At 40.7% G+C, this 126,912-nt stretch overlaps 1 protein-coding gene and 1 long non-coding RNA gene across 6 annotated transcripts; one reads left to right on the plus strand and one right to left on the minus strand.

Annotated features, from left to right (window-relative positions):
• Positions 1 to 9,490: 9,490 nt before the first annotated feature.
• DAPK1 (death associated protein kinase 1) lies at positions 9,491 to 99,951 on the plus strand. Of its 2 annotated transcripts, none has more exons than XM_064439586.1 (26): positions 9,491 to 9,596; positions 10,020 to 10,173; positions 49,399 to 49,620; positions 59,999 to 60,137; positions 62,058 to 62,187; positions 62,470 to 62,518; positions 62,635 to 62,661; positions 63,087 to 63,239; positions 63,388 to 63,433; positions 65,047 to 65,136; positions 66,438 to 66,530; positions 68,099 to 68,218; positions 69,397 to 69,495; positions 70,302 to 70,400; positions 71,565 to 71,663; positions 73,124 to 73,321; positions 74,361 to 74,558; positions 77,938 to 78,036; positions 83,206 to 83,283; positions 86,600 to 86,822; positions 89,228 to 89,416; positions 91,229 to 91,426; positions 93,605 to 93,743; positions 95,069 to 95,189; positions 96,718 to 96,906; positions 97,537 to 99,951. In XM_064439586.1, the coding sequence occupies exons 2-26, from the start codon at positions 10,112 to 10,114 to the stop codon at positions 98,767 to 98,769; spliced, it is 4,293 nt and encodes a 1,430-aa protein (XP_064295656.1). In that variant the 5' UTR covers positions 9,491 to 9,596; positions 10,020 to 10,111; the 3' UTR covers positions 98,770 to 99,951. The 2 variants fall into 2 exon arrangements, with proteins under 2 accessions (XP_064295656.1, XP_064295657.1); XM_064439587.1 differs by having other exon boundaries at positions 9,518 to 9,606.
• Positions 99,952 to 104,604: 4,653 nt separating this feature from the next.
• Positions 104,605 to 121,500, minus strand: LOC135310570 (uncharacterized). Of its 4 annotated transcripts, none has more exons than XR_010370659.1 (5): positions 121,264 to 121,500; positions 117,957 to 118,019; positions 115,576 to 115,849; positions 114,467 to 114,553; positions 104,605 to 105,696 (listed from the first exon to the last, which is right to left on the minus strand). It is a non-coding gene; the product is annotated as an uncharacterized LOC135310570 (long non-coding RNA). The 4 variants fall into 4 exon arrangements; XR_010370661.1 differs by lacking the exon at positions 104,605 to 105,696 and adding an exon at positions 112,746 to 113,254; XR_010370660.1 differs by lacking the exon at positions 104,605 to 105,696 and having other exon boundaries at positions 113,514 to 114,553; positions 117,971 to 118,019.
• Between the last annotated feature and the right edge of the window lie 5,412 nt (positions 121,501 to 126,912).

Here is a 126,912-nt window from a genome sequence, read left to right on the forward strand (position 1 = left end):
ACAGGGCGTGTTGTCTGACATATCTCAAGTCCGGTCCCCTCTGATGATGCCTGTGAGCACCCATCCACCTGCAGTCCTGTACCTCTTCCACACACAAACGCTACCTGCTGGTGTCAGCTCTACAATGCTGCACAGTGATCTGCTGGGAGAGGTGGGAGCAAGCACCTCTGCTAGCCTGGCATTGCCGAAGCAATGTCAAGTCTGAAGCAGAACCCTGATTTCCTGAGGTAAAATGCTATTGCATTAACTCATTGTGCCACCTCACCCTTGCACCACAACAACTTCAAAATTAACAGCTCTGTAGCAGATCGACAGGCTGACCAGAGCTTGCAGAACTCACACCGTGGTCTGAAGATTAGAACACAGTGTAATGTAATTTAACAGGCTTGTACCAGAAAAAAACAATATAATCCTGGCCTCCATGTAATTACTCTGAAGCAATGTACAGTTACCACTGTCTCATGAGTATCTAGCCCTGAGTTTAGCTATATGGGTATTTCTCCAAGGGTGGATTTACACATGCTTTTTTAACACTAAATCCCCCAAATCAAAGGAAGTGGTTAAGTCAAACAGTTAATTCGTGTTAAACACTGCCTTTGTTTAAGTTATCCTGGTTCCATTACTTTAGAGGGCCAAGCCAATTTATTGTATGGATTTACACCAGCTAAAGAACTAGCCCTGGATAAGTTTCTGACATTTAATATTACTGAACATTTTTCACTTTATTTGAAATAGAGGCTAGTGTTCTCTAATGCTTCTTCATGTTCTGACTACTTACAAAGGGCAATGCAGCTGCAGATTTACTAAAAGCATTGAAGGGACATGAGATCCCTCCTTCCTCCTCCTGTCCCAGTCCTTTTCCATTAGCACTGCTTTCACTCCAGCGTCAGAGGTCCTGGTCATGTGGCTGAGCCACCATCCACCCACCTCCGTCGCTTGGATTCAGGGCTGCCTCTCCCCTTGAGCAACATTCACCAGGTTTTCAACAGCAATATCTAGTTTTAAATCTGAATTTCTTGTTAAGTCTTTGTTGTTCTTTCACACATCCTGACTAGATTTTTCTCTCATTGGCCAGTTGTAAACTAATCTTGTTTTCTAAACACTGGTTTTCTTTTGCAGAGTAAAAAATTTTTCTCTTGGTTAAATAGAATGTACTGTAAAAAGAAAAAAAGTGCTTTGCACAGTATTTTGCATTAGGTCTTTGCAACAGCATGGCAGCTGAAAGTCAAAAGAAGAAAAGAGCTGCATGGCAGAACTCTTTCTCCTTGCCTTTCAGTTAAATTAACTGCTAAATATGGTTTCAGGTACAAGACAGGTCACTGTTAACGCATGCCTTTGTTAACTCAGGAACAAGATGTTTTGAATGTTTACTCCCCATTTTGTAAATCTTTATGGATACAATAGTATCTATTTAAGCAATATGGATGTAAATAATGTATCGATTTTGTAATGTGATTATGACTGAATCATGATGCTACTTTTATGCTGAGAATAATAAAATAACATTCTGTATTTTAACAGTGGGCAGTCCATGCTAATCCCTATGTCCTGAAGTCAGGAGAAGTCTCTATATTTGAAAAGCAGTCCCTTTATTTAAGTGCGTAAGTAAGAATTTCAGCCTTCATCCTGCATGGCGCTGCATGCTTGGATGCTCACCCAGCAGAGTGATTACAAACTCTGCAGCCTATACCTACATGAGCAGTGTTTTGCTCCACCAGATTCAGAGTTCACAATGCTACGTTTGCATCCAGACCTCCAGATCTACTTTGCGAGACCTGGGCTACAGATTTTTGCAAGAAGTTTCCATCCTAATGGGCGACTGTGAGAATCACTAGTAAAAATTATATTGTTTCTGGCAATAACAGCAGTAACATCTCTTGTCACGCCTGTTCTATTGTAGCTGATGAGCCTCTAGGGTATTTGGAGAAGGAAGGTCCTTGACTCAGGATGTAAAATCCTACTGGGACAGTTGAGCGTGTAGGTATACGGCAGCTGCTTTTCCTTTGAAAATTGCACAGAAAGAAAATAATCACCAGAGCATAGAACAAATCATCCATCCATCCTAGTAGCTGAACTCATTAAGTAACTTGTTCAGCTTTATTTGTCATACAATAGTGAATCAATTCAAGGGATACAATACTAAATTAATTAAAGGCATGCTGGGAGGGATTAATTCAGCTGGGGAAAATGGATTCTATCCCCACTTTTAGCACACTCTGCCTCATACGACGTGGGAAGTGCTTGCTGCTGGCCCTCCACACCACAGTTGCATCCTGCCTTCCTTTGGAAATTGGTATTTTGGCCTGGAGTCCTTCCTCCACGATGTTTACCCCCAGCAAAAAGGTGCTATCAGAGAAACTGTCATGACTCCCTGATCTTCAGCAGGCTATCGTAGCCACCCATAGCAAAGTGGAACACACTTAGGCTGTGTTACCTTGAGCTAACAATGCAACTAGGGGAAATAAAGGGGTTGGGGAGGGCCAGGGAACCAAAATCCAGCAGGTGATGGCTGGGCATCAGAACCATTACTCTTTACACCAGGTGAAGTTAGAGATCAACCTCAGAAACAGGCATTTCATCGGGACAGATTCTTTCTATACCACAGGAAACTTCAACAAGCTGGATTACGGTACTTGAACAATATACAGTATCTCTTAATCAGCCAGCCAGGATTAAGTGTCAGTCACACAACAAAAGACTCTTGTACTTTTTTCCATTCCCGTTTGCTTGATGAATCCACCAGTCTGCAAAAGCTTTGTTATGCTCCTACCTAGCTCTCTGCGTGGTACACAGGATCAAAGTGTGTCATGGGCAGTACCTGGGCAAAGGAATCACATGCAAAGGAAACTGAGCACAAACATCAAATTTCTGTCTTCAGAAATTACAGCACAAATGTTTCATTGCCCACTGTATGGGTAGGCAAGATAGGCAGATGGAATGTATGGGCATGAAACATGCCAAACCTGATTACTCTGTCTCCCAAACACCTAGATGACAACCCCATGCAGACATATTTATTGTACGTTCATGCTTAGGGATGTTTTGCTTTCGAAAATGCCCAGATACACTGAGCAAATGCTACGAAACAGTTGAACAGACATTTCTTTATGTGCTAATGATTTCACACATAGGCATTTCATCAACAGCTGGAGAATGCTACTCTCCTAACACCCTCCTGGTAGCTAGTCAGGGTGCCAGGCAGCTGATAAGTTCATCCCATCCCATGATTTTCAAACTGCTGCCTTTGGTTTCCCAGTATTTTGAGGAATCTGTATCAGGTACTAATCCAACAAAAGGAATCTCTCACACTTTTACCTTTAAATGTCACCTGCTGCATCTGTTCTGGTCTGGCACTAGTCAAGTCTTGCGTTATGAGCAATTCTCCTACAAAAATTGTGACAGGCACATATAAGCATCAGCATGAAGACAGGGTTTTGGATCAGCAGTGTACAGATTTTGAGATTCCCTTGGTTAATGTTCTTTCAGAACAGAAGACGCAGTAATGCTAGCTGTGGTAACAACATATTTAACGTGGACTCCACAGCAGTATATCTGTCATGCTAGACCTACTGAGAGAGGAGAAATCTGGGACAGCAGTGAGAAGCATTAATGACTTTAGATCCAGACTTTCACAGTGCATCCTCAAAGGAAACACCATCACATAGGTGTCTTGGCTCACGGGAGCTGACAGAGGCAGTCTTAAGGACTAACTGGAATAAGGAATGAAACATTAGGATAGCATCTTTTTTTCAGTCATCATCACTCACTTTAAATGTGATATTGTGCAAGTCACACTGATCCTACAGACATTCTGCATGTACAATTTAGTCACATTTAGCTAACAAGAAAAAAAGAAAAATTATGTCCAGCAATTAAATACACATCCATCTTTTTGGGGTTAAAGGGTTAAACCACACATCCAGCCTGCACTTCCAATGCCTTATCTGTAAATACTTAATACTTAATAATTAAATAAATAAATAATTAAATACTACTCAGCATTTATTTCTAAGGGTAAGGCTATGACCACCATGTTACTGTACTGTGCCAAAAGATTTTGAATGTACAAGTTGAGTGTACTGCCTTTGCCAGGCAGTGAGCCAAGGCCAAGTGACAGCAAGCATGTTTCCCTCCTAACAGCTGACATTGGCGGGAAAGTGGTGTGAGGTTTGGCTGACTACAGCACCAAAAGATACCGCCACAGGCCCTATCCCACTGACCTCCTCTGCCCTCCACGTGGCTGTCTCTAAAGCTGGTTCTCATCCCAGGCAAGTGCAGTGAGTGCCCGTTCAGCACCTACAAGCATGATTACTTAACAACCCTTGCTGCTATGGAGGTGTAGCAAAGGGTAATTAAAGCAACCAATGTTTGCAAAGCATTTGGGGACCATTGAATGAAAGTCATTATATAAATTTAATTACCCTTATTAACTTTTTTTCTTTTACAGTTATACTTTAATTTTTTTGGTTGTCTTGTGACTTGGATTCTAAAGCCTCCCTTCGAAAAAGAAAAAAGAAGAAATAGACATAAAGACAGGACAGCAAGTGTGACCTTGTCCTGTCATCCATTACCTCTAGAAACTTACTGATCCAAGTAAATGTGTTTTCATGGTATCATAGATTACCGATAGCTCTGCTGAACTTTTACATTTCAAAGCCAAGCGGCAGGAATTCTAGTGCATATTGTGCAAGAAGCTGATGCAAAGCCCATCGTTTTATGACAGTAAATGTTAAAAATTACTATTATTATACATGCATATCACAATACTGAGATGTCAGTCAAGGTCAAGGTTTATAGTACAATATACTGTACAAATAAGGCCTTCAACTTCCCTGTAAAATTCTTGAAGTAGTTTGAGAATTACCAAGGGCTTCCAGCAATTGCTTTCTTGATTTCCTCTTTCAAATGTAGGTTTGGAGTATTCTTTGATCTGACTAAAGAATATTTACCAAACATGCTGTTACATATTTGATTAGTTTTGGTTTTGTAGGAAATCAGACTCTCTGAGCTCAGAATTAAAAAGCCAAAAATCCAAAGGACTTTCTCATGCTACTTCAGAATATATATATTTTGTCTCATGGAATATGTAATCCTATATGCAACAGGAAGGTATCTTAAAAGTAATATTTTAACTAAAGGTTACAAATTACATATTTACTTTACTGAAATTACATGTTAACAAAATCTTTGTCAAAAATGTTTTGACTTGGAGTAAACCTTCTTTTCAGAAAGAAACAGTTCTGCTGAAAGTTTAATCATTTGCAGTTTGTTTTCTATTAAATAAATATACAATAACACAGAGACCAAGTCTGCATGGGATAATACTTATAAGAAATCTAAGTCAAAGAGATGTAATTGCTATTTGGTTCTGATTGGGGTTAGTGGTTATTCTTAGGTCATTTTTCAGAGGCTTTCAAAATGTTAGTTCGGATTCAGGGAAAGACCCATCCACAGTAGATATAAGTCTTCCTTTTTCCATCAACACCTTGACTTTTCCAGTGGAGAAGAGCTGCCCTGTGAGGACATTGTCACAGAAGGAATGGCATACAGCTTTGTAACCCAAACTCCAGAAGTGCTTTGCCCGTGAACTCTGGGTTTGGGCTTTGATTCATGAAGATGCTGAAACATGCATTTAAGCCCTCAGGTAGTTCAGATAATCTGCTATTTGCTGGTCCAAGTCAGGCATGGAATTAATTGCCTTGCCAAATAGAGGCTTTGTTGGGGGATGCACATGATATGGGCCCCTGACGAATAAACACATGAATTAGCAGATCCTAGATTAGCTGTAACTCTCTTGGGAGATGAAACACATGTTTTTTTTATGAGGAGCTGACATAAATACCTAGAGAATATAAAAGGCACCACCTCTTTCTGTGGTGCTTTCAGAAAAGCAATGCTGATCATTTTCTATGAACTTGACTTCTATGTGGCTTCCAAAACACAGCAATTAAATTACTTTTAGCATTTTTTAACAAAACATTGTTTTGTTCATTGATTAGAAATGCTAAGGAAGGATTTTTCCAGCTTGCAAAATTTATTCTGCACTGCTTAGTTGAGTCTAGTTACAGTGCTAGAAGTATTGCCTTGTGAAGCTACAGATCCTGCCTTGTCAGCAGCTTCAGGCTTTTGCAAAAGGAATCGATGGATTCAGGCTACTTTCTGAGAGATGTGAGCCCTAATCATAAAAGCCACTGGCACATCTGGAGCTCCTTTTGTAGGAAAAATGCTCCAGGTTTACTGAAACTGAGTGGTTCTGTGACGCTAATGGTCACCCTCCCATTCTGGTGTCACCCCTGGTGTCTCTGATGATACGGAAGAGCAACTTTCAGGGGCAGCAACCAGGTTGCCTTGTAAGAAATTAAAATAGGTATGAAAAAACTATGAATCATCACAGAGAACACCACACATAACCCAGGAAATTGCTTTTATAGTAATCTCAAAAATAAATGCTGATCGCCTAAAACAAAAACTGTACACAGAAGAAATAACAGCCGGCCTAAGTAATTTATGTTCTTTGCTATAATTAGTATCTGACATTACTAGGAGAGACATCTTACCTGGATGACAGAAACAAATCAGATGGTGATCTTCAAAAGATTTATCCTGAAACAATACACTTAATATGCTTCCTTGTCTGTTAACTTTATGTAGACTTAGTAGCAACATGGCTGAAGAGTGCTATAAATCACTTGACTTGCAGAAATAATATAGCTTTCCTTTCACTTAACACTGCTTGGGGATACAGATGCTTTCTGCAAATTTGAATTCTTTGTAATATTGATTGAGAAAAGGAACAGTTGTTTTTCCACATAGCAAAATATACATGAACTGCTTGATGTGGTAAGGTGGCAGGCACAAATCACTCCTTTGAAGACACAGTTGTTATTAATCTTGCTCCTGATCTTCTTTCACACTGAAATTATCTTAGCGACATCAGTATCACTCCTGATTTACAACAGTGTAAGTAAGGAGTTAATCCCATTTTACTATTTCTGTTATATTACAATAAAAAAAAATACACATTGGCTTGAAATCACAGAACCATGAAATCATGGAGATTTTGCTACTGAGTTTATTAGGGTTGGATTTTATCCAACGTGCTATTAAAACTGCAAGCGTACACCACAATTGCTGAATTACATTTAACAGCAATTTAAAATTATTTTTCCCATTTACCACGTGTGCAATCCAATATCCTTCTCATGGAAGTAGATGAGCCTTTTGAAAGCATAGCAGCAGGGCTGGGTTTTCACCTAGATTAAATGTTCCCAGACTGTGAGACAAGTGCCACCAGGAACAGGCATGCCCTTTCAAAGTGGACTGTGTCTAAGGAACAGGGACACTGCTTCAGCTAGCAAATATCATCTTTTGTACCTGTATATACCACGGCATGGACACGCCACCGTGGCTGTCTTCACCCAAGGGGAGCATGGCTCCTCCCCATCCACACGACATGGTGACGTTCCCTGTTGCTGCTGCCACAAACAGTATTCAAACACAACTCTCAGGCCAACTGAAGGGCCTGAACAACAAAATTCAGGCATCCCAGACCTAGATGGATAAGCAACAGGAGCAGGATTTCCCCCTTCAGATATGGTTATTAAATGAAAAGGAAAAGAGAAACATTTTATGTAATTCATTTTTTCTGTTGGTCCTATGCATCTCGGTAATTATCTCAGTTATGGAGTATTGATTCCAATGTGGCCTGTTCTTACTGGAATCAATAGTGAAATTTCAATTGCTTCAGTTAAAGCAGGGCTGGTTGATAAGGAGTAATACTGAGTTGCGTGTTCGAGTAGTGTTTGCATTGCAAAATACGCACAAGCTACAACAAATGTTACTCTTGTAGGAGCTCAGGACTGTCATAAAAAATCACGAAACAAAGAAGTGAAAAATATCCGAAGATCAAGCAAGATTAGAGTGCTTCAGATTTCACGGGCTTGTTCTAGTGCTTGTCCTCATTTTCAGCCAAGGAAGAATCTCTAAAACCAAAATGAACTTTTGAAAACGTATCCAGTGTTTGTGAAAAGCCTTGAGCTGTGTTGAAAATCCAACAGCCTAAAGTGTGTGAGTCATGTCTTGGAAAACCTGCCAGAGATAAATACATAGAAGATGGGCTGAAGACAAGGCGCAGCATGATAGTCCTGCATGTCTGGCTATGAACTGAGTAGTGAGGGGTGAGTGGCTCTGAATGCAACTCAGCCTGAGGAGATGTCACCATGCTCCCCTCTTTGAAGATGGCTTTCACTTCACATCCAGCAACCCACTCAAATGCCCTCCCTTCATTTTACAGATGACATCAGTGGAGGCACAAAAATTTTTGGTGCTTGCCCAAGGTCACGCCGTGACTCACTCGGAAAATTTCAGGGCTTCTGTACTTGTTGCCCTATACCTGCAGAAGGCCAGGCATGCGCAAGTGCGAAATTGCGTAAGTGTAAAATCGTATGACTGCACTGAACTTTTTCTTACCTTTGATGAGCAATTCTCTTTCTGAGACCTCAAGAGTTCAGATGGAAGTTAAGAGCTGTTCAGTTACCTGACATCATGTACTCACTTGAGGCTGAACACCAAGTACAGGAGGAAAATAATGCAACTAGGGAAAAACTTGTCTTCACAGTGTATGCAGTAGTCAAAGCTCCGACCTGGCATGGGACCAATAAGCTACAGGAAACATCACGCGCTGGGAAAGCTGAACCTGAGCAGCAGCAGCAGCACACGGGAAGATACGAAGTGTTAGCAAATGCCGAATGTAAGGTGCAACGCTCTGCAGAGACAATTTCACATGTTTTGTATTAAAAAAAACCGCTCGTCGTTGTTGCCTGGTGATAAAAGAATACACGCGAACTGTACTTGGGCGCTTACTTTGCGAAGCGCCTGGCGGTGCCCGGGGCTCTGTCCGACGGCCCTGCGGCGGGGTCCTCGCGCCCGTGGGCCCGGGGGCACACCGACGGCGGCGGGCCCGGGGGCACACCGACGGCGGCGGGCCCGGGGGCACACCGACGGCGGCGGGCCCGGGGTCAGCAGGCGCGCCAGGCGGCAGCAGCCCCCTGCAGCGAGCGGGGTCGGGGCAGCGGGCGGCGATGCCCACCACGGCGGCGCCGCCCCGCTCTGTCCGCCGGGCACCGCTTTTTTGGACCGCGGAGGGCGGGTGGGAGGAGGGCATGGTCCGCCGCCCCTCGGCTGCCCCCAGCCCCGCTCCACGTTGCCCAGGGGCGGGGGGGGGGGGGGGAGGGAGGCGCGGCCTGAAGGAGCGCGCACAATGGCCGCGCCCCGGGAGCCGCCCGCGCCGGCCGGGGGGGCCGAGAGGGGGCACTCCGCCGCCGCCGCCGCCGCCGGGGGGGCCCGGGGGTGCCGCGCGGGGCGGGGCGGGGCGGGGCACACCTGGCCGCGGCGCCCGGCGGCGGCGGCGGCGACGGAGGCGGGGAGGCCGCGGCGAAGGGCGGGCGGGGGAAGCGGTGGGCGGCTTGCCATTGGCCGGCCGGCGGAGCCCCGCGCGCGCCGGCGTCGCGCGGTGCCTGCGCGCCGGCCGGGAGCGGCCGCGGCGCTGTCGGCGCTTCACAGGTCGCGGAGCGGCCGGGGCGCCGCGGCGGCGGCGGGTGAGGAGAGGTGGGGGAACGGACGGGAGGGAACCGGCCCCTACAAGCCCCTGACGATCCCTGCGAGGGAGAGGATTCACCGCCTCGCCCTCCCGCCCTTGCCCGGGGTCAGGTGCGAGGATGCCCGGAGGCTCCCGCCGCAGGCCCAGCCGCACGACCGGGCAACGGAGCCGCGGCGGAATGCGGCCGGCGGGCGGGCGGTGCGGCGTGGCCGCCGGGGAAGGGGCTTGGGGGGGGGGGTGGTGGGGGGCACCGCTTTCCTCTCCCGCTGCCCGCGCAGAGGCAGGGCCAGGGGCGGGGGCGGGGAGGCGCCCCCCGGCTGGCGGACGCCGGTTCCTCCGTGCGCGGGGAGAAGGGCGGGGGGCGGCGGCGGCGGCGGGAGGGGCCGCGGGCGGGGCCCTTCACCTCCGCGCTCCTCCGCAGGGCGCGCAGCCGTGCGCGGGGCGGCTCCGGGGCGCCGGTGATGAGGGCGCCGAGCAGGGGCTGAAGCCGGCGGCGGCGGCGAGGTGGCGACCATGACGGTGTTCAGGCAGGAGAACCTGGAGGAGCACTACGAGACGGGGGAGGACCTCGGCAGGTGGGTGCGGGCCTGGGCGGGGGGAGCCGCCGCCGCTGAAACCGGCGGGGCGAGGGGCGGGGGTCAGGGGCTGCTTCTGCCGCTTACAGCGCTTCTGCCATCCGTTTCCACCCCCGCTGAGGTGCCCGAGGACGGGAAAGGGAGGGGGATTTTAAGGTATGCCGTGTTTGCTTTTCTTTCTTTCCTTTTTTTTTTTTCTTTTGTTTAATACGAGTCCGATGGGGTTTCGGACTTGGGCGGTTCCCGGCTGGTACCGGCTCGGCTCGGTGCCCCCGTGGGCGTCGGGCAGGGCGTACCTCTGGTGCCTTCGGGCCGGAGGGGCAGGTGTGAAATAGCAACGCTTGTCGCTTTTATCCTGATGCGTAACTGCATAACTGCAAACACGGTGGGTTTGTGGGATAGAAGTTTGCATTGTGTTGGTAGTGAAGGACCCAGTATGTGTTGCATGTCGGTTTTGCTTCAATAAGGCAGTTAAAGGAGTGAGAGAAGCTCAGTAACTGTATTTCATCAGTAGTACTGGGGTGAAGATCACTCTCTAGGCATCACTGTTGGAGCTGGAAGTCAGATGAGGGGATGCGTAGCAGAACGCTGCAGATGAAGCACTGCCTGCTTGAACCATGATTCTTGAATGCTGTATAGTGATCTCCTCCTGCTACGCTCTTTATGTAAAGAGCTCAAGCTGTTAGTCGTGCCTTGTTTTTTCAGTGCTTGCTGTGTTTTAAAACTGTTGATTTAACACTGAATTACATTATGTGCAAGTCCTTTCATCTTCCTTCCCCCTTCTTTAAGGGGGAACTTGATCACATTTTTAGCACACCCATATGGCAGAATCCTTTTTGATTGTTCATCTTGATAATTTCAAAGCATAGGATCAGTGTTTAATTACCACAGGGCAGTGTATGCAAGGCAGATGATCCCAGGTCTACTTGTGCGCACCTTTCCAGTGAAGGGTCCAGTAGCAGCAAAAGTTGCGAACAAGGTACTAGCGTAGGCAGAAACTTAGAAATACAACACTGTTTCTTAAAAAAAAAAAAAACAACCCCAAAACAAAAAAACCAAAACAAACCACCAACCAAACGAACAAAGAGCCCCCACATTATCAGAAAGTTCATTTGACTGTATTTAAAATAAACGTCATCCCATTTATGTACAAGCTTGTTGCCATGACTTGTACAGGTACATGAAGAATGTGTACTTTTGCTTTCACATAGTGGTTGGGTTGGCTTTTTCATACATCTAGAATGACGGGCTATGTTGGACAGCGAAGTCATATTGACTTACTGGATATCTTGTTAGATACATTATCATGGTAGACTCTAAGTTTAGGTTGTGTAGTCTAACTGTGTTGTTTGGACACATAAAATTGTTTGATTTGATGTCTGTTCTTTTTAGCAAGAACACATAAAGTGTTTTGAAATGGAGGTTTAGGTTTCTGGACTCCTAAAAATAAAGCTATGCTTTTGTTTGTAGGCCGTGACGCATGACTGACTTTACTGAAGAAAATACACAGATCTAGAAATTATCTATTGTATTTTCTTAAGGTTCTTCAGAGAGAAGACAATGCCAGTATGCTAGTTTAGAAAGTGTTACGGTGTATGTAACCTCTCTTGTATTTATTCTACAGGAAAAGTGTCAACACAATGTTTGGTCCCCAATACATATTTATGAAATAGAACAATTGCCCATAAGCCAATTACATAAGAAATATTTCAATATATGGGGATTTTTCTAAACAAACATGCTTTGGAAGTTGCATGTTAACTGCAGCATACAGCAGGGAAGACAAGAGTTTCATTTTTTACAGTATGGGCAAGTGCAAACACTGAATAATGTTATATAGTTTAAAAAAAAACGGGGTGTGTGTGTTCAGATTGGCAGAATATTAGGTAATGGAGTTCAGTAAAATCTGGGATATTAATGTGATCTGTTACAGACAAGGTATTACAGTACTGAGGGTGTTTTTATTCATCTTAATTCTGTATAAGCTTGGCATGCAGTCTAAACCTATAATATTTTAAGAATTTAAAAGAATGTTAAACTCTGCTCTTAGTTTTCTTTACCCGGAAAACAAGAACTTCATCAATTTCACCTCTTTTGTGGGAAGATACCAGTGGACAGTAAAACACTGTGAAATGTTTGACAGAACTTTTGGTTTAGAAATGGAATGCAGTTATTTAAAAGGGCCAGAGCTTTCATTCCAGCATCACTTTGAGAAACCGAGATTATTCCACTGCAAAGTGTTGCCATAAAACCATGAGAGTAAGCAAATCTCAGGATAGTTTTTTTATGGTTTAGTTCAGTGATTGTCTTAACTTCTTTTTAAACTTAAACTTCTGAGGTTGGTTGAAATACTTCTGTAAATCCCATCGGTTTCCATTCCTCCTTTACCCCTTAGGTAAGTTTCTCACCGTTATGTTTGCATATAAATGTAGTTGCAAATGTCAACCCTGAGGCTCAAAACTCAGGAAGCAGTGAATATTAAAAACACCTTTGACTTAAAAATTTCCTATGTTCATTTGGGAACCTGAATGCTGATTTAATACTTGAGTTTGGTGAAAGGTGCAATGGTGAAAGGTTCCATTTTGCATGATCAACCTATTTTTCCTGTTCTTAAGGAAGAATTCTTTTATTTTCTCTTACTTAGCTGTGGTCATGAAGCAAGCAAGGTGAATAAATGAACAGATGAGTTTTTATTGACAGAGGTGTGTTTGAATGAACAGATCCTGAAGTTCCTATGCCAACATGCCTTTTGAGAAAGCTCAGTGAAGATGCAAATACTCAGAAATTTTAATAATCTTCACAGTTTTCCCATGTAGATTGTTTAGCAGTATTTATTACCTTATAATACTTCCAACAGTAACTAGAAAAAAAAAATAATTTGAATAAGAAAGTGATCTAAGAAAGGGGTCTTGAAGAAAGTAAATGGGTTCTGTAAATGAAATTTTGGTTTGAAGCTAATAAAGGAGGTTTAAATATTGCTTAGCATAAAACCTATGGATGGTGGAAACAAAAAGAAGAGATAATGGTGTGCCTGGGCTGAAAAAAAAAATGCATTTTCTAGTTTTCTGGTATTTCACAGTGCATTTGCAGAAAAAAGTAATAAACAGACTTTGTCCTTTTACCAAAATATTTTAGTTTTATTCTGTCCCTTGGCATGTTTTGATTTATGCCTGGGGAGGTTAAGAAAAATGGAGTTTGGGATTTTGGATGACAGGATCACCCTTATTTGTCTTGCCTGTACATGATTTCTTCTGACATGTTTGTGGCTGTTCAAGTTGGTTTATCTTAAGCTTTTGTAGCAAAACAGGCTTGTAAGACTTGTGGATCAGATGTTGTCTTTAGCATAGAATGTGTGAGAAGTTTGTGCTCTTGGTCATTAAGTACTTTGCATTGCATACACTTTTTTCCCATCTTACAAATTTGAAGTGATGTGTATTACTTACATTGTTCAGATGCAGGCTACCTACAGATGGGTTGAGTAATCATCTAGCCATTAAATTTCAAGGGGTGGCAGAGATTATAATGAAAGAGCAAAAAATTACAAATTTGTTAATATTAATACTGCCTGCAGTTGCAAGTGGTGTGACTGTGCATTTTAAATACCCTGCTGCAGTGCTTTTCCTTCAGTCCACCCAAAAGAGAGGAATGTAAGTTCATTGCTATTAAAAACCTCATCACGGTGAGCATACAAGTAAAGATGTTGAAACCGAATCACACTAATCAATTTCTCTTTTTTACTCTCCTGTGACTGACCTTGCTGGGGAGTTGCTACAGTGCTGTGAGAAATGTAGCATTCCTTAAATATTTATAGGGGGAAGTACCCAAACAAAGCTATGGTAGAGAGATATACTGTGTCTGTTTATGTGAATTGAAGGGATTTAGTTCATGGTCTTAAAAACAGCTCCCTCTTCCTTTACCCGCTGAACCGTGCCCCGCCCCCAGTGGTGTGGTTTTTTTTTTTTTTCTTTCAACCTCCATGGGCTTCCTAAAAGAGATGCAGATTGTTGAAATAAAGTTTTGGAATTGAAGAATGTTATTTGCATTGCTCTGTGTTTCGCAATTTTTAAATTCTTGATTCAAAAAGTAGGAAGAGGTATCTAATAATTTTAAAGTTCAAGCTTGTTTGGACCTGTTGGACTCAGTAAGGAAACACAACTTGTTGAGTAAAAGTTACAGTGAATCTCAGCAGTTTGGTAACATGTCTGTTTCTGCTTAGTACCTCACTAAGCAGAGATGCCAACAGTAGAAAGCAGTAAGCTCACCCTGCTATCTAAGGTATCTAATTGATTTATCAGTTGTGAGAGAAAAATTTATAGGATAACATGTTGAAGATGCCAATAAGAGAGAACAGGGAGTGTGCAAATATGTGTTTACAATCTGAAAAACATTCTTTTGCCTTTGAGTGTTGAGTGAAAAGAGTTTTAGGTTGTTTTTTTCCCCCTGGTTGCTGGAAACTGATTTCTGTAGTAAGCAGCAAGTATGTAGGCAGAACATACATATGTACGCACACACACACAGAGGGGTGTGTATATATGTGAATAACCAAAAATACATACATATCAGTTTTCAGAAGCGCTGCTTTTTAGAGCTGCAAAGGCTGTCCATCATCTATCCACATGCTGTAAGTGTAACTACATTGGACTCCTCTGTTGGGAGAAAAATAAAAACACCAACCAAAAAATATTTGGCGAGCAACTAGAATTTGGTCTTCCTGGTGCTTTTCAGACTTAATAGTCTAAACTAATCTCACTAACTAGCCAATGTACTAAAATGTGTGAGTATTGACAAGCTCTGGTGTGAGATGTATATGATATGAAATTCCTTTGAGGTGATACTTCCTTTCAAAATGGTCACATTTAAAATTTACACCAGCTATCTTTAATAATGTTATAGTGTAACATTTTTTCCTATGAATTATCAGATTAGAAAGTTGTACGGGGCGGGGAGGGGGCAGGGAGAAGGAGCACTGTGAAAGATGGCCTGGTAAGGCTAAAAGTATTGAATGTAAGCTATAACATTTTTAACTGTGATAAATGAAATTTCCAATTTCTGTTTTCTTGGATTTTCTTGCCATTGCCTCATCTCATTGCTCCATTAAAAAGTATATGTTAACCTTTCTTTTCATACAGAGGTAGAACAGCTAAGTACTGAAGATACAGAAGGCGCAAGCCTCTGTGGTACCATTTCCTGTGTTATTCGTACAGGCACGATGATACATACTGCAAGTGTGGAATTCACTGCTTCTGTAACTACATGTATGCAAATTCCAGTAGAATATGATAATTAATTACAGTAAGTTGACTATATGAGTTTTTCAGGGACTGGGACATGGGAAAGAACTCTGAAAACGTTGGCCATAAAACCACTCTTTGAGCAGGAAACCTGGTTTGTCAGTTGATGTCCTTGTGTGCCTTCTTTTTTTTTTTGAGTTGAATGTTGTGAAATTTGGATTACAGCAAGGAACCCTTTCTGTGCTGTTTGTGAACTGTATAAATGTTATATCAGTCTTGTCAGCTCTCAGAGGAGAAGTTGGTTATTCCACGCTTGTCTGCAAGTCCTGGCCCTGGTGGTTGCGTGGGTACTGAAAAAGAAGGTCTCTTAACTGGAAAGCGTGGTGGGAGGAATTATTCTTCTGTGTCTCACTCAAGTCACTTTACCTCCCAGCCATGCCTCAAAATGCCTCCTTTTCACAAACACATAATAACCTGTGAGCTGCTGATTGCACAGGCTGCAAGAGGCTGTCACCATACAGTGCTACTGGTGACAATTACTGGCTTATAAAATGTGCTGAGAGGTCTGCTGCATGAAAAGCACAGGAGGTGCAGATGCTTTTTGGGTATAACTGCTTGGTCCTGCTTAGTTTCTTTCTTGCTCTGGGGGAGAATAATGCCTGCTTTGTAGGTCTTCTAAAGCAAAGTGTAATTAAAACTAGAGCTTGCTGATTATTCTGTGCCTTCATTTTAAATGCACAAATCTTTGTAAATCTAAACTCATCAGGAAGCAGACAAAAATGCTCGTCTTTGATTTCTCTTCTTGCCAGGCTCAGTAAGGCACAATCAGTGCCGTAGCTGGTATGTTAGCAGTGTGCTGAAACTTTCATTGTGTCTTTGCTTTTTTTGTCCTTCTGTGTTTGTGGGCGTTTTTTGGTGTTCCCTTTTTTTTTCCCCTCCCCATTTTGTCCCTTTACAGACATTCAAGTATGTCACTTCCTCTGCTGGAGCTGTGTGTACCGAACAGAAACTGGCCCCTTTAGCTTAGGGAAAGGGAGGCTAAGGCTGCATTTTCATGAGCTGTGTGCCAAGCTTAGTCCGTTCTGTTGGTGGCTGAAAGGAGCAGTATTGCTTTCCTCTGCTGTGTGTTTCTATGTGGGCTTTTTTTGTTTGGGTTTGTTTTTTTTAATGCAGCAGTGCTGTCAAAGGGGAGAAAAAAAACACCTTATATCTTAATTTATGGCAGCAGTGCACACTTAGATCAGCTGAAAGCACTGTGAACTCTCAGACTGCATGGAGTTGTGATTGCTTCCATAAATGTGCCTCAAGTTAAATATGTAGGAGGGACAAAAGTCCCTTTACTACAAAGGCAGAAGAACATTAACTGGAAGCAAGGAAGTTAAGCTGAGAATCAGGAGAACAACAGATGGTGCAGCGGTCCTAGGGTAACCTTGAAAAATGTTTGTTGCAGTTAGTCAGAGGTATTCAAACGTGTATCAGTTTTTGGAGGAAATTGCGTTTCCTGTGAGACCAACAGCTGGGCTTAATGGCCAGGTGTCCTTCTGTTTTTAACTGGCTTGGTTAGCAAACCTGTGCCACTTGTTGATACAATTTTACATTCCAAAGAAAAGGTGCCACTTAAAGCAGTGGCTCAGTAGTTTCAGTTTCCTGGATGGTAGTGACTTTGCATGGGAGCTCTGTTTCAAGACTGTTGTTTCTCAAACTGTATTTTGACCCCATTGCAGGGACATAGGTGATGCAAAGGAGGATTACCCAACAAACGTGAAAAGCGTTCATCAACTTACCATGCAGTATAGTAGACCCTACTTAACCATCACTAGTTCATGGCTGAGCTAGGTGGAAGCTGAAGGAAGTGTGGACAAAGTCTAAACTATTTTGTTGCATGTCCTCGTTATGCAGTGAATTTGGGAGTAAGATAAATGATGTGAAATTTAGTAGAACTGGGTACAAAGGCCTGTGCCAAGGAGTCTAGTGTAGGTAATGTTGTTAAACTCTGAGATCTCATCACCTAAAGGTGACACAGAAAGTGGAGCATGCATGTTTTGGTCAGTTGTTGGGTGACATTCCTGTTCGTTTTGGTGCAGTTACAGAACAGGCTAAATCCAGAGATTAATTGTAGGGCCAGGTATCTCCCCATATCCTTGTGCAATACTTTGCCATGTCCTCCTTTACATGGTACTCACAGCTCTCGTCCCACCATTTTGAAGATATTGCCTCTGTTCTAAAGTCAAGAAGAGACACTTAGGTAGTAAAGCTGTGGTAAGAAGCTTCTTAAGAGAGGAGACTTCAGACTTCGGAACATTTAGCGTTGAACCACAAAGCTTGGAGTGGTATGATTTTTAAACACCTGGAAGAAAAAAAATGCTTGGGAAACAAGGAAACTTTAGAAACTAGATTTACATTTACAGCATTCACAGATGAATCTGCAGACTGGAAATTGAAGGGCTACTTTCCTCCAGGACTGTGAACTCTGGGACTTGTCTTTGAAATGAAGGCAGTATGAACAGGGAATCTAAACTGTTATCAAGATTGAGCTTGTAAAATTAAAGGAAAGAATTGCATGATACTCTCCTGGGGAAGGAGGAAGCTGATAAGGATACAGTCATTTGAATATCTCAGATCAGTTTTAACTATCTCTTTCAAAGTTTCCAGCTGTATTGTTGCTCTTGAGGATGTTGTCCTTTTGTACTAAAGGCATTATATTTTTAGTGTGTTGGTGTATGGTAGGGTTTTTTTTTGTTGTTGTGGCACACATTGATGTTGGGGAGAATGTCTTGTAACAGGTACTTTTCACCCAAATCCGGAATAGTTCACATGGTCTAGGATTGCTGTAGAACACCACACTGAGTAATCCACATGATGGTCTGCAGTCTTATTCTCTTGGTTTTGATATTTTATTTCCTTCCTCTTATTCCCTTCTGATTACACAAGCAACTGTGCCAGACAATTTGTGCTTCAAGAGGCAATACTGTTGAGGAGGAAGCACCGTTGCATGGCTGCCCAGACCATGTGAGTACATTGACCACCGGCAGCAGCAGGGACCTTGCAGTTGGTGGTGTACCACTTTTGATTAGAGCAAGTCTTCCCTGGTCTTGTCTGCCTGGAGGTACAAGTCTGTCTGTTCGGAAGCTTAGACAGTCTTGCCTATACTTAACCTAAAAATAAATTTAAAAAAAAATCACTTACTTGGGTGGTCACAAATATAAGAGGACCAATATATAGCCATATATATAGCAATATATATATATATATAGCAATATATATAGCAATATATAGCTTTGACTATATATAGCCAAAGCTTGGAAGAGTTTACAGTCGGTGTAAATTGTAACTCTGCCTACAGCCCATTTGAAAGGTATAGTTTAATTGAGTTTTCTGCTGAATGATGCAGAAGAGAGAGCCTTTGTAAAGGAGGGAATTTGCTTTGGGCAGTAGTGTTCTGTCTGTGTGCTTCTTGCTTAAACAGGATGCTAAGTTAGCCTGTAACTGAACTAGTGTACTGGAAATATCTGATTTCCACTGTATCTTTATTTGTAAGCAATTAATACTGTGTTTTCACAAGTTACTTGAGGAGCCCTACTTTCTGTCTGGTATGAAAATTGGCTTCTGGGCTCTTGTCCCTCTCCTCAGTTTTCTCAAGTATCAGTAAGTAGTAGTTGTAAGATTGAGGTACTGCGTGGATGTGCCCATAGAAGTGTTCACTTGGAGTGCCTGCTCATGTGCCATGGGAACTCACAGCAGAGGGGACATTTTCCCCAGGTCGCGTAGTCTGTTGAAGCTGTGTTTTTTTGGAAGTTGTTACTCTTATAGGACAGAGAAAGGGTGTTGATTTTCTGGAGTCTTTCGTGACTTTTAACTGTCTTGTGGTTATAGAAAAGCAATATGGGGCCTTTCATCTTCTCTATTCTTTCTCTGTTTTCTGAAGTTTTTAGTCTTGTTGACTGTTTCAGGGTTGTCTGCAGCTTAAGAGGATTGCACTTCATTGCTGACATGGTCCTTTGTAATCCTGTATTTCTAAATGAGACTAAGAAAGCCAATGCTCAAAATTTAACAATCTGATGTACTCTGTGTGGTATGTGTTATTTGGTACTGTGCTTACTTTGCTTAGTTATGTAGGTATAATTAGGTGGAGCTAACTTTTGTGTTAATTGATAATATTGTATTCTGTCTTGGCATGATTTACAAGTAAGGTATTCTACCAAGTTTAACAGAGGTTGAGTTGTGGGGTTTTCCCCCTTTATTCACAGATGAAAATATTTGTGGGTATTTTACTTGGGTCTAGCAACTTTGTGGCCAAAACCTCAATACTTTCAATAGCTCATCAACAAAACTGGCAGTTCATTATTTCCTAAGAAAAAACAGTACATGGGAGTCTTGGGTGGATTTTAGCTTTCTTTTGAAAGCTTTCTTCTTGCTGACTCAGATTCCTTTATTGGGACACATGGGTCCTGTTACCTTTACTGAAGATGATTCAGATGTAATCCAGAGATGGATATTTCACCTTGTCTCTTTCTGCTTTCTTTATCTTTTTTGGGTTTTTGGGGTTTTTTTTGAGTTTGTTTGATTTTTTTTCTTGCAGACGTGGACTCGAAACACTTTGGTATGGGAGTTAGTACTTTTTATCTGTCTGGCAGTATTTTGTAATCCTCATGACCAGGGCTATCTGCACAGAACTGCTATTGGTTCCCTGGGAAAGGAAATCACATCAGGGAACAGCTTAGTTCCTTATGTCTCATCTTTTCTCATTGCTTTTTATTTGAAAGGGCCTTCTGATGCTGTTTTCTTCATGTTTCTGCTTAAAAGAAGGAACACTTTTCATGCTTGTGTTGCCAGTTATAACATTAACTGGAGAACGAACCACTCCAGATTGTATCGTATAAAGCTGCTCTGCTTCTGCTGCCTGTTTTGTTCCTTTAAAAAGAAACCTTTACATTACTGCCTTTCCTAAGGGTGTGTTAGTTCCTGCTCAGCACTGCTCCACCTGCCTGCTGACTTGCCTGAGTGTTTCTACAAGGTGGTGAAACCAGCCCAATGAGAGGGCCAGTGAATGGGATGGTCCTGTTCCTTACCCACTGAGCAGCATTCCCCTGCGGCTTCTCCTTTGCTGGCACTGGCACCATCCTGACTGCAGCCTGGAAGCAGGAGGGGATTACAGATTGAGCTCCCTGAACTGGGTCACCGTGGGCATGTCAGGCAAGTATCGGTGCCAGCTGCCGGCACAGCATAGCAATGTATGGTCAGAGGGATGAGGAAGCCTCTGGTTGTGAAGGATACTGGCTCTGTCTACTAACCATAAAGCCTGTCTGCACTGCACATAGTGTGCACTGTGGGCATACAGCTCAGTCTGCACTGCACAGCCTGTGCACTCTGTGCTCCGCATCAGTGCTGTGCAGGTGTGGCCAGCTAAGGCCATGTGGAAGAGCTGCTCTGAACTGGGAAGCAAGACTGCCAATTAACCCTGGACAGCAAGATCAGTGACTGCACAGTCTGAGTATGTTTTCCCGCAGCAGCAGCCGTAGGGTGGCCAGACAAGCCCTCCTTTGCATGGAGGTCAAAGGGGGCAACTTGGAGTATTTTTTAAAAAATGTTCTAAATTCCTAAGTGCCCAAGCTTGTCTGCAGAAGTGAGTGTGAATAAAGGCTGAAGAGCTGGGGAAGCGGACAATTATTTGGCTGTAAATAGCTGCTCGTAAAACCATAATGTATACAGACAGTTACTAAGGCACTTGGTATGAGATTTATGTATGGGACGCCAACTGTGCTTTGTTTGTAACGCCGTGTCTTCTTAAAAAGCTGTCTTCAGTCAAGGAAAAGCAGTATTTACATCACTGGCTTAATTTTTTTTGGCTTAAATTATGTGTTAATAGGTTGTTTTGCTTGGTGAATTTCTTATGTATTTAGCTAACATAAAATTAATAATTGGAGGAGAAAAAACAGAAAAATTCCTATGCAAAAAACGACTCTGCTGTCTTTTGTGGAGTATAAGCTTGATATTGTATGTTTTTCCTTGTGCTCTGGTACTGAAAAGTTAGTAAGATATCTGTGGATGTTACAATGATTCTTCGTACCTGGTTGGAAGCAATAAAATGTGGCGAAATCCATTCCACGTCTTTAACCCTATCATTTCTTGGGAAAGCTGAGTCATAACCTGTTTGGACCTTTGCAGTCCATCCTCACTTCTGTTTTCAGTGATAAAATTTTTACCCTTTTTCTAGTAAGTGTTTGGTGAATGATCCATACCTTATCGCCATATTAAATGACTTTTTCAAATGTACCAAAAAACCAACATTTTATTAAATTAGCGTTGTTTAATGTATCTATCAAGTACAGCTGTGCTGTGAATGTCTTGCATTTGGGTATTTTTATTTGTGGCCATTCAATGTAGGTATCTTCCAGAGTCAAAATCTGCATAAAATGCTGCCAGAGGCACATTGTTATTGCTCATTAAGATCATAGGTCTTATGCTATAAAACAGGGAGGTTCTGAAAAACGGAAGTAAGGGGAAGCTGCTCATTCTGATGAAAGAGTGGAAGGCATAACTAAGCTCTGATAAGCATTATCACTAGAGTCTTCCTCCCCACACTGAAGGACAAACACCCACTTTGGATGTGCTTTAGAACCTATTGCTACAGAAAAGAAGCAGGAAAAGGCAAGAAACTAAGAATATTTCATTTATGAAAGAGCAGCAACAACAGTCTTCATCATCACCAAAATCAAATATTTGTTCTGCTCGTATGTTTTAATATTCAGCCCAGACTTCTGCTTTAAGAATTTCTGAGCAAATGATGGCTGAGCTTTTGTGTTCAACTCTAAGTCAATGCATGTCACATACATCTCTTAACATTTAGCAAGATTAACTTATGATATAATGTTAATTGCTGGGCTGGTTTGCAGATTTCATGAAAAGCCCAAATGAAGGGGAAAATGAAATACTGAAGAACAATAGAAACATTAAGACTCAAACTCTGGTGTTTAGTACTGGCACAGTATATTATGTTCTTTATTTATATGGGTGTGTACTTCAGCATTGATTAAGTACCTGTATGTGCAAGCTCCTTTTTAATACTGTAAATGGCAGTAAGGGTAGCACTTTGCTTGAAAATCTGTGCATTTCTCTGCATTATTCTGCCTTCTTTCTGCCTTTTCCTTTCCATCATGGATGCAGTTATTACTTGAACTGTTTACAAGTGAGAGTACTCTGCTTTTCATACTACAAGATGATTTCTGAAAATGCTTTAGCAGATGTACATGTACTCAGGCCAAATGGGTTTCACCAAGCTCCAGCTCAAGCATCATTAATAGGAAATGGCTGGCATCCAGCTGCCTTGGAAGTATTACAGCCATACATATTTCCCCAGCTTATATATTAAATACCACTTTCTTTCAGCATAGACTTCACATTGGTATTTTAAACCACCATGTCTATGAGTAGATTTCTGTCTGAAGCATACTCTTGAGTCCTTGCTTGGACAAATAAGATAATACGTAGTTCTTTGCATTCTGTAGTTTGATAATCTCTTAACTATAAATTGTTGTCTTAAGGGACTTGAGGCACAGGACCGTGTCACATTCTCACTTTTTTTGTTTTTACCATCTCCAACAAGAATGAAACGTGTATATTTAGACATTTTCATACTAGTTATGTACATCTTATATCTGCTATGTGAGATAACTGATACCACATTTAGTGAATTATTTTTCCCCCTCTGCATATTGACAAAGGACCAGCTCCAAAGTCCTCTAGCACAGGTCAGTACTTTTTCTATTTTGTTACATTGCTATTAATGCATGTGTCAAAGATTACTGACTTGGATGTGTTCATTACGAGAGGCGACCACAGATTACCAAGATTCGGTCAACCTGACACTGTGCTTGTGTGTTGTGAACTGTAGAGTACAAGTGAGGCAGATGGTGAGAATATGAAAGTGTGGTTTAGCGCTGCTTGGTTGTCTTTTTTGGGTTTTTTGGGGCGTTCTTTGTGGTTTTTGTTTTTTGGGGTTTTTTTTGTTTGTTTTTGTTTGGGGTTTGGTTTTGGTGTGTGGTGGGTTTTTTTTGTTGTTGTTCCTGGTAACATTGTAATTGCTGTTCCTGCCTAGGCAATAACTGGATCAGTGAGCAGAAAACAAAAATAGTGTCTGGCCATTGCTCAGCCTGTTGTATAAAGTTTCAGTGATGTTGATAACTTGCATTTCTTGTCTCGTCTGCTGGCACGGTGACAAGCACGCATGTCTGGTGCTACCCAGACTGTACAAGTGAATGTTGGATAGATAATTTGAAACTAAACATAGAGCTGAATTGTTTATATACGTACAGGAAGCAGGGAAGGTTTTGGCTATGCCTGTCTGGTGTTTGTCTATCACCCACCTATTCTAACCATTTAAAGCACTATAAAAAGCAGGAAAGATAATTTCGTGTTTGTTTGGCTACTTTCAGACTTAAATAATTCGCTGAACTTCTTATAGCAATCTGTAAAGTTGTTAGTTTGTCTTTGTTTTGTAGCTGCAATAATTTATGGGTTTCCAGGAGGACAGAATCATCAAACCTTCAGTAATGCTTCCAGCTTTCTCAGTGCGCCTTCTCTTGTGAACATCTGCTGCCAATGTAGATGCAGAGTACTTTATTCATTCAAATTTGCATTGCAAAACCCAAATCTGAATTAAAAAAAATCTGACGTCAGAATTCCTGCTCATGCAAGAGAATCCGTTTTAAAAAAATGGAATTACAGAACTCCATAAAAGCATGTAATATCTCTTTATTCTGGTTAACAGCAACAAAAATCTGCTTATTTACCTGACTATTAAGCCACATCAATCCATTGACAAAAGTGTAATTTAGAATGAACAAGGCAATACTGGTGAGCACATTGATGTAAAGGAGTTCCTTTTTGTTTCTGTGTACAGCTTGTAACTTGGAACAACACTTTTTCTATTTGTACACAGATGCCAGTTTTTCAGTGCCAAGAATGATCCTTTCATACACTCTAAAGTTCTAGCAACTCCTTTTTCTGGCAAGAGCTTTGTACATGCTTGAGAGTTAAAATAAATCTTTCTGCTCCTTTTCTGCCTCATTTCCTCCCCTACATGCTTTCATTCCTTGACCTTCAGCTGTGCTAAACTAATTTTCAAGAGCACGGTTTGACCTAATTGCTTAGCAGAGTATGATCATGGAGAAATCCCATATATTGTCTGCTCAGCCTGTGGTCATAACTTCTTTAAAGTCATGTGCTCCTTTGAAATAAGGCAACCACATTGATGGGAGGGAGGGCTATGTCCTGGCGCTGTCTGTGGAGGATTTAGCAGCTGCAAGATCTCTCCTTTTTCTTTCATTGTCCGAAACACCATTGTCACTGCCACCTTTTCTTCTTGAAAACCCTTATCCTTCATGCTGCATGACACTTAAGAGACAGAAACTCCTGAATCTGTGCCTGATTGAATCATGAATCTGTACTTTGTTTTTCCATCTAAATGAAAAATACCTGGGCTTGTGCTCTGCATGTTGTTCCTTAGAAGGCTTACTTGCAGGCATAGTGTAAATTTGAAATGTTCTGATGATTTGGAAACAGTTCAGTAATAAGGGACTGGAAGACAAAGTAAAGCAGGAGATGTAACAATAGCCATTAGCCCCCGTGTTCTGAAATCCTTTGAAGCGCGGGGCGAGCAAATGTGGTAGGAAGAGTGGGAGCGTGACTGGCTCTTGTCTGTGTGCTCACACCCGGGGAGCCATAGTGCCTTCCTTACCCGCACCTCGCTGCAAACTGTCAGCTGCCTTTTCAGTACTGGTGGTACTTTCTATCTAGCTCATAAGGGCTGCCTCTCAAAAACCTGGAGTTGTAGGCTGCCGCAGAGCAAATCCTCCATCTGTTGAAACCTGCGTTTCCTGCCGTCGTTCGTTACAGCAATGAATGTGAGGCTATGCTGTGAAAACTCTCCTAACATGCTTCTGGTTGAAGCTGTGCATAATGGTAACATAAACGAGAGTCAAGTGAAGAAATGTTTTCTCTGGCTCCTTTGTGAGGCAGATGGAAATTATTTTTGAGTTCCTTATATATGTCTATCTGTACTAAAACAAGTCCTAAATTAAGCAGGGTGCAGGAGTTCTTCTAGCCTACAGAGCAGCCTAGTGACAGGAAAATCCACTTGCTAATAGGAAGAACCTTCAGTGTCAAATGGGAAGTTTTTAAGGATTATTGAAGTTAACGGTCTGCAAAGTATGGTGCAAGGAAAACCATCAGTGTTTCCTAGCAGCTGTTATATTCATTAGTTATAGCCACAAATTAATTGTCAGCTAATTAATTTTTATCTTTTCCTGGAGGACTGATTGTGCCTCTGTAGGAGATTTCTCTATCATTGTGCAACCCCTGCTGAATTCAAAGGTCGTCTGTTGTAGCGCTTCATGGTATCCTTCATGGTGTTGTTACGCCCCTGATTTTTGAGGGGAGAAAGAAACCTGAGGTGGGAGAGCTCTTCTGACTGTCACTTTCAGTTGAAAACTAGAATGCCAACTACTTTGTTTGTTTGGGTGTTCCAGTATTAGTTATCACATTTTTCTGTATTTTTTAATAACTTCTTTAAAAAAAAAAGTTTGAAAGGGCAGTCAGCTTTTTTTTATCTAATGTCATGTGTGTACTCTATGCCATGTATTGTCAGGATGTCTTTTCAGATTAATACTATTCTTATGCAATTCTACTGGTCTGTAATTTATACTGTAAAGCTTTTATGGCCTAAGGGCCTTGACCATACAACTTTTAGTCCTCCTGTAGTAGGACTTTTGGAGGTAATGACAGGTAAAGACAAATGAGAACATATTTGTAAGGGAGCTTACTCGCTTTTTTCTTAAAAACAAGGGTGGAGGGGAAGCGGAAGAACACTCGGTGTGCCTGTTTGTGGGCACATACAGGATGTATGATATTTGAGTTTCTGTGCTTGTTTTTTCTTCCATCTTTACGCCACACGTATTGTAATTGGCATGTTTTGAGAGGTCCTGTGTTTAGTCAGCTGCATAAAATGGCTTAATAAAGTTTTGTTCCCTCACCCAATTCTCTTGCTCATTTGGGGGGATTATGAATTTTTAAAAGCCTTTTAAGCTGTCTCCATTGAACGCAGCTTTCTTATATCTACTAAATAACGTTATCTTTAATAGTGTTTATGTGCTGGTGATTTTTCATACATTCTCAGGAATAATAAACTCCGCTGACATAGAGAAAAGGTGTATCTTACAGAAACAGTTTCTCAGCTACAGTTGAGCTGAAACACTGGAAAAAACAAGATAATGTAATGTGATGCTTCTTGAACTGAGAAGTTAATTTACCGTTTAGGGCAAGGGATGAGCTTTATGGATATGGTTTGTATCACCCTGTTGGTGATTATAAAATGTGCATGTGTGTGCTTGGGTGGCAGGCATCTGCATGGAGATAGTAGGTAATGCACATTTATCTGATGCACCATGTAGCCTTATGCTGGAGTGAGAGTAGTTTTACTCTAGTTTTACAGTAGGTGCATGTAATATCTGCGTCCTTGTGCAATGTGGAATGGGGTGCTTACTCTAACAAAAGTGAAGCAGAGCTGGAAGCGTCAGGTGTTTCCTGGAGTGCTGCTGCTCACTTTATCTTTTTAGTACCTTTCACATGTTTCAAGGTTCCACAGAGAGAAGCTGGTTAATCTACTTTTTAAAGCTCAGACCAGGTGAAGTACATTTGACAGCTACTTTATATGTGTAGCTTTGTTCAGACCAATTGTTTTCTACCCCTTCTTCTCCCTTCTCTTTCTTCCTTATTGTATCAAGGTTCAGTTGTTTCTATATGCCGTCAGAAACAGCACATTGCTGCATTCTGGTCTGTCTTGTGTGTTATCTTTTTTTACATTTGCATTTTGTCCTTTGCACTTTGCCAGCTGTTCAGTCTCAACATGATACTCACTTCCAGCTGCCTGTTGGATTTTTAACTTGACTTCATCTCTGAGTATCAAAATGCACCATGCTGCATCACTTAATGAACATCCAGAAGTTGGGAATTTTTCGGGATGTTCATAGCCATGAAAGGATGGCAAAGTCTTAGTTTTAGTCTGAAAATGTCTCCTTTGTTTATGATGTGCTCTTAGCCTATCTTTGTCCAGCATCCTGACTTGTGCGGTAACAAGCTTAAGTTGATACACAGTGAATTCTCATTGGTTGATTTTTGTGGTTTTTTTTTTTAATTCAGTCATAGCTGTTTCAAATGAAAGTTACTGGAATCCTGTAACTTCAGCTTAAAAAGCAGTCATAAAACAACAGTGAAACTGTCAGATGTCAGAAGACATCTGAAAGTGAATTCTTGCATCCATCTTAATTAACATTGCTAATTACTAATATTTATCTGCCTATGTATATGTAACTGTGATGGAAAGTTCAATTTCTCTGTAGCCATTTAGAATTTTTATTCTGAAAATTGTACAGTAACTGTGTTTTTACATAGGGTAGGGAGTGGTTGAGAGAAGGATTAGTGTAAATGTCTTAATGTTTTTCACTTTCCAGGTGCTTTTGAGAGGCCTCTAAAGGCCAGTTTACTGTCTCTTCCTTGCCATTTGCAGTAGCTGCATTGCTTTTAAGATCTTTTTCAGGCATTTAGGATGTGCAGTGTTTTACATTTTAGGTTAGAGGTGGTTACTCTGAACCTGCATGAAGGACTGCTTCAGAGAAGGGGCTATATCGTGGCCTTTTTGTCTGCTCATAATGAAGAAGCAATTGAATTAATCACTTTTTTCTTTGGAGACACCAAAATTAGTCCTGTGTACAACCTCACTGTTGTCCATACAATCCTTCCTGCTGAAATTCCCAAGTGTCCAAGCTGCACACCAATACTTTTCTGGGATAAGAACACTACATAGTAAAGGACTATATTTATTGTATTATGCATTTGTACTGGATTTACGGTTACAGGGACAATTGTGGGTTTTGACCATTATGTTCACTTGATGTGGCCTCCACAACCATTGCAATGTGACCCTTTGTTTTGTGTGGAATTTGAGTGTAGTTTGCCAGCAGAGAAAGCTGCTGAAAATGTTTGGTGCTGACTGTGCATTTTTTTAACATAGGTGGTTTGGTGCTACTGCTGGAAAGTTAGTGTAACAAAGTGTAATCTTTTCAATTCTGTCCTCTTGACTTCATAATTCAGGGAGGAAATAATCTACAGGGAAGATTTTCTGATCTGTTCTGCTTTTTTGTCTATTAATTCAAAACAGTGATCTTATGTTTCATTTTAGGTAATCCATCTCTGTAACAGCCCTATATGAAAATCAGATTTGGTGTTTCCAGAATAGTATCCCAAAAGTAGTGAGCTAGCTATAATTTATTTCAGTTTTATTTCTTAACCTGACAGTAATTTCTGTAGTTGGAAGAATCTAAGCACTGTGGAAAAGTACTGGAGCTTTTGAATGAACCCCGGATAAGTCTTAGTAAATCTCTCCTTGGTCACATCATATTGCATGACAAATAATCTCATCTTTGTCTTCAGTGGAGCATCTTAAAGGAATTGAAACTTCAGAAAATTATGCTGAGTAACTACTAGATGCTGAGAAGCAAAAAGAAAAAAAATGTAGCTGGCCAAGTGGAACACTTGTATGAGAGATTCTGCTATCACAAATGAAAACTTGAGGGAGTAAAAAACAAGAACTCCAGAAGTATTTGCAAACAGCCTTTTCTTGTTTAAAAAAAAAAAAGTGTAAAAGTTGAAAACTATCTCTGAAATATTCATGTTCTAGTCTGCCTACTTTTCTAAGGTCTCTTCTGCCTCTTAGAGTACTGTCTTTCCAAGTCTAATTGCAGGATATAAGGCAACGTTGGCTTGAAGAATTTTGGCTCATTGCCATTTCATCCTAGGACATGCAGTAGCACCTTCCTCCATGACTTGTGTGAATACTTTTTTATTATTTTTTTTTAAACTGGATCGCTGAGCATTAGTCGTTAGAAGTAAATTTTAATTTTGTGAGATCAGTTTGAAGAAGTGTGACAACAGGAACAAGTAGTTGGGTGTGCAGGAGGGTAGGTAAGGTGTACACAGACATCTTTGAACCAGCTTCACTTTGAGACAGAGGAGGAACATATCAGAGACCCTTTCCGCAGTGCCATATGCTGCAGAATTGCTACCATGCTAGCAATCCAGCCCAACAAATGTGTGCAGAGTATATGACGTTAATGTGAAAAAAGTTAAACTGAATTACGGAAAAACACTATTTTGGGAAGACCGAGTGGAGTAAATTATAAATTGATAATAAATTGCATAGACAAGTCTCCTGTTGTTGTTCTTCACAGTACTGCTTTTTAAACTAATTTCGTGCGCTCCCTTGATTTACTTAAAATGTTTGTTTAACATAGTCTTTCACTTCGGAGCAGAGAATTCAAAAAGAGGGTACTACGTTCCCTGCTTTCATTTTTAGGATTTCAGTGTTGACCCTTTTTGTGCTACCCTGGTGGTATCAACTGAAGGTTATTTCTTCTGCTAATCATGTGGCAGATGGGGAGAAGAGTTTCAGCAGTATAGCATGAAAAACCATGTGAGGCCAGAAAAAGAGTGACTATTTCTTGGTGGCAGTCTAGTTTCTGCATGGTTTTGGGTTTTGTGTAGTATCTTTCTGTCATGGTTTTAGCTGGGATAGAGTTAATTTTCTTCACTGCAGCTGGCATAGTGCTGTGCTTTGGACTTAGTATGAAAATAATGTTGAGATAACACACCAATGTTTTGGTTGTTGCTGGGTAGTACTTGTATTAGTCAAGGACTCTTCTAGCTTCCCATGCTCTGCCAGGTGCACAAGAAGCCGGGAGGGGAGGGGGCACAGCTAAGAGTGGATTCAAACTGACCAAAGGGATATTCCATATCATGTAACATCATGCCCAGTATGTTAACTGGGAGGCACTGGCTGGGGGGAGGAGGGAAGCAATCACCTCTCGGGGAGGGGCAGTGTTGGTCAGCGGGTGGTGAGCGGTTGTGTCATTTGTGTTTCTGCTTTTTTGCCTTTTCCATTTTATTATATTAACATTCTTTTCATTGTTATAATAATAATAATGATTATTATAATTATTATTTTTATTATAATTATTAAACAGTGCTTGTCAACCCACAAGCTCTTTTGCTCTTCCGATTCTCTTCCCCATCCCACAGGGGTGGGGGGAAGTGAGTGAGCGGCTGCGTGGTGTTTAGTTGCCGACTGAGGCTGAACCACGACACTTTCGAAGAGCACAGTGTGCCTTGTGCTCACTGTAATTCCAGTACCCTCTGTACTTGTGGTCATGAGAAAGCTGTGTTTGTGCTTAGGTGGTGCTACCAGTAACGTCTACAGCCTGCTCAGCAGACATCACATTATCTTTCATGTGGGTGCTGCTTCAAGCCATTCTGTCATCTAGTTTCATCTTACTGTCACATTCCCATCTCTGATAAAACACCCTTCAGCACCGTGGTGAAATGGTCGTGTGCAGGGTTGTTCACAGCTGCATGGTACTTTTTCTTTTTTCTTTGCAAGCGCTGCTGCATTGCATCTTGCAAAAGTATGTGGATTTTTGAGGAACCTGTGTTGGGACATGTTTGTTCTCACAGTGAAGACAGTTTTTGTATCTGCATCCCTGACAAAGGCTGTGTCTGGCTGCTTGCAGCAATGCCTGTACTTACCCTGTTCACTACCTAGTGGAAAACGAACCCACACACTGTCAGGATTTCAGCTTGTTTACTGAAATGTTCTTTGTGACAAAGCTTGAGATAAAATTTCTCTGATGCTGAAGGCTTTTTTTATTTCCATGCTTTGAGAAAGCTTTCAAAAAGGGTAATTAATATCTTAAGTTGTACCTAGTGAGTGCATTGAGAATGACAGTGAATTTAAGCCTGAGAGGTGTTAGAAAAGAGCTAAGGCTCATGGGTGTGTCTCTTGTTGTTGCCAAGATAATGAAAAGTAATTCAGAAGCTTTCCTGATTCTTTGGGTGTGATTGTACAGTTTCAGACAGGAAGGTTTTTGGGGATTCCCTATTCCATTTGACAGATTTCCATGCCAAGCCTACACGTTGATTTTTTGACTGCCAACACCGCAGTAGTTACTGTGCACTATGGCAGCTGAGCTCTGCTCTCTTTCTCTGTCGCCACCAACACACTAACACTTCAGTGATGTTTCTGCCAGCTAGACAGTCTTACGGTTACACTTGGAGTAACACCTGTGCAAACTCATTAGTTGCTAGAGAATTTCACTGGTGTCACTGTAGGAAATAGGAAGGAAGGTGTCTTTTTTTGGTGACCTAGTACTTTTCCACTTCTGGCAATCATTTTTGGGTTTTGTTTGTTTGTTTTTCTTCTGTAAAACTCATTTTCCTTCCAGCCTGTTGTTGGCATTCAGCCATGAGGAAGCTGTGAGGCTAAAGTGGCTTTCACTGTGAATATGAGAGAAACACCTGACCTGTGAGGGAAGGGGACTCTGACACAAGACTGTTGCTCTGCAAACTCAGGTGCCACCACATTTTCTGAACAGCCTACCAAGATCATGAGCGGCTTCCATTAATTTTTTTGTGGCTGCTGAGGAGTGTGGCATATGTGGTTGCTCTCCTGACATGTTGTGAGATGCTTCGCCTCCAAGCACGAGGGAGGCAAGGGCAGTGAAAGAAACCAAGGCATTCTGGGGACCCAGGCTTGCTCTCTTTGGGCAAATGGTTTGTGGTTTTTTTGCCCCATACCCTTGAACTACATAGTGATAGAGGCGTTCCCCCTGATCTCGGGGTGTACCTGCTGTACTGGTGCTGAGGGCCATGGTCTCAGCAGGGTGGCAGTACCTGCAGAGGGCTGCCTGTTGAACACTCGCCTCTTGCTGGCTAAACACTTGGTCATGTTCCTTGGTGCATGCCAGTCTTTCTGTGGTTGCCCCCTCGGCAGAAGGGAGTGTTTCAGAGGTGATACCAACCCCATCTGGGTACTTGATGAAATTAATTGAGAAGCCAAAGTAGTTTCGGAAATCCTGTGGGGTAGAGGGATAGCAGCACTTTGATTTGAAAGGAAGAGTTATGCACACGGAGCAACTGAGAAGCAAAAACAAAGTGGCCTTGAGGCAGGCTGCTGAGATGCCATGAATAGGGAGGGAGCCATCCTATGAAATGCCAGGCTGTCCCCTGGCTTCATGGATCTGCTTTGAGTGCCAGCCTCCTAAGGAGCAGCCATCGCTGCCTTATCTGGCTGGGTGTGAGACCGTAACAGGAGGTGAAACAAGAAAATGCTGCTTGCCAGACTCTGCCTCTGGCAGCACAGGTTTTCTTACCAACTACAGTAAGTCCTTCTTAAAAGACCTCTTCCCCCAGAATGGAAAAGGACAATTACAATTTGTTGTTTTGCATCAAACTATTCTGCAAGGTCAGTTGTGGCAAATGCACTACCATGCTGATCTCTTGCTCTCTTGTAGTTCCTCATTGACGTTTTTCCCTGTCCATAGAGCTGAGAGGAAACCCCCCATCAGAGCGATTTTTCTTTGTCTGACACTTTAACATGAAAAAGAACAAAATGAAGCATGACACTGGGGGAGAGCACGTTGTGCTGGCCTCTCTGAGACAATTGATATTGAGCTGAAAAGCTGGTGGCTGGCACTAGGAAAGGCAGGCTGCTTTACTGTTTCACTGGCAAAGGGTGTATGTGGAAAGCTGTGGAGAAGCACATGGCCATTTAGCATACAGTTTTTGTTAAAGATTCATGCTTCTGTGAAAGAAACAATAGCAGTTCCTGCTAAGAGAAACCTTACTTCAGGTAATGTTTCAGTAGGTGCAACTCATGCAGGTGAATGCATCTTTATGACAGAAAAAGAAAGGAAACGCGTAAATGGAATTTGTGTTCTTGAAGCCAAAATAAAATGCCTCTGTGAACTGGGTTTGTAACAAAAAGGCAGCAAAAATTAGTTACAGCTTTGCTTGCACTGCTGGCATTTGAGTCATTTTTGTCTGCTTCCTCATGGAATACACCTTTGTCAAGAAGGCAATAGATACAAGAAGATTTCAGGAATTAGTGCTGTTTAATATTTGAAGTCTTTGGTTGAAAAGTCTGTGTCTTAGAAAATCAAAGATCAAAGTAGTCTGCAGCCTGTGAAGTGAAATACTTCAGGGTTGCCTGTCATATATTTCCATGTGCAGACATATGTAGTAACTAGAACAAATCCATCTATAAGGCAGGCTGTCATTTGTGGGCGACATTTATGTTTTTTTAAATACCATGTAATACAGAAATATCTGACCAAAACTTTCCAGAGAGAGCTTCAATGCAGAGTTAAAAATACCTGAAAGCCTTTTCTACCTTTCCAGTATGTCAAGAGCACTCCCCACTAAGACTCTGATATCTGTTACATAAAGAGTTAATGTTTTTAGGAAGTGAATTTCTTATGTTATTTTTGAGGAAGTCATGACAGCAAAGGGGGTGTAGTAAAATAACTTTTTGAAGGGTGGAGGGAGAAGTAATGTGCAGAGAAAATTTATTGGAAATAGAAATGGCACTGGTTCTGCTTTTTTCCAGGGCCCTGCCCATCTTCAGCTGGGATGCAGGGAGATCCTGAGTAGGGGCAAGATGAGGAACTGAATGTAGGTGCGCACTGCTGGTGGAAGCAGTTGGGGAGAAGCACAAATCCCCTACTTCCTCCTTTGTAACTCTGGAGCAGAGCACAACTGAGGGATGGACTTGGATACTGCTCTCTGTGGGGGTACTATTCTCTCATTTGCCAGCTCTAACTGGCGAATACTTGCTTTTTGGGAAAATACTCTTGTTAAAGCTCCATTTACAGAGTCATTTGTGAATTCAAAAGTGATTGCTTTCTTTTGAAGCGGTGTTGAGACACACTTCATCCCTTAGCCAAGTGCCCCCACATTATCCCACTTGTTTTAGCTCCAGTGTAGTATAGCACATCCACAATATATAAAGCAAGAGGGTGTGGGGGGGCAAGGCCAGGTTATGTACAACAATTTCCAGTTCTGTGGTGCAAAAGTCTACAGAAGTGCCCCTTGATTAAGACCATAATTTCTAAAACGTTTCCTGTAGTTTGTGCACTCTTTTGCTCTCAGCCCTTGTAATGGGGAGAAAGGATTTCGTCTGCAGCCTGCAGTGACTGTTACGCTGATGTCCATGTGACTGCATTTTTATTCTGATGGCTAGCTTCATCTGAGTAGAAAGAGCTGCAGTGCTTAAAGCTGGAATTGATATATGTGAATCTTTTGTAGACTGGCTGAATTACTGTAGAAAGTGAAACTTTTCCGATGCAACATTAGTGATTATAAATATACATCTGTTTTGAATGACAAATCTGGCATCCTGTTAGTCAAAACCAAACTTAAGAAAAGGCTCTGTTTTGGCACAGAAGCTGAATTTTAGGAAATTACTCCTTTTAATAATGCTGATATGCACTCAATCTTTTTTTTTAAACTGTATTTATTCTCACTGTTGGTATTCGTTGAGCATACTGCCTGTATTAATGAGAGTATATGCACTGCTTACAACAGTCTCAGCCCTTTCCTTCAATGTAATAGTTTTCATAGTTTTCATAAAGGTCATTGAAGTAGGCATGTGGTCTTCGGGCTGCCTCAAAATACTGGCTATTGAAGTAAAAATTGAGGTGTCAAGCTCGATTTGGGTCAAAGCTTACATGAGAGAATTTCTGTGCACAGCATCCACTTGCAGAAGTGCAGCTGGAGTAGAGGAGGCATTCTGTGCCCACAGAAGATCACTGAGAGACAGCTGCTGCTTCAGGCGGATGGCTGCCTGTGCACATGCTTCCTTGCAGCATAACCCCCGTCCTGCTGTGCATAACCAAGTTGCTTTCCCTAGCAAGTTTAGTCTTACAAGCTATGCAGTAGATTGATCTTTCATCCCAAGTGCAATTTAGAGTGAAAATAAGGCACCACTTATCACTTAAGGAACTTAGTCCTTAAGTAGGTTGTATTAATATTGGATATATGAAAGTCTGAATCCCAGAGCATGGGATTCAGGTAGGTCCTGGATGGTGCAGAATGCTGCTGTCTCCAGAGATCCTTTTGTTCAAATGACCTTAAATCTGGATCACTGCATCTTCCCTAATCTTTCTTAAGTCACAGTAATTTTTCCACCTACATTGAGTAAAATACAGATTTAGGGCGTTTGGAAAAAGAACGTACCTTTTTAACAATGAACTGGCTTTATGAAATATAAAGCTAGGACATGGTGACACCTCTAGAAATTACTTAACCCATTTCTCTGCTTCAGAAGATCAACTCAACTGCCTGCAATTATAGAAACAATGTTTATAGTATTCTTTTCATAGCAGCACTAACACTGAAAAGTGAAGCTTTTAATGTTCTTAAGTAATGCATATTGCTGGCTTTTTATTATGGGTCAAAGTGAGTGCTTATAGGCAGAAAGCATGTAAAAACCATGTAAGGAAAATTATGTGTTTTCTGAGAGGAAGTGGATACAATTAAGCGACTGGAACACAAATGGATGGAATCCCAAAGGATGGTGGTGGTGTTACTATTTTATTTCAGACAATTCACCAGTAGGTGAATAAAATGATGATGCACCTATTTCTCTGATTAATTTGATACAAGCTTTTTAATTTTCAGTGATCTGCTGTTACTTCTCATTTTTATGTTCTGAAAAAATTAGCCAGTCAGCCCTCCAAAGACTTGACGTTCTTCTCTCTTCTCAAATTCCATCTGGAAGTCTAACTGGAAACCTCATTCTTGTTCCACAAGGAGCATTCTTGTGAATGAAATGCATGCTTAACCTGAGCCCATGTAATTATTCAGCAGTTGTGCTCCAAATTTGCCGTCTCTCTAGTGCTGCACAACAGCACTTTCAAATCCTACCAAAGGAAGAGAACTATGCGTTTTTAATGAAGGGAGCAAAGTGGCTAGTTTTGGCAGCAGTGGTTTTCGTCCATTGCTTTCGCGAGTATACTGTTATTGTTCTTGCAGCACAAAGTCCTGAAATGAAATACTTCCATGTTAAACAAAACCAATATCAATGTAACAAAGAGCAGAGATCTTCAGTTCAGTGTGTCTCAGCATAAAAATGCATAGACTGAGTTGCTAGGTCACAAGCTCTGTTTTCCTTGGAAGGAAGGGGGTTGGGGAGTTATGTGTTATGTTAGAGAGTTACGGGGGTTTGCATAGAAATGGTTTAAAAAAAAAAAAAGCTTGTCACTGACTTCTCCCTCCAGCTCTTGAATCTCTACTATGCACTCAGATTGGAGTGTATATGAATGCCCCAGCCCTTTCTGTCTTTGGAGTAACTTTTAAAAAATATTTAGATGCTGCAATTTAGAGCTATATGCAGTAAGCCAAACAAAAATTAATTTACAATGTTTTTGGATAGTTGTTACATTTAGTTCAGTTATGGTGAGACTGTTTTTATCACTACTTAGAATAATTGGAGGTGGGAGAGACAGGAGGTAAAAAACCTGAAGCAAACGAGTAGAAATTATGTCTTTGGAAGAATAGTGGACTGGAATTAGAGAAGAGATATGAAACTTCATACATAACAGAATTCCTGGAAGTGAAACATCTTGGCTAATATAGGAACTTCAGATGGTTTGTACTTTAAATGGAGCAGTACATAAAAATGGACTGGCGTGGGCCCAAAAGCAAACGGATAGGTAAATGTCCAAGAATTTCTAACTGAAATACCATTTCCTAAGAAACAGATTTTTTTTGTGTGTGCATGTGAGATGGGGAGGAGGAGCGAATATGGGGTGGGGAGAGCACAGATACTTTCTATATTTATGCTGGTTATGCAGCAGGATTTGTAGATTAATCCTTTTGCCAATGCTGCAGGTTGATGGGTAACCACATGATGTGCCATCTGCCACTTAGCTGTTAAGTTAAATTTAGACTTTGTGCATATAGGTTTTTACTTTTTATTTATTCCTTCAAATACTTGTTACAAGTGTTATCTAGCTATCTAAATAAAAGGGAGTAAATAACTTTGAAGGTAGTAGATTTGTGGTTTTTTTAATGAGTTGTGTAGAAGCTTTAAATTATTAGCTTACAGTTTGCTGTATATTCCTTTATTTAGAGTACAGTAAAGGATTTGTTTAAAACTGTAATTTAACTTGAACGTGCTATCAGTCCACCTGTTTCATACATCCGTAGTTGAGAACTTAATACGTTCTGACTAATTGTTTCTCTCCGTGTAATAAATAAGGTCTACTGAATGTTAAAGGTGCTGGGAAAGTGTGAATACCATGGTTGAGGTGCAGCACTCTGTTTAATCCAGAAAGGAAGCATAATTGTCAGGGTTGTTTCAGCCCCACCCCTCCTGCCAGCTATGTTTCTTTGGTGTGCTTTGCCATTTTATTGCAAAGGTAAACTAGGCAGGTTGGAAGGAAATCAAGTGTAGTGGTCAGGATATAGTATATCCAGCTAAAGAGAGATACCCTTCTCCAAATCACTCTCAGGAGAGACGTTGTGGGGAGTACTGTTTAATTTCTTTAGTTTGCCTCAGGGAGATACCTGAGTACTGGTCCATCCCACTGGAGTCAGGTGAATGTGTAAGTACAGGAAAAAGCAATAAAGATGAGAGCAGACTTGGAAGGAGTGAGGAGGAATTTGTAATTTTTCCAAGTTTTTGACCCCGTGACTTCAATGCCTAGATCTGGCAAGGTACAGGAGAGGTGGACTTCAGAGTCCTGAGGCTGGACCTCAGCAGTCAAGGTGGAGATCATAAAAATCTGGAATTAAGAGGGCTCACTGAGGAGAATAAATACAGTGGACTGACTGTTGTGAAAATAATGAGAAGGAAACCTTTCAGCTATATTAAAAGAGTATACCAAGTGGGGCAAAGAGGACTGAAGCTGGTAAACACCAGAGATAAACAGCCTATGAAGCCGTGCACCTTATTAAAAATCAGTGTTTCAAAAAAGGCAAAAGGCAAACAAGTGGTACTTCATTCGTATTGCAAAACTTTGACCAAAAAAGTCTACAGCAAAATGAGTGGTGCACATTGCACAGTGTCTCGTCATGTTGCCACAGTGGGCCATCTGGTGACAGCAAGCCTTGTTTATCAGATATAGTCTAACCAGGAAATCAGTTCCTGTGATTGGGGTGGAAGAAAAGGAAGGAGGGTGAGTAGTAGGAGGTGCCATGCTCCAAACTCTTTTAAATCTTGGACTTGTCAGTTTTGTTGCTCCTGCCATTGTTTCTAATCAGGAGATAGAGTAAACTCATGAGACAGCTGCAGCTGTATGTTTAAAGCAATAAAACATTTTATTCAAAGGTCTTCACTGGAAAGCAGTATTACATTTAACAGATGGGAGCTATTTCCAGGAATCTTCAAGTGCTTCCCAAAATTATTCAGTTGTATCAGCACTGAAAAGATAAATGCTACCCAGAGAAATAGTTTGAAGACTTCTGTCTGAATGCTTAGATCTTCTGAAGTATCCGTCAGTATTAGATCTTACACATTTACATAACATTTTGTATGAGCTTGTTCTGTGTCATGGCCTGATCAGAAAGTAATGATTTCATGTGTGGGTTTTTTTCACTCACTTTGCATCTGAATTACATAAATCCCTTTTTTATTGGCTATGAAAAAAAGAAAATTATAAGGGTTATTTTTAACACCATGAGAAATTTGAAGACAACCTCGGAAAATATAACTTAAATTCATTTTACAGTTATCTGAACTGAGGGAGATTGAGTCATAGGAAACTTCTTTCATTTAAACATGAAAAATCAATAAAAATCTTAAGCTGAATTTAAGACTAGTGTGTACAGAAACACACAACTTAAGCAGCTTCAGAGGTCAAGCTTAAGGACTGTGCAGAGGCTTTAAGATGCATCTTTCTTGCAAAGCATTTTCTTCTGAGCAGGTGGCTTTTGGACTTACTGAAATCTCTGTTACAGTGTTGAGTTGTCTGCCAATTTGAGTTTACAGATGTTAAAGTCTTAGGTAAACTTTGTTATTTAATATTTTTTAAACACTGATGAAATGCCTTGGTAAGCCTCACAAATACATGCTTTGTGTGGTAGTTCAGTTTAGATAATAAATATTTGTTGAGGTATTGTATAGACAGAAGGCTCTTATTTGGTTTGTACAGAGCTTTCCATTCTTCACTATAACTCCCATATTATTCTTCCTCATTATTTTGAACTAAGACCAATGGTACCTTTAAATATAGATAAATTTGTGTTCATGCAGATAAAGTCTTCAGAGGTGTTCTTAGTGTGATTTGTTCATATTAAATTTGCTATACGTGTTTCTGCTTTAATGCTTGGCTATAATTTAATCTTTGCCTTTATTTTGGGTTATTAAAATGTTCTTGAACATTTAATTTTTCCTGTACTATAATGTGTGATGCGTTGTGACTCAACCAGTTATCTAAACATTCCTTTAAAGTGGTGAAGTAAACCACAGTTCAGTCACAGCTAATTAAATATGAAGGAGGGGAAGTACATAAGGAAAATACAAGTGGCCTCTGTTTCAAACAGAACCTATGCTGCTATTTTTTTTCAAGTGTTTTCATAACTGTTTTCACATTGAATCACACAATAAAGCATCTCTGACTTTGCTTTTTATAATTCCTTTGACTCTTCTCCCTGCTCTGAGGTCATATGCCAATGGTTGGAAGATATATTTGCAACTTCATGGGGTGATCTGGTGTTACCCAGTCAGAACACATTTTGCATGCTGAAATTCTGTTTAGTTTAGAGCCCTGACTTGAAATAAAGCCTTCCTGAAAGGCAAAAAATGTGAAGGCCCCCTCCTTGGATGAAAGAGAGGACTGCACTCTCATTTGGTTACATAGCAGCCATGCTTGGCAAGGGCTACGCATTAGCCTTCAGGCAAAGTGCATCAGCAGGATGCAAATGTTGCAGGCATTTTGACTTTTCAATTTCTTTTTCAAGGTGCTGTGTTTCTAATTAAAACCCTTTTCAAGGACAGTAGCTCCGTTACTGCTTACAAAGGTAGAATGTATTAAATATCTACCTATTCACTCCAAAGTGTAGTGTGTGTGAAATAGACTATCAACAATATATCATGCAGTCATATTTCATTTTTGTATCCTGTTTTTACAATGCTCTTGTTGTGATGTGTAAAGAGATACTGACATATTTACATGTACATAGAGAGTGGGTTAAAGCATTTGCATGTAACAGGAGGGAAAGAGCTGGGTTTTTTTTTTAACTCATCATTTGTTCCACTTCACAAAATTAAGGCTAATCATCACGAGATTACGTTTTTTCTAAATTTCTTGTTTCTAAATCTGAACAATTCTTCAGTCATCTGCAGTTGAAGTTTACTGTCAAACTGCTGATACGTAGGATCCACTTGCCATCATCTCTGCGTGATGGACTGTGCTAGTTAGTAAGTGCTTTTGAGCTCAGCACGTGTATGCCCAGGTGTGTGTATGCATGCATGCTCTAACAATTTAACTTGTTTGGCATTAACTAAGTTGGAAAAGCTTTGTCATAGTTCTCTCATTAGAATGAGAACATCCCAGGCAAATCAGCCCCTTTCCTTTAGGTGAGGGTGTTGGGAAAGGGCTGTGGGAAGGTGTACTGGTATGCTCGGTCTTACTTTCAGCATTTGAGTATGATACACTAAAAATGGTCCAAATATAGCTCTATTTCTTCGTCGCTTTTTCTCTGAGCCAGCCAGAACCATCTGATTATTCTGCTTGTGCTTAACAGTAATTACTGTTCTGGGGAGCTGTGTGCAGTGAGATGTGATCTTGACTGAATCTGTGCATAGATAACCATCTGTGTAGTGAGCCTTGACAATGCCAGTCACTCCTTTAATCAGTTGCCTTTTTAAATGTGTGGCCCAGAAGGTGATGTAATACTATGATAAAATGGTATCATGAAGACACTTTGTAGCGTAGTCTTCGATACAGTGCTGGAAACACATGCATACATATACACAGACAAAGTAGTAGTCTTCTGTATTTCCATATCTCTCTCCCCAGCCCCCTCCAAATCATCCCATGTAATTATTCCTCTAAAATTTTTCATACACGACTCAGAGCATTATAAAGCACATAAATAATAATAAACAGTAAACAATGTGGTATCTTTCTTGTGGTCTGTTTTAGATAAAGTTCTTTATCATGCTGTTATGGCCTCCCTTAGGACTAGTGGTTCGTCTGGGTTTCTAAGAAAACAATGAAAAGTCTGAAAAATCACTTTTCTGTAAGGTTAGTAAACATCTAGAGTAAGTCTTTTAGCAACCTAACAAAACTGCAGAAAGCAGTAGAGCAACAGAGACCTCCAGTTTCATCAGCATAATGTGCTGAGGCTGACAGCACAAGAGTATTTCTGCAGGAGATAAATACATAGCTGAAATGCACAATGAGTTGCTTTTTTTAAAATAACCAAACCACAAAAATATGAGGCGTGAGCTTATAAAATGCTGGAGAAAAGAATAGATAGGGCAATTTCCCTGCTTATGTGATTTTTCACTTTCTGATCCATCCTGCAACATGACTTAAGTTATACAAAGTTATGGTTAGGTAGTTTAGTCTATGGATATGCTTACAAAATTTGACTTAGCCCACCTGCTTCTTACAGTGTTTGAAACCAACTTGTGACTGCTGCTTCTTGTGACACCATCTGTTATAGATACTATCAGAGTGTTTCTGTTTCTGTTAATTTCACTAAGTTTGCACTTACACTCTTTGAACTGTATTTGCATAGATAGTACAGCAGAGGTTTCAGCTGGTTTGTACAGACAAAAAATGGTACCTGATAATGCGATGTTTTTTCTAACTGGAGTAATAATACAGATTATTTTGAAAGTTGGGTGTGTTTTCCTTAAAATATTACATAAGGGAACAAGTCCTTTTTATACTTTGCATATTTTGGTAAAATAACTTTAAGTTAGGTATTTGATGTATTCATCCTGAAAGATAAACTACTTTATCATCACATATATTGAGTCACTACATTGGGATCAGGGTACTTCTGAAACTTGGTAATTTGACACTAAAAGATACTCCTAGTCAGAAATTATGACAGGGAATTTGAGAGACGCTTATCTATGCATAACAAGGAACTCAGAAGTTAGGAAATACCAGTTGTCATTACATTTGTTTGTCTTTGCTTTATAAATCTGTCTGATTTTCCCCTCTGCTTGCTCTTCCTTGCTGCCCTTGCTTTTTTTGGTTTTGCTGCTTTTCTGAAATATTTCTAATGAAAGTGTATCAGCATGCATTTTACTGATGGGTATTAATTACAACTTGATTTAAACTCTGTACGTGCTGTGAATGTACTGCACAATTGCATAATGTGTGTTACTCTTCTGCCTTCATGCTTGCTGCACTCAACTATTTATAATTTCATGGTCAAGTTTAATTCAGTCTTGTATTTGCATTTTTATACTAGTGGTAGTTGGTAAAGACTGGTCCTAACAACGATCTCTGCACCATCAGATCTCAGCTGGCTTATTCTCTTGCTTAGTCACTCACATAGCATTTGAGGAGTATTTTCTCTTTAGCTTAAAGTGCTGTATCACATTTAACTCCTTTTTGGCCTGTTTTCTTTAGTACTGCTTTTTCCATGTGTCTCCCCAGTCTCCCAAATTTACTACTTACATTGTGCTATGGCCAGTGTGCCCTTTCCTATAAAAAGTGTTTATCTGTGCTTGAAACATGTTTACATGTTACAGAAACATCTACATGTTAGAGTGGTCAAGTACTTTGAGTGCTGCCGCTTAGACTCACTGTGGACTATGAAAATATGCTCCTCTGCAACAGACACAAAGCAGACAGCTCCAGTGTCAAATGAGATGTGTGTCTGTGTCAGCACTGGAAGTGTAAACTTGTTACTGATGTTGAAAACTGTTTTGCCAGAGCTGCTAAAAAAATAAGTAAAAAAAAAAAAGAGAGATAAATAGCCTAATCACCTATCCAGTGCTATGTTCCATCTTCATGTTGTTTGCCTTTCCTTTTCAAAGCTCTCCAGTACTTGGAGAGTTTGCAGCTAAACAATACTTCTGGCATTCTGTCAGCATCTGTACTAGTGAATTAAACATTGTAGGGCAGGGGAAGGAGCACAAAAATTGTGAGCACTGTACAATTATTTCTAAATTTCAGGGCCTAAACAAATATGGTGTGAGCTTATCAGTCAGTCCTGCATTCATTCCCTATCTGCCTGTACTCTTTGGTTGGCTGCAAAATTAAAAGCATGATTTGGGGAAAGGGCCCTTATGTTCCCCAACATGCCCTCTGCGGGGAAAAGAAAAGATGTCCATGCACACTTAGAGAAACTCTACCTAGCAAGATACTTTGTTTTAGATTATCCCAGTTTCTTTATCTGTCAAGATCAATGAGTATTTTTCCTGGCAGGTGTAGTGCTGGTAGCTAGCACTAAAGCTGCTATTCCATGAAGCAGGTTGTCTTTTGAGTGTGGTACACAGGAAACACTACCACTTCTCGGTCATTTCTGCTTGGAGTGCTCTATTAACCATGGCTTACCCCTCCCTGCTAATGCTGATAATGGCTTACCTCCTCAATGGGGTAAATGTAACGCATTGTGCTAGCGTCTCTCGGCTGCGGTACTGTAAACATTATACACACAAGAGAGACGCTCAAGTGCCTCAGTTTACCGTCTTTTGCAAGACCATAAAGAGGGAGAGAGGAAGGAGGGGAAAGAGTTTGCCTCCAATTCAGCATTGCAGCTGAACTGAAAATGTTTTGCTTGATTTAGAAGGTGGAGAAGGACTTAACGTAACTATAACCCTTCACAGTTCATGGAGAAGTCTTCCTTTCTTTTGGAAAAGACTCTGATACTGCTGCCTCAGTTTTGTGAGGGTTAACCTTATTAGCAGAATCAGCTCAGATGCCCTTGGTGATAGGCAGTGATACGTGGGCAGTGGTGGTGACTGATGGAGCTTGACTGACGCTGAGACATTGCTGGGGGTGGAAATCACCTGCTCACTGGCCTCCCCTGCTGCAGATCTCTAAGGAAAGACAGAAGTGTCAGCAGCCTGGTAGTAGCTGTTTTACTGGGGAAAAAAAAAAATGGCTCAATGGTTGGGATGCAGTTTCTTTCATGGATTAAGCTAATAGTATTATGTAAGTCTCTTTCTGTGGATTAGTGTAATTTTAAAAAGGAAAGCAGTCAAACAAATAGTAAAAGCAGTTGGATCTTAATATATCGCATTTTCAGAGTTGTGTATTGAATACCAAATTTTTAAAATACAAAAAAAGTGCCTGAGTGTCAGAAACATACAAAAACATCTTATTACTCTCATGTCATCATAACACCTTTCACTTATTCCTATCCCCTGCTCCCATTAAAATTTGTCTTTTTAATGCAGTCCTCAGAAGATGGCATGGAGAATTCCCCCATGCTTGCCCTAATGTGGCAATAAATACTAGAAGTTTGGTCCCTGGGGGTTACTTGAGCATCTCTGTGTCCTGCTTGGACCTCTTTTGGAGGGTTCTTGGGGCAAGCATTTCACTCTTCCTGGAAGAAGCTAGCTGGGAAGAGCTGGTGCAGAAGGCTGGGAGTGAGGAGGAATACAGGGTGTCTGCCACCCCTAATCACTGTGATCATCATTCTCGAAAAAATGAAAGAACTTTTTGTTTTTTCTCTTTGATTCGAAAGTGTCAGTCTCAGTAGTTGCCCGTAATTCATGCTAATGAATAGTTGTTTTGTGATCCTGCTAAGCCAGAACCAATAAAGAGTGGAGTATAAGTGCTTTATTGGTGATTCTATCACCCCTCTGCATAACTTTTGCATATATATATACACATATATATATAGTAAAGGGCAGCGTGCATCGTCTTATGATGTAAAAAGATGGAGAAATGTAATGATTAGCTAATAGGGTAAGAACTTGTTCTGAAGTGAGTCTGAAAAAATCACTGGATGTGGAGATATCGTGCCAAGTGTCCCAAAAAGAATGGATTAAGGATAGTAATTAACTGCTGGTTGAGTAAGAATTACAAGATCACAAAACAAATTACTATTATTAGCAAAGTATTTATTCTGACATCCAGTTGTCATCTTTCTTCACTGTTTAACCTGATTCTGCCACGTTAAAAAAAAGTCAGATGCTTTAAGTGTGAGTTTGTGATTTACTTCTGGGGCTTTTTGTCAGTGTAATTGCCTCCAAAAATGGCAATAATTTTTTTGACCCCACCCACTTTAAATCAAGTCTACAAAAGCAAGGAAACTTAAAACTAAAGGCCTTTTCTGGCTTTGAAGACACTGTATGAATAAGTGCTGGATCTGAAGCTCCAGGATCCGTGGGAGTATATTCCTGGATACAAATGTGTTAGGCCATACAGAGCTGATCTAAAACAGCTTGTCACTGCAGTTCTACAGGTTAAAGCCCAGTAAATACCCTTTGATTTACACCTCTCCTCTGCTTTTAAAACAGGAGTTCAGGGAGAGTTGTAAAATGGTGTGGCTTAGGGATCCCAGGCATGAAATAATCCCTTTGATTGCAGCTTAAGTGTGATCTGCATGTACAACATTTAATAACAAAACAACTAATTGTGCGGTTATGTGCTGAATACCACAACAGCAACAATAAGAAGGTTATTTGGTGTATAGCTGGCACTTATTCTAGATACCTGTTAGTTGATAACTTTCTTGCAGTCTTGAGCAATGTTAAAGATTTCTGGAGCCTGACATCCTAATAAACCATTGATAGGACCAACTGATAAAGTCATGGGGTTTTAAACAATGTATTGGTCTTCTGGTAATACTTTTATCTTGAATTGTGGTACATCAGGACATCCTTCAAACCAGTGGTTGTAGTTGGAGAAAAAAGTACAAAACTGAAATATTTAAGTTACGTAGCTCAGAAGAGGAGGTGAGAGGAGATCTACTTGTCTTGCCTAGTCCCCTTTGTTTCAGTAGGTCAGGCTCATGCTGTAATGTCATAGTTGACCCATTGCCAGAATAAGATTAAACAGCCTTAGCCTTAAGGGCATTGGAAGCTTTTGAGGAAGTGGCTTTGGGGAATGGTATAATTAAAATATGAATAATATTATGAAAAAAAAATATCTTTCTTTATCTTACAGGTCCACAGCCAGTGCATGTTTAAAAACACTTGCAGTATGTTTTTTATTTAGAAAGAAGCCTAAAATGCATTACTCTTTTCAGTGTAAAAGCACTAAACGAAAAAATCTATAATGGGCTAAAGATCAGAAATTAAAATACAGAATTTTTCAGAAGTCAATGATATGTGCTTTGTCAGTGAAATATAGATAGCTCTTAATCCCAGTCAACTTCTAAAATTAAATCTTTTTAGATATTAGTATGTACTGTATGTCCATGTACTTCGGAGTTACTTTTTCGTCCCAGCGTCTACAGAGCTGTTGTTAGCAGTAATTTTATCTTTTTTAGTCTTTGGGGTTTTGTTGTTGCTGTTGTTGTTGGGTTTGTTTGGCTTGTGTTGTGGGGTTTTGTTTTGTTTTGTTTTTAAATGAAGCACTGGCTTTTGTCAAACTTAGGAGGTTAGTGTCGATAAGAAGGTGGTTAGCCATATAGCATTCAAGCCTATGGAAGAAACATAAGCAGAAATATTTTCCTTCCTCTATCAGGCAGTTTAGGCTTCTAGTCTGAAAGCTAACCAGTTGGCCAAAAAGCAAGCAATAGTTTTTTACTTCCTTCTGGTTCGTGAGTGTGAGTAGCCATTCAGGGTTGTGGTGATGCCTACATATATCTACTGCCTGACTTTGAGTTCCTCTGGAACTGTGAACTTTCTGAAAAGCTGATTGTGTTTTAAATAAAGCTGAATACTTCTGCAGAGAGTAAGACAATCACTGCTTTTCCCCACTGTAAGCAAGGGCCAGAAGACTTTGTTTGCACTTCTCATCAGCAGTGAGAATACCTAAGTGCGTGCTCCACTCTGGCTGGCTGTCCTGCGGTGCAAAATTGCCCAGACCTTGGAGATCAAACCCAGAGCTGCTGTTGCAGGACAAGTTGTTGTGGAGTTGAACTGAACCAAGCACAGAAGCTTGATGTACTCTAGGGTACCTTGTCTTGCCCTCTGCTGCCAGTTTAGGATGACGCTGAGCTTCCAGAGGTCCTGTGCTTTATCTGCCAGTCCATATGAATGTCTTAGGTGTCCAAGAGTATCTCAGATAGTACTAGATGACCAAGTCTAGGCAAGTGAAGCAGGTCTCCCAGCCTACATGCAACGGGGAAGAAGAGATGGTGCAGTCTAAAGCACTGTCTGACTGCTGTTTGTCATTACAATGTGTTGGGCCTTGTCAGGTGAACCTGGCCCTTGACAACTCTGTGCAGAATTGAGGGCAGGGAGTGGGAATTTAAGGCAAGGATTTTTTTCATGCAGCATAAAGTCATCTCACAAGTTCATGATCTGATTTCATGAAATAATGAAGAATGAAATTTGAATGGTAATCATAACATTGAAGTAAAACCAAACCTCAAAACTTAAGACTCTTGACTGCTTCTCTCAGAGTTTACTTCTCTCACTGCCCATAAGTATGTTCAAAGGCTTCCCAGCTAGTGGTGGCTACTCTAGAGTCTCTAGGTGTTGATAAGAGAGGATCTGTCTCTGTCCTGCCTTCTGAAGGTGACAGTCATTTAGCCTTGCCCAACTGTGTGTCCCAGTTCAGGACAAGTTTGTCACCTGGGGTTCTGTATGGGGTCAACATTGTAATGGTGGCAGTGGTGACCAGCAGCATAAAGTGTTCTCAGCTATTCAGCCCTCTAAATTCAAAAATCATGAGTGTTAATTTTCCCTCACAGCATTTTATTATTTTTGTTTATTGCACAACACTATTGCTGATCTTCTGTTTTCTATCTGTCATGCATTCCTTAATTGCTTGATTACTACGTTGGTGTATTTGGCACATGTTCATTCTCCAGTAATAAAGTAGTATTGTGCATTGAGTTCATGCACAAGATGTGTAGCTTTGAGTGATTCCCACTTGGCACTGTCATGTGATGCCCTTCTGGTGGGTGATGCATCTTCCTAGAGATCTCTGCTGTCAGTTGTAATTAATTAACCACTAATAAAGGTTAGCTTCTCTTTCAGGTACTGGGTGGAATAAACACGACTACATGTTACGTTGCTGTGTAGATAGTCAAGACTACTAGGCTTAGTTTGATTTAACAGCTGTTTTAAGTCTAGTTTAGGGGACACCACTTCTTCAGTTAACAGGGTAGGCTAACTTCAGAAAATTTTCTCATTGGCATATTCTGTAATTCTGGGAATTCTTTGTACAGTGAGATCAACCAAGAATAGAACTACTAGAGAATCCTCAGCAAGAGATTAAGAAAACTTAGAAGGAAACTCGGGAGTGTGAGGAATCCTGTTCTTGCTTTAATTCAGCATTAGATTCCTAGAGATTTCTGATCTGAATCATTGTGTCCATCTAGCAGCAACAGGCTTGTACATCAGTGATAATGTGCTGGAGTCAGCAGCTTCCTGGAGTTTTTTCTGGTTTGTAACACAATCGTGGGTTTTTCCTCAGTGCCTTAGTACTTTTCTCACCTTCAAACTCTTCCCACTTAAAAAGATTATAAAATAACTGTAATTCTTGATATTACTGTATTTAGTCAGTGCTTTTAAAACTAAGAATCAAAGCAGTGTCTTGAAACCCAGTATTGTTTTGAAAACTTTTTTTAAAAAAAAGAATAACGTGAATATTGAGAGGTCATTTAGACTGGAAGAAGCTGAGGACTGTCTTGCAGAACAAAAAATTATCCTCAATATGCATATGGAAGGAAAAATCCAGAAACCATTACTTTTCGCCAGTAATGCACATATTTTTCAAAAATCCAATGGTCTATGCAAGTGTTATTTTTTACTTACAGGTATGCTGCAACTTTTATGTATGTATGTTTGTGTGATGTAAAAGCAGTATCTTAACTTACCTTTTCTGCCTCCTCTGAGTTTTGTTTCAGGTATTATTCTAGATTGCATAAAAAGCAGTAATGTGCATCAGTCGAATTGGTAATTCAGAGATACAGCTGTTTTCCTCCACCATAGCGGAGGCTACTCTTAGCTCTAAACCTTCCTTGAACCAATCATCTTTGTTCTTTCCCTCTTTTTCTTTTTTTTTTTTAGTGGGCAGTTTGCTGTAGTGAAAAAATGCCGTGAGAAAAGTACTGGTCAGCAGTTTGCAGCAAAATTCATCAAGAAACGGAGAACGAAATCCAGCCGGCGTGGAGTAAGCCGGGAAGATATTGAGCGAGAAGTCAGCATACTAAAAGAGATTCAACATCCTAATGTGATCACGCTGCATGATGTTTATGAGAACAAAACAGATGTCATTCTTATTCTGGAACTGTAAGTAGCTCTAGAGACCTGGGGAGGAATACTGGAATATTTGTTTTTGTTTTAAAAAAATATACACTTTCTCTGAGAATCGCAGTGATTGAGTTGATGATCCCTACCACGCAGAAGAAGATAGATAATAGCCTGACAATTCTTTAAGCCAGAGTGTAGTGTCTTGAATTTTACACGTATTTTTCACTGTAAATGCACTACAAATAAAAAAAAAAAACCAGCATATTTAGGAATGTTTTCTGCATGTTACTTTAGTCATTGTTGATGTTATGGATCCAGAATAATAGCCTGGAGCTAAATAAACTGATTTGAAGCTAAGAACAGAAGGAAATAGAGGTTCTGAGTGGAGGTTAGTTTAGCAAGTTCTACTGGTCTATGTTGGTGTAAAGTAAAGTAGGATCACTGAATGCTTTTTCTCTTTTTTTAACCCACATAACAGAGCACAGAATTTTCCCCGTTCCGTCCTGTTGAAATGTAAACTGAACTTTCATATCCTTGTTTTAGTTCCCATTTGTCATCCGAGTTTATTGCTAATGGATTGAGGTAAATATGATGGCAGAGAATACTTCTGCATTATTGCAAGTCTGGCTTCAAGTTCCTCAAAGATTGCAAGTTTAGAAGTTAAGCATTACTCACCCATTACAGTTTGGCAGTGTTTGCTAGTTGGATGTGGAAGTCTTTACATAGTTTGCATGCCTGACACTCCATTATTGCCATACTTGCTCTGTATCAGTTAAATGTGTTTTAGAATAAGTATTCAATGCAAGCAAATTATGTGATACTAGAATGTTGGGCAGCACTTTTATCTTTCTTTGGCTTTTTGTGTGATTTTTCTTATGTAGATTATCTCTTCCTGTGTACTAGCTTTGGTAAATTATATTTCCACTTACCTTATAAGGATACTTTAGTGTTGCATGCTTTTTTCTCTCTGCACTTGATACTAGCTTTCATATTCTCCCTGTCTATAACCTTACTGTCAGCGTATCACTGCTTCTGCAGTGCTTTCTTTCTGCTCTGTAATCTGTCTGGATGAAATCAGGCCAGTGTCTGGACTTGAAAGCTCTGAGGAAGACCTGGAAATCATGGACAGTGGTAGGAGGAATGGGGTCATTCCGCCCCTTCTTTTCTACATGGGATAGGAGCTCTTCTGGCAGCAAGGCTGCTCTGTGTGTGTCTGTGCGTACCCACTAATGTTCATTGAATGGAAGCAGATACTGCTTTTGGCAGTGTGTTTTAATATTTGGTAAGCTTGATTGTGTGAAGCTCAGCAAACTATTTGCATTGCAGTTTAGCTAATTGTTTTGTCTAGTTAACAATCCCCATATAGTTTCAGTTAGAGACTTTTTTTTTCACTTTTCCAGACTGCTGTGTGAGTCTTTCAAGTTGAAGAAGTGCTATTTGGGGTACCACAAAGGCAATACATTTATTTAGTTAGAGGGTTGAGGAGGAAAAGATGACATCTTAGTGATCCCTTTGTAAACTGAATCCACTACCTTCTGTAAAGTTATGTAATCTCAAAATCACCATGACGTTATGTAAAACTATTAAAAGGCAAAAGATTGTGATTTTAATTGCATCCTTAGAAACTTAAATATGTGATCCCATCTTAAAATGTTCTAATATTCACATTTTGCCTCGGAACCTAGTCACTTGACATTCTTTGTTCTTACAGACAATTTCAAACAAACAGAAATAAAGCTGAAAGCTCATTAAATAACCTGTTTTGCTGTCCTGAGAATCGATCCTAAGTGACCATTTTCACATTTGATTAGAAGATGGCATTCTTCTTGGGACTTGGTGTCCCTTTATGACTACAGCATAAGACAGTGTACCCCATACCGAATTTTGTGTAACTTGCTTTTTAGTTTCTCTCTAAATTCTAGAAAAATTGACATTCCAGCTATGTATGAGAAATTCATAACAAAACAAATACCCAGAAGGAACACTGATTTTATATCAGTAAGCAAGTGTCATAACGCAAGCAGTGATGAGGAAAAGTATCTCTGGTTTCTGTTCTTGGAAGAAGCTGCAGCCCACAGATGTCAAGCCCCTGCAGCTGACCTTTTTGGTGGCTGTGCAGTCTCAGGGCAACAGCCTCTGTTGCCTGTTCACTATTGATTTTTATGTCCTGGTTCAACAAGAGGTTTGCAGTATTGCGTGTGGCCTCCTAAACATTTTTCTGTATTAACAACCAGCTGTTTCTCAGAGGTGAGCGACTGACTGTAGTTTTCACTTCATTACCTCACGGCAAATAGTGTGTTAGACAGGAAAGTATTCAAGGTTGTTTTCCGTATGCAGAAATATGTGGGTAGTTTGTTAATTATTGCAGTGGCAAGGTACTCACAACACTGAATGCAAAATAGAGCTGCATATCAAAACCTATATCCACATAGGTGTTTGGAGGTTTTTCTCTCACCTACCTTATGTCCTAAATGACCTACAAAAATAAAAATTACAAAACATTTGATTTCTGAAACTTTTAAAATCAAATGCTTCCTTAAAAGATTCAGCAGTCACCCACAAGCATTAGGTATCCTTGAAGAGCCTTATTTTATCACAGTCTTGTAGTATATTTAGTGAAATTGGGCATATTTTCATATTTCTAGGTCTTACTTAGTGGCAAGTTTCTCCTTGATTTGGAAATAACCTTCGAAGTGCCCACTCTGTGGACTCTTTCATTGTCTTGCAAGGAATGCTGTGCGTATTTTTCCCTATCACACAAATAATTGACTTAGTCATAATTTTATAGGTTTTTTTTTTGTCCAGCTGCAGTAACTAGTCTCTGTTATATGCTAGCAATTCTAAGTTGTTTCCAGTGAGCTCTGCTGAAGCCATCATTTTACCATTTTATCAGACTAGAAAACACAGATGCCTTTGTTGCACAGTGGTAATTATTTTCTTTCCTCAAGCATGTTTTGCACTTACCTGGATCCCCTTTTGCTGGCCTGCTGGTAACATTGGATGCATACTCTGTCTCTTCTATTTTGTTTTTCTTTCCACTTTATTACATCTTCATTTAGACTGCAGACCTACAAAATGTACTCAGTGTATGGTGCTTTGCAGAGCCTTGGTTATGGTGTCTGGGTGCAGCTGCAAAGAATATGTACCCTTATCCTAAACTATGAAGTAGTTCCTTAGAATGCTCAAAAGCAATGTGGATGGTCTCACCTTTTAAAGTAGCTTGATAGCAACAGTTGACTCTTTTCACTGGGAAGCTATGGGTGGAGTTAAGTATTGATACTTCTCTGCAAAAAAACATACTTTCACTTCTGAATTAGAAGTCTTATTTTAAGACCATTAACTCTAGTAGCATAGTTCTGAGTGATGAATATCTATTTTTAAAATTCAAAAAATGAAAAGAAGAAAGCTTTGAAAGCGTTAGCTCAGAAAGAGAGAAATTAACTTAAGTGATTGTGCATTAATTACTAAGTTTTATGCTTTTTTAAAAAAAGTTAGTTCCTGTATAGTCTTTAAAATTTAGTCCTGTGCATCCCAGTGTCTTAGAAGGAGTTGCCACCTTATTGCTACCTTCATAATATTAACCTAAACAGAACAAAGCAAGGAGGAGATGATGGATCCATATATAAAAGATCTGATGATGTCATGAGTTGCTCAGTGAAGAGTAAATACAAGCAAATAATGATGAGCTCTTTAAATTCCTGTTCTCTTATTGGAGAGCTAATTTAACTTGTAAAATTTGTAATAACTAATAACTTGGCTTCCAGAGAAGCTTGATGTCTGCACAGTTTCTTTTAGTTTTTAGTTGTCTTTTGATAGAAATAGCTCAGGGGTTTTTGTTAATTTTAGCTGTAAGTCATAAGAAAGTTGTTCTCAAGTGGCCTTGTACTGAATTTTGAGAGGAGGATTGAATCCTTGCTCCTTACTGGGATGTAACAGCGGGTATGCAAGCTCTGCACTGAGGTCATGTATGTGCCACCTTTTGACTTCAAAATCCTGAATAGATACACAGATACACAGAGAGATACACAGATGATGTGTAGACAGGTAAGGATGAAGGCTTGATAGGGATGAAAATAAAGGAGCTAGAGCCAGTGTGACTCTGCAATGCACTGAGCATAACTCGGAGAGAGACAGCTTGGCTTCTGGGCTCTGCAGTCCCTGAGCAAGATGCATGGCACTTCTATATGCTAAACCTGAACGTTCTTTATACGTTAAATCTGAATGTCTGAGGCAGGATCAAAATACTAAGGCACTCTGCTGAGCCAAAGTGTTGGCAAGCATGTGCTTTTTCCAGACTCTGGGCACTCAGGGAACTTCAGTGATGAAAACCTAAATACCAGCCATGTTTGGGTGCAGGGAAGATTCACAGGAGTGTACAGGTCTCCCTCTTAGTGGGACTTAACTGCATAAATCTTAGGCCAGGGCTTGGTGTCTATGTTTTTCTGGCTGGCCATTCTCAGTGCAATGCTTCCTGTTCAATATAATTGAAGAATTTAGGCACACTGAAGAGAGGATTTCATGACAGTTCATGTTTCTAATAGAAGCTGGACAAATGCAAATGATAAGGTGTACTGATGCAGTAACATGCCTTGATTTTTCTGGTAACTAAACTAAGTACCTTGTTGTTCAGCAGGCAGGCACTGTAACAAGCTACCAGCCCTGTTCTGCTCTTTCAAAATATTTGGTATGTTGTACCTCTGAGGACTGGGTTGGTAACTGCACAATTCATAAAGGCCGTGAAATGAAGCGGATGTAAAACCCCTTAACCTTAAATAAAACAGAAGTAGCAACATTTCAGTCTAGTCTTGGGCTGACAACTCATGTTTCGGAATAATGCAAGGAGTCATACAAGAGACATTTGACCACAGAATCCTTAGGGGAAACGTACCTTCTGCAAGCTGACAGAAGAAATTTTTGAATTAGAGAAGAATTAGATAATTTATCAAATTGAATCTGCTTTAAAAAGTGGAATAAACTGGTTCTAGAATTCTTCTTTAACTTTACCTGCTTATGTTGGTTTGAAATCTAAGCAGGTAAATTAAAACTTGTAAGCTTTAACTTAATAGGTTAAGTTTCTTCAAACAGGGGTTTGGGCTTAGGTTTTGGCTTTGTTTGTGATGTTTTAACTTTGCCAGAAATCTTTAGATAATCATTAATTATCACTTAGGTATTATTACAATATGAGCAATGTGATCAACATGGCATGTGACCGAGTTGTTACAAGGTGGCCACATTGACTTTGAAGGTTAATTGGTTCTAAGTTCCCTGTGTAGGTTCCCATAATGACTTTCTCTGAGACCTTGTGACCAGTTCCATTTCATAGTTTTGCAACTTGCAAAAGCACTATCCAGAAATCCTTTTTCCACAGGTGTGATGTGTTTTCTTTCCAGCAGGAGATACAGGGGTTGCAAACACATTTGTCAGCCTTCCTCTGGGAAGGCTTTATTTTACTTGTATCACTTCAGGAAAGCTAACACCTCTACCTAGAAATATTGGGGATGCAATGCATTACAACTTTGCTCCCCGTGAAAATGTTTATACAAAATATTTCTAAAATATGTGCTCCACTGCTCAGAAACAATATAAAATATAGTCATGTTATGACAGTGAAAATTGGTTTACCTAGCCATTATGGCTTTCTGTGTTATGACATGGTTGATAATATAATCTGTCCTTTAGAATTAAGATGTGACCTCCATCAACCACAAATTCTTATTGTATTGAGCAAAATATTTGAACAACCTATTACAATTGCAAAATTGTGACTTCATTAAAGGTAATCAAGAAGGTTTTATACAGGAATGTTAAAGAATTAATACTTTAAAGAAAAAAAGTATGTGAAGGTGAACATAGAGGCTTTGCAGCTGTAAAGAAATTTAGCTGTGACTTGACTGTAAACAAGCTCCTCTGTTGATCTGAAGTGGTATAGGTTGTTGCCCATCAGTTACTTGCTAGCACTTCGGAGATCAGAGTTGCATTAAGGCACAGATGAACCGCTCAGAAAGCTGTCTGGTAATTCCTACCAGCAAACAGAGAACTTGAATGGGGAGAAGCATTGCGCTTCCAGAGGATACTTTACAGGAAGAAACACTAGTGCTTGGTGAACCTCTTGCCACTACTCTCTTCAGGAAGCAATCTTTATCCAGTTGGTGGTTGGTAGCAGTCTGACGCTGGCTGCATGGGCTCCTCTGCAGAGCCCCAAAGGCAGGCTGGGAGTGAGTTTGCATAGGTCTGGAAACTTGCGCAATGTGTGGTTTCAGCCAGATTTCAGGAGGGTGTTTGTGCACCAGCAACCCCAAAGCTAACCTAGAAATAGGGCAGGGGCATTGTAGTGGAGGTGGAAGTAATGTACTTCCTGGGAGAAGCTGACATTCAAATATCAGTCATATGGGCAGATGTATGGAATTGTCTGCCCCTTCTCCTTTAGGTTAAGACTGCTTCTCTGCATGAGATGGGATATGCACAGGTAGAATGGGGCTTTCTGCTTCGCTTCTGGGTCCACCTCTGAAAGCGACCATGGGACAGTAAAATGTGTGGTGTTTTTTTACTGTGCAACTCTGTTATCCCAGCTGAGGCACAAGGCTAGACTTGAAAACCCAACAGCTTTTTAGGACATTTGTGAAGACTGCAATTACTTACATAGCTGGTGTCTGCTGGCTTGTTCTAACTGTGATGTCTGGAAGTCCAGTCAAGATCATCTAGTGATTCCAGGTAACTAATCTGGTTATGAAATCTGTGAAAGCAGACTCTGGTGGTAGACCTGAGGGCACTATAATCCAGTGAATTAATTGTGGAAGTGAAACTTCTAAAGGATGTTGAGTGTGGACCTGTATTAACCTTCTATGTCTTGCTTGAAGTAATTGCCTTGCATTGATACCATGGTCTTCTGTATACCTGTGATGGTATAGCTTAATAACAGACCTGCCAGAGTCAGCAGGAAGGTAGGGAGTAAGCAGTCTCCTGACAAGCGTGAAGAGGAAGCTAAGAACAGCCTTCTTTACTGAGGTTCCCTGGGGACATGGGTCACAGTCCTTCATGTATGGGAAGGGTCCTGGAGGCCACCTGAATCAGAGGGACCTTTCCAGGAAGCTGGGGTTTTGTGAGCTTCCAGGTCATCTTGTGTGTGCTAGTTTAACATTTTACTCATTGTTGCTATAAAGCCCCATTTCTCTCATGCCTTATGGCCCTGCCAGTAAATGTAAGCTGCAGAAGATGCTGTCTCTGGGTATTGTGCTTGCCAGCGACAGCAGGGACCTAAGGGAGGACACGGTGTGCTGAGCTTGCCCCTCGCAGCTGAGGAGTAACAACAGGAGAAGTCACAATGGCCCCCACACTCTGAGGTGAACCCATGTAAGATCTCACACTACGCATTAAGGGTGAGGTGCATAATGTGAAGGGGCACACTAAAATCCTGCAGACCAGAGGTACAGCTGCTTCTAGAACAAAGCTTTGAGTGAGTTGCATCTACTCTCACCTCTCTCATCTACTTGTTAAGCAAGGCCTGCTGAGTCATTTAGGGTCATGGTACTTAAGCATCTAAAGGACACAACACTATGGTAAAATCTACCACTTTGGCTAATTAACTTCCAATTTAAGGGGAAAAAAAGGCAAATTTTGTTAATCTGTTAGCTTTTCTGGACCTCAGTTTCAAGACTTGCCAAGCACTAGGTGTATTACCTTTGAAATACAGGTAACATTTTATTTTGTGCTATTATAAGGTGGTTACACAGCCAAAACCAGCACATTCTCCATGCCTTATTCCATACCATTTATGTCATGTGCACACTATCCAGTACCATCTTATTAACCACCACTCTTTTTCCCATCCTTTGACACAATACACAGCTATCATTCCCTTAGTCTATGGACCACCCCTGTAAAATCTCTTTAAAATGCCCATGAATATCCACAGAACGTCCACTGAGTTCACTTAGTCCATGACTTTGGGTTCCATCTGTTCTGGTGGTCACTCAGGACAGGAGAGGTGGTATGTTGTGTGGAGTTACTGGGCACCAAAGCCAGCTCAGGTCAGGTCACTGCTTCACTTGCACTGCTTCTTGTAAGGCTTGTCCTCCACTGGTTCGGGTGGTTCCTGCTGTAGTAATTCCTATAACATGCAACTCAAATCACAGGTCACAATTTAAAGGTATTTCCATTACATTCTCCACCCCTGGCCCCTTTGGGCTGGGTTATAGAGTTTAACATTGTAAAGAACTCCTCCCCTTGCCCCCATTCCACCTTGGACTTGTCTGCAGACTGCAGTCCCTTAGGGGTGTACCTGTTCCACGTGGAGCCACAGTCTCTCCAGGGGTATACCTGCTGTGGCATAGACTTGCCCACAGCCACAGTCACTTTGAGGTGTACTTTCTCTGTTGTGGACTCATCCTTGGGCTACAGTTTCTTCAGAGGTACACCTGCTGTGGCACAGACATAACTATGGCCACAGACACTTTGCGATATACCTGCTCTGGTGTGGACTTATCCACGGTCACAGACACTTTGGGGTGTCCTGCTACCACATGAACTCATCCGCAGGTCACAGTCCCTTCAACTCGAGTTCACACTGGAGTTCCAGCCTGTCCAGTACAGCAGCACAGAAATGGCAGCCATGCCCTGGTCACCTGCCAGCCCAGGTGCATGGCCATTGTTGTTATCAGAGCGTGCCCAGGCACAGCACAGTAAGAGGATAAGCAGTACAACAAGCACTGAGAGCAAAAAGCAGCTAACAAGCACTGGGCAGTAAAGCACTTGCTTTACTTCCACAGTAAAGCAAGCAAGTCCCATGGCAAGCACAAGGCCCTGCCAATTAATAGTTAAACAGCAATAACAGCTATAAATTCAATCTAGCACACGCTAACCAAACCTGTCATTATCTTGAGCCCTTCAAGCCCCATGTTGGGCACCAAAAAGTACCGTTGTGGTTTAACCCTAGACAGTAACTAAGTACCACCCAGCTGCTTGTTCACTGTGCCCCCCCACCAGTGGGACGGGGGAGGCAATCGGAAGGGTAAAAGTGAGGAAACTTGTGGGTTTAGATAAAGACAGTTTAGTAAGTAAGGCAAAAGCCACACGCACAAGCAAAGCAAAACAGGGAATTCATTCACAGCTCCCCATCAGCAGGCAGGTATTCAGCCATCTTGAGGTATCTGTACTCTTCTTGAGTTGCCTGCCTCTTCTTCCAAAAGTGGTAAACTCTCCTTTTCCTCCCGAGTGCCAGCAAAATCTCCCTGTTCAGCCAGGCCGGTCATCTTCCCTGCTGGTTTGGTTTGTCTTACAGCACTTAGGGACAGCCTGCCTCTGCACCTGCAAGACTTCCTTCTTGAAGAAAGCCCAGCCTTCCTGGACTTCTTTGCCCTTCAGGACTGTCTCCCAAGGGACTCTCCCAGCCGTTGTCCTGAACAGGCCAAAGTCTGCTCTCTGGAAGTCCATGGTAGTTGTTTTGCTGACCCCCTCCTTACTTCGCCAAGAAATGGTAATAATGCTGCTTTTACAAACAGGAGAAGCAGTTTGCCAGAGCGGACAGTCATTTCAGTATATGTCCTTAAACTGAAAGGAGATCTTTTTTTTTTTAAGAATAGTAGTAGTTCATGTTCCCTGTTCACGTCAGTATCTATTTTTCTGTTGGCAGTTACCACCTCTCCTGCCAGACTGCTGACAGATCTGAGAAAAGGGTTATCTTAAATTTATTCCTCTCTCACATGCAAAAATCTAGCTGTGCTTATATAGCCTCCTCACTTCTCACCTCTCTCCTTTCTGCCTGTGCAGCTAAGACACTTTCTGGAAATAGTCTTAGGGGCAGTACTGGCCTTGCTTGTGGGAAAGGGGTGGTAATGTTAGAGTACAAATACAACATACGTACTGAATGTAATACGCTATTCCAAAGAATATAATATATTTTCAAAGAGTCGAATGCTTTGAGGAGTTCAGAAGCTGAATAGTAGGACAGCTACCAGTAACTATTTCAAAGTAAGCTTTAAATTTTTTATTTTTCGGGGTGGGGTGGTGGTGGTGGATATCTGATGTTTTACTGGTAGTATGAGCCAATTCATGTTTTATTTTCTACCTCTCCAGTTACATTAGTATGTTTTGAGTATACTTACTTCACATTTAATTTTATTCACTTTAATGTGCATATAGAGACCAGGTGTGTTTTACTTCATTTAAATTTAGATACAGCCAACCATGTTTGGTTTTTTAAACCTTATTTCATTTGAAAATAAGACTCTATTGTATTCTTTTCAGGGGGAGGAGGGGTAGTTACTCTTTTGAGTATTGAATTAGTTAATTTTTATCTTTTTATACTGACAACATTTAAAGCATCTGGTTCCTTTTCAAGGCTGGTCTGAGAATAGCTACGGTAAAAAGGAACACATTGGTTAAAGCAAGCTCGGCAATAACTCTGCTTCTGCTCTTCAAGTGTTGCAGGTGGAGAGCTCTTCGACTTCTTAGCTGAGAAAGAATCTCTGACAGAAGAGGAAGCCACGGAGTTTCTCAAACAGATACTTAATGGCGTTCAGTACCTCCATTCTCTGCAAATTGCCCACTTTGATCTTAAGGTGTGTTGAGCAGATAAAAACCTTGACAACTGTAAGGAACGTCCTTTAAAAGTCCTTTGTAACACCAGCCACAGATCTGCCATCATGCAGATCTTGGCTGTAGTTTTGTTTTATTAGTTTATATAGACAGAGGAAGGCTCAGCTATTGAAAAGAAATTACTGAACTGTAAATACTTCCCATCTGTTTTTAATATAAGGTTCTTCACAGAAAATGGCAACTTCTGACAAAATGAAACTATTTTGAGGAAGCAATCATGAAATAATAATGATGATTTTGATTTTATGGAATGCAAAAGGGATCTGGATTAAATATTTTAAACAGGATGCCTTTTTTCTAACTTTTTTTGCTGTTGTATATATTTTATGTTCACATGAATGTTATTTATAGGTACTAAATTGAAACAGTACAGAGTTAAGTACAAATATTGTAGCGCAGACAGAGCAGATACTATTCTTGCTTTTGCGGCTCTTTGATTTTAGAAAAACTGTTAACTTGCATCCTTTTGGTAATGAAAAGAGAGCGTTTGTATCTAAACTCAGTTATTGCTTTTTTAATGTTTTGATTTTAGAACCTTTTCTCAGGAAGATTTTTTTCAGAGGTAGGCAGCTGAACATTCCTTGAAATCTGCTGAAGTTGGCAACTATGTCTATAATAGAAAAAGGAGGCATCATTATTTTATTGCAATGCAGTTCTCAAACAAGTGCTGCATTCTAGGGATGAGGTGGGGAAGGGGATGGTTTTCAGCATAAGCCTACCTTTTCTAGTCTCATCCTCATTACCTACAGTAATATATTTGGTCTTTGTATGACAGTCAGCAAGAGAAAAGAATTGTGAATCTAGTAAGAAATACATTTCTCACAGTTGAAATTTAAATTTTTGCCAATGTGCTTGTAACACAAAAAGCAACCTTGCACTGGATACCAAGTTTATGTGAATTAAAGTATGCAGGAAGAACTAAAGTATGCACAACAATAAAAGTATGCAATAAAAAAGTAGGGAAGGAAGGAAGAAAACTACATTTGCACATATCAGCCCCTGTAATTGGGAAAGAGAGGTAAAAGATGGGCAATGATGAAGAGCTGCCCTAATGACTCCAGAAGTCCTTAAAAATGTGAGCAGGATGGGTGTAGCTTCAGGAACTCTTCAGAGCATGCCAGCTTATGGACGTGACAGGATATGAAGACTGAGTAGCTAGTTCTGTGTGCTAGTTAAAGTGATGGAGTGCAGAAGCAGGCTCCTTTGATGATCATCTTGACTTTTGATCTTGTAACTTTGTTCTATTTTTGCAAATCTTTGTTCTAAAACAATCCAAAGTCCATATTTTAAAATATAGCTAGAAAAGACATGAGAGCCTGCTCTTTATCCTTTCTTTCCAAGTTTGTTAAGCCTTAAAATCCAGGAGCTGGACTACTCCTAAAGTTTCTCTTGGAGACCCAAAGGCAACAAGATATAACTCGGTGATTGCTTGTGCAGTATGAAAGAAGCCTTTTTCTGGGACTAATGTTAACCAAATGTTAACCAAAAGCCCAAATACTGGTTTATAGGACGTTGTGCCTTGCATGCTCCCAGCACTGCTGGAATGGCCATAGCACAGGGGGTGTGGTCTTTACTGAAGACAGCATGTTTCATTTGGGGTCAGTCCTCGTGAAAACTGCAACTGTTGTATCTACAAGAGGTAAAATGTTGGCCCTATGGAAGTCATAGCACTCTGCCTCAACATGAGATCCTAACTTAGTGTAGTTAAATTTTAGTACATGTTAGATCATAATAGGAAAATACAGGATTTTTATGCTGAAGACACAATTCAAGAGGCTGAAGGACTCTCAGCATTTGTTTAGTGCTGAAGAATGCTGCTATGTGTCAGACGTTTCATACCTATGTATAATCTCTCTTTCTCTCCCTCTGCCTCCCTCTCAAAGCCTGAAAACATCATGTTGTTGGACAGGAATGTACCAAAGCCTCGAATCAAGATTATTGACTTTGGTCTAGCGCACAAAATTGACTTTGGAAATGAATTCAAAAATATCTTCGGAACACCAGAGTTCGTTGGTAAGAAAACTGTTGTTTCTTCAGACTGTTCCTTCTCAGTCTGTGAAGCAGTATATGTGGCTGAGCTTGGTTTGACTGAGTTACAGATTATGTCATTTGTGTGTAATTCATGACATTTTGAATTTTAAGTAAGCATTTTGTAGCATTCAGTCCCAACTTAGACTTGCATTAAGGTGTTTCTATCTATCAGCATCTTAGCTTACTATCTCTGACAGATATAGGCTCAGAGTGACATAGATCTGTTCTTTGACTAGGTACTGATCTTCCTGCTTTCTCCTTTAGCTCCTGAAATAGTAAATTATGAGCCTCTTGGTCTTGAAGCAGATATGTGGTAAGTTATTGGATCTTACTTGAAATAAATCTCTCATGATTATTCTTATGTTCTAACCTTTTTTTTTTCTTTCTTCTCTCTCCCTCATCCTATTTTTTTTCCTTTCATCACTCCAGGAGCATTGGTGTGATCACTTATATTCTGTAAGTACCAAAATCTATGGGTTGTTCTTGCAAATATTGTTTTTTAAATTCTGATTCTGTCATCTGGGTTTTTGGTGGTGTCTCTATAAGTCAAACTGTTTTTGATTGCACATCATGATTCAAGTTGAGTGATCATAAAAGCAGTAGTATAATTACTAAAGGAATGCCATTAGTCAGCATTGAGATGGCATGGGAAGCTGTCTTCAAATCTGTTGGTGATTTTCCACAGCAGTTTTATCTTAATGAATATTGTCTGAAATTACAGCAAAGCTTTTTGCCCTGCTAGATCACATCTTCCTGAAAGTACATTTACAGTCTTAATGCAGAAAAGAAAAAGGTTCACTTTCTGCAGTTATTAGATCTTGGAGGGTTGGAACAGCTATGTAACAGCTTGTAATGAGAGGAATGTTCTGTCCTTCTTGCAGTCTAAGTGGTGCATCACCATTTCTTGGGGAAACCAAACAGGAAACATTAGCAAATGTGTCAGCTGTGAATTATGAATTTGAAGAAGAGTTCTTCAGTAGTACCAGTGCCCTAGCTAAAGATTTTATAAGAAGGCTTCTAGTCAAGGATCCAAAGTGAGTTTTTTCTCTTATGTATGCACTGTTGCCGCCTGTATCTCCAGTATTTCAAATTACATGATATTCTGAGATATTATTTTAATAAACATATACCAGTATTTATTTTTTACTATCTGAAACAGTTCTGTCTTTTATTCTATTAAAGGAAGAGAATGACTATTCAAGATAGTTTGCTGCATCCTTGGATCAAGGTTAGCATGTAATTCATTCTCTGTTGACCTCTTTTTAATCATTCTTCGTTTCATCCTTCGCTTTAACTTTTTAAGTTCCTTAACAAGTAAAATTAACATAATCCTTTAATACAACTTACTGTTTTGGAAAACTGTCTGTATGAAAACTAGTATGTGCAGAATGTGGAATTCATTAACATATCCTCTGTATAAGTTAGCAATAGGGACATAGCCCACTGTTGAGGTTAAAATCATGCTCAAGCAGCGAAGCTAATCTTCAGGGATTATTGCACTGACAAAGGTACATTCCCTGAATCTAGTCCAATTTCCTCTCACATTTTTCTTCTTCTAATCTCCTTATTTAGACTGGGCAAAAAAGGATCATCACTTTTCTGTCCTTCCTTTTTATACTGAAGAAAGCAGTTGATGGAGGGTGGCGGTCCAATTCTTTCAGTGTTCTACAATGTTTAGTTTGGGTCAAGCTGTTGTGGTGCTGCTAGGTTGAGGGGGAGAAAATGGGACCTATCATTCTTCTTAATGTGTGTCATAATGCCTGCCACTTAATTTTTTTCTGTTCTGTATCACATTCTGACTGTGAGTAGTAAACCTCTTCAGTGCCATTGATTTCACTGGTCTTGGGGATGCACAGTGGGTATTTGACCCCATTCCACCTCCCAGAGAACAAGTTAGCAGAATATTTATCCATGTCACAGCTGCTCCAGTTCAGAGTTCAGCATCCTATGGCAGACATTTCTACACCAATACACCAAATTACAGATTTGACTGCGCTTTGCTGACTTTTTGGTGGGCAAATCTTAGAACAGTTTAAACATGTTGAACATGTTGAAATGATCTTTTAAACTGCTGAAGCAAGCATTGTCCAAGTTTGTCTCCCAGGAAGAAGGTTTCTACTCCTGCAACAAGACATGTGGTTTTGTACCCTGTTATGTTCCTTTATACCTTAACTTTCTGGGCATTCTCCCCCTACCCACTGGGCATATCCTCTTTTCCCCCTTCTCATCACTACCTTTACCTGCATTTCACTATAAAAATTACTTCAAGTATGGGGTCATATAGTGCAAAATTTGGTATACTCCACTGGTAACTGCTGCTTAGTGTTAGCCTATGAGAAAATTCAAAGGGTGCAGCCTTAGAACTTGCTGCACATTTAGGTGGGGTGTGGGTTTTTTGGGTCCCAACACCATCAAACTGATTACACTGAGTCTGGAGCAAAGTTTGGCTGCATTTAAAATCAGCCAGGAAATCCTCCCTAAGAACAAGATTTATCTGGGAGATGGTAACCAATGCCTCTGTCACAGATGGAGGTGAAGGATGAAGCTGAATGTTCTGTTGGCTGTTGACTTTTTTTGTTTAAAAGGAAAAAACAATTTTAGTATTGCATGAAATATATTACATTTTCTCAAGAAATTCTATCTGCATGCCACTAGGCTGTGGCCGTTAATATGATAGGCTTACAATTACTTTATAATTGCAGTGTTATTACAGTACTATTATAATGTAAGTGGAATTCATCACTGAAGGACAGAGTCTTACATACGTGAAGGTGCTTTATGAAAGTTCTGGTTGTAATTGTGGGATATTTTACAACAGCTTTATTTTCCTTTTGTGCATAGCCTAAAGACACCCAGCAAGTACTTAGCAGAAAAGCATCTGCAGTGAATATGGAGAAATTCAAAAAGTTCGCAGCACGACAAAAATGGAAAGTAAGTCATTCAGTAAATCTTCAAAATGTTGGTGACATGCAAATGAGGTAGCGTTACCTGCTCCAGGGAAACATCAGTGCCTTTAGGAGTGGAGAAGAAGGAAGAAGAAACCCATTCCTCTCTCACTTGGAACTATTTGGTGCTTGAGTATGGTGGGTTGGGAGAAGACTTCTTTGTTAATCATTTGCATACAAATTTTTGTGTGTGGCTTGGTTTTTTTATGCATCTAGCTGTATGCTGTCATCATCTGTCTTGGTAACGTTTTCAGAGAAAACGCACTTTTAAGCGTAGGTACGTGTTTTTGTGGCAGTAATCCAATTAAATCAAACATCGTTAAGTAGGCCTCACGGAATTATTCCAGTAATTATGCCAACACTCAACAGAATAGGAAGGAAAAACTAGTCTCTTTTGCAAAGGATTTTTGGTCTGAGACTGCCAACCTGTTTAGAAGGTTGGCATCACTTAATCTTTCCTGAAGTGGGCCAAGGTATTAGCTGAAAGTGTTGATCTATGCAAGGAGCAGTTCCAGATGGTTACCCTTCCTACTTCAGCATGCACATTGGGGAATTCACGCTGATACTAAGCAAGGGTGAGACTGTTGTATGAGAAATCTGTGTTTATCACTAGGAGGGATGAAATACGTACACCAGAGGTCATTATTATTAGAAAAGGATTTTTATTCATTGTCACAGAGGCCAAGAAATAGGATGATTTTGCTAAGCTATGGACCAAAGGCACAAGATATCCAGCTATGCAGTACAATTTTTTGCCACAGTTTAGTGTCTGTGTCAACATCAATGTTTTTCTATTATATTTACATTATAAAATTTAAGTACTAGTCTGCTGCCCTAGATTGAAATGTTGCATTTAGGAATACGTTAAACTCTTTTGTAATAGGACGTTTAAAGGAATGCTCTCAGCTAATTTACACTCAGATTAGGTTTTCTGTGCGTATATACTTTAAAATATGTACATTTAAATGTTCTCAATGTGAACAAGATAATGTAGTACAAATCTGTTTTTCTTTGTATTTGAACAGCTTGATGAAATAGTAACAATCCGAAAATATTATGTAGCTGTGCTTAGTGCATATGAATAGTCTGTTCAGATTATAAATGTCAAAAGAAACTGATGGTTCAAATGCAATCTAAAAAAGAGATGCGGGGTGTTGAAGTCAAACTCCAGTTCATTTTGCTAATACGACAGTATTCCTTTAAAGTCTCTGAAATAGTATCTTGTCACAAGTATTCTGGTTTGATTTCTTTTTTACATATAGCTTTTTTCTTATTATTTTTAAAAAGCAATCAGTGCGCTTAATATCCTTGTGCCAAAGATTATCAAGATCTTTCTTGTCCAGAAGTAACATGAGTGTCGCTAGGAGTGATGATACTCTGGTAAGTGCATGCTTAGAATGCTTTACTACATCTGAAACTTAAACTTTTCTGAAATTATTCTAACAGAAATATTGGGCTATTGAAAATCTGCATAATTAATCTCATATGTAGGAAGAAATAGATTTTAAGGCTACAGAGGTCAGTTATCCATAGTCATGATCTTCTGCATGACACAAACCTTGAAATTTGATTTATTAATTACCATGGTGAGGCTGATAGCTAGTGCCAGAAATTCATCTATCTTGGTTTTGAAGTTTGATTCAGGAGGATTTTTTGTACAGTAGCAATTATAATGTGAAAAAGTTGCATCTGAATTTTTCATGGCACTGTGTAGAGTAAAATGATATTACATTTTTTTTAACAGAATATTCAAAATCATTGGGACCCTCTTAGGTCCAGTTGAATGCTAGACAGCAGTATCACAACAAGCGGTTATTTAAGGAGGAAATTTTAAAGTTGGCCAGTATTCAGTTTGTGGTATTATATACATCCACTAGATTTAAGTAGTCAGGAGCAATTGCTGTATGCTTTGTAATTACAATTGCTTGTAAATCCGAAAGCAGTCTTATTTAGCTTACTCTCCAGGTTTTAATACACGCTTCACAAATTCCCTGTGATCAGCAAAGTATGTATATGAGCTGGGTAACCTCACCTTTTCTGTGCACTAATAGGATCAAACTTCAACTTCAAAAATTCTGCAAAGCCCTTTTTATCCATATTATCTCCCCTGTGTCCCTCCTGGCAACTCCTCACTCTTGTTTCCGCTTTTCCTCTTCTTATCTTCATACTTCTATGTTCTTTGTTGTCTCAGTCTTGCCCTCCTTCCCCTGCCTCCCCCACCTCACCTATCAGTATGCCTTTTAGCACTGGATCAGCATTTCACACCTGTGTTGCAGCAGAAAGGATTGTAGCCTAATGTTAGTGTTACAAAAAATCTGAAACCTTGGGATAGAGGAGGTAAGAGTCATCCAAATATTTGGCTCACTGAATTTCAGCTCTTTGACATTTTAGTGCATGGGAGAAAAAGAAAGTTACACCTGCAGAGGTATCTAGGCTCATTACTTATGCGTTATATTTTTAACCGGTCCATTTAAATAGATGAAAGTTTGGTTCAAAGTACATCTCCTGTGTCATATTCCTGGATGGTGCAAAACTTGATACTCCAGTTTGTATTTTTATACCTCTTGGGTTTTCTAATATTCCCATATATGCATGGAATTAGTTTCATTTTATACAAGTATTGCATCTATTGCAAGTCCTAAGAGCAAAAAACCAAATACATTTAGTGAAAGAAACCTGTTTGGAATCTCAATGAGTAACAGGTTTGTGTCTGAAGAAGAGGGAAGCATATTGTACTAGAAAAAGCGTGGGGGGTTTTGGTGTGGGTTTTCACATAACATGTGTACATCTTAGCCATATGCTTCACGAAGGATTACAACTTGCAGCTGAAGCACTCTAAAAGACTTCGAAAATTTTCCTGTTTAAAATTTTTTTAGATTTTTAGGTGTTGAGATAAGGGCTTTTTCCTTGAAGCTAACGATTTTTCTTCTTTCTCATTTAATTACTAGGATGAGGAAGATTCTTTTGTGATGAAAGCTATTATTCATGCCATCAATGATGACAATGTTCCTGGATTACAGCATCTTCTGGGATCTCTGACAAATTACGATGTCAATCAACCCAACAAGGTAGTGTGGGTCTGTGTGAGGTGTGTGGCGGACTAGCCATCACCCTGTTGAATAGAGCAACGTGGTTGTAAAATAGGTAAAAGATAAATGTAACCTCTGAAATTAAAAGGAAAAGACAAGTGGATGCAAAATAATTCTGCCTTTCTTTATGAAAAATTTTAATGTGTTCTGTGTTCAGTCTTCTCAAACTACCTGAAAATTGAGCCCAAAACGGGTTTTTTTGCCTACGCCTTTGAAAAAGTATTAATCAAATCTGTTGTCAAGACCTGTGATACAACAGGTATCAGCCTTTGCTTTTGTTTGCGGTTGTTGTTTCTTGTGTCAGATGAAGATGGCAAAATATGTGGGAATAACCAAACTGCCAGAACTAACATTGCAAAGCATTGTTAGAAACAAAAGTCCCATACTGTAGAAGCTGGTTATGTGAATATAATGTTAGATGGTGTCACTCATTTTCAGAAATTAGACTACTGCCTGCTACATTGTTTCAGTACACTGCTGCTGTACTAAAGGGAGTATTGGAACTGAGACCAAGAGACCAAAGTTCTGTTACTGGCTCTGCTGTTTAACATTGGATAAATCACCTCTGCTCTAATTTTCACCTTTTTGAATGGTTATACTGACCTTCATTATAAAATAGTTTGAGAAATATTCATGAAGAGCACTATAAAAGTAAAGCATCTGTTATTTTATTGTGATGGGGTCTTGAACCTTTCAATAAATCAATATATTTTTTGTTTTAGTGGTGCAGTTCCATTTAACTTTCCCATATGTTGCTGGTGTCTTGTGTGTTTCAGGTGGTGTGGAAAACTTCTTAGGTAACCTGGCTTAAAATGTAGATATAAAGAAGTTGCAAAGGGGAACATCCTTGCCAAACTGGGCTAATGAGAGCTTAGCATTAGTATTCCTAATTTGAAAAGCATTCCATTAATACATGGTATATCACATATGTGGTATGTGGTGTATGAATGTGAATTCATCCCCAAATTATGGAAGATTGCTGTGCAATAAACTACTTTGGACAAAGGGACAAATTATTTTCTGTGTAGTGTTCCTTGAAGACCTAATCTGAAGCTGGAAATTCAGAGATGCCATTCAATGCCTGCCTTCTGTTCCACTCCCTTTTCTTAATCCTTCAAAAATTAAATATATAATTTTTGCTTGTATTTCACTGTTAGCATGGAATACCTCCGCTACTGATTGCTGCTGGCTGTGGAAACATTCAGATGCTTCAGTTGCTTTTAAAGCGTGGATCCCGTATTGATGTTCAAGATAAGGTCAGGGTTCTGCTTTGTCACTGTTCTGTGTAAGTTTTTCAGTACAGTTAGGAGAGGACATGCAGTTCAGACAAAGTTGTACTGGAAATGAAAAAATCTGGGGTATAAAGCCCGTTCTGTCTCCCACAGCAAAAAGATAAAAGCAAATCTTTACTAATGTAATTTATTACTAGTGCATGCCCTCTGATTTTGATCACATTATTAGCTGAAGTAATTTGAATGATACTAGTCCTAAAATGTAGTTTGTGCTTACACGGTTGCCTCAATTAGTTCAAATTAGTGATTACCCTGAAACACAATGGTGAACTTTATTTAGTATGGAAAGACAAATGCACATTTTAGCAATGAGCAATATCACAACTAAAACTCATATGCGGTGGAGGGTATGCTTTGCAACAATCTTTTTTTCAAAATGTGTTGTAAAGAGCTGGGGTTCATTTAAAGCATACTGGAAGCACTGTCTTCTTCTCTGACTAATAGATGGTAAAGTAAGCAGCAGAAAAGTTTTCATCTCATGACTGTTCTTTCCAAAAATCTCCCTTACAAGGGAGAAAGGATTATCCTTGCAAACAGTTAGTGATCCTGTTGATCACCCCCCTTGCATAGAGACATTTTTGTTGTCATTGTTGGAATGTGGCGTTGCTGAACCAATTTGAAGATTTTTTTTGGAAGTAAATATGTTCATATGAGCTTGAATAGCTGTTCAACATATCTGTGTATGTCTAAGTGCATGTATGCCTTAGTTGAAAATCTATAATTAGGATCTAAATTGATCAGTAATATCTGTATTCAAATATTTTTGACAGGCTGGATCTAATGCAATCTATTGGGCTTCTCGACATGGTCATGTAGAAACACTGAAATTTCTCAATGAAAATAAATGTCCTTTGGATGTTAAGGATAAGGTAAGAAAAAAAAATCTTCATTTTTCATGCAGAGAGCCCTTTTTTTATAACTTTATCTTTGCAAAGAGTGAGGTCTTTCAATTGGAATGATTTTCAGCTGTGCCATAATTCCAAGAATGTGACTGGCTTTTTAGTGTGGTTTTATAAGCTGACATATAGGGCTGTGATAAGACAGCTTTGAAGTATCTGGATGTACTGATTATTCTCCTGACAAATGTTAACCAAGTGTGCATATTAAATGTGGTGAGTACATGGTGGGTAGGTGGGGAAGTACAAACCTAAATTAATTTTCACTTGAAGACTAGATTTCTCATTGGAACTCAGGGTAGAATCGTGATTCTGTTTTTCATTCCCCTTGACTGAAAATCACTTTTGTCTGACAAGTAAATTTGGCTGTTTTTAAGTTGAATATAATGAAGCCTAACAATTTATAGCTGATGAGCACTTACCTTGTCTCCAGCAGTGTTACTTGAGCAACATTAACTGTAGAAACTAGTTGCTCTTAAAATCTGATACCGTAGCAATGTTTTTATACTAGCCAAAGCTCCAGTACAGAGGCAATTATGCTTGTGAAACACAGTTTGCTTTGTTGAAGGAACAAGGCAGGGCACATGAGCAAAATTAGTGTTTGACTCCCAGTAGGGCTACTAGGAAAGAGTTTATTCTCTTAATAAAAATAGCATTTATTTTTCATATCATTTCGACAAAAGGTTGCAAGTAATTGCATGTAATGACCAAAATACACCAGGATATACCAAGGTGTTAGGCCAACTCCCTACATTTGTATACACAGGGCGGGGATGGGGGCGCATATGCAAATAGAATGAATAGAAATAGGACATCTGTTTCAACATCAGTTGCACACACAGCTGCCACCTCATATTGCTCAGAAATCCCATTGTGTCTGTGACCTGGAACAAACCAAGTACAAAAATGCATTCTGAAAAAGGAAGGCCTTTGAAGAAATAACCTGTCAGGTGGTGGTGTATCTGTCATGTACAACTACAGTTCATAAGGGGGAGATCTCTGCTGACCACAGCTGTGCTGCTGGGTTATGGGGAGGGAGGAGTACTCCATGTAGCGTGCAGTCATTCAGGCTGTACACGGCAAAGTATATCTAGGGGTGACATGAAATCACACTGGCACATTTTTCTGTAATTGCAGTCTGGGGAGACCGCTCTCCATGTCGCAGCTCGGTATGGGCACGTGGATGTGGTTCAGTTTCTCTGTAGCATTGGATCCAATCCAAGCTTTCAAGACAAGGTGAGTCATGGACACTGTCTGTTTTTCTTCAACAAATATGACTTTAGTATGGGTGGTCAAACTCTTAGTCTTGTCTTGCAGCCTCTGGCATGTTTGCATTTGAAAAAAAATACCAGAATTATGGAGGTTTTCTGCCTCTTAATAGGTGAACACGACTATGCAAAAAACTGCATGAACCAACTACTGTTCCAAAACACACGTTAACACGACGAAGGTATGGGTATGGGTGGTAGTGTGTGTTCTGTGAGTTCAGCTAAAGCTTTTTATCAGTTTTTGCCTTGACTTCGGCTTGTTTTTAACTGTCATGGGACTTTCCTGAAGTGTCAAGCACTCATTTTTGAAAATGAGAGGAAGGGTCAGGAGGGCTTCTTGAGAGGTCTTGTGAGAAAACAGGAAAGAAAAGGCTTAATAGAAAAAAAACATCCATCTGACCCAAATTTAATTGTGTGTGGGAGTTCCACAAGTGTCCCCAAGTGCTGCATCTTGTAGGACTACCTTTATATTGTTTAGGCAGCAGCAGGCCAAGGGACCACAGGACATGCTCTTCGACTGTTTCATTTTCCTCAGATTTTTACAGAAACCTTGAATACAGTCCAAGTCCTCTAATATCAGCATCAATTGTCTCCTTACTATATTTGACAGATACAGAAAGGATACCCTATTTCTTAGAATTTGATACAGTTACTTTTTTAGTGGGTTTTAATCCTCCCTGCTTTTCAGTGGGCTACTTTCAGTAGTGTATTTTTGTAAAACATTGGAGTTTCTTAATGGTGTTCCACATAACTGTTATGAAGTACAAGGAGATTGAAGGTGAATATTTTGAAGCTTCCTGGGTTCAAGCAAAAAGCAGATTAGAACTTCAGTCACAACTGAACTCGAAATGCCTACAGTTTCAAAGGCTTGTCCTGATGTGTGTTTAAAGGACTTTGGTTTCTGTGTGCCCAAGTCACGGCCTGCACTCCTAAATTACTAGGATCTGCCTTTTGAACACGGTAAGCAGTGTGATCTGCCTCAAACTGCGAGTCTAGAGGGATTTGCATCTTGTTAGTGAGCAGTCTGTTTTAAACCCTGGATTAGTCCCTCAGCACACAGGGTGTGGAAGTTGCTTATGAATGAGGATCAGTTTTCAAGTGAGAGAACCAAGACAGTTAGCTTTAGAAGCATGGAAACTAAGATTGCTGACATGCAAGGTGTTGTCGGTAGGTAGTTTTATGGAGAGAAATATGGACTCAGAATCCAGGCAATGATGAAAATCTGGTGTGTTACCATAATCACTTGGTATGTCAGCAGGAGTTATTCTTGCTTTGAGAATGTCACCATTAGAAATTACAACAACTTTTTCTACGACTTACTTTTTTCTTTTGTGTCATCTTCCTGTCTAAGTTAAGCTGGGGCGTTGTTCCTCCTGGCATTTGGTTCAGCTCTGTCTTTTTTTTTTTTTTAATTTTCCATGTTGATAGGAAGAAGAAACCCCACTGCATTGTGCTTCTTGGCACGGCTACTACTCTGTTGCCAAAGCACTCTGTGAAGCAGGTTGTGATGTGAACATCAAAAACAAAGAAGGGGAGACTCCACTCCTGACAGCATCTGCTAGGGGTTACCATGATATTGTGGAATGCTTGGCAGGACATGGGGCTGACCTTGATGCAACAGACAAGGTTAGTTTGAGTTGGTTTTGGTCAGGAATTACATCCAGAGATCACAAGTGGCACAGAGTTGTGTCTCTGAGTGGCTTCGTTTGAATGCTGCAAGCCAGCATTGTTGCCATGACATGGGTCTTCTGAGCAGTTAACATGGAGGCTATTAATGACTGCATTAGTCTTCAAAGTTGCCCACTGATTATTTTTTCCACAATTTGTTTTTTGCTGATTCATTATCACCTTATCAGTTATCACCTTGTAAGTAACACTCTGTGAAGAATGGCAAGATAACTGGGTTCTGTAATTGGCAACAAACTATTGACTTAAGAGAAAAAAGATGGATTTACTGTTTGCCTTTGATTCCTATGGGTTGGATAAATCACACCTATTTCAAACAGCTAAATTCCCACTATTAAAATTATAACTCCTTTTGATTCAGAATTGGCTTCTGTCTTTCATGGCATAATCCCAACAAATAAATTCTGCATTTCAGTGTTTGTACTTTTGGTATGCTTATCCTTTTAGCTACCTTCATTGCTGATAGTTACTAAACAGTTATTAGAGCAAGTTCAGAAAAATGCTTTTGTCTTTAAAAGAATTAAAATGTTTTTTCCAGTCACATTGTCTCTTTAAGTTGTTCCACAGAGAGAGAAAGTTCTGTCTCTAAAGTTACTGACCACTAAGCAAGTTGCATGACTTTTACATCAGCCATTTCTGTCAGTAAACACTAGAGTGGTTTACAATATTCAGCTGGTTGTTACAGTTGGTTACTCTCCCACCTCCTAGGGAAGTCGTCAGTAGAGAATGTGTATTTGCATTTCATCCATTCCACTGCAAAACCAAGTGGCTTAATAGAAATTTGCTTTCATCCCATAGCTGATTTGGTCTGACAGATATAGTGCATCTCTCTGCCTCCAACCTCAAGATAAAAATAAAAACCGTTGTGATTCTTGAGGCAAGGAGGTGCACCCAGTTACATGGAATGATTGTGACTCAACAGAATGCTTTGATTTTTAGCATTGTTAAATCTCACTTACAAGCTATCTTGTAATTTCAGGATGGTCATACAGCCCTACACCTTGCTGTAAGAAGATGTCAAATAGAAGTAGTTAAAACTCTCATCAGCCAAGGATGTTTTGTAGATTTCCAAGACAGACATGGCAACACTCCCTTGCATGTGGCCTGTAAAGATGGCAATGTTCCTATTGTGATGGCACTCTGTGAAGCAAGTTGTAATTTGGATGTCACTAATAAGGTAAATGGAGTACGGGTACTGAACTGCTTTGTTTAATATTGCATTAGATTACCTTATCCAGGTCTCTGATACTAAAAATGTTTTTCCTTTTATTTTTTTCTCTCTTTAAGTGGCCAAATGCAAAGCATTAAATTGCTCACCTTGCAAATTTACCTAAGTTTGTTTTGGTTGAATAGATGATTAAAGATCCATGAACAAAGAGCCCAAGTGAATTTTCACAGTGTATTTTGCCACTCAGCTCTAATGTTGAAGTGTATACCAACCTTCTTCCCTAGCTGAATAGCTTTGCTTTATGCAGATTACATATAGGCGCTGAAGAGCAGATGAAGTGCATTGCTGCTGGCCTTGATTTGCTATGATTTGATATCAGTAATTTATATACAGAATTGAAGACTGATACATTTTTATGAAAAATCCACTTTGAATTCTCCAAATTGCATTAAAAGATCTGCACTGTCATCTAACAAGGGATTTAACTCATCCACATATTCTGTTACGGGTTATAAAAATGTGTCATATTGGCTGGTTTGTTTTTCTGAATTGAATTGATTTATTAAAATAAATCCTAATCAGACATTTATCTGAGAATAGAATAGCTTTAATTTATCTGTTAAACAAATTGTCACTGGCAGGGTACAGAAAATCTCAGAATTAAAATGTAAAATATAAAATTATTTTCAAAAGTTGAATTCAGCAGTCTGAGTGAGGTGCTTTTGGGGAGCTTTCCTATTGATCATGGTTTCACAAACACATGAAAATTGCAGAAACATTTGGACATTATAAGCCTAAAAATGTTGATTCCAGTGCATATCACTGGATTACTGTCAGCTAAAAATGTGAACTGTCCATAATTGTTATAAGCACTTTCCAGAGAGAACATTTAATAGCCTGTCCCTAAACTTTGAGATACTAGTGCCTTTTTTGCTTCTTCTGTTATGCTAGTGCTGCAATGTATGGGATAACGGAATGATGCTTTACAGTTTTAATATTCTGGCTTTTCTCCTAGAGATCTATAAGAGACAAGTAAGCTGTCTGAAGAAACTTTTCCTTTGATTATTTTGAATAGATTAAGGTCAGCCACTGAGACTCTGCTGACAGGATGTGGGGCTTAGGACTTGGTATTTAGCTCTGAATGTCTTTCTCTGCCCTATTTAATTTTTATATGCTACGAAGTTTAAAAGTTATTCTTAGGAGTCTTTATATTGGTATCTGCAATTTGTTTGATTCAGGTGTTATAGTTTCTTTGTTTTTCTGGAAAAGTACATATTTTGGCAATAACATTTTGCTAGTTAACCCTTCCATTTATTACCAAAGCACTGACCTTCTCTGTATTAGCCCGCTAAAGAAATGCATGAGGCTTTTGGCTTGAGGGTTATCCAGTGCAACCACTTTTGGTTTTAATAATTAAAATCATCAGCTGCCAAGTGAAAAAACTTACAATAATGAGCTCCCTAGTCCTGCCTCTTAGCTTAAACCTGATTGACTGGGCAATTAAATCCAGATCCACAGCTGAGAACACGTTTTGGGGAAGGTGAGTTAATGCAGCATAAGGCTGGATTAGCACCTCTTTTCATAATGGAGAATTCTGAGCTGGCATCAGTGGCCTGGCTGCAGGCATGCTGTGGGAAAATTAATCAGTATTCCAAGTGTTCAGTGGGGGTGGGATCATGGCCACAGAAGCTGTGGTTAAAGTTTGTCCTGTTACTCTTTTAGGAGTCGTGTATACTAGAGTGATTTTTAGTGTGCTCTTTATTTGAAAGGGTGAGATGGGGTCTTATTAAATAGAGAATCTTTGTTTCTACAGGTCTTCAGCAGTGAGCCCTGTAATGAGAGTACATTAGCCTAACAACCATTTATCCTTGATCTTCACATCCGGCATTGTCCCACATGTACATAATACCAACTGAAGGCACTGTTTGTTTTTTCCACAGACTGTGCAGTAGAGCATCATACTCATTTATTTAGCATCATAAAATCATTTAGGCTGGAAAAGACCTTTAAGGTCATTGACTCCAACCATTAACCTAGCACTGCCAAGTCCACCACTAAACCATGTCCCTAAGTGCCACATCTACACATCTTTTAAATACCTCCAGGGTGGTGACTCAACCACCTCTCTGGGCAGCCTGTTCCAATGCTCAACAACCCTTTCAGTGAAGAAATTTTTCCTAATACCCAATGGAAACCTCCCCTAGTGCAACTTGAGGCCATTTCCTCTTCTCCTACAGCTTGTTACCTGGGAGACCAACACCCACATCACTACAACCTCCTTTCAGGTAGTTGTAGAGAGCAATAAGGTCTCCCCCTTTCTCCAGAATAAACCATCCCAGTTCCCTCAGCCGCTCCTCATAGGACTTGTTCTCTAGACCCTTCACCAGCTTCGTTGCTCTTCTTTGGACGTGCTACAGCACCTCAGTGTCTTTCTCATAGTGAGGAGTCCAAAACTGAACACAGTATTCGAGGTGTGGCCTCACCAGTGCTGAGTACAGGGGGATGGTCATTTCTCTAGTGCTGCTGGCCACAATATTCCTGATACAAGCCAGGGTGCTATTTGAGTTGAGGTGCAGGGTTTTGAGGAGCCAGGCATCTTTTCAGTTTCCAGTTGTCAGAAAGTTGGCTTTGATTTCAAATACTTTTTCATTAAGTAATACTGTGAGTTTGTTTCTGAATGTAGGGTTGAAACAGGGAGAACAGTATTAAAAGCATGAAAATATGTGAAGAAATCATAAGAGGAGTTAGAAGCAGAGAATATATGGTAGGGATATTTATAACAGTAGCTCTGAATATGAAAGACCAGAAGTGGACATCACAAGAACCTGTTGTCAGTGGAGAGAATCAGGGGGAAAAGCGAAAATTGGAGAAGCAATACTTGCAGCACTTTCCCTCTGTCACTGAAAGCAGAAATTCCTTCAGACAGACGTCATGCATTCATCCCTTTTATTCTTTGGGTGGAAAGGGGGAGGCTGCAGATATGTAATCTTCAGTAATACTTGGATTGAAATGGAATCCAGAGCTTTAAAAGTTAAGGACTTAGTGTCACTTAACTGGTTCATATTCAATTAAGAAAAATGCAATTAAATTTACTGGGCATTAGAAAGACATTCTCAAATATAGCCAAAAACCTCTAAAGGATTCTGCCACAGTTGTGGGGGATTTAGCTGTAAAATTATTTCCCATTTTTTAAGTAGTCAGTCTAGCCTTTGTTTTCAATTGACCTTTAAGCAGTTGTGCTTAAGGTGTAATCAAAAGTACTTACAGTTTTTGCAAGACCTTTGCTGTGTATCAGTGTGTATAATTGCACAATATGTTTTATTATTAGTCATAAAATTTGGAGTGAAGTTCTTTGACTAAGGTAATGACACTTCTTTCCCCATGATAGTATGGAAGAACAGCTTTACATCTGGCAGCAAACAATGGCATTCTTGATGTTGTCCGGTTCCTGTGTCTTACTGGTGCCAACGTAGAAGCTTTAACCTCAGTAAGTATTGAGAGATACTGTTATGCTTCTTGCTTCTTTTATGTAGGATGTAGGATTAATAGGAAATTAATTCATCTCTTGGGGTGGTGGAAGGAGAGGAAGGACAATGATCTAATATAATTACATTTTGAAATTTTAAAAAAAAAAAAGTTAGGCTGTTGTGTGTCCGCAGCTTGAAAAGCGCTCTCTATTGTCCACTTATTTCCATCTTACAACTGAATTTGAAACTGACTAAGGTACAGTACAGCTACCACTTTGCCTACACCAAAGAATTACTTGTTGCATTGTGTTTTCTGTAGGCACAGTGGGCCACAGAATTAAGGTATTAAGGTATACATCTTTTCACATCACGTACAGTTAACGTACAAATGTATACATCTTAAATGATTTTCTTGCTTTCAGGGGATTAAAAGGTTTTATTTTCATGGTGGGAGATGTGTGGGTGCATGGATGAGTGAACTAGCATGCAACTATCCTTGTAAAACAAATAATTTCTGTCAGATCAGCCAGCACTGCTTCTAATTAGCACCACTGAGGTTATTTTTCATTCTCACTAAGGCAAGAAACATCCTCCTAGCTGACATATCCACAACAGGAATGAAGTGGCCTTCATCATGCACACCTCATGCACACATGATACATTATAGGCATCATACACACCATTACCTGTGTTGAACAAACAAACCATGTTTTATTTTCAGATGCATTGGATTAGTTTACATTGCTGCTCATCATAACCAGTGCGTTCTGCCCAGAAATAACTATTGCTCTGTATATTGAAATCATGTTGTGATTAGATTTCAGTTGAGTCCAGTTTTTTGAAAGTTCTCCTTACAAAGTATCCCTGAGACAGGTGAAATGGAGGCAGAAAGGAGAACATTTCTGTTTCATTTGCTTTACCTATTTGGTAGAAAATACAAACGTTTTATGTTGTTTTCCTGTACATTTAGCACTGTGGGGCTTTCTTCCTCTAAGTGTGTATCTCATGGTAGGAAGAAGCCTTCAAAAAGCAGTCATTAAAACCAATGAACTTGGAATTGTGGCTTAAACAAGTTTAGCATCTAAAAATGACTTTTTGATAGTGCCTAGATTGTTGGTTGCCATGACCCTTATTAATCAATAATAATTAAATATGCATGCAGTGGACTTTGTGGTGTGTTTTACAGATTTTCCTTTGTCACCTGTTTTTTGTCCCTTTTTTTTTATGTCCCATTGTGTACCTATGTTTTCATTACTACATACTGTAGAGATAAGATATAAGAAAAATGTTATCACTTCATTTATGTCATGATGGCTGTGTTGGTATAATTGCCTCTGTGGACCCTGTCCTTCCACGGTAAAAGTACTTTTTATCTCCTTAGTTTAGATCAGTTTGAATGAGATAACAAAGTAAATCATGCTGATAATAAATCTGGCAGGAGAAGCAGAGTGAATATACATAACTCCTCATCATTCGCAGTGTTGTGGCAGAGAGAAGGGAAAAGAAGGAGAAGGAGGGAGGAAGCACATGTGGTGATTTTAATAGCACTTCAGTTTTGCATTAGTTTGCTAGGTGGATGTTCAACTGCTCTGAAAACTCTTATTAACAGCTCTTTCTGAGGCAGTGCAGTGGAATTAATTACCTTTTTCTTCTCTCAGAATGCCGTTTCTGAGGAGTTAACATTTTCAACACTGTTAAGTGACTGGGCTGCAGTATGATTTCTCTGCCTCCTCCCCATGCTAAAATGCATTTTAGAACTAGTTTGATTTTGAATTTGATTGCATGAATGTTAAGTGACCTTAGTGAACCGTATACAATAATTTCCAATGTTTGAATATGCCCCCAAAAATTCTATTGTGCTCACATGCTAGCTGGCACCATGTTCTTGGCTTCTCCTCAAAGAAGTTTCTAAAATAGTACCAAGTTTAAAATTGTCATATTTCTTAAAAACTTCAGATGATAATGATTGCAAATGGCCGGTTAAACTCAGGACCAGCTCTTGGCAGGCACAGCTGTCTGATTTGCAGCAAAGGAGCCAGTCCGCAATTACGATGAAATATTACCACCAGGTGTGAAATATGCTGGCATGGGTTCTGTAACCAGGCCCTTTTCAGATGCCAGCTTTGCTTGCGCATTGCTGTTCCAGTGTATAGATCCCTGTACTTTTCAAGAAGACTTGAACAGGAAAACAACTTAGCGAAATCCATTTGCTATTTTGCTTGTGTATGTATGTTCTAATTATTGTTGTGCTCTACAGTTCATCCTGCAGTGGACATCCAGAGAAATAAACAGCCTCATCTTGTTCACAGTTTTGGACGAAAAAGGGAACTTTGTTCTTTTCATATATTTTTCATGGAAGTAAATGCTTTTTCCACCTGTTATCTCAATCAATAAATGGAGCCTAATTTTCAACAGATATGTGAACAGAACTTCTAGCACCTCTCAATGTAAACTTCTCAAAATTCAGTTTTTTGGGGTAAATTTGACTTCTAATTCTTTCTGCTGTACTTGGTGCTTGTTGCCAATGCTCTGGGGTATCCTTCATCTGCTCCATGGACCTTTCTGCCTGTAGTGTTCACTATATGGTCTAATGACCATGGATTTCAAAAATCATGCTTGTCAGGCTATGCCCTTACTAAGGCATTGCTCCATAAGGGAAGGTGAGCTAGGAGCAAAGAGTAAACAACAAGGCAAGCAGGGGCAATGACCTCACCAACAAGAGCCCAGTCCCACAGTACCCAAGCAAGGCAAACAGAGCAGGTCCAGTGATCACACCCAGCTTCAGCCAAGAGTCTGTGTTGCTGGACAAGTCTGTAACAATGACGCAGGTCTGAGGTTGAGTCAAGGTCAGGAACTGGGCTTGGTGATCATGGTCAGCCAAGGATCTAGTGATCGCCAGGCAAGTCCATAGGGAAGAGACAGGTTCAAGGTCAAACCTGGAAGTCAGGGGCTGGCTTAGTGAGGTACATGGCCACACACAGGCATACAGCTGTAATGTTGCTCAGGTGAGGACCAAAGGCAAAAGCCTAGGAGCAATGCCTGGGCAAAAGGTAGCACGAAAGCCTGTTGGAGCTTCTTTTCAGGTCTTCTTCCTTCATAGCAGTCTGAACCAAGATTAGGCAGCTGTATCAGACAGCTGGTCTTCAGTTCAGGAACCTGCTAGGAAGCGGAGAAGGAGGTCTGTGTCATGACAGTGCCATTCCACTGTTACAGGTGGTCTTGCTCTGTGCACACATCTGCTTAGACTTTTAGCAATTTGAACCTTTCCTGTTGCCATCTTTCCAGTTTTGGAGTAGTCACCTCCATGCCAGTATAGCCATGCTCACCAATCAGGCTCTGACTAAGCCACTGCCATCCATGCTCTTTGCCAAATAGCCACCAGATGGTTAATTCCTTTATGTTTGTGCCAAATAGCTGTGACTGAGCTAAACAAATGATGTATCAGAGTACAGCTGTTCCACAAAGCCAGGCTTGAAGCCAGAACAAACCCCCATGGAGCAATGAATCAGACCAAGCCAGGGTGCCAAGCTACCCAAGCCATGCCAGGACAGTTGTGGCATATCCATTGAGAGGTGTGGGACTTGCTCAGGTTCAAAGGGACAGTACCCCTGCAGAGATCTATTGCTGCATATGGGCTTGGTGCTGGAGTTTGCCAGGCCATCTCCAACCTTATGTTGCAACAGGAACACACTGCGCTCTGGTATAGTGCATGGTCAGGCTCTAGCAGTACTACTTTGTACTTTAGAGGCAGGCCAAAGATTTCAGGATCCAGTTAAAATTCACACTTGGTTGGTGAAGACTGCATTCCATTATCACAGATATTCTCAGGAAGGGGATCAAGGTTTCCCCTTTATTTGAAGGTTTAGGGTTCCCCTGGATGTGCCCGAGACTGGAAACTCAGGAAGCATTAGTACTGAAGCAGTTCTGATGCCCAGCCACTAGACTGCTCTTCCTCTCAGACAGCAGGCACTTGGGATTAACTGGGATGGGGAGGGGAGGGTCAGCACAGAGATTCTTTCCTTTTGGTGCATCTTCTCTAAGGAAAATTACTTTTAAAAAAATGCATTCAGGTATTTTTTTACAAAAGTTGCAATTACATCAACTAGGGACAGAATTTTAAAGGTAAGGTATTCGTTCAAATTTAGTCAGTTCACGCCATAAACTACAACTTTGGCTGTTTCTTGCTGATGTTTTTTTCCTGTTCTTTCTCAATTACCTGAAGTTCTGGAGTACCTAATAATTTTTGTGGAAACCTAAAAATGGCTTCGGTAGGTGGGCATTCAATTGTCAGAGATATTTATTTCATATGTAGGGATAATAATTATAGTAACTTCAGGAACTACTTAAGACAATGCAGGTTTCATATGAAAAACTAGTAAAATCAAAGATAGAAACCCCAGAAAGAGATCTTTGTTTTCCAGTACTACTACTTAATAATCGAAAGCTCTTTTCTGAGAGAGTGAAAGAAGGAAAGTGCTCATAAATTAGTTACCTTTTACCAAAATTTAAAACAACACACTAGGATTAATGTAGTTGTAAGAGCAAAAGTAATGAGCAATTTTTCTTTCAGCCTATTTAATATTAAACTGCTGACCTGTGAAACATGGGTTATTAAATGGCAAGACCAGAATGCTGAAGGCAGCTTTGTTTCTCCTTTTAAATTTGCTGATGCATTTTAAACCATGTCCCTTAAAATATTCTTGTTTTCTGGAAACCTCCAGTGACTGATGTGCCACAGTCATTCTTTATCCATTAGTAAACAAAATTCACCTGCTATTCATGTGAGTGAATATATTGATGTGTCCCCTCTTTATGAACTGTTTAAACTTTTAGGTCTTTTCAATATGTAATATATAGAAATTGCAGTCATCCTCTAATTGGTGAGAAGAGGAATTCAGATGGGGAGTATTGGCATTGCTCTTGGACTGTGAATTCAAAGTACCTTGTTACAGTGGCATCCAGATGCCAATTTATAAAAGAAACGCCATTGTTGTGCCTTGTACTGTAGGGTTTTTTTAATTCTGTTGGGGGGTAATTGTTGCTGGTTTGTTTTGGTTTTCCTCTCCCTATTTCATTTGCATCTGACAGCAATTCTGTTACTGCCTTGGGCAGCTGAGCTATGCTGCACGTGATTTTTTTTATTGTGGGCAAAAGGAAGGAACTGCTGGTAATAATTTGTCTTTTAACAGGATGGAAAAACAGCAGAAGATCTCGCCAGAGCAGAGCAGCATGAACATGTAGCCAGTCTGCTTGCAAGACTTAAAAAGGTTGGGAATGCATTAATTTTAACTGAGGTTTTCATGTTTTCAAGATACCAGAAAAAGCTTGACCATGGGAAATCATATGATAAGGTGTTCATCAAAGCCATTCTAAAATGGTGTTGCAGAAAATCTGTACTGGAATGGTGCCTCTTTCCCTGTCCCCCCTCCCTGCTTCATTTTTAATTTGAAATTACGCCCTCAGTTAAAGCAGGTATGTCCATATTAAGAAAAATGGCTAAGTTAGTCTGCACCACTACCTATTTTATCCTGTCTCTGACAATGCCTAGAAAATCATTCAAGATGTTTAGAAGAAACTGGAAAATAAACTATGAAGGATTAGCACATCCCACAAGAGGACTTATTGCCCAACCATCATATGTGAGGGTTATGAAGTATGAGGGGTTTGTGCCCCTTTTGAAAACTCTTATACGATGTGGAATTGTTGCATAAGTTCTCAGTGTCTTTTTTTAGTTCTGCAATTTCAGTATCTCCAAATCCCCGGACAACTAGAATGCAAAGCTGATCTGGGCTTGTTGTAAGGCAGTAACTCTGGCACATCTGGTACACGTTCTGGATAGGCAGCATCACTCATGCTGTGAAGGTTCAAGGACCACTTGCCTGGAGGATCTAGGCAACACCTAGGCCAATTAAAACAGTCCTGTTTTAATTACGCTGATGGGTCTTTGGAAGACTGAAATAGATGATCATTTCAGAGTGGCGATAGAATATGGTGTGTACCAGGCATTGCCAAGGTGGAAGCAGAATCATATCCTTTAGTCCTGCCAGTAAATCTATGCTTGCTAGCATTGTAAAATAGATCAGCGAAGATGTGCCAAAGTTCAGCCTTTCTTTGCAATGGTAGCTTTTGTAAATCTTTGTTGTAACAGGATCCATTTTGCATAGTTGTATCCCCACACCAAACCCTTGCCTGTTTCTGCATGTAGGTGGATAAATCTCTGCTTTAATCATTATAAAAGTATGGAACTAATATGAGTTGACCTAGAACAAAAGGGAGATCAGATAAATCTCTTCTGAAAGAGATGTTAGTAGCTGTAACTCTCTTCTTGATAGCAGAGTATACTTAATTATTGAAGACCTGCCTGTACATGTGGGGAAAATGTATGATAATTATATACTTCACCACAGTATACTTTGCAACAGAGAATTTGATCAACAGAATTAATAAACTACATCAAGCCACTGGAAGTATTCTAGTACTACTCAAAATGGTCAACATCATCTAATAGAGAGCATACATGGCACTTGTTCTATTTTCAGTCCCTGTGGAGGGTTCTGTCCCTAACAGCACACACATGAAAACCTACTCTCATAGTGGCTCTTGCAGAGGGTTCAGTATTAGCCATGAGAGGGTGCAGTATTTGCATTGTGACTAATTTATTTAATAAATGCCTATTAGTGAGTAAGGAACTAAATTATATGGACTACTATTTCTGTCACATTCCTCATCTGAATTGCTGCGTGCTTATAATTTTTGGGGGGCTGTAGGTGCTCATTGATGACTCACCCTGCATGTTAAACTTAGTACAAATACAGAACAACAGAGCTGCTCTTTCAGCTCCAAATGGGAGAATGAAGGAAGGGCGGATGAAGCTGGCTTCTTTGCCGTTGCACCTTTCTGCCACCTGTTTCCTTAAAACAGGTCTTTCTGTGGCAAGAGACACTTGATAGTTTGCTGACCTGCACTGCATCCCCTTGTTAAGTTGATTTTTCAAGCTCAGTTTCTGTGAGAAATAGAGCATCCATGTCTGATTGCTTCATGCTGGGCAGAGAGAAAAGACAGTTTTGACTTGTTCATTCCTGGCTCTGCCTTTGGCAGGAACAGAAGGAGTATCCTTCAGATACTGCAAGACAAGACCCAGATGGGTGTTGGGGGAGCCTGTCATGGTTTAACCCCAGATAACAACTGAGCACCACACAACCCTCGCTCACTCCCCCCCAGTGGGACTGGGGAGAGAATCAGAAGGGTAAAAGTGAGAAAACTTGTGGGTTGAGGTAAAGACAGTTTAATAGGTAAAGCAAAAGCCACACATGCAAGCAAAGTAAATCATGGAATTCACTCACTCCTTCCGATGGGCAGGCAGGTGTTCATCCATCTCCAGGAAAGCAGGGCTCCATCACATGTAACTGTTACTTGGGAAGACAAATGCCGTCACACCAAACATTTTCTTCTTCCTTCTTCTTTGCTCAGCTCTATAAGCTGGGCATGACGTCATATGGTATGGGATATCCCTGGTGTCACTTGGGGTCAGCTGTCCCGGCTGTGTCCCCTCCCAGCTTCTTGTACACATGGGAAGCTGAAAAGTCTAGGGTTGTCAATGCTTAGCAACAACTAAAACATCAGTGTGTTATCAACATTATTCTCATACTAAATTGAAAATACGGTACTATACCCGCTACTAAGAAGAAAATTAACTCTATCCCAGCTGAAACCAGGACAGAGCTCAAAGTGGAAAGCTCTTCTGTAGGAGATGTGATTGGATTTGAGGAAGGCCTGTGTAGGAGGGTGAGACTGCAGCTGTGGAAGAGACAGTGAATGCACACACAAGCAAACTGTGAGAGAATTAAGTAGGGAGGCAGATCTGTTGAGGCCTGGGAGGAAAGAAACTAGTCTGGAGAATGTACCTTGCAGTAGAGGGGTAGAAAAATGAAAGGTGAATAGTATGCGGGAGGTCTTTTAAGGTAAAGAAGAATAAGTGTGTGGGGAAAGGAGAGATAAGAGTAGTCTGGGAAAGCAAGTTACCTTGCAGGGAACTAAAGTGGAAATAGAGAACTGGGCGGGGGGGGGATGGAGTGGGAAGAGGACAATTCTCCCAAACATGAGAAATACAGAAAAAGTTGATATAAAGAAGAGGGGAAATGCACACTGAGTTTTCAGATTGGTCATGTGGTAGCTGTCACTGCAAAATTCTTCAATGCTGCATGTATATTATATAAGATTATGGATATTGGTTATGCTACCAAGACTGACAGGTAAGCAGAATGGGTAGTGGGAGGGGCTAGTTTTTCCTCCTCTTCCCTCTCCATCAGAGGTCAAAATTATCCCATTCACTGATGTTGAGCCTGAAGTCATGTGATTTTCGTGAAGACTCAAGGTGGCTGTTGAGAGCAGACAGCTGCGCCTTGCCTGCCTGTCCCTGCCCTTCTGCCAGAAACTGATCAATCGCATAGTAAAGCAGATGGAGGAACTGATCCAGAAGAACACCAGCCTGGCAAGAAAGCATTATCTAAACCCTGTGTTTTGAGTTCACTGGGAGGCAGAAGTTCCCTGCCACACCTTCTAATTTCTTCTGTTCCATTTTAGGATACACACCGGGGGCTTTTTATCCAGCAGCTGCGGCACACACAGAATCCGCAGCCCCGGATAAAACTGAAGCTGTTTGGACACTCTGGCGCTGGGAAAACAACCCTCGTGGAGTCTCTCAAGTGTGGCCTGATAAGAAGCTTTTTCCGAAGACGTAGGCCTAGGCTCTCCTCCACGAACTCAACCAGATTCCCCCCATCTCCTTTGTCTTCCAAACCTTCAGGTATGGCTTTGAAGATGTAACATTTGAATGAGCAACCATTTTCCTCTTGGTCTGTGTAGCTCCTAAGGAAGAACTTTTGGCTGCACTGCAAAAGACAGGACAGGCTAAGCATGGAAGAAACCAAAGCAAAGCAGAGAGGGTATTGACTCCTCTGTGCACAGGCTTGTACCTAAAGTAAGAATGAAGAGGACCACCGGGTGTGGAGGGTGTAGGAGTAGGTAAGGTTTTGTTTACTCACATGCTGCATAAGTGAACCTGGAGAGTGGAGGACGGGACTTGCGAACAATGCATTTATTTTTCACAAAAAGTCCTGGGCTATGAATGCCAGTGTCATGACCATATTCCACCATTGTGGTTTTGGGGATTATGTTTTGTCAGCCTTTTTGTTTGAGTAGTTTCAATAAACTCTGTGCAAAATTGAAACAGTTGCTGCATCTTTATGTGATTTTTAAGTAATAATAGAGGTCTTAGAACTGCCTCTGATGCTTTTGCATAAGGTACAGGAGTGAATTAGCCCAGTTAGAGGTGTCTGAAATTGTCTCCAAACAAGGTGAAAATGGAGGTTTTCTAAACTGAAGTAAATATGTGCAAATAATAGGGAAACTTTGCCCACGTAGCACCAGTTGGCCTGTGTGGAGTGGGAAGAGTTGCAGGATGTGGAGGAGCTAGCTAGGTTTACACTTCAACATGTACCTGGCTTCAGTAGGATCCACAGTTGTGGCAGAAGTAAAGAGTAGACAGCTATTTGTCCAGGTCTGTTTTCTAACACTGAGAGGCTGCGCAATGTATGCAGGCTAAGCACGCACTTTGGGAGCTCGAGTTTAAATTGCCGTTTAGAAGAATTCTTACTATAAGTTTTAGATTAAGTCAGGGTTGCCTTCTGTTAAAACCTTTGGATAATATTTTCAGGTTTAGGTTTCATTCATCGTTTTTAATGTTAGAACAGGGCTAGTAGTAGATTTCATCTCTACTTTCTAGTCACCTGAGGAAGCTGTAAGGTACTCACAGAGTGGCTTTAACAAGATAAGATACCTGGCACAGAGATTGTTATTGCATTTGCTATTTACTTAACACCAGGGTCTCAGATCTGTGACAACAGAATAAAGAAACTGATTAAATGAATCAGTCAGAGGTTCTTGATTAATTTATCTTAATTTACTGTTTCATATGAAGAGAGATAAGTCACTCAAGAAATATCAGTTCCTGGAGGCAGTGCAAGAAGGTTTTGACTGAAGACAGGTTTTTTATGTTGGTTGGTACCAGAACAAGAGGCTAGGCATTATGTGCTCACACCATCATAAAATCAGACAAGACTGCCAGTCACATTGGCAAACCATTATAGAAATAATGGTGAATGTGAAGCATGCATTTGAAATAGTTTACCTAAATACAAAGCCAGAAAGTTGTGTGGTGCTATGCACACTTGAAACTTGTGTAGTAGTCCTGTGCAAACAAAGCTATTAAGGTGCTGTTTTAATGTTTGGATTTTTTTTTTTTATTGTTTCAGTATCTGTTCTTTTTGGATGAAAATAATTATATAACACATAAACAGTGTTATGGGTTGACTGACATAACCAAGATAAAAATTTAAACCAGCAGAGTTTGGTCTATACTTGATCATGTGCTTACATTTCTTTAAATTCTGTAAAAATAAGTGTGTGAATTCACCATGTATTTATTTACGAGAGCCTAAAGATTTAAATATTAGCCCAGAAGATCAAACATGAAAGTCTAGTTTTACAGCTTACAGATACCTTCTTTCTATATTAAAACCCAACTTTTAGAATTCAGCATCTAGTGGAAGAAATAAATATTTACTTTCTCCACTAGATGGTGCAAGTCAATTAAAAAGCCCTTTCATTTCTCTTTACTCTTCAAGAATCTGAATTAAGCATGAACTAAACAAATCGCTTATTAGTAAAATAATTTTGGTTAAGGGCCTGCTTTTCTCCCCCACCTGCCCAGAAACAGTTGTTACACAGTGATATTTTTATCCTACTTACAGCAATCAAGTATATGAATATGTAGCATTTCCATGCCAATAGAAATAGACCAGCTATGAAATTGCAGCCTTTAGCTAAAAAAGCAGTATATCTTTGCAACATAGAAGAACTTTAACTATTGAAACCTTTCATTCTCAAATAATTCAGTTTTTTTCTGTTTCACACCCAGTGGTATATCTGCTAAAGGTTAATAAGTGCTATATGGGATCACTCTAATATTTTCCTTTTCATCATTCAGAATAAGGTTGTAATTGTGTGTGCTCACAGCTTGGTAGTCATCTCCTTTTTTTGAAGAGCAGTTTGGTTTTTTTAATAAGCTTTTATGCCTTGCATACTTATTTTGAGGTGATCTGGTTGTGACTTGCACATGGTTTATAATCTCATTTTCCTTCCCTGGCCCAGTTTCAGTAAGCATTACGAATCTTTATCCTGGTTGTGAGAATGTCAGCGTGAGAAGCCGTAGTATGATGTTTGAGCCGGGCCTGACCAAAGGAGTATTAGAAGCTTTTGTTTCACCTGCTCACCACTCTCACTTCTCTGCTGATGACCAGTCCACCAAGGCCATTGACATTCAGAATGCCTGCTTGCATGGTAAGCAGAGCCCTGGGCTGGCGTGCCTTGATGCTGCGGGATGGTTAATGCGTGTTGGTTGTCTTTAAAAATAAAAAGGAAAAAAAATCTGACTTAGTATGGTAGTGACTGTGGTTGAGAATCCAACACTGGTGGGGTTTGGTTTGTTTAAGCAGAAAGTAAATCTGCATTAAGTTCTCTACCTGTAATACACTCAGTAATCACATGTCTCAGACCCTTGGAGTGTCACACAGAAATGTTCTTGAGATTATTAAGTGGGGGCAGGAGGAAGGAGGGATTTGGTATAATAGGAGTGGGTTGGCAGGCCGGCTACTAGAATGAAGGCTCCTTCACCTATACTGTATGTTATTTGGGGATTTTGTCAGATTTAATCTGGTCCCATAGACCCAAGCGTACTCACTGTTTAAGAGGTTCCCAGCTGTTTGAAGGACCTACCATTCTCGCCCCATGACAGGACTGGAGCATGTTTGGTGAGTCCTGGGGCTCACCAAACATGGTGAGTGGAGCTTCTGATTTCATATTTTTTGAAAGGAAGCTAATTGCTCTGCAGTTGAAACCAGTTAGCAGTAACAGGTGTCAGTCAGAGGAGTTGTCATAAGTACATATATGGCCTTTGACTGTGAAGACAATCCAAATGGTGCATATACACGACCAGCCATACTAATCATTACATAGGTTGTAAGATCTCTCTCAGTAGGATCTCTTCTTAATAACGAAAATGTTTTGTATGCCTTAGCAGCTGCAATTTTGAGGCTAAATTAGAATTAATCAAGATTTTCTTTTGGAGAGAGAAACCTATTTGTAAACACAGTATATGCACACTGACACAGGCAGTGACAAAATATTTGTCCTAGATACTGAAGTTTGGCATGTAGCTAAAGCTTGTTTTTTGTCCAGGCTGATTTCCTCTTCTGGTGTAATTTGAAACCAAGTCACATTCTCCAGTGAAAGAGAGTTCTGCAACAGACTGTCAGAAGGGGTTTCCTTTCTTTCTCTGTTCTCTCTTGATGTAGAAGGAAAGCACGCACACGGGTGAACTCTGAATAGCTGTACTCATAACAGCAGGTTTGAGGCTTCTGGCTTCTAGAAGTTTGAGGTGCATCTTAATCAGTATTTCTTTAAATAGAGGTAGTACAAGTATGGCAGACTTCACCCTAATCAGGTGGTGGGTCTGGGAAGTGCTATACAGTGCAACACACTAATACTTTTCTCACCTAAAGCCAAAGGAGATGGAAAAAAAAAAAAAAAAAAAAGCATGGTGCTGTTGCGATCCTTAACATGGTGATTCTTCAGTCCTGACTTAACAATGTGATGTGAATAATACAATTCTATGAAGCCAAGTGACTTTTTTGAGAATGTACTTCAGCTGTTTTTAATACCAGCAGTGGCATGTTAAGAAGAAAATTTAATAAAAATGTTGAGCTTTTTGGGGTGAGCAGGAAAAGAATGGGAGCTGTTATTCTTGTTTTTCAAGGGAATTACTGTTGTGCAAGGCAAAGGCCAATTTAAGTGGAAAGCTGCATGCATTTAACACACAGGTGCTTTCATGTGGCATCCAGCTGAATGTCCTAGAGAAGTGAATGTGAGAGAGGAACAGATTGTGAGGACCCAACTTCTCAGCCTCTGAGACTGACTGAAACCGATTGCCTTTGTTCATGATAGCATTTGCAGTTATCCTTTCTCACACGTGTATGGTTTCTCTTTGTGAAAGTTAAAATAAGATTAACTCTTTAGTTTGTCTTTCCATGGATGAAAGATGCTTTGTGGTTACTGACGAAGTGTGATCTCTTCATCTGTTTGTCTGTTTTTCAGGAGTTGGTGATTTCAGCATCTGGGAATTCTCTGGGAATCCTGTCTATTTCTGCTGTTACGATTTTTTTGCTGCAAATGATCCCACTGCAATTCACGTAGTGCTTTTTAGTCTCGAGGAGCCTTATGAAATACAGCTAAACCAAGTGACCTTTTGGCTCAGCTTCCTGAAATCGCTAGTCCCAGTTGAGGAGCCAATAGGTATGCTCTTCTGCCTGTTAATGAAATATTAGGGGACTATAAGATACAGCTTCTTGCTTTTCTCTGCAACTTTGTACATCCCTTTTGTTGGGTCCAGTTATCTGTCTTCATCCCCATGTATTCAAACAAACTTTACACAAGGTTTCTTAAAGAAAGGGAATTTTATCTGGAGAACAAATGTGAAGTCTGCACCACTTAGTCCAACTAAAATGGGTTATGAGGTACAGTTCACTGTCTTGTGGCACTGGGATTTATATTCTGTAAATGACAGATGAAGTTTTATGTCAGATAAGCTGCATGGAAAAGTGTTTCAGAGGGTTGGAACCATTTAAAACCAGTTTCAGATGGTTTGCTTAAATCCTGCTTGAATCTAACCCCAATTGACAGTGTTTCCAGCATAAACTGGTCTTGTCAGCAAGAACAGGACAGAACAACATTGTGGAGTGGCATTACCTCTCAGCATGTGTCACTTTAACATGCTTAACTAGAGCTGTACTTGGACTTCAAGTATGTTAACCTTTGGTGCATCAGGGTGTACAGAACTGAGTATTTCTAGTAAACTTCACATATTCTCAGACTGCACAGGTTTTAAGTAAGTATACTTGTTTTATATTCAAGCTTTCTAACAAACTGAAAGTTATTTACTAAGCAAACAAAGTAACTTAAATAACGTTTTGGGGTTTTTTTAAAAAGGTCTGTAGGTCTAGGTATGTGTACACCATATAACTTGTTTTTGCTTGTACCTGAGCATTGGTCTGCAGACCATGACAGTTTTATGGATGAGCCAAGCTCTGATACATGTCTTGGTTCTATGTACCAAAATGTTATTCCAGTCCGTGGGTCTAACTCAGCGCTCACGGACATTTATAACGCTGCTAGGGACTCGACAGACAAGCATATCAAATACTTACATAGTGCAAAGAGCATTTCCCTTCTCTTTGTTTTCTGCTCGATTCTATATGCATTATCTCAGCCAGATACTGATAATGATGAGCAAAGGCAGACCTTCTTTGACTTTCTGAAGGCAGAAAGCTTTTCATGGCTCCTCAGTCTAGCGAGGAAACTCAGTTCTTGGTTTGACCAAGTTAGAATTTGAGTTAATCATTTCTTCTTGCTGATCTAATTATCACCATTATTTAGATACTTTGCTTAAATCAGTGTTTATACTCGTCAGCTCAATTTGGGTACCCATGCGTTTTTGTACTATTACAACTCTCTCCAGTAATATGTAGTAACTGATGTTAGCAAAAACCTTAAACTTTTGGAATTACTTCCCAGTTATTTTGTCTAAGTCCTTCAGCTTCTGAAAAAAAAAATACAATTACAAAATACTGACCTTGAAGTGCTATGCAGAGGTTTGGGGAAATGTGGCTTTTTATGAATGAATCAAGATTCTGTAGCTCCTAGTTGATGAAAACCGAGCAGTGACATAAGCATATTTCTCCCATGTGAAGTTTTGTCAGACTAAAACAGAAGGATTGGGTACTATCTCTTTAAAAAGAAGTAGTGTAATGATGTCTCCTCTTTTCTGTAAGATCAGTTTGAGAAAAGATTGAAAACTGTGTGTTCCATACTGTCACCTCATTCATGCCATTTGTATCTTTCTTTCTTTCTTTCTTTCTTTCTTTCTTTCTCATTCTTTTTCATGGTTTCTGCCAGGCTTTCGTACTTAGCTCTCACCTGAGTGAGAGGTCATTGTTTGTGTAAGTACTGCAAAATAGCATTCATACCAACGTATGAATGTTGTAGACATTTTGTGTTCCACTTACAATCCTCTACTTTGCACCTGTAGTATTAAGGACCATCCAAAGATTATGAGAAATCCTTTCAAGAAGCTGTTATTTTTAATTATTTTTCCTCACTCTAATACAGTTTGTAGTTAATAGATGTATCATTAGTGTTATTGATTAATGTTTTTGTTAAAACAATAAAGCCATGCAATATCAAAGTATCTGATGTTATTCAAAGAATCTAGCTATTCCAATTGGACATTAAATGGATAATCCTATAGGCAGATAACAGCCAAAGCACCAGTGGTGTATGGCAGAGTTGGTAAATCTACTGCAAAAACGATTGGTATGAAGAGTGTAACATGTATTGCTACTTTCTCGGCTCAGTAGGACAGCCATCCCCGCAGGCATGTCTCATAGTGAGGGAGTGCCCTTGTTTCTCTTCTAGCATTTGGTGGAAAGCTGAAAAGTCCCCTGTGTGTTGTTTTGGTCGCCACACATGCTGACATAGTGAATCTTCCTCGGCCTGTTGGGGGAGAGTTTTGGTATGACAAAGACATATCTTTGTTGAAAGAAATCAGGAACAGGTAAGTGGAGGGTGTATTCATATATAGTGTTTAAACATGTCAATTGCAAAGAAAAAATACTAAAATGCATAGGAATCTGTAAAACGTTTTTGTGTGGCTTAAGCTTTACGATATTTTGAGTATGTTCAGGAAGCTTATATTGTGCAAAAAGTTGAAAATTTACCAATACAACAGTGAATGTGCTGCCTTAAATGAGCTAAAATGAGTCAAGTGGTGCAAAGATGAGTTGAGGCTCAGGAAATCTCACCCTGTAGATGCTGCGATACATCCAAAGCCCTGTATCAGCCATCTACCTAACATCTTGCTGCTCAGGTTTTGCACCAATCTCAGAAAAGTGGGTAGTTCTCAGCTAGAAATTGTGGGTGCAAAAGAGGGATCTTTACAGGAGAACCACCCTTTGCTCTGAATTGATTTGGGATCGATAGGAAAAAAACACTTAAACCAGGTCTGGATGTACTCCATACAGTTTGTGAGGAGCTGGACATTGTGGAGTCACACAGGTGACAAGGTCATCCAAGAGATACCTAGAAGTTAGGGAGACTTCTAGCCTTCTTCATAAAGTTTGGAAAGCAGGTTAATTGTAGATGGAAATAGGGAATTTTTCACAAACCTGCTATTGTATAAGGCAACAATAATTTATGCTCACTGTGAGCACGTTAAGTGGGTAACATGCGGTACAAGGAACCATCCATACCTGTAAGCATTGACATTTGTCTGGACTGTACAAGAAACAGATATAGGAATTCCAGAACAATAGTGGCATGGCAATATCTTAATCAATTGAAATTAATCAACATAAAATACCAGTGTGTAACCTTTTATGTTGGAATCCTTTTAAATGCAAATCCACCCAGAGCTAGGAAAACAAGTGTGTGCGGTTGAAAAGTCAAAAGGAAGTGAGAAAGAGAGCTGGTGTCAATAGCAATGACAACTGAACTATTTAAAGTGAGAAGAAGAAGAAAAAAAAAACAACAACAACAAATATGAAGACCTTAAAACCTTAAAAAGAATTAATTCCTGCTATTCCTTCTCTAGTAAAGTGTTCGGGTTTGTAATTACAAGTCCTGTGATGCAGTTGTAATTTTCTTGCACATCTTCAGCCTTCTTCCTTAGGAAGGACAACAGTTTTCTCTCAACATCTCTATCTTCAAGAAAATTAGAGAGCAGCTATACTGTCTGTGCTTATAAAATATCTTTGCATAATCAGTATTTAAACTTTTTCATCATTCCTTGAAGAAAAATAACTCTTATGTAATCCAAGACTGAAGTATAACTGGATTAAGAATTAAAACTGGATTTGGGACTGCATGCTTTTTCTCTTTTAGATTTGGAAATGATCTGAAAATTTCAGACAAGTTATTTGTCTTGGATGCTGGAGCGTCTGGGTCTAAAGATATGAAGCTCCTCCGAAATCATTTGCAAGAAATAAGAAGCCAGATAATTTCTGTAAGTAAAGTCAAATGGTCTGTGTTGGGCCAGCCAAAATGTGAAAATCTTGTGCAATAATTTACTGTAAATTTAGTACTTATATTAAGAAACTTAAATAATCGTGTGCTCTTTCAGTTTTTTAGCAGTATGTATAACAGACCTGGTGATAGACAAACTCCTGACATCAAAGATTCAGTCAGCATTTTCAAAATTGTAGCTGTTCTGTACAGGTCACCGAATTGATCTCTCTTGAAATTATGTGAGATTTTCACTTCAAAGTTACAGTTTTATATTTTGAATTGACAGTGATTGGATTCCAGCATTGACCCTTTTTTCTATTTGTTTTGGTTTTAATCCTTTTTTTTATCAACGTGATATTACAGAGAAGCAGAATATATTTCAGGCAAATAAGTATTTAATTTAAAAAACTCACCAGAGTAGAACAGTTTCCTCAACTGTTAGAAAGATAATTCCCAATATCAATGTGTGAACTGAATATGCGTTAACTTTCTACTGCATTTTTTACTGAAAAATAGGTGATTGGAGTTGTATATGTGTAGGTATATGTATATGAGACTAAAGGTAAAATAGCCGTGGTTTGATGTCATCACCACAAATCCACAGACTTCCATACTGAGGGTGACCAAGTGAGTTTGTTATGTAGCCTGTGCTAAATGGATGTAAATTTCTTCATACAAAAGGCCCTCTTACTTGTGTGACACACCAACAAGACTTTCTGCAGCTACTTCTGATAGGTAGTTTTTAAAAAACTAATTAAAAAGTGAATGTATTACTGAGTTCATTCAGTAGGTCAAGGAAAATGTTTGGGTTTATGCAAAATTCAGCCTATTGTACATTCCCAATGGTCTCTTGATTTAATAGGCTTTTCTTCTCTGATAAAGTTTTATCATAGCTGTGGTCAGTACTTTGAAATCTGGAGGGCTTTGCTGCTAAAGAAGTGCACGCTGTGGCTTGAGACCGTAGGATGAAGGCATCAGTGATGTCCAAGACAATCAATAAATAAAAGTACCATCTGTACTTCTTACCTGGTACTCTGCTGTCTCACCTGTTGAAGTAAATTGGTCCTGTACAGATTATTAATGAGTACAGATTTTAATTAAATGTTGACAATTTCTGAAATAAAGATTAACTTCTAGGTGCATGAAGGCAATTGATACATTCTGAAGTCACTGGTTCAGGTGGTCAACACATCTGACAAGGCTGGACTATATAAGCCAAACTTTGTTCCATGTGCCAGGATTCCCTTTGTAATCGTGGTCATGTGTGGAAAGTTTTTTAATTTCAGTGAAAAGTTGTTTCTGGAATGCACTTCATTAAGAAAAGTTAGATCTTACAGCAAGTGAATGCTAGATGGAAGAGTAAGGGTCCTTCACAAAGGGAACTCTTTAGACATGAATATACATCAGGAATGCATTAGACCTTGTAAATACCATTTTAAAAAAAAACAAAACCAAAACCAAAACAATAGTACTGTTATCCTCAGCAGAGTGAAATTACAAATGGATGTTTTCTGTGCTTTTGTAAGACTTGCCCACCTATGACTCATCTGTGTGAAAAAATAATCTCCACACTGCCTCCATGGAGAAAAATGAATGGACCCAACCAGCTGATGTCCTTGCAGCAGTTCATATACGATGTACAGGAACAGCTCAATCCCCTAGCAAGTGAAGAGGACCTACGGCATATTGCACAGCAGTTGCACAGCATAGGAGAAGTAAGTGTTTTTATCTAAACTGCATATTTTTGTTAGCAAGGTACTGCTCTGGTGGAATATTGCTTAATGGGATTTAAGCAAATTTCTAGGTTTTTTTTTTTTCTCCTCCCTCTGAAGACATCATAAGAAGTACAGACTAGTTAAAAATGCTTTTTGTGATTGTTATTGTCTTGTGACTCCTACTTCATTTAACTTTATTTCTTAGAGACAGGAAGAATTACCGTTTATTGCTATAGTTGTGAGAATATTATGTTCTTAGAACTTATCCCAGAAAGGATAAGTATGCTATCACCTTAAATAAGGTAGTGCATGAAGTGTTCACTGCAAATGAGAAATTTATGTGTGTCCATTAGAAACTGAATTGCAGGATAACACCTTTGTGTAAGTAGCTTGCAGAGCACAGCTAGGCTTTACTGCTGTTGGGCTCTAATGGATTTGTTAGCAGTGGAAACCAAGAACAAATCAGCTTTTTGTTCTGAATACTTGCAAGAAATTAAAATGCATTGGTTGTCTTTATCCGGTCAGCAGTTTTAATTAAATGATCGAGTCAGTAGGTTAGGGACGAGAGAACGTGGGGTATCATCTTATACTTCACAAGATGTAAATAGTAACTTTCATATTTACAAACAGATTAACATTATGCAGAGTGAAACTGTCCAAGATGTTGTGCTTCTGGATCCTCGCTGGCTCTGTTCAAATGTCCTCGGAAAAATCCTGTCAGTGGAGAACCCAAAAGCTCTCCATCACTATAGAGGTCGGTACACTGTAGAGGACATCCAGCGTCTGGTGACAGATAGTGATGTGGAAGAGCTGATCCAGATTTTGGATGCCATGGATATTTGTGCAAGGGACCTTAGCAGTGGAACAATGGTGGATATTCCTGCTCTCATAAAGACTGACAATCTCCACAGGTCTTGGACAGATGAGGAGGATGAGGTGCTGATTTATGGTGGTGTTAGAATCGTTCCTGTGGAACATCTTACCCCATTTCCTTGTGGAATTTTTCATAAAGTTCAGGTGAATCTCTGCAGGTGGATTCATCAGCAAAGCACAGAGGGAGATGCTGATATACGTCTGTGGGTAAATGGATCAAAGATTGTGAATCGTGGAGCTGAGCTTTTAGTGCTGCTGGTCAACCATGGTCAGGGTATAGAGGTTCAAGTTAGAGGACTAGAAACAGAGAAGATCAAGTGCTGTTTGCTCTTGGATTCTGTATGCAGCACCATTGATAACTTAATGGCCACAACCTTACCAGGCCTTCTGACTGGGAAATACTACCTTAGTCCTCAGCAGCTGAGGGAACGTCATGAACCAGTAATGGTCTACCAGCCTAGAGACTTTTTCCGTGCACAGAGTCAAAAGGAGACCTCACTAACTAACACTATGGGGGGATATAAAGAGAGCTTTAGCAGTATACTATGTTTTGGGTGTCTTGATGTCTACTCCCAGGGAAGCCTAGGAATGGATATTCATGTTTCCGACCTGAATCTACTTACTAGGAGAAAACTAAGTCGACTTTTGGATCCACCTGATCCTATGGGCAAAGATTGGTGCCTTCTGGCCATGAACCTGGGCCTCCCTGATCTTGTTGCAAAGTACAATACAAATAATGGAACACAAGATGACTTTCCCTCAAGCCCGGTCCATGCCCTTCTGCAGGAGTGGAGTAATGCTCCTGAGAGCACTGTAGGTATCCTGATGTCTAAGCTGAGGGAATTAGGTCGCAGAGATGCAGCAGACTTCTTACTGAAGGCATCTTCTGTGTTCAAAATAAATTTAGATGCTAATGGTCAAGAGGCTTATGCTTCCAGTTGCAACAGTGGCACATCTTATAACTCGATCAGCTCTGTAGTGTCACGGTAAGAGCAGGTGTTTTGCATGGACATCTTTTCAAACTGCAGAAATTATAAAAGATACCGTACAAGAGTTTCTGTGCAGTTTTCATTTATGAGGTTTTACATCAAAGGATCTTTATCCTTCTCCAGCACCACCACCTTTTTGTGCATAAACTTTCTACTTCTAACTATGAATTGTTGCTCTCTATCTATAAAAAAGGCTGGTGTACTTCTGGTGTTTTAAAATTATTCCTGATACATAATGTGCTGCTTAATACTGCCATTTTAACTGGAAAGTCTTAACTTTTGGATTACATACTGCAACTGTTTTATAAAATATTTCTATTCTCCCCATAAAAGGTAATGGGAGAGGAATAGCACATATTACCTGAAACGTGTATTTCTTCAGCCTATTTTTTTTCTTTTCATCATGTCCTCTGCTTAGCATTTTTTTATATTTGTAAGGAGAGAAATCCACAATTTGTGGTTAACCTGACTGAATTTAAAACCACATTGTTTATAGCTGAAAAAGCGAGTGCCTTTTGCAGAAGGGAGGGTGCAGTTGATTTGAATGACCCTGCTGGAGTTACAAGAACATGCTACCTCTGTTCCACTTAAATTGTCTGCATGCTTATCATTGCAAGTGGTGCTTGCCTTTTAATTTTTCCTGCACTTCTAAGACATTGGTGATGACTCACGCAGAGCATTCTTGTGCCAGTACTATGGGTATAGATATGTGATACCTAATCAACCCCAATTACCATCAAATCATAATGTGAAAATCTCTTAAACTTTCCAATTACCATGCTTCATTATTTCCATGCACCTCAGGTAAGAGTTCATATCATTATAGAGTTCAAAATACAGAAGTGTTGGATACTGCAGAATAATATTGTCTAGCTGTCAGTTGTAATTTGCGCATAACAAAGGTTTTCTACTATTAGATCCTGCATTACTTACTTCCTGTACTTGAAAACTTTGATGGGGATAAAAACAAAAAGGAAGCAAGGTTTCTTGCAGTGATAACTTTAAAATTACCATGAGGGAATATGACCCATTCTCTGTTTTAAAAAGCATGTAATTTTAATGGTGCGATGTGTGTTTGTTTATATATATTGTATGTATATACATTAATACTATTTTTTCTTTAATCTTACAATGTAGTAAAATTTTAAAGGATTTTTCTACAAATAAACTGTTCCTTGTTGCATCCTTGTTGTTCATATTCTGTAGCTGAAAGGGACCAAAACTTCTCTTTTCCTTACAGTCACAATCCTGGAGAGGCAATGCCTGGCTTCTGAAGTTCTGGGAACTTCCTCTTTCACTTCAGGGGGATTTCTCAGTATGCTGAAGGAATATTTATTTATTTTGCAGAGGTGGTCCCCCTACAGCAGAGGGATTTGCATTCATTTTGACAAATGGCAAGCCCAATCAGTTTGCTGCATAGCTTTTCCTTTGTGCTTTTTTCACAATGAAAAACAAAACAGCAGATGCGAGCCTGTCACCAGGAATCCTCCAGATTACACTGTGTGGCAAAGGGGGATAATGCTGCATTAGAGCCTGCGCCACAGTAATGATCCTTACATTAAGGATCCCCCTCATTACACCAGGGACTGTGCTGCTGCTGCTTATTTAAACTCTCGGCATGGCTCACTGGTAGCTGCACAGTCTCGGTATGGCACTCTGCAGTCAGCTCTGCACAATACCTCCTCCCTGTGTATGCTGCAAAGGAATGAAAGAGACTCTTCTTAAAATGCTAGTTGCCGTTTCCCACTGCCTTTCTTTGAATCTCTTACCCTTGCTTTATTACATCCTTCCCTGGGCATCGCTGGGCTCCTTTATTAAATATTTTTGAAAAGTCTAGTCCTCAGTGACAAGTACAGATGATGAGTGGTCCTACCCTGAGGTGTCTCTGCTCTGATACTCTGGCTCTGATGAACCCGAGTTCAGCACCTTCCACCACTGCTTGCAGTTGCTCAGGGAAAAGCCCAGCTACTTTACTTCATGGCCACCACCACGCTTCACCTTCCAGCTGTGGACATGTTCAGCACTTCTGTCAGACTCCGTTATGTGGAGGGGACTTTATCATCTCATAAGGCTTCCTGGTTTTCTAGGCCAGCTTCTTTAGGCCTGTTCCTCAGGCATCAGACTTGGAGTTACCTTCACTGAGTCTGTGACTGCAGAGGAGTGGGACTTGATATCACAGGTCCTGCGAGAGCAGAGACTACTGTGAGATGGTTTTCCCATGCAGGGCTGTCAGTGGTGTCTGTTAGTTTAGCACTTAATTCACCACTCTACTTCTTGTGGTGGAGTGGCAAGATTTTGAGATACCAGGTATCTCCTCCACTGCCTGCCTCCCCAGATGCTTTATGCGCCCTCAAGATGCATCATCAACTTACCAACATTGATACAGTGGTCTTTTTTCTTTTTTTTTTTTCCTTTTTCCTCTCAATAGCATGTTCTCTGCTTCCATTTACTGTAAAATGCAGCCCTGGGAGTATAAATTACTTAGCAGATGCTATGATGGATCTTTAAAAGCAGCCTATTGCATCATTTACAGTTTTCAAGGCAATAGGTCCAGGAAAGTGAATCACAGTCACAGGATAGCTTTGGACTGCTTTCCTATAAATCGTGCGCCACTGACATTAAAAAAAAAAAAAAAAGGTTGTCCTAAATGACAATTTTGACAAAAAAAGGTTAGCAAAGTGATACAAGTAGGCATCCCTTCAGCTGCTTCACATATACTGATTTCCTGTTTTGTTTTTCAATGCAAAGAAGAGCAGAGCTTCATTCCACATTTTTAAGAACTGTTTCAAATGCACTGATCCTGCTGACTCCTTCAGAAATGGGGGAAATGCAAGTCTTAGCAAGATCAACAAAATTTAGCCATAAAAATAAATATAAATAATGTGTAGGGAACATGCTAGGCTTAGCTCCTGCCAGCGAGGTAAGTGAAGCTGGATACTAACCATAAGGAGGCTCTCTTCCTCGCGTGTCTTTGTAGCTTCAAAGCAGAGCTTCTGAAACACAGTTCCGAGGATAAAGCAGATTAGCCCCAACATTCATTTTGTCTTCAAAATCCATAATACAGACAAACTCTCAAGCTCGTGACACAGTTGCTCAAGGCCAAGAAGCATGACAGATGATCTTGCAGTTTAGAAACGTTTGTTACTGGCATCTGGACTCAAGTTCTGAAGAAATTTTCTGAAAAATATGATGGGGAGGAAGAGAGCATTTTGGTGCGAACCATTTTTCCAGTTAGAGTTTTCTCTCTGGCATGCAGCAGCACAGATAGGATAGGAAAGCGCTTCGTATTGCTATTTGTATTAGGTTTTGCTGGTTTTACTCTCTGTGGCAGTTTTGCAGCTGACCTGACTGGTGGGTTTGGAAAGCCACAAGAGATTAGTGGCTACATGCGAATACTTTTGAGAGTAGGACAAGGAGGGCATCCAGAGGTGACCTTGGGTGGAGGAGGATATACATGATTCTTCTTACCTTAAGAGGATGTAAGCTGGAGACAGCCACAGCTTTCAGGATCCTTGTGATTCAAATGATTGAGAAAGAGTTACGAAACTATATGAGTTTAGCAAGTCCCGAGTGTCGAGATTGACAGAGCCAGGAGGCTTAGAAAGGAGCCAGAGCACAGTTCCCTAAATGGTCAGGTCTCAAGAGAGAGCAGCAGTGAAGCTGTTTACAGCTGGCTGTGCTGGAGCCAATTCCAGGTCCTAAACCTCTGCTGGCTGCATTGCCCACTCCATGGAGAAGTTACCTGTTAGCTCATTACAACCTTCATACCCCAAAGATGCTGTGTTGCAGCATCGTCATTTAAAACAGGTGCCTCTATTTGAAGCACATCACTATTTCAGCTTTTCCAATGAAATGGAGGAGTAATGCCCAAGTTGTAACTCCAGACAAATTAAATTAAGCATGCTGTTGGCTGAAACCTGTCTTTAGATCAGAGGAGGTGGAGCAGTGCAGTATTGTCTTTGAAGGTGGCCTGAAAGCACTGCGTACAATATTAAAATTTATTTCTATTTGACTTTTTGTTTGTTAAACTCAAATCCAGCGGGTCACAAAAAAACATTCGCCATGACCACAGATTCATTCCTGTATCTTTTCAGTCTTTGTCTGACTTGGAAGGCAAGGTAATGGGTAGAAAAGGTTTTCTTCAAAACCAATTTTCTTCAAAATGAGTTTTCAACAATGCCTGAGGTACTTGGTTTCCAAAAGGGTTACAGCCAAGCCACTCAGATTTTGCAGGTAGAAGTGTTTGGGTCTCCAAAAGTCGTATGAGCTGTAGATAGATAAGACTGATGGTATTCCTCTGTGTGGCTACACTGTTTATCATAACAAGCTTTACAGGAACAGTGGGGCCAGCAGATAATGCTGCCTCAAAGCCAGATGAGGATCTCGGTGGACCTGGTTCAGGTTTGCATTAACCAAACTGACCTAGTGTTTCTGCACCAGCCAGACTACCCTGAGTGAGGTCCAAATCCACAACATGCATATTTAAAGATAATTCTTCAGAATGCGACCATGTTGCTGAGTCAGTTGGATGTACCTTAAAAATCACATCCCTGCCCTGAGACAGGGCAAATCTGGAGTGTCTTGCCCAAATTCTGGGTGTCACTAAACCTAGGACACCTACACAGCTAATGTGCACTCACATCTCCTAGGCAAGAGGAAGACTGGGAATAATCCTGTGCAGGATGATAAGGGCTCTTGAACATACTTAGGCATGCTGCATCTTACCTACATGGGTTTGCTGGCAAAGAGGTATTGACAGCCTGGGCCCATTCTTCCTTCTCCTGCTGGAATGTCACAGCACCAGCTGCAATGTTTTAGGCATTTCTAGTAGCTGTGTCCAGATTCAGGAATGTGCACTCTCTCTGGAGAGATATCTGCACAGGATCCAGAGTGGAGCTTTGTGAGGCATCTCCCCTGTGGGCTCAGGCACTGCCACAGCTCAGCATAACTGACCTCAAGAAGCTTTTGGCCATATGTGCTGGAAGAATAGTCAGGATGCTTCTGCTGCATCTCAGCAGTTGAGGCTAGGGTGCGGGGGGGTTACCCAGCAAAGAGGGTGGAGTTTGCAGGAGTGAGTAAGGGCTGGGTGAGACACCAGCATGTGGTGCACAGGGAGGGGAGGATAAAGTAGTGCTTTTCAAAACTATTCTCAGAGAAACATGGGAGAGAGGGAAGGGAGGACTTTTGCATTAGAGGGGTTAGACTGCTGATGCTGTTAAAAGATTGCATGCGTATGACCCTTTGAGTCACTGCATGCTTCACTTTTTGAGCTGCTCATTGCATTGCAAAATCTGGTATTTTAGCCTGGCCACAAAGAAGTATACCTTGATCATTATAGTATGTTTCCCCCTAGAGATGATACTCACTTGCACACCCCCTACACAGGACTGCCTACAAGCCAAAACATATGTAGCAGAGGGAGCCAGCTAAGCAAAGGGAGTGCAGGGTCATCTGCTGGGAGCATTGGGATAACATCAGCAAATCCTGCTATCTCTAAATTTACCTACAAAGCACTACAACCTTGTAGCACTGGCATCTTTTTTTAGTTCTTTCTATTGGTTGCAAATGTAGAAAAAAAAAAATTTGTTCTGCAGAGTGCTGGGTGCAGTCAGCTACTGGTAAGCCAAAGCCTGTATTATTGTGAAAAACAGTATGCAGGTCTTGAATTTTGTGCTGAAGGTAACGCGTCAGTGCACATGAAAGCCAGCGCCAAACCCAGATGAGTTGCAAGACAGAACCGGGTCCTACTTTCCTAAGCCTACATTGTGGATTATTTCATCATTCCTAAGGAACATATTGGCAGAAGCAGCAAGAAGAAGATTATTTTTGAGGCGTTTCCACCCATTAAAGGCTTTGGTAGCTAGGATTACATTCTTTGATTTGGTTATACATAAGGAGTTAAGCCACCATCCTCTGCAACTAGAACGCTGAATCAAAATTTTCTGCAGACCCCTGGGGATTGTGTTGATAGCTGGAGAATGTTGTAGCAATTTCCTGGAAATCGTAGAAGGGGTGAGTCACCATAACTAAATTAGCATCAGATAGGATGGGCTAGGTGTCCTGTGTTGCTCACAGTCAGAAGGAAATATCGCTTGCAGCTGTTAGACCTGACAGTCAAGAGCCAGTAAAGATTCTGGAGGAAGCTTGAGGCCTGCAGCGTACCCGCAGTATCAGTCTGCTTTCAGAGGTTCAGAAATGAGCTGCATGTTTGTTTAAACTGATGGATTAACACAATTTCCATGTACGCTTCAGGAACTGAATCAAGGCTTAGAGCTTGGAATTGCTACCAGGAGGACTTCCAAACCTTTTTATCCCAGGTAATAGTACGTGGCTGAGAAGTGCTTTTCAAAGCAGTTGTTGCTGCCTTCTCAGGAAAATATTGGAAAGAACCTAATCTACTGGTGTCCTACACACAGGATGGATGTAAAGAATGAAGACAAAGCCGCCAAGTGACCTCCCCATTTGCCATTCATTCTCCCAGGACCAGGGTTCATTTGTACTTGATGAAACAGGGAGAGCATCTTTCCAGGAGTGGCAGAAGGTCAAGGAGTGTTACAGGAAGAATAACTTCCCTAGCTGTGACTTAGCACTATGCAGTTATCATATTTCTTACTATCATAGCAGGGAAAGCTCTGTAGGAACTCCCACAGCCACCAAAGGAAGGTGTAAGCGATAGGGACAAACTCTGGCTTGCTTTATGTATGCTATTTCACTAACAATATTCAGTTATTTAAATATTCCAATCTTCCATGCTAGTACAGTAGTTTCACAATTCCCTTACTGGACCTGCCTTTCTGCTTTAAATTACTCACCACAGTAAAGAGTGCTACGTTGTTCATGTGAAATGCCGTCTGCAGCACCACGTGAGCTGGGTGTACCGTGGAGGAAGAGCACAGGTCAAAGCGAATGGACGTGGCAGCTGCTGTTGCTGGGAAGATAAATGCATATTTTTTATTACGGTCACAGGGTCTCTCTCTGCTGTCAGTCAAACCACACTCCTGACTCCAGCACAATTCAGCTCTGCAGTGTGGATGTGATCTCTGGATTTCTCATGGCATTATCAGCAAACATAAAATATCACATATATTAAAGAGAATAGAGGGCAGACTCGCTTATGCTTTTCTTTCACACTCCACCAGTGAGCTCAGAACAGGCATGGTAGGCACAAAGGGATCTCTCTAAAACTCTAAAAATTAATGTGTATTTGTTCAAAGCCCAGCACCACTGTGGTAAGAAGTAAGGGGGACATTCCTGCCTCGCTCAGTGTTCATTGGGCTCCACTTCTTGTCTTTTATTCCCAGAAGTGAAGCTGGTTTCTGTACAACTGCTGCAAAGCACTTATTTTCAGCAAGCGTTTATCATCTCCCCATCTCTGGTCCACACTGTTTCTAGGATGTGGTTTCATTGAACTCTCCGAAATAAAAGTTTTCCCCAGTGGAGAAACAAACCCTTTGGCAGCAATTTTCTACTCATAGAAGCTACTAATAGAGACTACTGCCAGCTGTTACTTTGACTGGTAAGTGAAAAAATACGCAAAACCTGATAGAAGAATCTCCTTTAATCCACTATCAATCTGGAGCCACAACTCCTTGTTATGCATCTACATAGTAACTACCACAGCAGAGTCATGACTTCTGTATGCCTCTGTATAATAGAAATGAATTACAACTACCCTCCCTAACAGCTATTTAGAGACTTGTAGGTCTGTGCATACTCAGTAGGCATGAAGCTTGTGGTTCCATCTAGAGGTGGTCAGACCTACAAGGGCCGCTTATACCATTGCAACCTCATTATTAATATCCATCAGGCCCAGAGACACATTTTGCATAAGCTGAAGCTGAGACTTCCATTTGTAGCTTGCAGGAACTGACCCACAGACATGGTCTCAGTCCTACTCACAGGCTTGCTTTTCTCTGCCAGTACTTTCACTCCTGTTATCTGTCCACAACTCCCACATCTATCCCGCTGAGGTGCACCTCAAAAAGCAAAGTGTGCAAACAGCAGTAATGATGATTTTGAAAAGCTGTAAGATCAGTAAGATTATTTCAGTTGCAACAATAAGCTGTTTTTATTCTCTTTCTGCAAATTCCAATTTTTAAAATTTAAAAACAAAAAAACCAAAACAAAAAAACCCACCAAACTGCCAAGTACTGTCATTTGTCTTTTTTGAGTCTAGGAAACATAACAGAGTCTGGAAAGCTTGTAGTGTAAGCTATGGGGCTATATTCTGAAATATGACTATTAAGAAATTGGTCTGAAATTGCTCCCTGGAAACATTATCCTAGATCACTCTCCCTCTCTCCAAGCAAGGCCTGACCTCTTTCACCCCTGCTTGTTAGAAATGTTTCCTATCTTTGCCCAGCAGAAGAGTCTCTACACTGGACCACTGTTGGCCAACAGAATAATGAGCAGACACATGCATCTCCTCACAAATACGATTATCGCATGTGGGTCTGAGTCACTATCGGTGCTTGAGGGTGCTTCCAAACACTTAAAATCCCAGCCAGAGACATACTGCTGGTGCACATTTCTGTGATTTAGACAAGGCCTCCATTAGCACTGCCAACAACAGCAACTCCTTGATGTGCTGTGTTGCCATCAGGCAGGGTGTGGTGGTAGGTTATTAAACTGCCTCTGCCACTTAGTTTACATCTGACACATGCTTAATTGTGAGGATGTCCTTCCTCTTGTTGGCATTTGAATCAGTGCAACTGTTGATGAGGGATGTTGTCCAAATTGTGTTACAGTAAAAATTATTTACAGCCACAGCTGTAGTGTTATGGTACAGCCAAGTTCGGACTCCTGACATGTTGTCTCCTCACATTTCCCAGCATTAGCCAGGGGTGGCACTGTCTTATTACTGATGGGCAGAGACACAGTAGTTGGTGTGGCCAAGGGACTGTCCTGGACCCCCCTGTGGAGAGATGAGGACTGCAGTGTAAGCTGTAACTGAGAGAGACAGCGTTCTCTGTCACTTCAGGCTATTTCTATCATTATATGAAAGGGGGCTAGTGATGAAAGTAGACAAGAAATGTGAAAAACAAGGAAATCTCTGAAATCAGTGGCTTCTTGACCTTGCCAAATGATTGGTGATGTTAAGTACAGCTGTTGATCAAAGATGCAGTGTTCAGGTGCCAAGGACTGAAATTAGAGGCTAGGGCCAAAAACGGTTGGTGTTCTTCCACAAGGAACAAATTTCACAAGCTGCCTGGCTTTGCTATATCACAAATAGCTATAGTCCTTTCTTCCAACTTTTAGTTCATTGAGGCAACAAACTTCAGGAACAATTTCAAATCTGGGAAGCCAGATGGGCTTCTCCTAACCTCTGCTACCTGAAGCCTATCTGTGATTGCCAACTCCGAGCAGCCAAGTAAATAAAAAATCCAGAGGAGTAGGAATGTAATAATTAAGCATTGAAATAGTCAGCTTAGAAAGCATATTGATGGCATTCACCTTTGCGAAACATCTACACTGCCTTCTGCAGGGAGCAGAAACAGTTTTCAATGGCAAAAGGAGGCAGAAACAAATTCTCTGCATTACTCCCCATGGCACAGTCAGCCGCTGAGAACAGGGAGGCCCTGGTTCATCCATAGTCATAGTAAACAAGAGTTGAGTGCAGCTGAGAAATAAGATTAAACACTTTCTAAAGCCAGCCCATGTTCTGGTACAGGTTCCTGGAGAGCCCCGTACATCCAGTTCTGGGAGAGCCCCTCTGCATTGATTGCAAGAGGCAGTCCAATACTGCCAGCTTTGTGAACAGGCACTGGGTTCAGCTTTATCTAAGCTGTCTTGGAAAGGAAGCACAGTAGAGGTTAGTGGGAAACAGTAAACAAAACTAAGCATGTAGCAGCTAATGTAACTACGCATTTTGGGCAAAGAGAGAAGAGCAGGTGCTCTGCTGGCTGACAGCCACAGCTCAAAGTCTTAGTCCATGTGTTTTGGTCAGGAGACTGCTGGCAACTGATCAGCAAATCCATCCAAGGCTGACGTATCTTATTTGCAGGGTAGTTGGTGTGTGCGAATGATGCATGTGTGTTTGTAACTATACTCAGGACAGCTGATAGGGGTTAGATATCCTGTTGCAGCAACTTCTGTGTTTCTGACATTTTGCTTCTTCTTTTTTTATCTTTAAGCCAGAATATTTTCGCAACAATGGAGAGAGATAAACAGAGCATTTGTATAACTAAGGGTAGGTGAATTTGAAGCTGGTTGCTCTGAATCCCTGCTCAGTTTGACACAGAAGAGACATTAACCACATTCTGCCATATCTGAAGTCAGCACTCTTGTCTCAACACACTAAGATTTCACGGTCAGTTTTCCCAAGTATCTTAAGCTAATCTAAAGCTGTGTTCCACTGAAAGGGGAGGTCCTGACCTCTCCACCCTTGCATTGCAGTCTTTTGGGCTTGCAGTGGTACCTGTGTGGTTGCATGCTCAGCCAGTTCCGCTCACTGATCCAGCAGAAAGCTATCGCTTGGTTGTGCAGGCTTTGTCTGCAGCCTGATAAGCTTGCTGTTATGGCTTAGAGCAGGAATGAGAAATCATAGGCGAGGGGAAGGGCCAGACTGCCTTTTCTCAGCAGTAATGCTTGTTCAAATTCGCCTAAGCTGCTTGGGAAACAACATCCATAAATAGTTTCAAACCCTGTAAAGGTTTGACTTCAGTATTTGTTTTAGCTAGAAGCATTTCCACAAGCTCTGATAAAACTCTGGGCAGATGTCAGTGGCCCTTGGCAGAAAAGACACTTTAAAAAGATCACAGTAAGCTGAAATAGTCACCTACCCCCTTCTAGGAAATCAGCAACTATGCCAAAGCCAGAAACACCAGCAAACATGAGATGGTAGAGCCTCTGCCCTGGGGGGTGTTTAACCAGAAAAGCCAGCCCTGAGGAATGATTACAGCTGCTCTGCTGTGGATGGAAGGACATAACAGCAAATGCACCCCTGTGGGATTGAGTGGTCCTGACTCACAGCCATCCCTGAAGTACTAGGAATTGCAATTTGTTAAAACAAATTAGTTAACGAATGAAGAATGCTATCCATAGCCCCTCCCTTCTCTCCTCAAGCTCTCTTTTGGTACAGCTAATTCTGGTCCATCTGGTGATGAAGGCACGGTTGGTACTGAAGCATGGAAAAGGTAGTTTGCTGTGCTTCTGCCGGCACTGCAGGATTCCTGTGGCACTGCTGAAGTCGCAGAGTCCATCCTTGACTCAGCCCTCTGCAGGATGCAAGCAGATACTAGTACTGCCCTGTCTGCAAGGGCTGGGCTGAGGCTTAGCACACAGAATGTTTCTAAAAGTGGTTGAAGTTTCAGTGCTGCAGGAGCTGTTCCCATTCAGATGACCATTCCTTTTGCTAAACTCCTTAGAGCTATTCAGGGCATGGTATGGTCCTACAGCAGGGTCACAAACATGTAAACATGGGCTGTACCACCCTAGCTCAGTGGGACCTGGGATGTGCATGCTATAAAAAAAAGCGCTAGGAAGAGAGAGGCAAGCTGGAGATGTGGATGGGAAGACACAGAACATGGAGAAGAAATATGGTTCTACTTGCCATTAAACATTTCTGAGTAAAACTCATCTGTGTGTCATCTGAACCCTTTCATCTCTTTCATTATACCCATTATACCCAGCAGATATTTTCAGTCTATTGGCATTTGGATTTGTTTTCCTTTCTGTCAGAAAAGAAGGGGGGAAAAAAAGCCCTGATTTTACAGATATGTAGCAGCTGGTCTAAATGCTGCTTCTTAAACCAACGTAATGAGCAAACTGAATTCAAAATCAAAGTACTGTTACAAAGCAAGGCTCAGCCTTCCATTTCTTGCACACCAAATGTTACCGTTGAGTTCAAGACCTGAGACTAGGTCATTCTGCCCGGGAAAGCATTAAAAAACCAAACCAACAAAACATGCTGATCCTGTAAGTGAATTGTAAAGCACTTTGCCTAGTATTTTAACAAACCTTGAATAATTTAAAGGATGGTCTGTAATCCTGGTTCTGAAGAATGGCATTCATTTAATCTGTTCATTCTTCACCCTCAAAGCAGCAGGGGTTGCTACACTGTGGCTGGCACCAGGATGGGTGGTCCACAGGGGCCATGCTCCAGGACCAGCCTTCGCAGGAGGGCACCATGCCGAGAGCTAGAGCAGAGGACAGCTTGGCCCCCGATGCCAGGACAGGTGTCACCAAGAACCAGGGTATTGCTTTTGGACATTGGGTTCCCCAGGTGTTGCAGCCGGATACCAGACTCTGGACAGTATCACACCTAAACCGTAACTGTAGATTAGGGTCAGCTTTTCTCCAAGTGGTCCAGGTTTTCTCACCGAAGAAACCTCGCCCCCCAACCCTGCTTGCAGAGAATAGGGTTCTTATTGTGCAACAGCATCAGCTGCAGACATATCAATGTTGCAGCCTTCTCCCAACTCTCCCTGCCCGGTGATGCTTTCTGCATTGACTCTAGCTGACTGGGGAGATTTGCAGATTGGGAAGGTCACACTGCATGTGAATGGGAGTGGACGTCCCTTTGTACAACTTCCAGCTTCTGCGTGTCTCCAAGTAGTCTGTATATGTAATAAAAGGGAGTACAGAAAGCTATTTGTAATTCTACTTACCTGTAAGTTTTGTCTTTTATTTACGATGTATGGAAAACCATACTAATTTAGCAGGGCTTAGGGAATCTGTATTTGTGAATTACTTTCCTCTTCATTTATAAAACAAATGTAAGGACCCATGAGAATAAATAAATAGGAAGGACTGGGCTGTGCTGTGGGGAAAAGCTGTTAAGTTGAGGACAGGCAAGGGATCTGTCATTGCTTCAGGTGTGGACAACACTGGCTTTCACACATCTGCTTCCAAAGCGCAGAGGTACAAACTTTACCTTCCCAACAGTAAAAAAAAAATGCCCTGGTTAGGGCCTGAGATACATTTGCGTTGACTTAGGAAACAGAAAGTCACCTTCCTTGTCTGAAATGGAAATGAAATGAAACAAAAATTCTTTCAAGTGAAAAATTAAGTCAGGTGAGAAGGGCAAAATGTCAGCAAGAAGGTTCCCCACAGGAAGTAGTTCTTCCAGGCTTTTGGATAGACATTTCTCTATTTGAACAAACTGCTTTTTTTCTTTTTTTTTTTTTTTCTCCTAAGTGTTTAACGGTGTTTTGTGTAAACTGTTCGAAACGAGCTCCAGTGGTTAAGTACAAGGGAAAACCAACAAAAGAACATGTGCCGTGCTAGACAGAGGAGTCATCCAACCAGCCTGTGTAAAGATTTTTCACTGGACTTTCAAGTATTTTAAGCACTTGTAGGAAAAATCACAGAATACCTTTGAGAACTGAACTGAGAAGTCTGTGCATTGAGGATTTTGATGGAGGCAAAGAACTTGGAGGAAATAATCTTTGGACACTTCCTTTCCTGATCTCATTTTCCCCTGGTAAGATAGGCGGTAAGCCAGGCATTTTCACTAACTCAATATTTAGCAATGGTCTTAAAGGGAGGAGTGGGAGTGCAGTCCCATATTCTGAAGCCTCCACGCTGTGCTTCTGTAAAGAAACAGGAGCCTGACTTTTTGATTCCTTCAGAAGAGCTGTTTTTACAGTGTTATCATGTGCAGCTCCCACAGGTGACCACTGTAATGTGATGAGTTTCTAAAAGCAGATACCCAAGCTGCCTTCCACGGCAAAGTGACCATCTCTGCTCTCTTCCTGGTTCTAAGAGTTTGCTTATCAGTAGTGCTGAGAGAATAACATGCATGTCTCTCAGCAAGGACAGCTGTAAGGAGGCTGCCAGGAGGTGCCTGGAGCCTACAGACACAGTGGCAGACACTGTCACTGGCAATCTAGCATTGACACAGATGAAGTCCAGACTTGTCACCAAGGAGGAGCAGAAGATGGTGTAAGGGACTTTCTGAGGGCATCCTCGAAGAGCTCTAATGTGGTATAATGCATGCCAGGAAAGACTTTAATGCAACTGCCACAGTTACCACATAAAAAGAAGAAAGACTGCGGGTGAATACAGAGAGATATGCAACTGTGCAAATCCCTGTTTGTCATGAGTGAGTTATAAGCAAGCTGCACCTTGCAGAGGACAGATGCTCCAGCCACCTCTTACACAAGCTGTACTCTAAGTTAATGCAGTCCCAGAACCAGGAGTATGCCAGTCCTTGTTGTCTAGGTCTCAAATGGTACAACAGTATTTGTTGCTGCTTTTATCCTAAAAGTCATCCAGACAAAGACTGCAGGTGCTGCACTTCAGTATGAATCATAGCATAAATATCACCATAGTCAACTGCTTGTCACAAACAGGTTTATTTCAAAATGACCATTGCAACATTCCTCCTTTGTTTGGCTGTTTTACAATCCTTCCTCAACTCCTGTCAGCACACTTGCCTCTGCGAGGTGAGAAGGAGGGTCTCATTTTGCCCCCCATCACCCTTGGAGGGACAACCTGTTCAATTCACCTGCAAAAGGAGGTGAGGGGTCTCTCACCTGACCATTCTGTAAGATAAACAAATGCGGTGGTTTCACACAGTCAGGTTTTTTTGCAACATAACCACATATCTATTACATCTGATTTCCTGCACAGCCTGTATGCAATGCACTCTGGTAAGATAAGGGGAGGTGTCTGGTGCAGGGAGACACTCGAATGCACCACTGCACTGGCTTAAGTCTCTGCCTGGGGAAACTGCATTACACACTCACCAAACCACAAACCACAACACGCCCTGACCCCCACCTCCTCCCCTCGCTCACTGCCTGTCCACCTGTGCAGGGGCTCCTGCAGAAGTACGGAGGTCATGGCAGCCGTAGCTCTGTGCCTGAACAGGAGGGATGTACCTCTCATCACAGGACCTGTAGCCATCCCACTACCCCTTTGCAACATCATGCCTTCAGGTTATCTGTTGGCCAGGGTAAGAATCCGGTAAACAAGAGCAGAAATCAAAAAACAATGTTGTGACCTATTTAATAGGAAAAAGACTATGTTGACCCAAACTACTGGCAGAACTTGTTTAATTGCTATAGCTGCTGGCCAAATAAGTCATGTGGGGACACAGGCATTTGAAGTCAGCAAGCTAGCAGGGCCCTCCTCAACACACTTAAACATCTCTATAAATGCATCTAGGCGCATGCTACTTCTGCCGCAGCAAAAAGAGTCTGAGAGTTGTTTCAACTTTCAAAGGCAAAGCATAATGCTTTCCTTTGACCAGAACTCTGGGTGCCATGTCAATCCATGTTCATGTTAGTGGGTGTAAATTTACCCCATTCTGCTCAGGCTCCATGCTGAAGAAGGCCCCATAGAGGAGGCTGTCTTCCACACCATTTGCTGCTTTATGCTGTCCTTTCAGTTACCCTCTCTATGTAGACAGATAGCTGGGCTCTTCTGTCAGGGGAAACAACCTGAGAGTAGGAAAGCAAGAGTCTGCAGGGATGTTTACAGCACGGGGGATCGCTTCTTTAGTCAAAGAGGGGGGAAAAAAACCCACCAAATACATCTATTCCAGCCTGAAGAAGCTCAGAGGAAATCAAGTTCTTCAAGCGACAAAAAGAAAACTTTACAGAGGCTATAGGAGAAGAAAGCATATAAAGCAAAGCTCAAAGGCAAGTGAAAAAAAGGCTGTAACAAGGTCTATGTAAAATAGCAGCTCTGATCTTCAGCTCTCACCCTGCCAGTCTCCATGTACAAGTAATGTGAGCAACCGCTAATCTCACCTACAAGTGGTGTTGCTTCATCAACTCTTCTTAAAGAAAATGCTCAGCTCAAAATGCTCATAGCCTTCTCCTCCCCACAAATAACCTCTGAGTGAAGAAAAACAGGAGGGTTTGGAAGAGAATTAGAAGCATCCCTCTAGCACGAAACACATTGTGCACAAACAGCAACACCACCAACATCAGTTCACCACATTCAAGCCCTCAGTTTGGACTCTGGACACTGGGTGTATATAACTATGAAATATTGCTGTAACACTTGTACAGGCTGGAACAAAACACTAATGATCCTTACACTCTGCATTGCAGAGAGTAAAACCTGCAAAAACTGCTGAATAAGCTCAAAGCAGCTTTGGAGCGGGGAGAAAATTTCTTCTCACCCATTCCACCTGGCCTCCATAGCATACAATTTGCTTATACAAGCCATAGAAAGTTGCTAATTTCTCAAGTTAGGGGTTTCCACAGCAAAAATGTCAGGTTACTCTCTATTTAGTCTGAAAAATACCATCTTAAATTATACACTGTTCAAAATACACTTTCTTCAGTAACGCTGCATACGTGTGCCCTATAATTATTTTTTATTTTACAGTCTTTATGAAATTTACTGCTACACTGATGAAAAAAAAAAAGAGGCACTGCATTACAAGTGGACAAAAGACTTAGTGTTATCAGCTATTTCCTGAGCAAAAAGAAATAATTCCACCCTCCCAGTGAAGCAGACAGCTTAGGTGTTTAGGGCTCAACCCTGTAAACATTTAAAGATTTGTGTGTAGTTTATTCATGTGAGTGAACTCACAGAATTATACGAAATCACCTTTGTGGATAATATTACAGGGCATGCTTTTTCACTCTCATCAGAACTGGGATGGCTGCAGCTTCCTGCCACGGGAAAGCGTTCTATTTTTAAAATTCGTGTTTAATAATGGATTCCTCATGCATTATGTTAAGCTTTAGAGCTGATCCTTTCAGTCTAACTGCTTTTCTAAGATGTTTGGTTAGAAAAAGTATTGATGTTTATTATCATCGATGGTTTCTGCTACTGATGAGAAGTACATTGCCACATCATACTTGGCAGTCATAAAGTATTCAATCTTTACAGTGATCTCACTTACCCCAGAAGACTTCACATAGTCAAAAATAGTCAAATGGAAAAGCAAAACTCATCCTGCTTTTGACTCCTCCTTTAACTGCAGTCCGCCAGCTCGCAGTGCAAAGGCTTGATCTTCCTAGCCAAGGATGCTGCACTGCCCTGTTGCTTCAATACACTTCAGGTTCTTTACAAAAGAAGCACAGGTAGGAATGTGCTCCCTCTTGCTCTTCATAGTGGCGATTCATTGTTTCAAGAATTTGTCTTCAGTGGTGACACAGAGGTAGCTATAGGATCTTCTGCAAGTAAATGGAAGAACCAGCTGTGGAGACAGATGGGTAACATGCATGGCAGAAAAAAGTGGTGGGAGGGCAGAACCGATGAATTCTCATTATTGGATCTCTCTTTTGTCTCCTGTTTCTCCTTTCCTCTCTGTATCACTTTCCATCCCCACTGAGCAAGAGAGAGCTGTGCCACAGACAGTCTGGAGCTGTACATGCTCAGATGGGGGAGCACCGGCAGCTGCAGAGCACTGTTTTGTGGCAGCTGTGGTCTGCCCAGCTTTCCCCCAGTGGAGGCTTTTGTTTGGTTTTCTTGTCTCCTACCAAACTGCTGCCTTCCAGGCATGTTGGAGACTTCTCCCTTTCACACCTGACTTGCAATGGCTAATGTGCTTGAAAGATACAGGAGGAAGGAAGTAGACACACAGATGATGTGATGCCCTAGGTCCCATACTCTAGGGCAAAAAAAACCCAGAAGGATTTTTTTGGTCCGACTAAGGGAGCAGGAGCAGGGCAAGCATGAATCTCACTGTTTATTCTGCATTGCCTACCCAGCAAAACTCTTACTGCCATTCTTTGAGCTCAGCCTATATCAAGATGCAGGATAAGGCACTGTGCACTTCACTATGATTCATACGAATAATAGAGTATTTTCTTGTGTTTCCAAAACAGGAAAATGGAAAAAACTAGTTGTGCTGAATTTCTGATTGCGCTCCCTGTTTATAAGGAGCCCCTGCCTCATGGCACACTCAGCAATTTAGTGAGAAAAACACTGGGGTTAGTAACTTCAAAAAGCTGTCTGAGAAATGTGAGGTAACCCTGCCTGTTCTCAGAACCAGTGGGAGGGAGGAACAAAATGGAAATGCAGGGGAAAACAACAGGCAGGTGAATTACGCAGGTACACAGTTGCAAGTACAAAACCGAAGGTGAGAAGAAGGTTGTCCAGGGACTTGAGGGCAAAACAGTGCTCTTAAAATATATCTCACCTCCTTAGCATTCATAAAGAGCCACCCACAGCCCCACTATCTGCAGCCTTATCAGAAAAAAAAAAAAAAGCAGCTGGGTTTCTATGAATATACCTTTGCTGTAGTATGTGACAACAACTAACCAGCATCCTCCTCAATTCCTCTGCTTGAGGAGAAAAACAGCTCAGTCCAAGACCTCACTGGACCATGATATTGCCATTCTGCTGTTTTCTCCTCCAGGTCTGTAGTAAATTTGGGATGCAGAATTACTTCTGAGCTGATGAATTACAGACCTATTTGATGAATTGTTGTAGTCTTTTCTGTGTTTTGCAAGAAACAAAATGGTTCTGGGCCTTTTACAAAGAACGTACTAACATTTTATCTTAAAAAAGAAAAGAAAAAGAAAAAGAAAAAAGAAAAATCAGCTTCAGAACCAGCTTTCATCTTCTGCCCCTAAAGTTTAGGCAGCCCTGCAGCAACATATATGCTGATTTGTGAGCCCAAGAAATTTGTCTTTGCAGGCAAGGTTCAGTGAGGAAAATATGTAGGACCACGTCCTAACAGCTCTATGGAGATTTTATAGAGACACGAGTCCCAAATTATTTTCAGGATTGATCCCCCACTCCCTCACAGGACAATCAGGACAATCAATGCAAAGCATTACATTTAGAGGTGATAACATTAGTGAGATATTTTAATATCTCCTTTTTATCTTCTTCTGGTTATCTTCAATCAAGATTTAGCCAAAAACATACAATGTGCATTAACAACAGTATCTTGGGTGGATGGTGCCCTCTGCTTCTCCCAAAGGATATTGATAAGGTAAGACTGACACTTAATGAAACCACAGTTTGGGGGCAGGACAGGGGAAAAGCTTATTTTTGCTCTTTTTTTGTTTGGAAGAAATTGACGCATAAAAGGGCACTATAAAGGACCATGAACGGTGGGTAGAAGAGAAAAAGCCAGGGAAAATATTACGAAATCCCAATTATTCCACTTAAGCCAACTATCAGTCACTTCTGGCAACTCTATCTTTTGTTTGTCTTCATTTTCACTCAGGGCGAGGAGCTGTCAGCACACAACCTTTGTCACATGAGGAAAGGTTAAGAGAAAGACCACTGGCAGCAGGGGGGCCCGCAGCTGAGGAAGTGGACTTCTACCTTGCCAAGGTTACCTCAGGAGGAGCAAACAACCTCGGCGGCACTGGGTTTGCACGGGATCATCTGCAAGGCACAAAATTAACCCTGAGTCCGGGTGAAAAGGGCATGTTATGGCCAGAGCTAAAACATGCAGACATATCCGTGCTAGCCACTCTGGTATCATTTAAAAACATGTGTATATTGGTTCCTGTTTAAAAGCAAACATGGAAAGCCAGCCAGTCGTCTGAGTCTGAATTATTTAAACTATTTTTAAAAGAAAATCTGTACCTACCAGCCTTTATTTGATAGCAATTTAGAAGTTGATTTAATGTTTTTGGCCCCCTCAGACAAAACAGGCAACTGAAGACATGAATACTGGGCAATGGGCAATGTTTTATAGGTAGTTTTTAAATATAGCCAAATACAGAAAGAAGTATGGGCTAGTCACATCTGGACTTCACTTCTGCTTGGTTTGCCGTTCAGTCAGCAGTAAAAGAGAGGAGGGGAAAAAAATCTTTCTTTGTGGAATTAGAAATCTTTCTAGCCATCTGACCCAAATCTAATCTGATATTTGACTACAGAATTCTCTAGTTTTAGTTTCAGCTACTGCTTCAAGGGGAGACATTTTTAATACTATTATGAAGGAGCATTTTAATGTAAGTGATCACAGTATACTACATACAGAACACCACTAAAGCATGTTTTTCTCATTAATAGTTTACCTTTCTGTCTAGCCATTTTCATGTATATTCTGTGAACAGTTTAGAACAATACAAATTCAGCCCATTGAACAGTACATGAAACAATGTGTGTGATGCTATGTATGAGTTATGGATGTATTATTTTTTGAAACAGTTATTGGTAATTAAAAATAAAAAAAACAAAACAAACACCCACACCAATTCCAAAAATACTCTTCTTGCTAGGAAAAAAGAATAATTAGAAAAATATTTTAACATTTACATTTATATTTGCCACAGTACCTATAGTCAAAACAGTCACAAAATAAGGTTTTATAGGTAAACTATAGACTGCTAGTGTGTTGAATCTTTTGTGTATTTCTTCCTTTCTTTATCCCTTCCTTTCTGTCTGCTCCATCCAAGTATTTGGGGATTAACCTTTTGCAGCCAGTGATCTAGTTCTAGATCTGAGTGTCAGGACTGAGGGCCCGTGTAGATTTGCATTGAAGCCTGCAGCAGGGAAAGCCTCTGTCAGCAGAGATGATAGCTGGAGCAGTCTGTCTTCACCCAGGCAGACTAACGCCCATGGCACAGAGGAGGGACACATCAGCCAGTGGCTGCCCCAGCCTTTGTCAACTAAAGGAAGTCAAAAGGAGCCGAAACTGTGCGCAGCCTGTGTTTTGAACAGTTATTTGTTTAGTCAAACACAAAATCCTTCAAAAATTTATCTGGGGGAAAGGAAACAGCCAGTGCTATGTTTGGATTGCAGTGTGTGCTCGGCTGTCTACCCTTCATGCTAATGGGAGGCGTTCGGGTCAGCTGTCAGGGGACAGGGGAGCAGAAAAGGCAACCCAGGCACAGGGCACTGGGACAGTGCCTGGGCAAAGGGCTTTCATTACCACCTTTCCATTGATGGGAAAAGGTCAAATTTTTGCATGAAATCATGGGTATTGTAGGTAATGAGTTGGTTGCAAGCCAGTATGTAAATAGCTGATACCCAAGTCTCTGACTTGCAGCAATACTCTCAGAAAGGGAGGAATCTGCTAGTAAAGGATGCTGACATGTGAATGGTGAGGCTTGGACTTCAGCAGGCCCAAATTTTAGGCAGTTGAGCTACCACCTAACACAGCTGTATGGTACCATGTGCACCACAGCGATCACCCTGTTATCCCCAAAGGCAGGTTCGTTTGCCCAGTGTGCAGACTGGGCAAAACACCAGACTACACACAGAGCAGAGGTATTTTACTTAATTCATTTTTGCACAAAGATTGATGCTAGGTGGTAACCCACAAAGCTGGCCCCTGCACTGAGAAACTACAAGGCATTTATACAGTTAAATGTGTCAGTCACAGCTAATATTCACACCCTTCATTGGTTAATTTTTTTCTCGCTTCAATGTAAAGGTACAGCTCTCTTTTAATTTACCATACATGCTCAGAGAGTAAGGGGCTTATTGTGGGGGGGCAGTTCCTGGCCTACGGGCCTGATTTTTAGCATTATAATGAGGATAGTTCCCCTAATGGGCACTTTGTTTTAGTTCTTATCAACATCCCAATTAGTTGTTCTCTTTGACTGTATCCTTTATCACCCTTTCTCAGCATCTTCTGAGGTGGGATGTTTGCTTTGATCAGTCTTTCAGCTCTCATCAAGGATATAGTAGTAAAACAAGGGCTTTTCTATCTCTCAGCGCCCATCTCTGGTCATCAAATTCTGTTTTGCCAAGCTCACATAGTTCATTGCTATGGTTTAGGGGAAAATTCAAAAAACTCCGTTTTCTTCAGGATATGAACCCCATGCCAGCCCACTTTTCTAGCCCTGCATGACCACAGACCAAGAGATCACCTACTGTAAGAGCAGAGTAAGACTCTGGTGATGGGCATGAGAATTGATTGTATGAATGTTGTGTCAGTCACACACTGTGCTCTTCTGCAAGCCTGAGGGTAAGGTCTAGTGAAATCCCTGTGGATGTTCCCATATGGAGCAAGAGGAAATTGCATAATCTAACAGCTGCTCATGAGACAAGTCAGAGAAACAGCGTTCAGCTCTCAGCTCTGTGGCTGCTGCACTATGTATGGCCTTGCCATGGAGTCATCAAGACACCACTCCTGTGTGAAACAGTTCCCTAAAACATCTTGTTTCATGCTGGTCACTAACTAAACCAACTTCACCTCACATAGAGGTGAATGTCCCCTTGCGCACACTCACTTTCCATATCCCATAAGGAACCAGCACAGAAGTCTTTCCTTCTGCTTTGCTGCCCTGAAGCTTTGGGGTGTACATTTAGGATGCTCCACGGGTTGAGGGTGATCAAAGAGGGAGAGATCAAAACAAATCTCTGCTCTAGTGATAGTGAGAAGATTCCAATCAGACAGGTCCCTGGTGGCCAGAAAGGTCCTATGAAAGACCTGGTGTAGAGTGTGTCTGACACAGTGATTAAAATATTTGAAAAGATTATGTAAATCTGACAGCAATTACCAGCATCCTGGTCTTCAATGGGCTGAGTATGCTTCAACCGGCTCTCAAGACAGGCAAGGCAATGCGTATTGCACTGATTTGTATTACATCCATTTGCATTTCCAAAATGAGCTAACCCTTGCATTTGTTTTGATTAGCAGAAAAGAGAAAAAAGGTGCGTTATAATGGCTAACCTTTGTATTGAAGAGCCTAGAGCCATCTGTCCATGGGTCGTTCATTTGATTTCAGTGGCCACAGCAGCCAACAGCGTGGTACTGCTTCCTTTTGCCTCAGTCTTCCCGTTTGTAAAGTGGGAATAACAGCAGTTATGAGTCACCACTGCTCTTATCCAAAAAGCACATGCACTGGCCTCTTTTTCCTCGTACCTGATTTTCAGGAAAACGAACTTTAAACCAGTATTTGATTGTTTCAATTGCCTCTCTCCTCTTCTGCAAGCAGCTTTTGTTTAACCTTCCTTCACATGATCTGTTAATGAAGCCCAGCCTGTAACTTTTAAGTTTAAAAATAATTCCTCACATCACTCACAGCCTCTAACCTTATCATGGGAAATGCTTTCCAGCATGTCAGCTTGCCCTTTAGACACCACTGCTCCAAGAACAACAGGAGACAGACAGATTTTTCTTTCATGCTCTGCAACAGTTTACAACAGCTTGCAGGAGCACAAACATTGCACTCAAGCACTTAAAGATTTGTACTTCTCTGAACTTTATTACCGCTTTCGTTTCAAAACAGAAATGTTGGAGCATTGTTAGTGTAAATCAATATGCGATTTCAAATATTAAATAGGACATGAAATACTCCCCAAAGCCTTCTCTGAATACTGTTTAAATCTCCTCTCTAGAGTAGAGATGGGCAGTAAAAAATTGGTCTTGATGAGAGGAACTTTACTATACAGACAGGTTTTGCAACCTCCAACTTGTTACAGTAAAATTTTAAATTAAGACAGTCAGGAAATAGTAACTACTTCTGTGTAAAGACTGAAAAAAATATCCTTTTTAGTATAAGGGGAAAAAACACCAGTCCTTTAAATTTTAGAGAAATATCAATACAATGTGGAAATTATTCTGTATTTGTGGACTTCTACATCAGCACTTTAATATGATACTTCCCCACATCCTCCCACTATTTCCCCAGATCAGCTTTTAAAATCACAAATCTCCCAAAGCACAGCTGCCTGCCAGAAATCAGGTGGAGACACTGAGTAAAGAATGAGGCATCAATCAAGTTGAGGTTTGAAATTTTAAGCACGTGTGAGTTACACCATGGTCAAAGCTTCAAAGCTGACTTGAAGTATGACTCAGTATTTAGCCTGTCTAAAACAATACAAGTTAAGGTAAAAGAAAAAAGAAACCAAACCAGTCATTTTTTCCACGCATACAAAAACAACTTCATCAGAAAACCTCACAGGAAATAATATTGCTTTTGGGAAACCCTAACCCTGAAGTAGTGGCAATACTCGGACACCCACCCGGTCTTCTTGCTAGGCAAGCAATCCCTTGCACCATCCCCAACTCCTGTGACCAGGTAAGACATTGAGATGCAAACGAAGTTGCCTTTGCCTTGTGGGCCAGCAGAGAAGCTGGAATGCAGTTTCTTATCTGGCACTTGGGTGAGGAAATGATGGTTCTGGGAGATCACAAGACTGCTGAAAACAAAGAGTTGTTTCAGAAGGGTTGTGTCGCTGCTCCCCAGCTATCTCCCAGGTCTTCAGAAAACTCACAGAACCCTATCTATGTTCCCCTGAAGCAGATGCTGCTTCCTTTTCTAACTTAACAATGATGCAACTAACTTCATTATGGGTGCTCCACTTGAAGCACAGTTTGATTATGATTTTTTAGCAGGGAGAATCCAGAACAAAGATCCTTAAGTACTTACAAACATTGTTAATCCCAGAGGGACAGTATAAACTCCAGAGCCTCCTCAGATCTTTGGTGAGGAATGCCCAGGTTGGGGAGGAAGGCTGGTTACTTTTCATGGAGCTGCAAGGAAGAGGAGAAACTGCTCATGCTTTTTTGGTAGCCTTTTTACCAGCTTCATTCAAATTAAGTTAGGTAAAAAATATATGCAGTTCCCGAAACTTATCTGAAACTGGCACTAAAAATAAGTATTAAAGTGAGTTGCATTTTTTAGTATGGCATAGGGATATCTGTTCTATAATTATCTTCTCACATCTTCCTAGCTTTCTGAAACAGTCACTCTGGTGTTGGAAATTCACTGTGCTTTTTTTTTTGGTAAGAAGACTCTAAGAATCTTTACCGTAAAATAGAAGGAAAAAGTTGACCTGTTTTTTTGAAGTTTCATTTTCCTACACACAAGTATGACTCTGGCATTTCTTACACATAAACCAGACTCTGGCATGTAAAATCAGCACAGTGCTCTCTGAAATATGCCCGGGCTTTTCTAAACTGGATCAACGTCTGGCTGAAGAGGAGAGTGTATGTGACTAGAATGTTTCTGGTTTTGTTTTGTAGCATTTAATAAAAGTCAGTCAGTGAAAGATTGCTATGAAATTCAGTAATTTTCATTTGAGGGTAGATAACACTTTAAGATACACGTTGACTAAGACCATGATGCTGTAGAAGTCCATTCTTAAGTCAAGGTGTAGTTAGGTAAAATGACAGAAACCAGATTTAAGCCAGAGGACTTTAACATGGTATAAATAAACATGTTCACAGTCATAGCCTCTTAAGTAAGCCAGCTCAGCTTTTTGTATTCCAGGAATAAAGATCCCAAATTTAGTCTTCACAGGAATGCAAATATTGATGTTTTCCAAAATAAAATATCCTTACTTTGATGTTTGGAGAAATGGTATTCAAACAAACCACTTGCTTTTCACTTCAGGAAGAATCGCAGCACACAAGTTACCTGGAGACAGCTGGTCTGTGGGAGCCGCTTGTGCCATGCTCTTGTCACAGTTAAGTGTGCCACAGCTTATTCTGTTCACATTGCACAGATGTTTTTGATACATTGCCAGCCTGCTGCAGCTTTGCAAGTCAGCTACCATTAGAAAGGAGCTTTGCTTCTCTGATTTCTGGGTCTTTTTCTGGCAGGTACAGGTTGGCCCTTTCCTCTTGCATTTGTACCAAGAGAACAAAGAAGAAAAAGGATTTTAAAGTACAAAACAAGTTTCAGAAAGCCTGGATTCAAATAAGCAGAGTGGTTCCAGAGGAAGAGTATTGTGCTGCACACCTGGGATGTGCAGTGGCAGCTGAATTTCGTGTTGATGAGATGCTTCCCTGGAGATCAATGCTGAGTTCACCCCTCCAACTGCAAAGTCTATGTAAGCTCTTGAGACTATTGAGAAACGCATGGCCTCTCTCACCTGGTAACTTGTAGGGCCAGGTAGCTACAGGGCGGTTGGCAATCTTTTTGGCTGTCGCAATGGAAACTTGACCAGTTATTAAAAGTGGTGTTCCTGCATCTTAGAAGAGTGGTATGCCTTTGGCAAAGCAGTTAGGGTTTTGAATGTATTGCGTTCCTCAAAAGCTGTTTTTTTCAAAGCAGTTTGGAAAGTTACGCTACAAAAAAGGAGAGATTTAAATTAATGGGCACGGGTCTTCATCCTTCAAAGTTTTGATTTTTAGGTTATTGCAGAAAGTACTGTGACTACTGTGATTAGCATGGCTACCTAGGTCTCCTGTGGACTGGATGGCACGGCTTCAGTTGAGCTTTTAAGCAGAGGAACTGGAGAAGCTCTCGATTTCACCCCTTCTGTCTGCTAATCTGGAAGGAGTGCTGTGCACACAAGACCCCCATGTGGTTGCTACTCCCCCACAGAGATGTTTTCAATAGCACAAAGACTGCTGTGGCTGGTGTGACTGCAGCAGGGTGTCACAAAGTTGCACAGTTTGGTGGAAAATTATTTCTAGCAGTATCTGCACGGTTATTACCTCTAACTGCTGGCACTGACCCTCTGCTCACTTCAGTGGACCACCACCATGCTGGGCTTGCAGTTTAGCATGTGAACACATCATGGTGCACAGGCAGGAGCAGTAGGAACAGTGCTGGGACTGAGGGATGTCCAGCAGCTGTGCAGTATGGCATTTCTACCGTGGCTGAAGTTGTGAACAGTATCTGCAGCATGGCTGGCAGTCTTCACATTGATGACAATATAATACAACTCTCAGAGAGGAAATGTTCGTCCAGGAGTTGGAGGTAGTCCTACGCCAGCTTCCTATCACAGATTTCTAAATGGCACTCTTGTGATGACCATGTTCTTACGGTAGCTGATTTCCCTTGCATATGCTTATGCTTCTGCACCTGGTCTCCCAGACTTCCTTCCAAAAATACCTGAGGAACTGATATTTGTCCACACAACAGTTACAACTCAAGTGCAAGCTGAAAGTCAACGTGCTGAGGGTCAAAGTATGCCTGTCTCCTTCAAGACTTAACAAATTCTCAGCTACCACTTCCCTATGTATGGTAGTTAATTAAACTTGTAGGGTGAAGTTATCTTCTTAGTAAAAATGGTATGTATTATTTGTGTGTGCATATGGGCACTAAGAGTATTCACAAGAAGTAGCACAGTGGTATCACATGGTAGATGATAACATGGTAACTTCCCCAAAGAGACAGGACCTCATACTGCCTGGAAAAGCATCGGTTTGTCTTGGTGCATCTCGGGCACACTACAGAGCAGCAGACATGTGATTTATGGTGCAAGACCTTCAGTAATTTTGACCTTACCTCCTGTCATGCCAGCTAAACATCTTGCCTTTTTAGAAAAGAAGTCGTCATCCATAGGTCATTGAGAACTAATTATTTGTAGCCTTTCAATGCTCAGCTGATATCAGATAAAATTGCAGAAACAAAGCTAACGTAAGTAGGACTGAGAAGTCCCATTGCACAGAAAATACCAGCAAAGAGGTGTTAAGTAAAAACTTTTCAAATCCCACACAACTCAGAAAAAAAACACATTGTCTTACTCAATGCATGCATTTTCATTTTCCTTTACAAATGAGGAAAAAGGTAATTTTCCTTAGAAAACGCTCATCTTGAAACTGTTGTTTGACAACTGGAAATACAAATGGTTGAAGAGAAAGCACAAGGATACTCAGCTTAATTTTTCAAACCTATACACACTATTAATTATTCTAATTTGTGCAAGAGTGTAAATCTGATTGTTACAGTGTATGTCACACTCTTTTTCTTCGTTTCAGGAGATGTTTCCATGATGTCTGTATGGTCAGTCAGCCACTAGCTGTGTAACAACTTAAGGCAAAACAATAACTTTCAGAAATTTCAGCCACAAAGACCACTAGAAGTTTGATAACACAGACTTGCAAAGCAAGTAAATATTAAAATAATGAGCAACTAATTCCTAAAAATTGCAATGCATCCAGTGTGCATTTGCTGCAGTCCTATTCTGAGGAAGTCCTTTCCGTGTTCCACATTCCGGCTCAAAGTGGCACGGCTGCACGTGTAAAAACCATCCTGATGGATCGGTCCTGAACATTCATATGCAAGATTTCACTTAAGTAAGTAGTTTAGCTTTAAATTATCTTCTTTTCTCAGAGGTTTTACAAGGCTTGCTTATGATTACTGACTCATCAAGGAGTACCGTTGCTGGGTGTATTTACACATTTTTTGTGGAATCAGTACATCAGCTTAGTGGCAGGAAACTTGGATGGTTACTTTGAAAAGACAAGACAACCCCTCCAACTTCTTTTTGTGTATTTGGCTCTTTGGGGCTTCCTTGGGCCAAAGACTGCTCCCGGCATAATCTGGGTAAGAAAACGTGTATTGCTTGTTTTAATAACACACTGTGTGTCTTAAGACATACAAAAAGGGGGAAGCATGTAGCATATGATTTCTTCCTCTTT

The sequence above is a fragment of the Phalacrocorax carbo genome, chromosome Z, assembly GCF_963921805.1.
Source record: "Phalacrocorax carbo chromosome Z, bPhaCar2.1, whole genome shotgun sequence".
In the NCBI taxonomy this organism is placed as follows: Eukaryota; Metazoa; Chordata; class Aves; order Suliformes; family Phalacrocoracidae; genus Phalacrocorax; species Phalacrocorax carbo.

What these genes read in the sequence shown, in the direction of transcription:
- DAPK1 (XM_064439586.1), top strand. Translation starts at nt 10,112, where the DNA reads ATGACGGTGTTCAGGCAGGAGAACCTGGAGGAGCACTACGAGACGGGG. An exon ending in ATCCAAGCTTTCAAGACAAG is followed by an intron (nt 71,664 to 73,123) that starts GTGAGTCATGGA and finishes CCATGTTGATAG; the next exon opens with GAAGAAGAAACCCCACTGCA. An exon ending in CCCAGTTGAGGAGCCAATAG is followed by an intron (nt 91,427 to 93,604) that starts GTATGCTCTTCT and finishes TTTCTCTTCTAG; the next exon opens with CATTTGGTGGAAAGCTGAAA.